Source organism: Balearica regulorum, chromosome 1 (assembly GCF_011004875.1).
Source record: "Balearica regulorum gibbericeps isolate bBalReg1 chromosome 1, bBalReg1.pri, whole genome shotgun sequence".
NCBI lineage: Eukaryota > Metazoa > Chordata > Aves > Gruiformes > Gruidae > Balearica > Balearica regulorum.
Window position 1 is genome coordinate 34,195,218 of NC_046184.1, and position 144,179 is coordinate 34,339,396.

Here is a 144,179-nt window from a genome sequence, read left to right on the forward strand (position 1 = left end):
CTCCAAATAACTCTGCCAATACTTACCGGTTTGGGGCTTTTTTACATATGTGGACCTCATGCTTTCAAAAGTATTTAGCAATGGGGAGTTCTTCAATGCTTGGGTGCATAATTTGACAGATTTTAAAAAGACCTAGGTGTTTCACTCCTGTCCCAGTTTTCAAAAGGTAAACGTATGGATGAAACCAGAGAAATCATTGTAAAATCTTTGTTTTACAACAATATATTAAGATCCTGCTAAGAAAAACTGTTCCCTAATTAGTTTTAAGATGGCATTTGATCGGCTTATGATATGATCACATCTATGAACTCCATGATACGGCCAGCTACAAAAACCGGAACAAAACGCACGATGATTAATATACTGTTTTGCCAAGGGGGAAGCGCCTTCTCCCCGTTCCGACAGCAAATTGCCCGTTAGAAGGTGACAACGCTGTAAGGGCTAAGGAAATACATCGCTGCCTGTCCTGAATCGCACCTAGAGCTCACCGATCCCGAAGTTCAGGGGTTTCAGCAGGGGCCGCGCCAGGCTGAGAGCCACAGGTCGGGCTGCGACCCGCAGCCTGCCGCAGCCTGCCAGGGCAGGGGCGGACTCGCCTTGCCGGGAAGGTGGCGGCGACCGCCCCGCCCGCCCCCCCCCGCCGCCGCCGCCACCCCCCGCCCCGCAGCCCGCTGCCGCCGCCGCTCCGCCTCCGGGGCAGGGAAGGCTCGGGGCGGGCTCGCCTCCCCGGCGGCGGGAGAGCGGGAGCGGAGGGCAGCGACTTCGGGAACATGAATGCGGAGAATCAAGATGTGCTGCTGGATCTGGAGGGGGAGGAGGAGGGAGAGGAGGAGGAAGAAGATGATGATGGGGAGATCGGTGAGTAAGGGGGCTGGCGCGGGCAGGGTCCTCCCGGGACAGCGAGGGCAGCGCCGCGGCGGGGGCTCGGCTTCGCCCCCCGGGCCGGGGCTGCAGCCTGGGGAAGTTCCCGGCGGAGCCGGTGTCGCGGGTGCGGAGGGCACCTGCTGGTGCCCCCCCCGGGGGCCGGGGGGGCTGGCAGGCAGGGCGGCACCCGGGGCACGGGCACTGCGCGCTCGTACCACAGCTCGCCTCCTTCTGCTACAACTTCTGATGATTTTCCCGTGGAAAATACATGATGTCTTTGTGTGTGCTGGCGGTGTGCGCCAGGCGGCTCCTACTTTCGTAGCATCAGCACGGCTTAGTTGGCAGAGGAGCACCCAAAACTTTACCTGGTCCTTTCCCTCCCCTGGGAGAGAACCGCGTGAGATGGCACGGAAGCAGCGCTTCGCACTGTGTGTGATGCTGGAGACCTTTGGAGGAGACCTGCCTGTGCCAGGGTGCCTTGTTCCCTTGGAAAATGCGAAGAATGCCGTTGCCTCCGCACACCCCCGTGCATGCAGCATCCCCCGGGGCTGGTCCGTGAGGCTGGCGTCAGCTTCAAAGGACAGCAGCTGGCTCTCCCGTACTGCGTGCCTTAATTTGACAGCCAAGGAAAGGAAGGGGGGGAATCACACCCACTCCCCCCCCCCCTTCACACACCACCCCACCCCCCCCCCCCCAAAAAAAAAAAAAGGAGAAAATTGGCAAAGCATAAAAAGATAGTAATTTTGCTGGAAAAAATTGCATATGAAGTCTGCCAGGAATGCAGACAGTAAAATTAACAGAGAGTTTTCAATTCAAAGACAGTGTATGTTAGTCTTGTCCCAACAGCACCAGCCCAGGACAATGACATAGTATTTACTGTGGGAATGAATTCAATTAAAGTATTTCTAGAAAACAGCCCAAAAGGGGCTGGTTGTCAGCTGGATCAGACTGAAGGGGTCTATTCATTTCACTACAGAGACACAGATTTGCTTCAATTCAAAAGCTGGTTTCAGCTGCAGTACCTCAGATACTTTAAAGTCTTTTATTTCTACTTAACTTGTTAAAATGTATTTAACAAACAAGGAATGCAAGCAAATGTCAATTTGACCAGCAAGTAGAAGATAGATTTGTATAACTTTTACCAAGTAAAAAGAGTTCCTGCTAATTAGTGTTCAAAAGGTTGTGAATATTTTTACTGACAAGTAATGAATTTTTACTTTTTTTTTTAATATTGGGACTGAGTTTCTGTATTAGTAAAAAGTTCTAGTGGCATTAACTCTCTCTGGTACTTATGTTGCCTCTAAATACTAATCCTTAATAATGGCCAATACAGTTTGCCTCATTTATTCAGTTAGCTCATTCCAAAAGCGTATAAAGTTTGAGCCTCACCCAATGTCTGTGGAAATCAGGGAATGTCTTTCCTCCAACATTATTAGCCTTTGTTTCAGATGCTGTGGGAGTATCCTTTTTTTACAGCCATAGTCCAAAGACAAGTTCAGTTTTCCATATGAAGTGAGGCAGAGGAATTGTTTGACTCCACTCCCCGAATTAAAGGGTGGATCAGCACTGCAATGTATTAATCAACAGATGCCTTTTTCTTTCCATTCTTCACCCCAGAGAACAACTAAATTGTTTCCTACTCATGAGTCTCTATCAAATTTGGGGTTAGTTCAGCTCCCAGAGCCAGCAAATCACAAGCTGCATGTTTTGCTTGCAGGATACAGCAGTTTGGGAAAACACATGCTATGTGGCAAAATTGACTAAAAATTGAGCAGCGATGATTTCCTGAGTTGTCATGCAAAGCCTGTTATGCAGCGCCCAACTCTGTCACATTTGTTATTCTGCCTTGCAAAATGCATGGATAACAGTCTCGAGGTTTTTACATTGGGTATAATTACAGGAGAGCTATTTTATTATTCTGAGAAACTTCTAAAGCATCCATCTACCTCCAGTCTTATGGTACAACTTGCATCTGTATTTTTCCCAAGAAAGCCATCCCTGCTTTAGCAAGTAAACAGGACTACTTCTGAACTCTTTCCAGTTCTATTCAAGATCGATCCCGAGTGTTTATGGCTCATCAGAAAAGCAGTATTATGGCATATCAAAGTTTGTAGTCACGGCACATAAAGGCAGCGCTCTGGCTTGTATTGGCCTATAGTTGGCTTTGGTTATCCACATTGATGACTAGCAAACCACTCACGTCAGAAGCAGACGTAGGCAGGAGTCCAGAGAAAGAGCTGGGCTCAGTGGTCTTATAACACAGGAAAGCACCACAACCACGCTGCCGGCCATACATAGTTTTGAAATGGATTGTTGCGGTCAGACTCATGCTTAAGGAAGAAAATCTTGTCCCAAGGTTAGGCTTTTTTGACAAGCTGAAAACCTTTTTTCCCCAGTGCTTAAACAAGATGGGCAACATTTTATTTTGGAGTCAGGCTGTTTTCAAGAGGATCGTTACATTAGTGACATCAATTTGTTTCTGAGATATCTTGTTACCAGCCAGAAATGATGGGAAGGACATTAACCTGTGGTTGCTACAGCATTTAAAATTCTCCAAACCCATTATTTTCTGCCTAGAAACTGTCAGACAGTTCCATAAACTGTGAAGTTTTTCTTTCCCTGGTGCCAAACCTCATACCATATCTAAATTAGTTTCCTTGTGTTTTGGGATTTACAGATTATCTGAGTGTGCTCTCCAGTAAAATTAACTTCTGCAGACAATATCCAGAGGCATCCAATCTAACTAACCCTTCCGTGTGAAATACTTCTTTCTTCATTGGGATATGTTAGCATCTTTCTCACTCTGTGTTGTCTTGGTTTTGCTCAAATATATCCCCTAGTTTTTCCTTTAGCCTTGAGTGTACAAGATTTTCCCATCTTTTCACACTGCTGCAGTAATCAGCAAGCCATGCTTTATAGATGACCAAGAAATGGATGTTCATATGTTAACCTTTTTCTTGTCACACAATGTAGATACTGTGCTGATGAGGATTCCAGTTCTTCTTTCTGAAAAGTGTTTCATGCTGTTGTTCAGCACACATTTTTTGCCAACTACAATAAAAATTTACAACGGTACTGGCTTATTCAAGCAATATTACTTGTGGAGTTGCAACCTAAAATAACCAATTTTGAGCAGCCCACTGTGCAACTGGAACGCTGTCCTAAGGGGGATGTTGTAATCTGCATGGCGAAGTACTTTCACTCACTGTTGTGTTCTCTGCTTGTTTCCTCGTGGCATACACTCAATTTTAAAATATTGCCCTCCTAGAGCTTCTATTTTTTCCTATCCAATAACTTCATTAACTTAACCTGCTTCTTACATGACCCTACAAATACTATTGATATCATATACTATAGTCCAATATGAATGTACAGTATACCAATGGTGTTCTATAAATTACTCCAATGTTTGCCTTCACGATGCCGTGAAATGGTCAGTTCTCTATAGAAGTCTTCTAAAGGCAATGGAAAGTCTCAGCAGTTGGATTTCTTGACTGATAAAAGTGGCTTTGTCCTGCAATTTATTAACTGTAATCCCCACACTGTGGGAAATTTAAAAGTGGTCTGCTTGGCAGTAGGTGTAGGGAACAGATCTGATAATTGTCATACAATCATAGAATCATAGAATGGTTTGGGTTGGAAGGGGCCTCAAAGATCACCTAGTTCCAACCCCCCTGCCATGGGCAGGGACACCCTCCACTAGACCACGCTGCCCAAAGCCCCATCCAGCCTGGCCTTGAACACTTCCAGGGAGGGGGCATCCACAACCTCTCTGGGCAACCTGTTCCAGTGCCTCACCACTCTCACAGTGAAGAATTTCTTTCTAACATCTAATCTAAATCGACCCTCCTTCAGCTTGAACCCATTACCCCTTGTCCTGTCACTACACTCCCTGATAAACAGTCCATCACCATCTTTCCTGTAGGCCCCTTCAGGTACCGGAAAGCTGCAATTACATCTCCCTGGAGCTGCCTTTTCTCCAGGCTGAACAACCCCAACTCTCTCAGCCTGTCCTCACAGGAGAGGTGCTCCAGCCCTCTGATCAGCTTCGTGGCCCTCCTCTGGACTTGCTCCAACAGCTCCTTGTCTCTCCTGTACTGGGGCCCCCAGAGCTGGATGCAGTGCTCCAGGTGGGGTCTCACAAGAGCGGAGTAGAGGGGCAGAATCACCTCCTTTGACCTGCTGGTCACACCTCTTTTGATGCAGCCCAGGACACGATTGGCTTTCTGGGCTGCAAGCGCACACTGCCGGCTCATGTTGAGCTTCTCATCAATCAATACCCCCAAGTCCTCCTCCCCAGGGCTGCTTTCAATCCATTCCTCGCAGAGCCTATTGTTGTGATTGGGATTGCGCCAACCCACGTGCCGGACCTTGCACTTGGCCTTGTTGAACTTCATGTGGTTCTTACTGGCCCACCTCTCCAGCCTGTCAAGGTCCCTCTGGATGGCATCCCTTCCCTCCAGCATGTCGACCACACCACACAGCTTGGTGTCATCAGCAAACTTGCTGAGGGTGCACTCGATCCCACTGTGCATGTCACTGACAAAGATGTTAAACAGTGCCTGTCCCAGTACTGACCCCTGAGGAACGCCACTTGTCACCGTTCTCCACTTGGACATTGAGCTGTTGACCACAACTCTTTGAGTGCTAACATCCAGCCAATTCCTTATCCACCAAGTGGTCCATCCATCGAATCCATGTCTCTCCAATTTAGAGACAAGGATGTCATGCGGAACAGTGTCAAATGCCTTGCACAAGTCCAGGCAGATGACATCAGTTGCGCTTCCCTTATCCACGGACGCTGTAACCCCATCATAGAAGGCCACCAAATTTGTCAGGCATGATTTGCCCTTAGTGAAGCCATGTTGGCTGTCACCATTTTCCATGTGCCTGAGCATAGTCTCCAGGAAGGTCTGCTCCGTAATCTTGCCAGGTGTTTTCTAACATGCAAGGCTTTATAAGCAGATTCATTAAAAAAAATGTAATTCTGTTTCTGAAAGGACGATATCTTGTTTTTCGGTCTACCTACAGTCATGAGTAAGACTGCCCCAGTCCACTCTTATCACACCTAGTTTTCCTCTCTTCTCTGTCTTGTAGTCAACCTAAAAATTGTCGGGGCACATTTCAGGCACTCACTGTCCTGAAGAAGACTCTGGGATGGGTATGTCTGATGAGCTGAGAATCAAGGATTTCTGCTCCCCGATTCTGTGCTGTGTTTGTGACACTGTTCTTGTACGTGTGGATCTTGGAGATGAGGAACAGGAGCAAGCAGGAATGTAGACAGGTCTCATTTATTCTGATTTGCTATTGAGGCAGCAAGAGACTCTTCATGGTGAACTGGGACAGGTACAGGTCAAGGAAGCGCTGTCCTGTAATACTGCTCAAAACTTGAACTACCTTTCATGCCTTCATGTCCTTCCTCTTAAATCTGTTACCCTGATGGTTTACCTACATTTCTTCTTCTCTTTGTACTTCAGTAATTTTATTGTTTGACTTTCTGCCTACTTCACTTTCACCGAATCCAAGCTACTCAGGAGTAACAGCCTTGTCACCGACTGTGGTTGCATTTAGAATCATAGAATCTTTAAGGTTGGAAAAGACCTCTAAGATCAAGTCCAGTCGTCAACGCAACACCACTATGCCTACTAAACCATGTCCCTAAGTGCCACATCTAGACATTTTTTGAACACCTCCAGGGATGGCGACTCCACTACCTCTCTGGGCAGCCTGTTCCAATGCCTGACCACTCTTTCGGTGAAGAAATCTTTCCTAATATTCAGTCTAAAACTAATACTCTATCTAAACCTCCGCTGACACAACTTGAAACCATTTTGAAAAGTGCACTGCTGGTACCACTCACTTTTTAATTCTGATTTAATTATTTTTCTACAAAACTTCTAAAATACATAGTGAGAGTATAAATATTTAACTGCAATATAATTACTGTTTTGCAGCTATTTATAATTCATAAACTCTGGAGGAGAACAGAGTATTTCAAGAATCAGGCAGGAATTTAGGAAACTGATAAACTTCACAAATTTAACAGATCTTTCTCTTTTCAAAGTTTTTCTACTGTAACAGAATTGCCGGTTGTCTATTAGAAACTTCCTGTGCTACAGAAGTATTCCTCGTGCCTGTATTTTAGATTTAGCTGTATTGAACACATGAGTGCAGTTTACAGATAAGTCTGCAATCTGTAGGATGGACTTGTTATCTGCCATTTTATTAACTGGTGCCATTTGCACAACTTTAACGGTAATAGTTTTGATTCTTTTCCTGGTTGAGTCATTAATTTTATGTCAGATATTTATCACAGGTGATTCCTTAAAGTTTTTCCTCTATGTACACAGCCCACAAGTACTTTTAAAAGGAAAAATGCTCTATACACCATTATGCTCAACATTTTAGATTTTTTAAATTACTTTTCAAATATTACCATTTGTAAAAAAGAAAACTTATTAAACTTATTCAAATTGATATATGGGAAACAACCAGGCTTGTGTTACATGGTACAGAATTCCATCAATTCGGTAGTGTTACCGTTAATGAAAGTAATGCAATCAAAAACTCACAAAAAATGTCCTAGTATCAGCTGATTTGCAAATTAGTGTAGAAAATTGCAGGTAGACAGCTTAAATTTCAGGAGACCAGAGACACAGAGGGGGGTGATGTATGCATGGCATAACAGATGGCGTGTCAGTCTGCGTGTCACACAAATGGACCTTTCAAAAGTAATTAAAGATGGGTTATGAGTAAGATCTGTTACCATATGCACGGTAAGTTCAACAAAGCTGTTATCATTTAGATCACCTCATCCTAGTATTTCTTGGTACCTGCCATTTCCTAGGAAATGATGGGTTGCATGCTGTGGAATTAAGGTCTAACTTGCCACTAGGTGTGTGGCAAACCCCAAGGGGGAACTGATACTAAAGTTGATGTTTTCTGCCATGGTAAAAAAAAAAAAAAAATACGAAACACAAGGGTGATTTTGTATGAGTGCAATTAACTGTCATAAATTAAATAGTGTTTGTAATGCCTTCCAGCTTATCCCTTATAAAGAACAATGGATTTTTTTTCTTTTATTGTTTATTTTTAGTTTGAGATAATATATTCTTGTACTTCCCTAAAAAAGTCAAATAAAAAAGCGTGAGCCTAAGTTTGGGATTAACTGGGGTAGGTCAGGAAAAAGGGTTGCTTATTTTTGTGCTTTATAAATAATACACAAATAATAAAACTAAATATCCTGTGCCTGAAATGAGAAGATCTGTGACAAAAGGGGCTGCAGGCCTTAAGGATATGAAGCCACTGCAGGTGTGTATTTAACAAGATAATGCATTTAACAGGGTGTGAATGTCAAGGAGGAGGACACTGAAGAATAGTGCCATGGGTTTAGATTGTTTATTGTTCTTATATTCAGAAAACAAAGGTGGGGACAGAGATATGCAAGTGCTGAGCTCTGTATCCTAATGAATAGAAAAAATTGGCTTACTTTTCTGCTGGACTGTGACTATTGCTCCAGTGCATGTCTCTGGCACCGTCCTTTCTAACAGTCTGAAGTATTGCTCTATAGAATAGACATGTTATTAAACTGATATTTGATTGATTTTTTAATATAAAATTTAAAAAAATAATTTCACCAAGGCACGGGACTAATATTGCTTGTAAATTTTTGAGGGTTTTTAATTCAGATCCAGGCTCACTGTGAGTGTAGGTAGAACAGTTTTCCCACTGAAGAGCATACGTGTTCATCTGCTGCGCTGGGCGCGATGAGAGCCCGCTAGGACACTGATAACATTTTATGTTAGGGTTCAGGTCTGATGAATCCGGAAGCTGAAATGAAAGCCATAGGCCATAATGTCACAAACATGCCAAGCCAGCATAAATTGGCTTGGCAACCAAAAGAAGTATTCCCCCCTACAACCACCTTACAGCGGCAGCTTACGTCTTCATGGCATTTTGGCCTTATTTTTCATTGGGGTATATCAGTGGCAGCGTGGTAGGAATGCAAGGCTGTAAAGAAGGACACTGTACTCTTTATCTTATTACTGCCAGTGTCTTCTGTGGGAAATGGAAACTGGCAGTCATGCGAATAGGCATCAAACAATAGATTTTGTTTGATAGTCAGTCTAAGAATGCAAACATCTGAGCACAGAATCCTTTGTCTTCTCCACCCCTCACACTTTACTCAGGCATCCCACATCTCTCTGAAGGCTTCGTGGCAGGAAGAGTGTCTTGATTGCTTCCTGAGGAATTATACAGGCATCTGAACTATATTTTTGCTTGCTTCCATCGAATTATCTCTAACCGTTGTTCTCAATTATTCCAAACTCAAGCACTTTTTTAACAACAGTAGACATGTAGGCATGATTCCCTGCATGGACTTTGGAAGTGAGATCCTGAAGGATCACTAGAGCTAATTAAAAAAAAAAAGTCCTCAACATCAAGATGGCTTGATTTAATCTTTGAACAGTCCCTACTCCTGTACAGAGTTCAGAATCCCTCCCCAAACTCCTTATGTACACATGGGATACCTTCCCCAAGGAAGTCAAGAGGTGTGCTCCGGCCCCATGTTTGTGTATACATTATTTATACTCTGCCTATGTGAAGATAACTCACCTATGGCAGTTGTTGGTTTATCAAGGGTGGGCTACTGAGTGGCAAAGGGTAGGGAATGGCAAAGATTTACTCTTCCATTAGCATCAGGCAGCCCAGCACATATTCTTCCATCGCTTGACACCATCAAATGGGAGTGTGATCCCTTTTTCCCATTCGTATCCTGCATCTTTGTCAGAGCAGCTGCCTCTTCACAAGCCTTCGGTTCCAAAGCTTATCAATATAGATGGGCCATCTCCTATGTAGAAATCCACCTGTTGAAGGGCATAGTATTACTGAATGCAAAATAGGCAGAGCCTACACAGTTTTGCTAATGGAAATAGCCATATTAATAAAACGTGCGTGTTTTAGTTTGTAAAAGGGTAAGAGTCAGACCAGCATAGACCCCGTTAGCAGGCAGACCCAGGAAGACCAAATGGTTTTGGAAAGAGACCACATTTAAACATCTTTAAGGAATATCAGATTCAGGTTGGAAAATTAACAAAAATGTATTAAAACACAAACTGACGTAACTTTAAGCAGTGTAGTTATGAGTCTGCTGGAGCATAAACATTCCTTAATTGATTTTATGCCTCATGTGGTAGAAATTGCAGCTTAGTTTCACAATATTGTATAAAGGCTGAATAAGATTGAGCCCTTCAATTTAGTGTTTACATTAAATTTCCAACTAAACCACTAATCATCAATATTCTTTAGACATAACTGAAAATCAAAGTTTTGTAGGAACTGCCACCAATAGCAGATTTTGCTTTACTTTTATAGTTTCCCTTCCTTTCTTTCTTTCTTTTTTTTTTTTTTTTTTTTTTTTTGTTGCTGGATTTCCCCTGACCCTATTAATCTGGTTAGTCAGGTTCTCCAGCATTTTTTAGATGTGATTTGTCAGAGGACATTAAACATTTGCATAGGAGACTGCTTACAGTACAGTCATCAGAATGAGCTGGTGCGCCAGTGCTGCTCTTGTAGGAAAGAGCCACCACCTCTGCTCTGTTCTACCACTGCCTGAGAGCAGTTTCTGCAGCAGGCTGAATGTCTGATCACTTGAGTGTCCATGGTGTGTTCCTTTCGTGTGGGCTTCCAACTTGGGTGAAACTTTTGCTAAGGCATCTGACTTTCACTGTGTCTACAGGAAGATCTTGGTTCTTGGTCCACTGCTGCAGCAGAGACCCGTGATTTCTCCTTCAACCTTTACTACTTTGGGAAGTTACAGTCAGATGAGGAATCTTCACTGGGTAGGGAAAAGAATGTGGAATGAAGAGTGGGAGCAAGAAGCAGGTGTGTTGAGATGCACTGAGTCTATGGTGGTGTCAGAGCCGATGCATTTTGGTCAGGAGAAGGGGATGAGATTAGTGACTTTTCAGTGGGTGAAGGATTGTGACTTCTTTCCTTCCTTCGTGGGAGGAATGTTTAAATGAGAAAATGTCATCTGGATTGCAGATTGCAGGGTGGAAAATATGAGAGCCGATTATACAATGTTGTCGGTGTAACAACCCTGCTAACGATGCTGGGAACTGATATTAGTAATCCGAGGGCATGCTGCTGTGAGTTGGCACAGTGGAGGAGTTGAAGAAGAGCCACGTCCTGCCTGTGGAGAAGCTGGGGTCTGTTGCAGTCAGTGGAGGGAGCCTGAGATAAGCACCAAAGACTAGAACTTAGATCAGTGGGGAGACTCCTGCAGCATAGACCAGGGTCTTGACTGAAGGGTCTGCTAAAATAAGGAGTGTCAAAGAGATGGAAAGAGTAAGGAGATAGAAGTAAAGGCAAAACATCCGTTGAGACCTGCGTACAGACTAAGAAAGAAAATAAATGGGAAAGAGGAAGAACTCTGGCAGTTTTCATAAGGGTAAACCCCATCAGTGCAACTGTTCACCTGTTTATCTGGTCAGGAACTCATAAGCAGTGGCGTTAAGATTCTTCGAAGTCGGTTCATCAGGAAAATAAGCTACAGCATGGGACTAAGGTAATACAACTGTGGGTGTTATGAACGGAAATAATTCATCTGTGGCGTTTTCATGCATTTTTTAATCTATAGTAAAAACCACAATGTGTTCATAGGTAATTTATCCAGCAGCAAAAAAGGACTGTATTTACACCATTAATTATTAGCCAAAAAAAAAAAAAAAATTCCACTGCTCTAAGTTTGTCACTGCAGTTAGAGATAATAACATTTAACAAAACAAGACTGAGATGATGATCCAGAGGGCTCTAGGATTGCCAGAGAGTTTTATTAGGTTGTGTGCAATATTAGTAACATTGTTAGTGTTCCCTTTCTATGCGTTTTTTCCTTAAGTAGTCTAATGGAGTTTTTATAGGCATTAATGAACGAGGATGAGGTCAACCAATGTGCACTTTACCCTTGTGAGCAGTCCCATTGACTAGAGTGGGAATAGCATTAGTTTTGTAAATGCTATTCATAGTAGAGAATGCAGAACTACTCCCTAATGGAGGAAATATCTTTATTAAATCTTTCATCATCTCCGTATACACTGATTTATTCAAGGAAAAATAATTAAATTCATTTAATTATTCTGCTGTCTGTAAAAGACAAGAAGGAATTTGCACAAAAGGACAGTTTAAGCTATAAACGATGGCTGTGCTTAAGACAAATAGCCCAGCAAAAACTCCTACAATATTTGGTAAGATTTACACATATAATGTATTATTAAAAAAAAAAAAAAAGAACAAATCAATATGACCTGAAGAATAAATGAGTCATTGCTGGATTTTATTTTTTTTTTTAACTTGTTCCTTGCTGACAATAAAGTAAGGAGAGAAAAAGCTTCAAGGGCAATGCAGACCGGCCAAACAGAGCTCCAAATGTTTTTTTGTAAGTTTATTGGTGTTTGCCAAAAAGAGCAAAGCTCTCTTTTAGTCCTCTTATGCACAGAAGAAGGTGGTTTTAGGTAGAAGTTGGTTATTAAGCTGCAGCAGTTAGAAGGAAAATCTGAAGAGTCCCTAAATTGCTAAAACTACAAAGTATTTCCTGATTAGGAAACAAAAGTATACAGCTTATTTCTAAACTCTGAGTCCAACACTGGGAATGCTTACAGACATGAGCCTTTGCACCTATACACACAAAGTAGTTCAAAAATGCCTGTAGGTTTTGACTTGAGACTTAATATTTTCATAGCCAAAGTAATTAAAAGTATCTTTCTGGGTCCATCCTGTAAACACACCATATAACAGCTGAGTGTAGGAAATACTTTAAAGCAAACATTCTGAGAAACTCATTACAGAAATTCAAAATATCTCCTTGGAGACATGTAAATTTAAGAGCGATGGGTATAATTTTATAAACATATTTCAAACTTAAGATTTCTAATTAGATAACTCATTGATCCATAGGCATTGAAGTCTAACCAAACAGCGATTTGCAATTACAATTTTGGTTAATCATTTCAGTTCCCACTGAAAAGGTTCCACAGCTGCCTGGAGGCTTGGCATTGGTAAGGAACACCATGGGATCAACTTGGCTGCTAAAAAAAAGCTGGTTTTGTAGCTTGAGGCAACCACCGTGCTTGAGGCTGCCCTCCCGTAAAACACACCGAGGGCAGGGCACGCTCGTTCCCCGTGTAATTGGGCAGTAATTTTGACAGTATGCTTGGGGTTGTTCTTGGCAAGCCTGTCTCATGGCAAAAGTAAAAGTGGCTTGTTTTCTTTATATTTCCTGCCTAAGGACAACTGATTCGGGTTAGTTGCTCCGGGATAGGAAAACAAAGCAACCTCACATTATTTAAAGCACTGAAGAGAACTCAGCTCCCTCAGGTTCAAGAAGGCACTCGGGGACTGGCAGCAGTCCGGGTGCATTTGTGCGGTGATGTGCTTCAGCGCTGGAGCAGGTGAAGAAACAGCTTATCATACTCGTGACCAGAGGGTTAATTCTACAGTCCCCGCTCAAGCGTTGGGTCACAGTCCTTCAGCAAATCAGCCTTCAGAGATACGCACGTTTATTAGGCCAGGCTCTGGGCACATGTGTGATGGGGGGTAGAATGCTTGCACAGAAATGATGAACGGCTTACGCTGCTTCTTGGTTTTATCCTTTGTACCTCTTAAAATATCAGCAATATTGTGGTTTAACAGAGCTGATTTAAGTCAGATCTCACTAACAGCTCATCTGAAATTTCTCAGGGAAAGAAACCCTGTATAAACAATGACATTTTATGATGTTTGGACCCAAGTAGTGTACTGCTTCTGATAGTTGTTACATTGCCCAAATTTCACATAATCCTCTCAGCCCATGGTAGGAATCCTGATTTTTACAGCATTACCTGCAGTTTGCTGCTGTAGTCCTCGCACAACAGCATAAGCTTCTGAGGTAGCAGGCTGCTGCTCACCTCTGCACACCAGTCGCGTAGGGACGTGTTACAAGCCAAACACGACACAAACACGAGAACAATCCTTTGGAGTTAAGTGGAACCGTCAGCATCCATAAAGTTATTTAAGTGTGTAAATGTTACAGTCCCAGCCCCCAGACACTGTATATTGCTGTTCAGAGTGAGATTTTTTTAGTGGTTTTATTTCAGTGGTTTATCTTGCAAAGCTATTCTTGATGGAAGCATAAATACCTGTCTAAACAACGGTACTCCATTTATCAGTTGTGGCTGGTGTATCCTCATCTTTCTTTTTTTTTTTTTTTTTTGTTTCCTCTGAGTTTATTTAAATGTTTTGGGGACAGACGTTTATCCTGCACTCTTAAGATAAAACCACATGTGTCTTTCAGAGGAATTTCTGCATCTCTCACTGCGTACAGTTCACTGAACAAACACACTGACCGTTCTCCTCAACAGGATGTTCCTCAGGAACACCTTGCACGCAAAAATAAACTCCAGAGAAACACTGTTTGCTTTCAGGATGACTCTTTCAGCTGTTTTTCATCCCCTTCACTATTTTCTTCACCATTTTATTCTGTCACCTTTAAGGTTTTGTTGATGTAGAATGCAGGTCAAAAATATGACCATAAGTAAGATTAAAAAGCTTTTCTTTTACATGATCAGGCAGCTTTCTAACTGTGCTAATGTAGGCAACTGAAGTCTACAGAAGTGAGAAAATGCATATTAAATACTAAAAAAATTCCTTGTGAGCAAACTTTACTTTCAGGGAGGTTGAAATGTTGGATTATACATGTTTCTGGGGATCAGCACTGCCCTTTTTATCTTTGAAGGTATACAAGTGGAATTTTCCTCTTTTTTTTTTTTTTTAACTGAATATGTTTGCTTCATTTCATAATACAAGGGAAAAGAAAATGCCAGTACTTTTCTAAATGTGGGATTTTCCATATCTATGGACCGTTGTCTAACATGTCCCCTTGATATGGAATACCCAGAAGTCAGGCAAAACAACTCTCAGCTAAAAGTTTTGGTCTCAGGTGTATATCCGTGCTTTTCAGAATGTGCATTGCTGTTGAAATCAGTGGAGATGTTTTGCACTGTTCATTCTAGGCACAAAAATATGGCTTGGAGTTTAGCTGGCCCACCTCAAATATTCCTCAGGTGTGTGATATTTTTGTTTTTCCTTAAAGGCTTGGTCGTGCCTCTTGCAGCAAGCTCAGAGGTGAGGCCACCAGAGATGCTCGGCCTGGGACTGCCCCTCTCAGTCCCCTCCGTGTGCATTACAGGATGGGTGGACAACTGACAATGTCACCTCCTTGCTGTCGCTTTTTGGTGTTTGCTATGCCTGAAGCCCTCTCCTCCTTCTCTGTCCCACCTCCACTGTGTGAAGGGAGAGCAGCATGTAATGTTTTCACTCTTCTAGCAGAAGATACTGGGATTGATTCATGTGCCGCAACATCTCCATCAACCTGTTACTCTGAGGACTTTCAAGAAACTAATAACCAGTTAGAAGGGCTGAGTGTTAAATCCTTCCAAAATGGAGTTTGGATTTAAACTTACAGCTCTAAATATAATGTCACTGTGAGTATTGGTTTATAAATACTGTTAGGCCTAAAAAAACCAAACAAACAAAAACAAAAAACCCACCAAAACCAACCAAACAAACAAAAACCAAACCAAAACAAAAAAAAAACCCAGTATAGAGAAAGTGGATATTGGTTTGTCTTTGGATTCTTCTGTTTCTGTATGCTTGCTTGCAGCATTTGTTTTACAGCCTGTGTCATTTTGCAGTAAGTTATAAATGAGTATGTCCATATGTCAAGTGAAATGAAGTCCATACTTAGGATAAAGTGTGAAGAGAAATTTTTGACGGATTTACTGGATCCTAATTTGTTGTCTGATTTAAGAGGTCTCCTTGATATCGTTCTATCTGTTTGCAGTTCAGTAAAATCTTTGGAACTGAGTTTATTTGCCTTCAGCCAGAAGTTGGAGCTGACACAAGAGATCGGAGGTGAAATCCTCTGGCTTGTGTTACAGGGATCAGACTGCTTGACCTCGTTGGTACGTTCTTGCATTACAGGCTATGAGCTGGATTCACACATTTCAAAACATCATTTTTGTTCCCTTTGACACACAAAAATAGAATCTTCAGTAAAGCCACTGTGGTCTCCTCTTAAAAAACAAAACAAAACTCAGCATAGCCAGTGTCAAGGGATTCTGAGTAGCCTCCTAACAGCCCATCACACTTGCTTTTTCCCTACTGTTATAATGAGATGTGTAAGCGACCTTACCTAAGCTTAAATGAAAATCAACTTTGTAGAGGCTGCTTGATTTTCTTCATCTGAAAACTGATTTTTTTACATCCTCTCACTTCCACAGTTTTGAAGAAATTTATTAGAATCTCAGTGGAAACGAGTTTGTGAAGAGGGGTATGGCTGGGTCTCTCAGCACTGCTTAGACTCTCACGAAGAGCTGTAATGTTGTACGAAATGAGCAAGCTCTACGGTTGTTCCTCTGTTATTGCCATCTGGTATGTTCATAACATTGTAAAACAGTTTAGCAGGACTCTTTATAGACACCAAAGTAAAATGTCTTTCCATACTTTCCAAAGCAAAGCCTGCATCTCCTCTTTTGCCGGCTTTTTTTAAGATTTCATGGAATTACACTGTGGTTTAGGTGAGATAGGAGGAAAACAAGAAAATGTCTGCTTGGCTTTTTCCTCCTTACTAGTCTTGCTGCTTCATTTTGTTATAGCTGAACAGTAGGTATCTAGGATTCAAAGCCAGTCATTTTTTTATCAGCATTATTACTGTGTACTCCTGACTTCTTTTTGCTTCCTCCTAAGATAAGCTATCAAAATACCTATTTTCCATATTTTATGCTACCTGCCAATCAAAAGGAGACTTGTACTTTAAAATTCACCTGCATTCTTTCCTGACAAGTTCTTAAACTGAATTTACTCACTCTGGGATGGCTAACGTAGGAAGGTGCAACCATTGTTAGAGAAATCTAGAGATGGCGCACGCACAGTGTGACACCACGCTATCATGTGCCTACTTTGGTGGGTCTGAAGCTGCCTCTGTTCCTGCTCTGAAAGACCTGTTCACAATGGTGGTGGGTGACCATGCTGAAATCTGAAGTATGACTTCACCCAGGGAATGATTCTTATATATATATTGCTTATAAGCACAAATCTTAAGGTGACATAATATCTAGATACCAAATACGTTATTAACATTGTTGCACATCAAGCACTCAAAAAGCTCTCGCTAACCCACGGGCAGAACTGTTGATACTTTTCCTCAGGTATCTGTGGCATCTGCCTCAGAGTGTGTAGTAATATGTAATATGTCTGAGAAGATTTCTAATGTGCCACCTCATGGAGTGGAGGTGAATAAAAACTTACTGCTCCTCGCTCTTCCCAGTGCCAAGAAGTATAAGAAGCAGTTGCAGGTTCAAAAGCTGTGGAGAGAAATTTTGAATTAAAAAGCCACAAGATGATCTAAACCAAGAAATATACAGGTTTTGTCTGATTCTGTGGGAGCTTCACTGCCTCCGTGCCCTCATCTTGCACTTGAGAACATTGAATGGTAGTTTTGACCCAGAGCACTATTGGTCACTCCTGGGGACAGGAGGCTGGGCTAGGTAGACCACTGAGATGATCCATAAACACATTATCGTGTTCTTATGTGGCCTCGTTCTTCTCTGGCTGCACACAGATTCTGTTTCTTAAAAACCAGTGACCTTGTGCAAAACCGGTGAACAGCCTTACAGTCAAAAGGCAAGGCAAGAGCACGGACAGAAGGCAAGCTGTAGGTCAAAGGCTCCATTATAACATAAAACTGAGGACTGGGAGCGGGGAGTCTGTCCAAGGACCAAAGCCAGGAGCTAGCGCTAAGCCCTACAGCTGAATGAGGGCTTAGTGTGTTTCCTTCTTACGTCTGACAGAAAGGACAAGCCACCCATCAGGCTCACAAGCCAGATGACAGATCACCCATCCCAACAAGAGGCCGATTGCAGCCAGAGGTGTGGTCTGATGGTGGCACTACCTTGGAAAGCTAGTAGCATCACTGACCCTGCCAAAGCTCAAGGCTTGGTCTGGTAAACGTGCAATGCCTGATCTGTGCATTGGTGTCGCCTAAAGCTGGGGGCTCTTTGCCAGTGACTGAAATGACCAGGACCTTCAGCACAGCATTCTCTCTCTCCAAAGGCATCCACTGCATTCTTCCATCCTTGTCTTATAAAAGGACTGTAATAACTGTTGAGATCTTACCTCCTTCTAATTCCAGGTTCTCAAAGTCTAGGGAAATATGTTTTTGATCACTCTGGAGTTTGTTTTGATTGCCTTAATATTTTCCAAATGTCTTTGTGTGTAAGTTTCTTGAGTTGGTATTTTCACATGACTCTATTTTTTTCCTTTAGTTATATAATGGACTTTCCAATGCCAGGCAGAGAGAGCATATTCTTATTTTCCATCGGTCTGCCCACATTACTGTTACTAGACAGCTGTGTGCACACGTGCGTCCTTCTTGTTAATGCCTCTTTTCCCAGAAAGTAATTTAGAAATCTCTGTGTCTTCAAAGCCGCAGCGGTTTGGCATGAAGCTGTCAGACCTTGCCCAGATGTAGTTGCTGGGCATCATGAATTGAATTGTCAGCAGAAACCAGAACTTTTATTCATAGTGATTGTAATAAGCTAAAACACACTGGGTTGTTTTTTGTTGGTTCGTTGTGGGATTTTTTTGCATCATGGTACTGAATTTACACTAATTACATTATTCTGGACTGACTTTTAAAAGTTAATAAATTTGATACACAAGTTGCTAAGGAAAAGTGTGTATAGTTATTATGGTTACTTTTCTTACAGTGCATTTTGAAATTACTCATCAGCAGCACAGAGTGCTCCTACACATAGACCACTAATCAAATTGTCTAATTAGGTGAAATTCTAGACTTTCAGCAAAGATTCCTCGTGCCAAATTGCAGCAATAATTGTTCCATCACTTCTGCTCAAGGGAATCTCTCAAATGCTTCAGATGATATAATTTCATTTCTAAACTGACTCTATAATTAAATAATACAGAATAGCCAGCAGTAATCCTTCTCTATATTTAAACGTAAATATTACCAGCTACCAACAGGAGCCATAGCATCCCTAAATGGCTGCAGCTAATTATATATTATGTCTAAAGAATGTTAACATTAAGGTTGCGAAGTCAAGCACTTAGAAGTTGGGCGAAGTCAGCATTAACGTTGCCCAGGGAACTTCAGTTTTCCTGCCATTTGTTTGCATGCATGTTACAGTTTTTAATTACACAATCACTTTTCTTTTTTCCTCTTAAGTCCACTGCCTCATTCAGTAAACTGGTAGTAATTGCAGATTTCTTTTTATCTTCCTCATTAAGAGCATGGCTCCAAGCCTTGTTTCACTCAAATTATCCAAGCCTTGCACAGCATACATTTTCATTCCTTTCCTCTGTGTTCCTATAGTGTTTTTACCACATCTGAGCACTATATCCAACAGGGATGCCAGTGTCAGGTTGCCTTAACTCCCTTTTTTTAGGGAGAGCTGGAGTTTCAGGAATCCAGACCCTCGTGAGAGGAATGCAGGCTGCTGAAGTGATAAGATGTGGGGAATGTGAAGCACTTCTGAACGGGTTGTGCAAAGACAAGGCACTGAACAGAGAGACCCACACCCCGCCCTCGGGCCTCCCTAGAACACATCTACTGCAGGGCCACGAGAAAATAATTCATTTTCAACCACTTTTGTACAATTAGGTCTTACACCATTTTGGGTTTATGGCTGATAAACTCTCTGCATTTCACACAAAGTTGTCTAAAAAAAAGTTCATCAATGACAAAAGCTTCAGGACTGATTTTTTCAGAAATAAAAGCATTTTCCAAACTTGCTATTCTAAGTACCGCACAATACTTCTCCAGCTAACTTAGTGATAAATGCCCAGCTCTGCTGTAACAGCGCTGAGCTTTGCGGCCGTAACAGCCTGGGCAGTTAGCTTGAAAACACTGACGTGGAAAGCTGGGCAAAACTCTGTTCAAGCAGCTTGCTCAGCATCACGTGTATTAAATGCTGAAGTTAGGGCACAGGCCACTTCTCCAAGGCTGCACACAAATTCTTTGAGAATCAGATAATCTTTCTTCCTTTCAATCTTCCTACAGGCTCTATATCCTATCCATCTTTTGCAAAAACAAGTTAAAGACACAGACAAATTTTCTTCCTCAGCCAAACCTGGACTCATCCTTATTGCATCTTGTATACAAAAAGAAGGTCAGGTCCTGCAGAAAAAAGAATAACAATTTGGGCTTTATAATGAAAAATTACTTCCTTTGCTTTAAAATCCACCAGCATCTCCCGTGCTAGATCAAGTGGCATCGCTGTGTACTTTTTACATTTTATGTAGTAAGAACCACTTCTGAAATGGGAAGACCAGGATCCAATCCCTTCCTTCTTTAAAATAAGCATCAGTGGTGACAGAGAGTCTTGAACCAGCACTATTTCAGAATTTGTGAGTTTGAGTTTGGAGTCTTATTGATCTGCTCACTTGCCTCATTTGGCTATAAATTTCTGATTTTTTTTTTTTTTTAAGAGCCCTGATAACCAGATTCTACCATGTAGAGCAGTATTAACCAAAGTGAAATGATTGAAGCTAGTGATTTAATTTACAGGTCGTACTAAGTAGCAACCTGTATAGAGTTTATAATCATGTTTTGAATTTTTATTTTAAAGGCTTTTTAAAAGAAAGAGGTTTTTGTTGTTGATTGGCAGAGCAGCTAAGGCAGTAAACCCCTTGTGTTCTGTTGAATAATGATGGTGCTGAGGGCACCACAGGGGCTACACCCAGCCTGGTCCCTGGTCACCCCCAGGGGAAATGCCCGCAGTGCTGTGGTTTTGGTTTGTACTTCTGGACATGAATGTTTTAGTTACTCCCAAATCTTGTTTTAGGTGCCTACACCCCTTCTTCAGCTCCATACACACACATGTATTTCAACAGGTATACAGGTCAATATACACTTACTCTGATTTTTAATTTGTTGTTGAATGACTTCTTATCTACTACATAATAACTATTTACTCTGAACTTGTATTTAGATGCATCTTGCTGGGAAGCAGAGTTAATTAACCGTAGAGAAAAACAGCATGCAAACATGTTTATTAGTTATCTTAAATAGGCTGTACACTTAAGAAAGTGCATTTATCAAACATTCTGCATTTAAAATAATTTATTAAGCAAGGGAATCATTAAGCGTAGTTAATTAAATTGATGGATTGATTAATGAAATTGATGGATTCATTCCGGTCACTAAGAGCCATGTGCTGCGTTTGATATAATTTGGCATAAAAACTGTCAATCTGCTTGGACGTCTTTGAATACCTCAGCAGGAATTTATCTGCAACTTTATACACCTAACACCTTCTGCAAATCTGTCCTAATGCCCTTTGGGTTTTTAGAATTAGTGGATCTCATCCTCTGCCACCTGGATTTTATTTACTGCAAGAGAAAAACAGCAGCCTGTTCTTCTTGATCCCTTTTTCAGACTAAACAGATTATTCCAAGTAAAGAAATTTTTTCTCTCAGAACCTACTAACAAAACTAAAAATCAAACTTGTCTGTAATCTGGTGCTGGATTCAGTAACCCAGCTGATCCTTTATGTCATAAATTCTTAATGCAACTGAGGTAGTTATTTTTCTTAACCCTAGAAACTAAAGAACTTGCATTTCTGACAATGTTTGCACTGGTGTTAAAAATGAAAGAAGTAAAATATATATGTTTGTGTGCCTCGGTTTGTAACAATGTGACATAGGTTGAATCAATCATGAAACAGGCTCATTTGGCAGTCAACATTACAGCAGTTTTCTACCTGATTCTATATATAATTAATACAAGCAGCCCTTAATTGAAAAATTTAAGAAGGCTCATTTGTTGCATTATTTTAATATATTTAAATTACTTAATAAATTATAAGTAGATGTATGTGGAGAAGAAAGAATGATTCAAACCTATATTCCAACCTGAGATTAATGCCTGAAAAGATTATCAGTCTGAAGCCTTCTGGCTTAATCAGTTTATTCCATTATTTTATACTCTGACAAAGCTAGCTAGCTGTTTGACATGTTTACATTCAGTGTACAACCAAAAAGCAAACCAGATATTGTTTAAAATTATAGTAGGTAGGCGTGTTAATACATTCTAAAACCAAAAATTGTTTCAATATCTATATATTGCCCATTGATAGAGGAGAGCCAAAATAATTCTTTCTGACAGCCATTTCAACTGAAGGTGGGTAAATTGTTTAGAACAAGTATTTAGAATAGTCTGATTAGCAGCTGAATTTCTGCAGTGATTTACAGTCAGCTGGTGTCTGATGTGCAGACTGGATGCAGGCGGGGTGGTTCTGGCGTGCATCGCAGCAGTGAAAACCAGGAGCCAGCATTTGCATTTCTGCGGGTTACTCTGGATTCATAGAACTGTAACTAAAAAGTCATTAGCCCACTGTTTGTTTTAAAAACTGAAGTTGGGGCTAGTCCAGGTCTCATTGAAATGCTTTAGGATTTTTGCCACAGGTTTTGGGCAAGTGTCCCACTTTGAGCTCTGGACACGTAAGCACTGCTTGACGATTTGGTTACTGAGCCCCTTAAACCTTCCAACTCAGTGCCTCTTAAATATTTAGGCACTGCTGTCAGCAGAATCATTTCCACAAAGTCTAATTTCTTGTTCTATAACTCCCTGCTAATTACTTTATTGTATTTGGTGAGCTACCCTGACTCTGGGCTGGCCGTTTCAGGACATGGGGTGTTAGACTAGCAATACTCTGTATTATATTCCCAACTGAAGGTTTTCCTGTTTAAGATTAGTCATGAAAGAGTATTTATTTTTGAAAGTCATACCACACGTTCCCAATCCTTTGTTTGCACAGCTGTAAGAGAAGATAGCTTAATGGCAAGAACAGTCTTTCAAATGAGAAAGGATCATTTTCCAAGACAGCCATTTTACTTCCTTTGTGATCCAACAGCATTGGTAGCTTCATATTGGGTATGCTTGGGCGTCTGAAATTAAAATCAATGTTGCCCTTATTATGTGGCATAGATTAGGTTTTGGGTTGACGATACCTGTAGATCTGCTCTGTGTGAGTGCACAAAGAACATAATTTATTGACAGCTTGGAAAGCCATTTGGGCATCACTAATTGTCATTGGTTTTCTCACGGCTGTAAGACTGCACGTGACCGTAAGAAAAGACCAAGACTTGCACGTGGAAGGGAGGTGTATAGATCTCTTATTAACTATAAACAATAGGTTATAAAATACAGTTTGTTATAAAAATAATTAAATTTCACTTCAAGTACCTAGGTATTCAAAAAGGGAAGAATACTGGCTTTAGTGGCTTGTGTTCTTCAGATAAGATCTACAGGTATAAAATCTAATCTACAACTAATTTAAACACATTCCAATAAAATGACTGAACTTAAAGAAATGAATGCTACTAAGTGCAAGCTCATTGTATTTTGGTGGAATGAGGTAAAACCATTGATATTTTGTGCTCATAATGGTTGCCATCATGAGTGGAGATGAGGCTGTATCCCAGAGAAGAGCAAGCCTGGAAAAGTCACTTCAACCCAGACAGACCTTTAACCATCAAAAAAATCCCAATCATAATGCCTCCACCTAGCAAGGAGCAAGGTAAAAAGATCAGACCTGCATTTTGGAAGGATAAGCTAAGACATTCTTTTCTTAACTCTTTGTGTTTATTCATTTACCCTGTGAAGTGAAAGAAATCAGGTTAACATGTCATCCTCACTAAGGAGGAATTTTTTTTTTTGTTTAAAATTGTTTAGGTTATTAAATGAAACTATTTTATATGCGATGTGATATATAAGATATATAAGACATTTTACATTTAAAACTGATTTTTTTTAACAAAGGAAGTAGCTCAAGGAAGTACATGGCCTAGATTAATTTTGTTTTAGAGCTATGGATCTCATTGTCTCTTTCTTTCTTTGATTCATAGATTTAAAAAAGAAATACATATTATTGCTTTTTCAGCTCCTAAACAGTTTCTTAGCTCTGAGAGTACTCCTATACAATGAACTGAACATGTAAAATAAACTACAGTAAAGAAATATTCTGCACCAGCAAAAGAGATCGTGGCTGTCAAAAAACAGTATATCAATCCAAAAGTTTCTTTTTCCAGAAAAATTCGACTTGCGCAATGGTTTTACTTCACTTCCTCAGATTTCTGCAAGCATTACCTATGGCTTGAGTAGTTTACATTTAACTGAAAAAAAATTTTTGTTCTATGCTTAGCCCTTAAAACAGGTTGTGATTTGTTCTGATAGGCTTTTTTTAGTCATAACTATTAGATTAATTTTTATAGATATATTTATATATAATTTATACATTAATATGTAATATCTGATATGAATTAACAGGAAGGAAAGCTGTTGTTTTGCCTAGTCTAAATAGTGTATATTCAAAGTTTTCTTTGTTCATAGCCCCAGGGCTTGTAGGCATGTTTATAACAATATCTTCACTTTCTGGGTAAGTGTTAAGATTTGGAAAAGCAAAATCTTTGCTCAGTAGGGAAACTTTGTGTTGTCAGCTCTCCGCCATTTTGATCTTGTGGGGCATTTAAACCAACATGGAATAAGTTTATCTCTTTCCTCCACTCCTTTTCTCCCCAAAGGCCGGGATAGTATCATAATTTTATTATTTTTGGACTAAGAGACAGAAGGCTGGACCTTCTTAAGGGAGCTGTTTTCTATGTAAAGTCCTTTTTAGGACAGTGGCTTTACTGCAGTCCCCAGCTGACATTCAGGAATGACTCCAGATCTTTACACTGATTCACCTGAAAATGATGGTCTCCCCTCATTATTGTTTCCTCAGTTTTGATACAGACAGTGACTGCCATTTCCTCATGTGGTACCCTGTCTTGGATGTGTCAATACTCATCCTTTTTGAGAAGATGAATCTCTGAAATATTAGTTTTATTCCAGACAGCAGTAGCTTGTTCTTTTTTATGAAATAAGATGAAAGTAATTTGACTTGATTAGATGATGGGCTTCAGAGTAGTTTCCATTCAATCCAGACTCAGTTCATGTCAAGTATTTTACCTCATGCTTCCTTGTGGCTTCTGAGACAGAACCTGTGAGGTGAGGCTCCTTGCTTGGTTGCCTCTTGGGTGCCATGCATGATGGTATCACAAAACCGATCTTCTGCTAGCACGACTGCAGCCCGCCAAGGTGAGGAGACACTACCACAGTGTAGGTCTGTTTTCCTGTGATGCAGGATCAGCTCTACTTAGAGAGCAGTATCTGGGCAAAGCTCACCATCTTTGGATCTTCTTGTTTATCCCAGCAAATGGGAACAATCTGACTCCATCCAGTACTCTGAGCCTCATGGTGGCAAATCTGATATGATCTTTTAGTTTGGTTTTCGTTAGGACAGGTAGACTTTATTAATGACTATTTTTTTCTGTTCTAATGTGGAGACAGGGCTGTCAAACATTTTGGGATTCCTGAATGTCGAATGTTGATTCAGATAAAAATTGCATGTAAATATTTCCCGATGTTTTCCAGTCAGTGAAATATTTTGTTATATTCATTTTCTTCACAATCTATTTCTGTCTAAAAGACCCACGTGTGTCTATGTTTTTACATTTTTATATGCAGCGAAGGTTGTTGTCTAAGGCACGGCTACTGGAGGGCAGTGCTGTCAGCTAAGACAGAGTGTGGGTTTGCAGCACATCATCTACTGTGTTCTCCTTCAGTAAATGCCTGCTGCCCTTTCCTCCCATGCATTGCACCTGCGTTTGCTGTGGGACAGCACTGTGCGTGCAGCCAGGTAATGCAGATAAGTTGATGGGCCCCAGCGCTGCGGTCTAGCTTTGCAACAACTCGTCTTCTGTAACCATACTATAAACTTCCCTGCTTATGGAGGAGGTGCTATGCAGCAGGCAGATCCCACCGAGGGGCTGAGCAGATACTCTTGAGCACATCAGCTTTGTACTTAGGAGAGCACAATATTCTATTAATTTATTTTCCCCCGTGTAAGAACAGAATTTGGGACTTACATTTTTTAAAACTTCTGTGACAGACAGTCAGTACTTTTACAAAATACTCAGAGGAAAGTGAGAGGTGGTAAGATATCTACAGCAAAGCAGCAATGCCTGGGGGTTCCAGACATCACTTTCTGGCTTTGCATTCGTGATTGCTCATGAGGTAGCATGCTCAGTGCCAGGGCCGAGATCTTGTCCTTTGCAATGTCTCACAAGTTTTTTGAGGGAAGTGAGTACCAGGTACTATGAGTTCGGTGTTGTAAAACCTTTTTGACAACTGAGAATAATTCTGTGCCTATTAATTTGGCTTACGTGGGTGATTTACAAGCTTAAAGAGTGATGCTGCCCTTTTTTACCTTTGATTATTTCCATTAGAGAGGTTACCTATGATAGCCAAGAATTTCTTTGGCACAAAGCTTGGCAACTTCAGGCACGTTTTGTAATGTCCTTGCTTATAGAGCCAAGCCCAGTGGTCTTTTCAAACATCAGCTTATCCAATATCTTTGTGATTTTCTTGTCATTAATGTTTTTTTGGACAGCATCTTTCTTTTCACTTCTGGATACTGCATGTTTTCCATTCTCAGGCCTCTTAATTTACAGTCACAAAAAATCTATTTTGTGCCTACTGCCTGTGCTTTGGGCAGCTTCTATTATTTCACTCCAAGGAAAGGTTTAATTCTTCTATATATTTATTCCAAAGGGAGAGCAGCTTCCATGCCTATCAGTGTGCACAGCCTCTCACCTCTGCCATAACAATAAGCAGAGAGTACTAATAGAATCATAGAATCACAGAATGGTTTGGGTTGGAAGGGACCTCAAAGATCACCTAGTTCCAACCCCCCCAACTAGGGGGATTTACTAGTAGTAATCTTCAGGAAAGCCTTTAAAATTGAATTATTCAAAGAGAAGATCACTGATCTTACAAAACTGTTCACTGTCAATATCGATTAGCTAATGAAAAGACTGGACATTTTCCATTGGCTGTCAAGGAATTTTCGGATCTTTATTCATTCCAGTCAGAAATGCTGGCTGATCTGTGAGAAAGCAAAGCCATAGAGAAAACTCCTGAAACAATTCACTGGTAGTATCAACAGCGGGATTCATCTCCCATGGCCTGGCCTAAAGTGTAGGATGTACACAGGTTATAAAGAAGCAGCATGGGATTAACATAGGCAATACCTGTGTATAGGCATATTTGAGGTAAGCTGTGAAATACTGACAGGGCAATTCAGTGTCCTGGATTGCAGAATGGTCTCTGGGCAGCTGGGAATACCACTGATACATTGGCAGCTCAGATACCACTGAGACTTTCTTGTAAAGTAGCATGCACAGGTTCAGTACTTGAATTTTTTACAACAGCATCTTTTGTAAGGACTAGATCAAAGACCAACCTGTATCACTGTGCAGGAACTCAAAATCTATGGAAACATTTCAAAGACATTTGATAAAATATTCTGACAAAAGCATACGTTGCCAGGATTGCTTGAAGGTAGCACTTGATCTTAAAATCAGAGCATGCCAACACAAATGCAGTAGATTTCTTTGCTCCTTTACGCCTTCTTTGCTTTACTTGACTAAGTGGTAGAACATAAACATCTACACTTGATATGCTCTGACCCAAACATTAACAGGAGTGATAATGCCTCTGAAGAAGGTTATCAGGAATATTATTTTACTATAAAATCTCAGCACGGTGGTCTTTTTTGGATGTAACTATGAGAACACTATGGCCAGACTTATACTCAGGGGAAACTGGGTCTGGAAGGGACCTCAAAAGGTCATGTAGGCCATCCTCCTAAGGTTCATGCCTGATTCGATTTGGCCTAGATCATTCCAGCTTATTTAATTAATCTGCACTGAAGCATCTCTGATGTTGAAGACCTCACATGACATCACCTGCTGCCCCAGGCAGTCTCTTCTACTGTTCTCACTGTTAAAAAGATTTTTCCTAATGTCCAGACCCAAACTTTTGTGCTGCAATTTTCTTTCTTGTCCTCCCTACTTCAAACTGACCTTAGTATAATGCTGGAGGGGAAGTGGGAGAAATACATTAAGCGATTTTGGGGGTAGGAATAGCACTTTGTGTGGGCGCAGCTTTTTCTGACAAAGTTTTTGCGGGTACCATTTCTGTCTCTCTGAGAAACTGGAAGGGTCTCTTCCAGCTAAAAACTGCACAAATTGGCACAGCTGTCCTTGCAAACCACTGGTAGAACAAATCTGACCTAAGTACACACTCAGGTAGTGTCAAGGCTCTGTATTTTTTGCTTCACATAAACATTAATCTCTATTTAATTTGAGAGAAGTTCTGGGCTGATGTCTCAGAAGAAGTGAGAGCGGCAGGTCCCTTTTGCAATGGTCCAGGGACTGTACTGCATGGTATTTCAAATTAAAATGTGTTAAGATGATAAATATTGATAAATATTGATTAAATAGTAAAGTGTGCATGATACTTACCATATCATGGGGACAATATGCTGGCCAGAGACACTGAGGCAGAAGCAAGTTGTAGTCATATAAATTTTTACAGAGGATGTTCCTGGCCAGCCCCAGATCCATCAGGATTTGGGAGGACTGAAGTTATCCTTCCTGCTGTGAATGCCACGTGTCCCCCTTCAGGTCTGGCTGAAGGGATTTCTAGACAGCACTGATGAGGGGGGTGTAGTTATACCTCGTGAGGACTCAGCAAAAAGGCCATTTTAACTCATGATTCTCATTACTGCAGTTCAGTGGCTGGCAGAAGTCTTCATGTCTGCGTCCACATCTGCTTGTTTCATGTAATGGCACACAGAGTTTCAGGGCAGATGTTTATATTTCAAAGCAGGATGCTCGTATTTCTCCTTCACCCTGTCCATTATATGTGGGCAGAAACATTCCCTCTTCTGTGGGCTTGCAGAAGCACTTTGTATCTGGATATCTTTCTGTCCAGATAGAGAATAAAGAATGCCCTAAGGCACGTGGGGTGATGCCAATTACACTGACATCAAGGATATGTATTTGCCCTTCTCACACTAGTCTGACCTGAACCCATTAAAATATAATGATGTGCATATATAGCAATCTTGCAGTAACTGCTGAGCTATGCTCATGTTTTCTGAGTCCTCATATTATGGTCTCAGCATGTGATGTTTGTGTGCTGCACTAGTCCACATTTTTCTGCCCTTTTTTTAAATTCTGGGAAACGTTTCTAAAGATATTAATGTTTTTGAGAGCTCATGGACTTTGATTATTCAACTGGGCCAACCTTTGGGTTATGACTCAAATGTTTCTGAAGCAATGTTGATGGAAAAATTCATGGACTTGCTTTTGTCTCCTTCCTAGAGTGTGCACTATCACCACAGTAGAGATCTGGAAACTGACAGCTCAACATCTGGAACAAAATCCCTACCAAACTCTGTGAAAGAGTATTTAAACCAGAGAATTTAGCTGCTTAGAGGCCATGAGAGAATTCTGTTGATTTGTAAAGAGCAGTTGTCTTGTGCTCTAAGTGTTTTGACATATCTTCAGCTGCTATAAATGAGCATCATCAGTGAAAGAAAACTTCTTTAAAATTCTTGAGAATTTGGCCACATATCAATGAAGTTTTTAAGCCAAAAAAAACCCCAAACCAAACCCAACCCCCCCAAGCATATCAGTTATGTTTGTCCTGGCGTTGTATCTAACAGGCATTGGCATTTAGCTATTCTAAGAGTACTATAGATTAGATTATTTTAGAGTTTGGGGATTTGCTTTTAATATGATAGTATTTTTTGATAAGTTGAGGCTATCCTTTCCAGACAACACTGGCATTTAGGTACCATTGATATCCATGACCCTCTCCTCAGTGCAGGACCGACTTGACTAAGATACCTCTCTATTTTAGGGATCTAAATATAACACATGGGGTCCATCTGCGTGAAAGCAGCCTTCTCCCTTCAGCCACTTGATGTTATCTTCAGCCTGAGGATGTTATCTGACTTCTTCTTAAGATCCAAAAATATTTGTTAAGACACTGTGTTGGTTTTGCGTGGCAAGGTTTTGGTAGCGGGGGGGCTACAGGGGTGGCTTCTGTGAGAAGCTGCTAGAAGCTTCCCCTGTGTCTGACAGAGCCAATGCCAGCCGGCTCCAAGACGGACCCGCCGCTGGCCAAGGCCAAGCCAATCAGCGCCTCTGTGATAACACATTTAAGAAAGAGAAAAAAACAGTTAGAGAGCGCTTTTGCACCCAGAGAGAGGAGTGAGAAGATGTAAGAACATCTGCAGACACCAAGGTCAGTGAAGAAGGAGGGGGAGGAGGTGCTCTAGGCGCCGGAGCAAGATTCCCCTGCAGCCCGTGGTGAAGACCATGGTGAAGCAGGCTGTCCCCCTGCAGCCCATGGAGGGAGGATGAGGGGGTGTAGCGATTCCACCTGCAGCCCGTGGAGGACCCCATGCCGGAGCAGGTGGAGACACCTGAAGGAGGCTGTGGCCCCGTGGGAAGCCCGCGCTGGAGCAAGCTCCTGGCAGGACCTGTGGATCCGTGGAGAGAGGAGCCCACGCCAGAGCAGGTTTGCTGACAGGACTTGTGACCCCGTGGGGGACCCACGCTGGAGCAGTCTGTTCCTGAAGGTCTGCACCCCGTGGAGGAGACTCACGTTGGAGAAGGCCGTGAAGGACTGTCTCCCGTGAGAGGGACCCCACGCTGGAGCGGGGGAACAATGAGTCCTCCCCCTGAGGATGAAGAAGCGGCAGAAACACCGCGTGATGAACTGACCGTAACCCCCACTCCCCGTCCCCCTGTGCCGCTGAGGGGGGCGGAGGTTGAAGCCGGGAGTGAAGTTGAGCCCGGGAAGATGGGAGGGGTGGGGGGAGGTGTTTTTAAGATTTGGTTTTATTTCTCATTCCTCTACTCTGTTTTGCTTAGTAATAAATAAGATGAATTCCCTCTCTAAGTTCGGTCTGTTTTGCTCGTGATGATAATTAGAGAATGATCTCTCCCTGTCCTTATCTCGACCCGTAAGTTTTTTTTTTCATTGTACCTTTTCTCCCCTGTCTAATGAAAGAGGGGAGTGATAGAGCGGCTCTGGTGGGCACCTGGCCCTCAGCCAGGGTCAACCCACCACAGACACTAAAACCAATACCTTGCAGCAATTGTAGACCTTCTGTAACTTCTTTCCAGCAGCTTTATTAGGGTGAATTTGTGCTTGATCTGATTGGCCAGTTTTCCCAGTGTGCTTGATAATGGTATCATGGAGTAGCATACTTCACGAGATCATCTTTATTTTATGCTGTATTTTCAGGACAGCAATTCAGTTTGCAGGCTTTTGGTTTTTAACAGGTATTAGGGAAATACACATTGAATGTGGAGGTGTGTTATCAGGTTATGTGAAAATCATTCCTGTTATAGAGTCAGTGTTACAGCATCACTGCCTGTATCATACCCATTCCAGGATTTCTGAAGAATTCCCTGGTACTGTTATTTATTATTGCCTGACAAGTACAGTCAGCATGAGGTAGGGTTATTTGTGCAGGTGGAGCCAGTTCTGGTATCCTTACTCATTGAAAGATAAACGTAACTACTGCTAGAGTGTGGATAGATTTTCTGAAACACTGAATAACACAAACTAGCAAGGGGATGCTTTGCATCACTGTAGCTTGGCCAGGATGGTCTCCTATAGCATTAACTTGTCATCCTGGTGAAATTTATGTTTTGCTCTCTTGCCACCTGCTGATTATAACTGAAGTATGAAACACATTCTCTTTCTGAAGCACTAAATAAGTGCAATAAAGTGGCTTCTCCACAAACCCTTAATAAAATTTTAGAAAAAAAACCCACCTACCACACAAAATGCTAAAATGTTTTAATTTTTTTTATGTTTATTTTTAGTCTTGGAACTGAACCAGATTATTATTCCCACTTATGGAACTGTGCCGGATCAGCAAAACCTTCATACTCCTGAATGGGTGGGTACTTCTTTGCTTTAACTATGACTACCTATAATTTTTTCTCTTATAGATATGCAACAATCAGTAGCTGTTCCAGAAGACTAGCATTCCTTTGCATTTGCAGCACATGCAGTTCATCTGTGTGACTGAATATGAGTTGCTGTATCTCTGTTTCCCTAAAGGTACCTGAAGTCATTGACTCAGATGTGAAAGTGCAGGTTGACACAGTCACTGGGCTCAATTAAAAGTGACCAATATATGTTCACTGTATGCTGATACACACACATACACCTCCTCTCTATATATAATTTTGTACATGTATAGGATTTCTGTGTGTGTATTCAAGGATAAATAGTTATGAACATACCCTACATATAAACACACATACCATATAGATTTATACACACTCAGGTATTAGTTGGCCAACACGGGAGTTCAGGATTCATTTTTACAGAAAGCTTAGAGACACCAAGGAATTCCTTACTAAAGTAGCAAGAAGGAAAAAGACCTGGAGGTGTCCATTGCCTTCAGCCAAAGTTCAAGTTCCCCAATGTTTTCTGTGGCCTAATGTTTTCTGCAGCAAACAGGCTTCTTCTAGCTCAAGATCTCCTGCCTCAGATCTCATTTATCTCTAAGGACTGGCCAGTTGACCCTAACAGGCCCTGCCGTGGCACACACTGTGCCAATGTGATGCCCAGCTGGCGTGCTGATGTGTCCAATTTTTTTTTTTCCACTAGAATGGTACAAGTGTGGTCTGCACTTGCACAATGGGATAGCTATAAATCTGGATTCAAAAAGGTGTAAAATTATATACTTATCCTATAGCTAATAGAGCAGCTCCATATAAATAAATAAAAAAGTCTGATTTGTGTTTCATTAATGACAGAGGTTAGTGTCACCGGCTTTGGGTTTGTATAGGTTGCTGTTCAGGCTACTTCTGCAGGTGGCTCAGTGTTACAGGAGAGCATAAAGACATAAAGAAACAGGTTCAACAGTGTCAAGAATTGCTCGTTGGACCAATTTTCAGCACCCAAGATCTTCATGATGGTTTTCACACAGATAAATCTTTCAAGAAACTACTGTAATGGTGGCACCAAGTAATGAGAGCTGGATCTAGTTCCCAGTTAGCCCAGTCCAAGGCACTGACATTTAAAATATCAGCTATTTACAAATAACTGAACCTGCCTGTGCATTTCATTCACCGCTGTCTACTAGATACTACTTCAGAAATGACAGCCACCTACTGCTGCTACCAGTTATCCCTCCAGTTTACACAGAGAAGGTCTGTGTTACGACTGCGGAGGTCCAGATCCTGCTGATTTCTCTGTCTATAAGGAAATACATTGTTTTCTTTATATAACTAGGAGAACATACAATACACTGAAAAATGAGCATTCAAATTCAAGGGGATGAATTAAGCCAGCCCTGTCTTATGTAGATATTATGATGGGAGCTTTCTAGATAATTTATTTTTCATCCTGGCCATCAAACCGAAAGCTATTTTGATTCATATCAAACTGAAATGGGAAACAGAATCATAAAAGAAAGAGGCAAAGGATTTCCATAGTGGTAATGTGTTTCAAAAGCAGTGTAAATGAAGGGATAGATTCGGTCTTCATTGCAGCAAGGTGCACCAGAGCCTTGGGGAGCTGCTCTAGCAGCTTAGCTGGCAAAGTATATATCATAGTTATGGGTCAGGGGATTTTGTTCTTGCCTCTGCTGTAGGAAACAAATACCCAAAGTACCAGGAAATTAGTTTCCTTTTGGGAGCTGGATACCCTCACCTCCCTTGCCCCAGTGTTTTGCAGCAGGGTGCTCTTCGTTAGAAGCTGCTTTGGTCTCTAGAAAAAGATTTAAACATTTTTTGAACCATGAAGTGGAACCAAGAGCTTCCATTTCCCAGCTGTGTGGCCTGAGTAGAATGTTAAAAAAGTCCTTCTTAGACTCTCCTTGTTGTTCAATGAAAATTTTTTTCATGGATTTATATGAAGTGAAATAGCATCAAACCAGCCCGAATGTCATATACCTTGTGGTTAGAACATTCTCTTCCAAGAGTCTTGGTAGAATTTATTTTTATTTCTACTGAAAATCAACTGTCAAAATCAATTTTTATTTTTGGTTGCTCATGTTTACCAGCAGCTGGAATTTCTGCTGTTTTAGAAGCATCTTTCCTGCACTGCTCCTTCCATGTCAGGTCCTCCTTGTCAGCCACTGGGCAGTTTCAGTGGCTTGGAGGGGCGAAAGATAAAATTGCAATCTACTGAGCCTGTCTGTGAAACGGATGAGTGCTAATTGTAGCTAGAAATGGAAACTGAATGGGAAGCCTAACCTTACACAATTGAATAGAAGGGAAGTACTGTGTCTGTTGTCTAAACAGAGATCATGCTTTGCAGCTGGAAGTATTCTGGAAACTTGATTTGATTTTGCAAGTTGTCCTGGAGTAGCCAAAACTGAGTAAGTTATTGGCTAATAGAAATGGTCCCGTTCTTCTTCTGGTGCTGTCTCTAATTATAGGATCACATGCTAAGTTTGCCGCAAGATCCCTGCCTCATTCAACACGTGAGTAGGACATTAATCTCCAAAAAGCCCAGATTCTGTGAGGATGTTGTTTGTAGTACTTCAGCAAGGTGTAAATGTGGCAGGAAATTGCAGGGAAAAAATGAAAGGTTCTTATGACAAGAGAAACTGAGTGCAGTCCTAGATAATTGGATTTTATCCCTGCTTCTCCTATAGGGTTTCTGTGCAAGACTTGCAAAGTCACATCCAGCTTTTGTTTATTTCCTGAGTGACCCTGTTCGCATCAGTTGAAAATAGTCGCATACTGCGGACCTGAAAGTGAGTGGATTGCTCTTTGAAGAGAGAGAATTGCTCAGCTCTCTGGAAAGATGTCAGGTCCTGGTGTCTCAAGCTACAACTCCAAATTTAGGAGACAGTCAACAGGTTTTGGCATTGGTCTCTAGATACCTTATGTGATCACTATTGAAATGAGGGTTATACTCTTACTTTCTCTCCTGGGGGATCTTGTAAAATTAAATTTCTCAACATTTGTAGAACATTGAGATTCAACAAGGAGAGTACCACAAGCATAGTCAGAAGGAAATCCCTATTTTAATTGTTTGGGCTATTTAGATGAGGTGTAACAAAAAAAGACATTCAATAAAGAAGATAATAAGGAGTATTCCATAATTACTACAAGGACGGTAGAAGTATGGTATGTGGTTGTGCAATTCATGTATTGTAAACAGTATGTGCAAGGAAGACAAAACTGCATGGACAGCATTAATCCAAGCCTTTTCCAGCTCTCAGATGTTTATTTTGCAGTCTTACCTGCTTTATAGGTAGATAGTTTGAATTTGAATGCAACAGTAAGATTTTTTTTGAGAGTCAACATCTGAAAGGGGAGGCTAACTTCTTCAAATTGTCTATTACTGCTGCCCCTCAAATACAATTTCTGCAGCGAGAAAGCTTAAGGGAAGCCTGAAAGAGTGAATTTCCCAGCTCCTGCATCCAGAGAAGGATGGGAGATGCTGAAAAGCAGCAGGTTTTCAGCAGAGTACTGTCTTCCACCTTTCTTTAAAAGTAGGGATGTTTGGTCTCTAATCAGGAGTGACTGGAATTCCTCCTGCAGCCAGCAGCAAGGTGACGCTCAGACAGGAAGTCAAGTGGGTGTCTGGTCCAAACTTAGCGCAGGGGACAAGGCATCCCGATGCCTGGCCGGTTACTAACCGCTTTCTGCTGACAGGAAGGTATGACTGTAATGACACCCCGCATTTTTCTACTCTGTCTTTAGTCTCAGTTTATTTCAGTTTGTTACATATCAAAAATTTCTTTGCATGTTGAGGAAGCGAGAAGAAACCCTTCTGATTAAGTGCTTGCTAATAAGCTCATTGTTGCTAAAACCAGAACTGAATCAGTCCTCTGTTGTTATTAGCAAATATGAGTCACAAGGGCAAATGTTAAAGGCACCACAGTTTTATGGCCCATGGAGACAGACCAACATTAGTATGTGATATGCAAATAAACTTATATCTTCCAGAAGTATCTTATATATTATATATATCTTATATGTTACAGAAGTAAATGCTTGTGTTGGTCTCAACGTCAGAAAGTTGTCTCTATTGGTCACTCAGAACATAAAGTAATAAAAGATCTTGTTATACAGCTATGATAGTGAGAAGAACTTTATATTTCTGTAACATTTTCTTCAGATAAGCTCAAAGCACTTTACAAATAATTATGTTTCATGATATCCTGGTAATACAATTTGTTTCCTTTTTATTTACTTGATTTGAAGTTTCCTGAGACCTGTAGAGAGAAATAACTGTGCTTGTAAACAGGCACTCTGAAATTTTCACCTACGTAAAACCCACAACTGAAGTGTAACTTGCGGGTCCCCCACAAGGCTGTCGCTGTGGTCCGGTGGGAGGATTTTTTGCAGGTCCCTGTCAGCAGAGGCGATGTTACACAGGCTCGGCTCTGCTCTCTTGTTTCCCGGTACTGATTTATTCCCTGGCGTGCTGCAGGAAGCTGTTTTGAAGCATATCTGAAAAGTACGTGAGGTTGCAGACAAGTAGTTTATCCCTCCAGTAATAATTACATTTGGTGCTATTGACAATCACACCAAAGGCTCGTGCGGACAAAATAAAGCTCTTCCTTTGTCCTTACAGTTAGATAAGTCATTCCTGCAGAATCTCTTGTTATTTTTTAAAAAAAATCAGCTTGCAATACTGTGCTTGTTCAGGGTGTAGTAAACAATAAATAACTGCAATTCCTATGCACACTTTTTTCTTCATGCTTGTCTCCGTGCTGCCCTTCCCACCATTATCTCCACTGAATGTTTAACAACATAATGCCCAGAGAAGCCTGGAAAAGAGAAGGCAGGTCTCTTTTGTAACGCCACCGTTACTTCTCCTCTGGCATGGAGCATTGCTGTTGTTGAAGGGAGCTTCCCACTAGAGTGGTCTCCTTTCATCTGCTACAGGCATCATGTGTATCCATGACTACAGGAATGGTATCAAAAGTGAGACAGGGCAGCTCCCCTTAGATTCCGGGAAGCCTGGTTATACGTGAGGGGCAGCACACGGTAGTCTCCCTCCTGGGAAGCTCTGAGTCAAGGGGCTGAGGACTGGTTCCATGATGTGGTCACTTGGAGCCAAACCAGTTACCTCAGCCTTTACAGCCCTGTGCGGAGGGGCAAGCTTGTCTTCATGTCCCACTTGTCCCTTCTCCAAGCGCCACTCTGTCCTGAGGGCTGGGAGAGCAGATGCTGTTTACCAACCACTGCTTGTGCTGGATTAGCAAAAGCGCAGGAAGCTCCTTATTCCTTTGCGGAGGTGGCCACGGGGGGGGCGGGCAGAGTTGGGGAGGATTAAGAGAAGGTGTGTAAGCAGGGGGGTGTGCACGGCAGAGGGCTGCTCAGGGTTGGCCAGGGACCTTCAGTGTGATTGCATCAGTGCAGCACTTCCCAGCTCCGGCAGGATCCCACCAGCTGTGCATACATCACCTGGTAGTCAGGACCAGGCGGTGGGTCTGTAGAACAAGGCATTTGGTGCTGAGGAGGTGGTGGCTGCATTATACACATTTCTGGGCTTTTTGTTACCGTCAACTACTTCCCGTCTCATTCCTTGGAGTGAAGAGCCACTGATGCTCACCTGATCTGACCCTGCTCTGAACTGAAACGCAGAGGTACACCCACATGAATGTGGCCATGCTGCCTCTAGGCTAGCCCATGTAGGTGTACCCTGAGTGTCTCAAAAAGCTTTATCCACGACCTGGCCCTCCCCTCCTTCAGATTCCTTCTGTTAATAAGGCAGCTAATAGTTCCCCGTCTCCAGTGGTAGGCAAGCAGTTGATCGTACAGCACCTGGAGAGTTCAGAAGTGCTTCAGAGTGTGTGCTAAATATAATTAGTATTTTACAGCTAAATGAATTACATTTTTTTTATTTATTAATGATGTTAATCAATATTAACCTGCTGTCCACTAGGGTATTATTATAACATTAGAGTGCACAACCGATTGCCTCTGTCAGTACTTAAAATGTGATTATGGTGAGGCTAAGAAAATTAGAAAGTGCAGTAAGTAGACCCCACGTTTGTTTCTTCCAAAACCAAGAGGTATCAATGGGCCTGTTCATTATTTTGGGTTATAATTTGCTACTGATACTTAAGAAAAATTATGTATTGGAATTTCAGCCCCATTAACTTATGTGTCTATGCACAAAAGCTTGTGTGCATTTGTATGATAATAACATTTGTAATATTGTCAAATAATATTACATATTAAAAAAAACCCCAAACCAAATATTGTCTCAAAGGAAATATTAACTCCAAAGTACAGCACATCTTTTTGGTTTCCAGTCTTGTTTTTCCCCTGGTAATTATGTTGAATAATATATGATTTTTCATTACAAACTAACCAGTAGGGATTACAAGATACACCACATATCCCAGTTAATGTGATTGTCGGAACCTTAACTATTGCATTCCCATTTGCATTTTACTTCTTACTTTTAACTGAGCAACATTTAATGTTACATTACAATGCATTTGTGTGGGCCTTAATCTTGATCTCTTAAGTGTTCAGGCTTAATGACTCAATTCTTTATTATTTGATTGATATATAAAGTGTCGACTTTAGGTCGACAAATTGACAAATTGGCAAAAGGTCAATTGAACAATGTCCTCATGATTAAAAGCAATAGAGATTACGTTTAAGAAGTTAGCTTCATAAGTATGAACTTCTGTGTATATCTGGATTGCTGTAATCCAATATTGATTAATCTTTCAGCTATATTCCGTTATATATATATATGCATAATTTGAGATTAATTGAGATATATATTTATATATATGTATATAAGTAAAGATTTATGTATATGGTAACATGTATATACTCATGTGAATGAAATCATGTATGTAAGTAAGTTAATGAATGAGAATACTGATTAACAGGCAGTCTTTGCATCTGGTTATTGACAGTCCAGTTACGCCAGTTATCGCTAAGTTACATACTAGTTTTATAAGCTTAAAGAAGACTACATTTAATGCAAAATTATTTAAATGGTAAAATTATGCAATCACAAATTACAATCAAAACTTGTTAGATCAAAACTTCACCTGATGTTTGCTGTCTGCCATTTCTTTCTTTTGTGGGTAGGTCATATAGGAAAAAGAGCTAAAAGCTGTAGTGAAAAAAACTCAAGGCTATTACTACTTTTATGCCTTCAAGCACTTGAATTTCACAACTAAACTCTATCTCTTTAAACAGAAGTTATTATAATGCTGTTTCTCAGATTCAAAAGACAAAGAAACCCAATTAAAAAACTTTCTGGTTTATGCAGTGGCAACACTTCCTCTCCTTATTCATGATCACGCGGTTCGGGCTCTGTGTTTCCAGCGTTGCAACACGAAGCAATGTTAGCCCTGGCCAGAGCGTGCTGGGGTCCCGGGGGAGAGCAGGGCTGCGGGGCTGCGCTCTGCGCCTGGCTGGGCTCCGCTCCCCGCGCCCTCGCTTCTGCTGCTGCCCCAGCACCTCCCGAGCTGTCTCCCAACAGGGGCTGTTGGCTGTTGTCCATCTGCTCCTCCCAATGGGAATCTAGTCAACATGAAATCATCATGATTATGTTTTAAATGAGACTCGAAATGGTCACAGCAGGGCTGCATTTTACACCCATGGCTAGTCCTCAGCAGGAGGAAAACTTGTCAGGGTCAAGTCTGATGGCCTGATGGGGCTATGCCAAGTCTAGCTCTCAAGAATTTAGAAATTCGCATCTGTGACCTGCTTTGGGTGATAGAGATACGCAATGTCCTTGTGGTCTGGTGATGCCATCTGAAAGTTTAAAGCATTTTTTTTCCTAAAACTTTATTCACAGTGTGCAGTTGTGTGTCGATTTGGTCACTGCCTAGGTAGTTTCTGAATCTGAGGCCAGGATGTGAAACTAATGTAGAATATATATGTATATTGGCCATATGTCACCATATATATATATATATATATATAGCAGCTGCTTGCTGTCAGGCTTGTCACAAATCTCTAGGCACAGGTAGGATTCAAAGAGAACTGTTCTAAACAAGAATCTGCTCAGACAGCAACTAAGTTAACAGGACCTCTTTGCAGCAGATCCTAACCTTTGCACATACAACAGAAAAAAAATAGTGAGTTTAAATTCCCCTGAGTTTATTTAAAATATGGAAATTTTGTCATAATTATGGGGAGACACATCTTGGTCGACTGTTTTGACTCAGCCAATAAACGGTAGCAAAACAGTCTACAGGGAGCGATTTAGAATAAAACTGGTGGGAAATTTTGTTTTGGAAACACTGACACATGTGGTTCCTAAAACACTGTATGATCCCTGGAACCGGGGTGCTCCTGACTGAAGACTGGCATTCTTCTCCGTTTTATCACAGTTGAAGAACAACCATTTCAGTCTGCTCTTCAGGGGTCTCTTGACACCATATCCACATTTCCATGTGCCTTTCTGTGGACCAGACATCCCAGAGCTCCCAAAATTGGACCTGGCATGCCTCATGAACTTTGGTCTGCACTGACAGGGAAATTTCAGGGATAGGACATCTGGGAATCTTTTCTGTGTCCCCAAAGGCACAGCATGTTCAAGAGATTATTCTGGGTCATTTTGCCTGGCCTGATCCTGCCCTGGGCCACCTTGCATGCCCACCCATGTGGAAGCCAAGCCTCCTCAGCAGTTCTGTATGGGAGTCTTGCCAGCTTTGGAGATCTTATAATCTCTAATGCAATGCTGAGTCCCATTTCAGACATTTGATATCTAGCAACTTCAGTGGCACTGCCCTCATTAACACCATGGATGGATTTGGCCGAGTACCTGAGACTTCAGTGCTCATTACATGACGATTCTGGTAACATTACATTTACTGATACATATTTCCTGAAAGGAGGGGTTGTTACGTGTGATAGTGCCCTCAGAGTACTCTAAGAAATTACAGAATCATTACTTGAGGATTCAGGTTCCCCCGTCATCAGTGTGTCTGTATCATTTCACACATGAAATAACACATTAAGATGTTGTTAGTGGATATGACAATCTATCCTACTTTCCTCTGGGGACCAGGATATGACTAGATAATGGCTTATGGTTATATTTATAGATAGAATAATAGAATCATAGAATAGTTTGGGTTGGAAGGGACCTCAGAGATCATCTAGTTCCAACTCCCCTGCCATGGGCAGGGATACCCTCCACTAGACCACGTTGCCCAAAGCTTCATCCAGCCTGGCCTTAAACACTTCCAGGGATGGGGCATCCACAACCTCTCTGGGCAACCTGTTCCAGTGCCTCACCACTCTCACAGTAAAGAATTTCTTTCTAACATCTAATCTAAATTGACCCTCCTTCAGCTTGAACCCATTACCTCTTGTCCTATCACTACATGCCCTTGTAAACAGTCCCTCTCCAGATTTCTTGTAGGCCCCTTCAGGTACTGGAAGGCTGCTATAAGGTCTCCCCAGAGCCTTCTCTTCTCCAGGCTGAACAAGCCCAACTCTCTCAGCCTGTCCTCACAGGAGAGGTGCTCCAGCCCTCTGATGAACTTCATGGCCCTCCTCCGGACTCACTCCAACAGCTCCATGTCCTTCTTGTACTGAGGACCCCAGAGCTGGACGCAGTAGTCCAGGCAGGGCCTCATGAGAGCAGAGTAGAGGGGCAGGATCCCCTCCCTCAACCTGCTGGTCACACTGCTTTTGATGCAGCCCAGGACACGGTTGGCTTTCTGGGCTGCAAGCGCACGTTGCCGGCTCATGTTGAGCTTCTTGTCAACCAACACCCTCAAGTCCTTCTCCTCAGGGCTGCTCTCAATCCATTCTCCGCCCAGCCTTTATTTGTATTTGTGCTTGGGATTGCCCCGACCCATGTGCAGGACCTTGCACTTGACTTCGTTGAACTTCATGAGGTTTGCATGGGCAATTAATCCTTTTGATTTTTGGCATATATTGTAACATGATGGATGTGTGGCATGCAACCTTTTTTGCTTGCTGAAATGTTGTGAATAAAAAGAGAAATAAATCTTTTAAGATTTGGCTGGATGGGGTGCTGGGCCATCTTGTCTAGATGGTGCTTTTGTCTAGATCGAGCTTTTGCCAAGAAAGGTTGGACGAGATGATCCTTGATGTCCCTTCCAACCTGATATTCTGTGATTCTATGATCCACATAGGTAGTGTCCATTTTGAGAGTTCATCTGCAGCCTGGTCATGTCTTTGTTCTCTGGGCAATAGTGGGTTTGGGTATTAGGGTGCATGAAACTACTGGACTTTCTGGTTTGGGTTGTTTTTAATTGCAGAGACGCTTAAACTTCTGGCAGGTAAGGGGACAGATGGGAATGGACTAATTCTGAGAATCCCATCAGGCAACAACATATCTTGTAGACAATCTAACATTGTATCCATGACTGCATGCAAATTACTTGACAGATGCGTTATTCGGGAATGGTGCTGCATCCCGATGCTTCTCCCATTGCCAAAAGCTAATATGCTATTTTTAAAAAACAAAATTAGGTCAAAGTTCTACTGTTCTTATGTCTGACAGAGACTTCCCAAGTGTTTTTTTCTCCGTTCTACTCCACGCTACTTTTGTTGTCACTTTGGTCTTCATAATATATGAGTCTGATGTGTTGAATTTCTCTGTTCACTGAAATACTGTGTAACAGGAAGCAAGTAAGGAATCGACGAGTAACTTTCTTCATATTAACCTATCCTACCTGTGTTCCAGGCTGATTTTGATGATAAGCCTGACTCCTTGTTCTTCAGCGATGGGCAGAGAAGAATTGACTTTGTTTTGGTGTATGAAGATGAAAGCAAAAAAATGACTCATAAGAGGAGTGATCGTAAAAAGCAAAAGGTAGGTTATTTTCAGTATAAACGTGAATAATTGGTTGGGTGTTAAAAGCAGTGGGCAGAAAGGACAGTGCCCTCCCCCAGAATGGCAACTGCATTGCCCTGTCCTAGGAGTACTCTTGGGAGCTGGGACGCTGAAGCCCATCAAACTGAGCAGGGAATGAGGGTGAGCTCAAGCCAGTAGACTGCTGTGTAAATGGGCAGACCACTGCACGTTGTGTCTGTCATTGTGTGCTAGGTGACCTCAGAGCATCCTCCTGGGAAGGAACCCTTCAGAAGATGTGACCAGAAGAATGCTGGTATCAGGTTCCCAGTTAGAATTAGACACCAAGATCTTCAGATGTGGGCAATTTTCTGTACCTACAGTGGTTGAATTAGGCCCCTAGTGGACTTTTGTATTAAAATCAGGGTATTCAGAGGAACCCATAGAAGGAGGCAGCTGACCAGGTGCTCCAGATCACAGTTATGAACATAGTTGCTGACATTCTGCCCAATAAAGTACCTAGATCATTTATGGGAAATAACTGTACATCACGTTGTCATCAGAATTTCTCACTGCACCACTCCTTCCCTTGACACTTCAACAGATTGGCCCTCCCTAGGGACCTTGCAAAAAATTTCTGACTCAAGCCAGTGACTGCTTGATGCTCCTTAGCAACTATGAACAATAATCATAGATTATTTTTAACTATTATTTTTTAATTAATTCAGTAGTTCTATCAGTGGACTACATTCATTATGGCACCCAGGGCCACAAAAATAAGCTCAGCCATGCCACTGAGCTATTTTAATTGTGAACCGCCTGAGAAATATCCATCCATGGGACTGTAGTCCCCTTGGCATCTGTGCGCTCCCATCCACCCACTTCCTTCTCTGATTTAGCAATTCTCCATGTTCCAGCAGCAGCCTCTGGTACAGACAGGCAAGGACAAAGATATCACTGAAAGCAGCTCATATACAAATAATGATTTGCAGTTAGGAAAGAGAAGTGTAGGAGTAAAAAGGCCTGTAGCTAAGTTGGTTGATATTCATTACACAGTGTTGTCGTTGGCATTCACGGGGCAGCCATAAGGAATGTCGTTAGTAGGGTTTCAGGGAGTGCTGCAGTGGGTGGATGTTGCATTACACATGATCACAGGATCAGCAATAAAAATTAATTGAAAGAGGTAATTAGAAACAAAAAGCTGCCCCTTTGGAAACAATTGTTTTTATCAATTAGCATTTTACATTTATGTTTGTAATATTTGGCCATTGCCCAAATGTACTTAAAAATATAATGAGTCTCTTTTCCAAACAGTGATGGAAATTAAATGTGAGCAATGGAGTAGTATTTTTAGTGCAATATTAATGTTAGGGCATTAGCTAGATGAAACCAGGAGATTATGGGTAATGCACTAGGTGCTTGCAAAAAAAGTTTACTTTCAAAGGTCTCAGTCCTACAAAGATCTGCAACCACACTGAATCTGTGGTGTGCTTAGGAAGAGGAAGCAGTCTACCTGCACGCAACGGATGTGAGAACGAGAGTATATTAGACTAACAATCAGCTAAGGTAGAGACTGAGTGGCCGGGGAGCAGCTCTGTGGAAGAGGCCCTCATGGTCTTGGTGGACAGCAAGCTGAACAAGAGCCAGCTGTGTGGCTGCAGGGACAGAAGTATGGCCAGGAGATTAAGACGTGTGATTGAGGTGACATGGATGTGTCAGAAGGAAGCCGAAAGCAGCAGTGACAGCAGTTTTCAGAGCCAGGATTTCCATAGACAGGGAGAATCTGAAGCCGTAGGGGTACTGTGGAAGGTGTAGGCAAGAATTTTTGATACTGGGAACACATATGGTGCTGAAAGGCCAGTAGAAAGCATAGACAAGGATGAAGAAGTGGCAGTTACAGAGGACTTCTAAGGGCAAGAACAAAAGTTACAAATGTGATGGTACTGAGCTGGAGAGCTAATGAGAAAATCCAAAGCTGACCATGAAACAGACAAAACGTTACACATAGGGTAAAGTACCAGAGGGCACTGAGCAGTGGAGGAAGGAGAAGAGGGAGTGAAGAGAGGATTTTGTTCAGTGAGTCTGAAATGAGTCACCTGGTCATAACCAAACTCCTGTGATACAACTCAGAAGTACTGGCTCCCTCCTAATGCCTCACATACAGGTGTCATCAGTTCAGAAATGCATTTCCTTTATGTGTTGTTGGAGGAACAGGCTTTTAAAATGTGAACAGACGTAAGCTTTCTAACTTTTTAGGATGGGATAGGTGCAGGTCAGCTGCAAGCACACAAACACTTTAGTCACCTCAAAGACAGAGAGGTCCTTCATCTCACTTGAGATCACTTGCTATGCAGGTGGAGGAAGCTGTATACACTGCAAATATTCATTCCCTAAGCAAGTGCTGCACAGGCATTAGCAGCACTGATAACATTATTCTTCCTGTGCCTCCTCCTGAGTGCCGTGCAGGGCACTGCCTTGGGACTTACCTCAGTCTCATACTAGGAGTGAAAGGAGAGAAACTGAGAAATTAAAAAAAAAAAATAAAAAAATAAATTAATAGAATATTTGAAAAGAAGAAGCAAAACACATATACTTTATGTGTGAGATGGAAAGGAAAATTGCATTTATGGTACAGTTTTTCATCCCTGGGATTCCAGGGAGTCAATTAACATTGTCACCTACCACAGTTCCCAGAGAGGTGTGGAAATGACGCTGCCCAAGATAAGATACATAATGTTTCATCAGTGTTGGCATAAAACCTAGTTGAAAGCTGGTCTTTTTTGACACCATTTTTTATTTGGTTATAGTTTTTTTCTGGGGCAAATTACTTCTGCCCTTGTGATGATATATAAGATACCAAAATGAGGAGTATTGCAATTTACCGTCAGCTTTAAATACTGCATACGTCACTGTCTGTCTCTGATCAATGATTAACTGAAGATGCCAAATTTTATAAGCAGTATCTTGTGTAATTCAAGGTGCTTTAAGCCTGAATAGGTTCCTTGCTCATACTACTCTTTCATTGAGTGTCCTGACAGTTTTATAGAGATATTATCCAGAGGTTTATTGTTCACAGAATTTGGAAACTCCAGCTTATTAAAGAGTAGCAGATTCAGTGAAGTCTGTTCTCGTGGAGTGAAATCCTCACCTCACTGAGATCAGCAGGGAGGTCTCCACTGGCCATGTGCAATGTTGCAGGTCTGTGAAATGTAGGGACCAGGAGTGCAGTCACTGGAACAAATTTGAAAATGAGAGCTCAACCTAGGTATCCAATTTACTGGATTCAGAGAAATAGGGCATAGATCCATCTATTCTTCTGCAGCAGGAGAAGAATCGGGTCCGGGGACCATCATTATATTTAATTTGAATGGCTTTCTGCCCTGTTGAAAAAGAATTGCATGAGTGTAACTGAGAAAATGGCCCAGCATTAATTTATATTAATTAGCAGTATTCTTGAGAAAACATCTCAGAGGACATAAGGAAATAACTAAAAACATGAGGGTGATTTGGATAGAAGGAACAAAAATATGGCATTCTGAAGTTCTTGGAGATGCACAGTGGTGCTGTGCTTCCCTCATTTTCATGTGTTTCTGAAATCTGGTTTAAAGGAGGTGGAGTCAAACTAGTGAAATTACATCCTCATGGAAGTTTCTAACAGAATTTACAGATCCAAAAGTTAGCAGATATGTTTCATGTATGTAACTCAATTCAAACTCCAAACCTTTGTAAGTTGGTATACAATTAATTTTGCAAGCACTAGCTAAAATCAAACTGTCAGGAGCAGGTTCCAGAAACTACATCTTGGAAGCAATTGAAATTCCTGCCCAATGCACGTCTTTTAAACCTACAATTTATATATCCTATTTGTCAGGATAGGTTACCATCAGAATAGAAATTAAATATCACCAGCCTTTCCAGGAATGCCAGTTTTATCTGTTGGGGTCCTCAAGAAACTCATTGTTTCAAATTAAATGAAAACTATAATTCACAGAGAATATTACACACGTCTTTTTAAGAATGGTCTTACAGAGAACTTCAGCAGGGCTAGAGAAGTTTGTTTTCATAAGCAAACAACAGTTCCTGCCTCTAGGCTTGTTTAGTTTAGATAAACACACACACACACAAAAAAAAAAGCTTGGATAACTTTTCAAAAGCTACTTGTACTTTGCCCAGTGTTTACCATGTGTCATACCTGCAGTGAGAGAACAATACTTGGGTTTACAGAAAGAAGGGTACCTCGGTGCCACTGTATGCGGTGATTTGAGGCAGCAGAGGACAGCGGGCTTTACATGCCTGTGGTGTGCTCAGCCAACCTACCCAGGAACAAGGATAACAAGGATGAAAGGGACCTTTGACAGTGGGAGGAGGGTGACCACACCTGCCCTGGTCTCTGCTGGAGAGATTGGTTTTGAGACAGGAACTCAGTGAAATAAAATCTCTGTTCCTGAGGCAACCCCAAACTCAAATTTTACTTCTTTGCCTAATCAATGGCAGGAAGGATGGCAGAGGGATGGGAAGACAAATGGAAAGAGGGAGTTACTCTGAAGTTACTGCATACATTCATAGGACCAGGAATGGATCTTTCCAAATAGGGCGACTAGAAGCCAGTGTTGAGAGCAGGGGTAGACTGCAGTATTGCCAGTTCTGTGTGGTCACGAATCAAGTTTCAGAAAATCACGAGGCTAGCTTAAAATCAGAGGGAATCTCAGAAAATACGTATTTGGAGGTCTTTGGGTTTACCCTTTTTTGTGTCAGCCTTTATAGCATATTCTGCTTCACATTTTTATGATTATCTTGAAACATAAAGGAAAGAAGCTTACAGAAGCAGAACTTCTTAATCAATTAATTTCTTGATGTTGACAGCTGGGACTTTCAGAAAAGCTTCCAAATACCATCAAAGAAACTGTAAGAGTTGGCAGCTAATATTGATACAGTGATCCTCTCTACTCCCTTTAGCTGATTTCCATGGGGAAGGCTTTGGTCCCCATGCTCTTTCTCTTACTGACTGATTTATCTGTTGCCTGTCAGGTAAGGCAGAGGTGGCTATTCAAGCACTCCTTCCTTATTGGGATTTTTCCCCTGAAGCCACACGGATATTGTTGTGCAGAACTTTTCTCTTTGCGCAAGAGAAACTAAACAAAGATATGAGTTGGCGTTCTTCTGTTGCTGTAATCAAAGCAAGTGCTCCCTACCATTTACAAAACACAGAGAAAAAAACTGCTAGTGGTCTGCCAATTTCCACACCCTCAATGTTGTTAGTCTCCTCAGCATGGCAAGACAATCACCAAACATTGAAAACATTTTGGTGAAAAAGCAGCTCCCAAGAGCTAACCCTTCTACATGCCTATAATACTTGACAGTTACTTACACTATGCTTTCAGTTTCTTAAGATTGTATATGATTATGCATCACATCATAGTGTCTTAGTCTATTGGCTAGCTGTTCAATCATCAAAATCTATGTCAGATTTAGATCAGCAGCATTGCCATGATTACATTGTTATTACAACTTAGCCATGCACATAGCAGACCAAAATGCCAGATACTAAAATAAGCTTTGGACAATCTCTACCTTCCAGCCTAATAAACTATGATATCTTTATGCTGTATTCCCCAGTCAACACAAAACCACTATAGACTCCTCTGGGTAAAAGTCTAGTTCCTCCATAGATCATCATACACATAATTCAATCATTTATATAAAATAGCAAAGCCCCTAATTAGCAAAGCCTCCCAGGGGCTTTGTTTCTCACTACTTGCATTAATGCATTATTAGAAACCTTAATATTGTCAACATTCCTCTAAGATTTTGCAGGCAAAATTAATTTGGGGAACTCCTTGCCATAATAAATTATTAAAGTAATCTGAATGGTAAGATTTTAAAAAAAAAAAAATCTATTAGACTTCTACAAATGAGAATTGTCCTGCATCCATCTTTGTGCTATGTAGGAAGAAATGAAACAAGTATTTAGTTTCTGCCTTTTCTATTTGCTGAAACAAATCAGAACTCAGGTTGACATATTTTCACGATTCAGTGTTATTCACCTTACAAAGAACCACATGAATATGGAAGAAACAAATGGATGAAATGGCAGAAGAGTTAATAGTGGAGTCATAAACAACTCCTGTGTTGTGTCCTACATATATTAGTGATCTGGTAAGGGGATTGAGTTATGATATAAAAAAAATTGCAGACGAAATCATGTAGTTTACTCAGAAGCCAAGAGAACTGTGAACCTTTAGCTTTGAAGGAGAATGGAGAGCACTATTATCTATGAAAAGTTGAAAAACGCAAGGAAATATGTTACTGCAAGGAAACAGTGTGTTCACATTTGGGATTCTAAGTACAAGGATGAGACTTAGATGTCACAGGAAACAGCTATATTAAGTGTCCTCTTCAGGGTTCAGCTACCATCGAAATTCTAGATAATAGAAAGTATTAGACATATACAATATATTATTAATGTGCATCTTATATAGATATACAGTGTTGTATACACAATGAAAAAATTTAAAGAACGTGTCACCAATAAACAAGTAGATTAATGGGATGTGGAGAGACACCTCCATGAAGAGTGCTGTCAAAGTTTGGGATTGTGGTTTTATTCTTTGAAAAGAGAGGAATAAGGGGAAATGTGATAAGTATTGACAAAAGAAGAAAACAGATTGAAAGATTTGGCTCTTCTTGTTGCTATCCTGAGAAGGTGATATTCACTGGAATAAAAAGGCAGAAAACCCAAAACAGATAGAAGAAATAATACCTTTTAACAAAATATGAAATTAGTCCATCGTGACCGTTGCCAGATGCAAGTGTTGCAGCTGAGAACTAACAAAGTATAAATGGGGCAGGCTCTTTATATTATTCAGTTTTATAATTATTAATTCCAAGACTTACTAGAGTTTTGGAAAAATAGTTTTTTCTGCTTTGGGGACTTAAAACAGCCTTTAAACATTAAAGAACTGGGTGAAGCTCATGTGGAGATACAACTGACCTGTTCCTGTGGAACTCCTGAAAATTTTTGCCCTTTTTGCTGAAGCATCTGGTTTTTGCCCCCTAGAGTGAGTGGATCTTGGGTCTAGTCCTGAAGACCGGTTTCCATGTACCTATCAAAGTTCCTAAGACTTTACCTAAACGGTCATTCATTGACTCTGGATCTTCACTGTAGCAACAGGCCTGGATCTTAAGACCAGATCTTAATGCAGTTAGTCTGGCTATAGAGAACCAGGTGACAGAAACCATTGGGCCATTCTTCTTTTAAGTTCCTATAGTGGTAGGTGCAGAATCCTTTAAGCACAAGGCATATAAACAACCAAAAAATTGGCCAGAGGCATGAAAGCAATCTGGGAGTAAGAAATTAGTATCACCAGGTCACTCTGAGAACCTCACTGCATGCCTAGCCTAGCCTGGCTCAGGAATAAAGCCATCAGTCCCCAGTGCTTAAGGTCATCTCCTTCTGGCAAACTGCTCACAGAAGCTCCCCCCGCCCAGCCCCAGCTGCCTACAGGTGTCCCCCCCCTTACCCATGCTGATATTTTGACATGCAGTCTGTAGGCCAGGAGAGCTGCCTACCCTTGACTTACATAAACAAATAACTCATTGGGGAACAGTCCAGTTGATGCAGATAGCTTTTAAATTGGATTACTTCACATGAAGTTCCAAAATTTCTTATAAATCTCTTACAGAGTTGTATGTTTTGTATTTTAAGGGGAGAGGGGCTGCTTGTCTCTGTGTGGTTTTTTGGGGGGAGGTTGTGTGTGGAGAAACAAATTCAAGATTTCAAAGACATTTCAGATTTTTTGTAGCTCACTGCCTGCCAAATGCTGGTAACTGTAAGTGAAACTAAAATGATCCATGAATTTAATCTTTACTGAGGAAAACTTGTCATGTCCTTCTGGGGACATTGAATGCTCCTAGAATAGCACCACTGATTCTACAAATGCTACAGCTCTTGGCTTCTTCCTCTGGGAATGCTTACCCATGGACTAAAATGTAGAGCACTACTACAGTTTGAACTACTGTGTGAACTCATATGATTACTGTGAAAGAAGAATAAAGTTACAGGTTGCTGGAAGGAAAGTGGGATGGAAAGCTCTTGAGATGAAGACTTTCTAAAGGGCAGATTAATGGGGGGAGGAAGGCTGCAGTCAGTAGTTCAATTAGTGACTAAATGTGAAGGAGATGACAAGTTGCAGGTGTAGTTGCTCTTAAAAGTCAAAATTTGGGGCACAATTTTACCTCTGTAATATACCAGAAACTAAGAAGGTGAATTCTCCACGATTGCATTTGGGGGGCAATATTGCATATCAGACAAAAAGACTGATCAGGATTAGTAGGAAAGGCTGTACCTATCACCACAGTAGCTGTCAAGTGGGCTACAGAGAGAACGATCCAACGATTCTTCGTTTTGGGAGGCAATTCCATTTTTCTATGCATACGTATTTGTGAAATTTGGAACAGATGTTTTACAGTGTTCAATACTTTTTAACAGAGGAAGAGACAAGTATATGAATCAAACCTGATAAACAATGGCTTGCAACTTGAAGCAACAAGATCGGTGAGTGCTCTTCTCTGTGTGAACGGCTGTGTCTGAGAGCAAAGCTGCCCCTATGGGAACAAGGAAACTGGATATATGAATTTACTGTAACATTTCTCTCCTCTTGGGAGAAAAAGGCTCACTTCTTTTGCATCAGTAGTGTCTCTGTGATCTGATGCTAAATATTTTAATCAATGTCCGTTCCTTCCTCTGCAAAATAAAAGATGGGAAGCTAGGAGATTACATTGGTCATGTTTGCTCAGCACTTGGAAGATAAAAATTACTGGCTGTGCTCCGAGGAGAGGTTATCCCCCTACTCTGGCTGTGTAGGACATGTGGAAGCCAGTGGGTGTCTGGGGCAGAACACCCCTGCCAGAAGAGCAGCACAGGGCTCCTGCACGTGACCCTGCTCCTCACAAGGCTTGGCACCATGCAAGTAGTTGTAACTAACATGCTTTGTATATTTTGGGCTGTGATGTTGCCTGCAGGCAGCTCAAGAGCACAGTGATAATGCACACCAGCTGCTGGAGCTGCTGTATCTTGCAGGGAGGGTTGGAGTCCCTCAGAGACCCTTTCCTCCCTGCCCTGTAGGGCTGCAGCCCTCCGTCCGGGTCTCCTTATCCAGGACAATCACTTCCAGTCTAAATTTGTTGTTTGGTAGTCTATAGTGAGCTCCAGAAAAGGTCGCTTTGCCCCTTCCTCCCAAATTAGAATCCATGGCATCATGGTGTTTATTTGATTTCTGCAGTGAGGGCTCCAGCTGCGTGTCCAAGGATGCAGTCTGGCTCTTCACATTCATAAGAAAGTAAATTGCTTGCTAGAAGCCTGACATGGCCCTCTTGCTATACTTCCATGTTGCAGTTTTCAATAGTTCTGCCCCGATCATGACTGAAAGTATTTTGAAACTGGAAGCTTCCCCAGGGTGGATCAGATATCTGACCGATGTTCCTAAGCCAACGAGCTACATAATGTAATTTCACGTGGCTGAGACTAGTGCAGGGCGTCAATAGAAGGTCTACAGGCGATGTGTAGGCAGGAGACAAGAGTGGCTGTCGCAGTTCCCGCTGCATACTGGTGCTGGTTTGGGTGTGCAACTGGGAGCAAATGTGCCCCGTGCTGCTTCTCTCATCAGTCTCAGCTGATTTCCCTTTCCCTCTCCCCATTATCCCTATGAAGCTGGGAATTCATGTTGCCCAGGAGCACCCATGGGCGCCCACCCTGAGTCCATCAAGTCACGTCACCCTGGGGTTGTACTTGAGCTGCTGGGGAGTCACTGACAGCTCCAAAGCCAAGCTGCTCTGCCAGGCTACAAGTACAAACACTCCTAATGAACCTGTATGGGGGAAGCCTTTTTCAACTTAAATTGCTTTGTAAAATACTTTGCAGATATGTAAACATTAAACATTAAGGGAACATTTAGCTGGGGTTTTTTTATATACCTTTATATGCCTTTATATGCCCACATGTTTCCACCTCATGTCAGTGCTTTTAGAGAAGCTCATGATATATTTGCTAAGAGGGACAATGAATGCAACTTTGAGTAGGTCATCTATGAGCTGGAAAGAGAAAGAAAATTCTGGGTAGTTTAAGAAGTGTTATGAAAAGTCCTATGCTTTCATTTTCTTACACACATATTTTTAATATTCTTTCATTTCAGGTTTTAGATGAAAAACTTATTTTTGTGAAAGTGCATGCACCTTGGGAAGTGCTGTGCACGTACGCCGAGGTTATGCACATCAAATTGCCTCTGCAGCCCAATGACCTGAAAACCCGAGACTCAGCTTTCAACTGGTTTAGTCGACTCTTCAGAGTGGATGAAAATATCATCAAACCTGAGCAAGAGTTTTTCACTGCCCCTTTTCAAAAGGAACTTTTGTCCAACTTTTATATTCAAGACAAAGACACATTTTTCAATCCTGCAACTAGAAGCCGAATCGTAAGTCCATGGAGTATTTCTAGCATTTAATCTTAAAAAAGAAAATATTCCTTTAATCAAAGCAGTGCAATTACCTTTATGAAAGTATTCTGAAAAATTAGAAATATTTGGGATGCAATAGTCCTGTGTCATTTATGAAACAGCCTGGACAATCCAGAAGGAAAACATTCCTTACATTTGTCCCATATCTGTTTCACCTGAATTTAAAGAAAGGATTGGAATGGTTCATATACCCTGTGCAATTAATTTTGTCTGCACTGCTTAACCTTTCCTAACTCGATTATATGCTGAGACAGGTGTAGCTGTGTACAATTACTTTCAGGTTGCAAGAGACAGACACAACAATATTTTATAAATTCCAGGTTCATTTTATCCTGTCCCGTGTGGAATATGCAACCAAAAACAATGTGAAAAAGTTTGGCATTAACAAATTACTGGACACTGGAATCTACAAAGCAGCATTTCCCCTTCATGACGTAAGTCCAGTGCTTGTAACGAAAATATATTTTGAAATAGAGGTCTGAACTATATCTGTGTGTTTTATATCAAAAGATAAAAGCACTATTGATTGCCTTACTCATTGACTGGTTATTATATCCACATAGTAGAACTGGACATAGTTTGGCTAAAGAGATTTTCATCCAAAGCACTGTTGGTTAAAAATGTAGCTCCATAACTGAAAAACAATATATTTCATTTTGGAGGTGTTAAACTTGCATTCTCTGGGAGATGTACTTCAGTAAATTGCCTGCCTGAATGATAGTTCCCATGACACACTGTATCATCAGTTCTAAATCAATTTTAACATTGTCCCCTTTTTTAGTATTCATTTTTTTCAGTATTAAAATTCCTATCAAATATCAGCATTGTTAATAAAGATGTAGACTACAAATCTCAGCTTAGGATGCATGACAGTCTCAGACAGTGAGAAACATTCCCACGGTTCCCAAACATTGCCACACATGTGCAGGGAAATTCAGGTTTCTACAGGAAGAAGGTGTTGGCCAGCCAGGCCAACACCTCACAGACGATGTCAGAGTCGCACAGAGAGAAGCTTAACTGGGTTGAATTTCACCTTGCACTAATAAGAAATCCAGCTTTTGTAGCTACACCGCTGAAGCTTTTTAAATTCTATCATTTAAAGAAGAAAGTTACACTGCAAATTGTTTTGCATATAAAGGCTAGCAATAACACAGAAGAAGAAAACGAAGGGGAAAATGAATCAGATTTCAGAGTATTTGGCCAAGGAAAAACTCCATATAAGGCTGCAAATGGGATACAGTAAGCAAAGACTGAGGGCTGATTTTCTGCATTATATCTATTATATACCCACACCCCCCACACCTCCTCCCTGTCAGAGCCACCATTCTGTGCCCATGGTGTGTTTTGTTGAGAAGACACTGAGAACATGGGAGATCAGGAATGGTAACTGCTTCAGCTGTTTGGACTTGGCTTAAAATATTCAGGAGGCCTCCAAGGATTTCAAGGAAATCTTTAAGGCAGAATCAAGACAAATCATGTTTCTTGTAAGTAACCCTAAGCTTTACAAGGTAGAATTAATATCATTCATGAGTATTCATTTTTTAAGGTTTCCTTTTAAAGATTTAAAACCTGTCTTGCAGGCTACTTCTATCATGGGGAAATTTGGACTCAGTATGACTAGTAATTAATGACTGTCTTTTTGTACAATTAAAATTATGTATCACAGCTACTCTGAAAATCAAAAGTAGCCTAGATTTCTGCAAATTTCGCTTGTCTTGTTGCATCACAGATATAGAATAGAAAAATCCCTCAAATAAAATAGGCTTTATTGAAATAGGTTTTTAAATAACCTAGTGAAAACCACAAGGATTATCTCCATGTGAACTCTCTTTTAAATTTAAAACAGAGACTAGAAGACCTGGATTTATCCCTCAGTCTTTCCAGCCTTCATTCCAGTACAATACTATTTTGAAGCAAAGCATGTTAGCATGGTAAAGCTACTTAAAATCCATTTTAATTCAGTCCTGTTCTCTAATTAGAATGGATCCTTTTCTATTTTCTATTCCTAAGTGCCAAGACGCTGACATGTGCTTAGATTTCAGTTCATGATGAGTCTCTGTTATTTGCAGCTCACATATGTAAAACGTTTGTTTTAGCATTCGGTGCCTTTCTGACAACCTTCTATCCTGGATCCTGGTGCACTCCCAGAGCTGCCTTCCTGCTCCTCTTCCTGGCTTCAGTGAGACTGGGCTGAAAGGCTATTCCAGGCTCTGGCTTCATGGCACGGGGTCTGTGGAGAGGAGAGCTGATCTGTGCTGGTTAGATTAATGGTATCTTCTTCTCAAGATTAATGCTATCTTCTTCTCATGCTCTTTCTGTTTTGCAGTCTAGTTTTAGGCACCCGTCAAACGATCCCAACTGCCCAAGTGAACGATATCTTCTCTACAGAGAATGGGCTCATCCTAAAAACATTTTTAAACTGCAGCCCCTGGATTTCATCAGGTTGGTGTGACTGGGGCTGGACTAATGCAGAGGGAAAAAGGAATTTCAGACATAACAGGTCTGGTTTTGGGGATGTCAAAGAAACACAGCTCAGTTCTGAGGGCAGATACATACACCCGTATCAGCTCATGCATGGCATGACGCATTGAGCTTGGTTTCATGATAAGCTAATTCATGAAAAGGCAACGACTTTAAATTTTTCTGAGAGATATGGTCTTTCTCTCTTTTTCCTTTTTTTCCCCCTTCCTATCCTCTTATAAAAGCATAAAAGTGGTGATAGAAATACCAAGCTGCAATACTTCTGCAATCCCAAAGTTTAAATCAGAGGAATATGACAATACAAGTTGGCACAAAATGTATGAAATTAAGAGCCATTTGAAACAGAAATGTGAATTTACTTGCATTTCAGAAAAAAAAAAAAAAAAAAACAAAAACCAACAAAACAAAAACCTTTCCCCTCCACAGGAAATACTATGGAGAGAAAATTGGAATCTACTTTGCTTGGCTGGGCTTTTACACTAATATGCTGATCGTGGCTGCTGTTGTAGGAGTTGGCTGTTTTCTGTATGGATGCCTGACAAGGGACAACTGCACATGGAGGTACCTGATCAAGCCTGTTTTAATATCATGTGCAGTTTTGATCAATCCCCTACAGAGAGGGACTGTACAGGGTTTGCAAGACACCGCATAATATGATAATAATGAACGGGCCTGAGAACTACGGTTGTAGATTTGAAGGTGAAGGCATAAAATATGAGATAAGAAGAATAATGAAAGTCCATGGACTACAGTGATAGACATCTGAGAGTCTGTTATTTCATCATTTTATTTATATTTTGCACTAGGTTCACCACATCTAGTATAGAAACACGAAGAAAAGAGTGACAATCGGAAGTCAATGCAAATTGCCATAACACATAATTTTCACTGTGGTACTCCTTAAAGGAGATATCCAAAGACCTTGATAAAACCCCCCACATGTATTTCCTCTGTTTTGAGAGAAGAACAGAGGAAAAGCAACAGCACAGGGGGCTTCAGCTGCCTGGGATACTTTGGGAGGAGAGGCATTACTAGGACACAGATTACCTCATCAGAACAAGACAAAATTCAACTGTGGCACAACAATCTGGGAAAAACACCTGGGTCACTGTGCCAAGTCGTCTACAGGCCATCACACTATATACCCCCTTCTGGAAGGGTGTTTGTCTTTATAAAAGATGCTGAAGGGCTGTTCCAGAGCTCCACTCCTCTAGCCAATTTATACCCATTTAACCTTATGCCAGTATTATCATTTAGTTAAATAGTTCATCTTCCTCCCTGGTGTTTACCGCACTGATGTATTTATAGAAAGCAATTGCATCACCTTTCAGCCTCAAACATACATACTAGGTTAGTACGTACTAGTTAGATGGCAACTTTTTTGCCATCTCTTAGGAGACAGATCTGCCGTTCCTTGAATCACCCTAGCAGCCTCCCTCTGCATGTTTTCCAGCCTGATCCTCTTTAGAAGACCACAGGGAGTAGGTAGCCATTTCGGTTCTGCAGTTATTCCTTGCTCTGGTAGCCAGTGTTCCGCTTCCTTCTCCCCTCGGACTCGCTATGATAACGCGTGCAAGCATGCAAGTGTGGGTTTCCTACTGAAGAGTGTGAGATCTTTGAAGAGTTGTTTTATTATTAATGTGAGCAGTTTTGAGAATTACCACCACGTACAAGGGATGGAAATTGTTTTCCTCCTATGTCATTCTGAGATGAGGACTAAGAATGGAAGTGGGGGATGTGTTGCTGGGGTATGGGGGGGAAATCTTGAAAGCAGGTCACTGGTAAATTATTTCTCTATTCCCTGAGATTATTGCATTATACTCATGTGTGAAAAAGGACTAAAGAATTTAGTGTTGGTGTGTGACTGACTAGTTTTGTTTTTAGCCAAGAAGTATGTGACCCCAACATAGGAGGTAATATCATAATGTGCCCTCAGTGTGATAAAGTATGTACCTACTGGAACCTCACCATCACTTGTGAATCGTCCAAGGTAACTACATTCACAGCTTATAGACTCACCATTGAACTGTAGTTGCACTTTCTCTAGTACTACATGTAAAATGATGTTGTTCCTCCACTAATGTCCTGCAGAATTGCTAGAACTCTACAAATAGTTATTCCTTTTGATACAGCGACTGAACTTCGAAAAGTAAAACCAACAACATTAATTGCTTCAATTTGATCTAAGATGAAAAAAATGGTGGGTGGGTTTTTTTTTATTTCACATAGCTGCCAAATATTTGACACAGGACTAAGGTTTTTTTAATTGAAAATAAACACTTTGGTTTCACTTGGGGGTAATTCTTCCTTTTTGGGGGAAAAAAAAAAAGATTCGGTTACTAAAGTCTTGATTCAGTAGCTCTGAATCAGTTTTGCAAAGGAAATGGTTAAAGCAGGTTTTGACATTTCTAAACTCTGCCTCTCCTCCCCAAAGAAATTATCTGGATCCGTGCTTTGAATTTGACTCGTGTTGTCATGGAGGAGATGGGTACAAGGGGAGGCTGATGTTGGCCATGACAGAAGCTGTGACACAGCCATGCCCTGTTAGCTGTGACACAGCCAGGCTCTTGCTCTCAGTTCCTGTCTCCAGGAACCTCGCTTTCTTTCTCCATTACCTTGTCTCACTAGGCTAGTGTTAGCCTTTTGTCTTGCCTTTCCATAGATTCAGTCGCTGCCAAACCAGCAAATTTTCAGCTATTCATGAAAAATATTTTGCCCAGCTTTAACGTGTTGCTTCAGCACACTTAAAGGGTAAAAGAAATAAGAATACAGGGAAAAGGCTATGCTCAAAAGAAAAGGCAAATTGTGACCACAGAGGTATCTCATCAGAATGCGTGTTTACTAACTAGCTTGATTTGTTGTCATCCTGCTCATGAGAACCAGATGTGTCCGTTGCCTTTTGTGGGTGTATTAAAAATACTTAACTCTATACCGAGTTTCCAGACCAGAAGCACTGTTTTTCCTCTTCCTATGCAAGAGATGGAAGGAACTTTGATAGCACACCAGTTTACTATCCTCTTGCTGCATATTTTGCTGGCTTATATTTTTAATTCTGGGCTTTGTATTTAATTTCCTTAATTTACTGGAGGGTGATGTACATTGACAGAAATTGAGGAAACACTATCAATAAAGATTGTTTATTAAACTACATAAAAGCTAAAAGTCAACATGTTCAGCAAGCAGCTTCTGTTCTGGATCTGGGCAGAAGAAAAAAAAGGTTGATTTTAAGCCTTTTTTTTTCTCTTCCATTTTTCTAGAAACTCTGTATATTTGATAGCTTTGGAACACTGGTGTTTGCAGTATTTATGGGAATATGGGGTAAGTCGATTCCAACAACTGGTTTGTCATCTAATTTTGGCCAAGCCTCTAGCTTCAGCCAAGAAAACATGGATAAATTAGCAACGACTTCATTTTCTAGCACTCAGGAATTCATTAGTAGGTAGTTCTGTAGGAGATACGTACATTCTCGGGAACTCTTTTTTAGCATCATAAGAAAACAAAAAATTGTGGGGCTTAAAGTTGGTCTTCGGTGTCTGTTTTGTTTCATTTGACTTGGAGAAAAGTCTGAGGGAAGTGATTAGAGCTGCCTCATGTTCACCCAACAGGAGCCAGTCACATGCTTAAGTGTATCTGGCAGAGGAGCTGTTTTTTTTTCCAAAGAGCTTCGGAGTTGCCTGTGCCTATTAACAGCTGTGTGACTGCACAAGGCAATTGAAAAATAGTCATTTATTCTATTTCCCAGGATTTTTTTCCTCCTGACTTTGTTCAAGAAACTGATTGTAAAAAGTGTAGTAGTTACAAGCCCTAGGTTTATCTTTTAGCAGAGAAAATGTATCTGAAACCAGGATGTTTCCCATGGGTGAAACCACTCGGTGCTGTATTCAAGGGATTAGGCAAGGTTTATTTTCCCAGAAATGTTTTCATTTGTTCACATTAGCAACTTTGTTAACCAGCTTTTATTGCACTGTCTCATCCAGAAATTACCAGAATAAATTCAATGTTAGGTCTGTATACAGGATACTAGAGAGAAAATAACACATGTAACACATTGAATTCATATGTAGGCTGACAAAAATGCATAATTTGCTTTCTTTGTAAAACACATCATGTTTTTATTTTCCTGTGATGACCTAAAGTGCTTCAAAATAGCTACTGCTTTAAAGAAATGTAAGATGAAACATAACATTTCAAAAAGATTTCTTTCAAAATATACACTAAAATCAAAATACCAGCAGGAAATTCTCTAAATAAGAGAAAATTTGAAGTTTGATACTAATGTAATCTTCTCCTGTCATTTGAATAGTTAATTTATTTGCAATTTGTTTTTTAATTAAAAATGTGCTTCCTGTTTTGAAGAATGGTTCCAAGAGTAATAATTACAAAATTAGGCTGCATGGTTATAGTGATGGCTGCAAAGTCTATTAGTATTCTTGTCGTAAGTCCACTATATAAAGAGGTGGATTGTATTACAGAAATTCAGTCAAACTTGTACTGAATCCAAATGACCCATGGTCCTCGTGCAATTCCAGCTGTAATTTCCATCTTGCTCTAATACTTTTGTAGACCTCCTGGTCCAAAATAATTAAAATAATGTTAGATTTTTAGATATATTGTTGCATTGTTATCATCAATAGACTTTTAATAATTGCTTTTTTTTTTAGTGTATTCCCTTCAAAGATCTTAAAGCACTATAAAACACCAGGGAATTTGGCCTCAGGAATTAGCCCTCTATATATTAATGCTCTGGACCAACACTTCTGCCACTTGTCCCATGACAGTATGACTAGATTGGCAAAGGTCATGAACGAGAGGCAGCTTCCACTTCACCTGCTGCCATCACTGGATCCCCTCCCTGAACAAGATCAGTTAAACAAACAAATATTCTCCAATGGAGGCATCTTGTTTGAGTTCTTGGTGACACAGCTTCAGAGGCAGAATACCTGGTCCATACCGACTGGCAGTGTCAAGGGACATGCGAAAGGGAACGCCACAAATTACCAATGTGAGGTGGAATTAGCACTTGGATCTCCTGACTCAGGAACGTAATCTGTTTCCACTGTTAAAAAAAAATGCTGGTTCAAAATAAAAGGAAAATGTCGATTCCAGCAGCAGCTCCTTCCCTACTCTGACAGACGCAACTTGGCTGCTGGCTCATTTTAGGCAGTAGAACTTTTCTTTGTATTGGGGCTAAGACAGCTGTCCCCATGTTATGTGCTCTTCTTTCGCTGTTAGCAAGGAGGTCCTGTGCTTCTGGACTCCCCAGCAGCAGCTGGATTTGCAGCTGGAGCAAATCAGTGTAGCCTGTATCTGCCTGTGATTTGGGCTGGGCAGCAGTTAGAGGTTTATGGAAGACTAATCTTGCTCTGCAGGAGAAGGCAGATATGATCCTCTGGCCCACTGCTTGGAATGGCCTTTGTGCTTCTAAGCATGAACCAGTGGAGAAATCCTTGTGAAAGAGGCCCCTGAACAATCAGGGGAGGAGGGTTTCCTGGGTTTTTGCCTGCATGCAGATGCCAAGGTCATCTCAGAGCCCAGCCCATGGAGTTTTCTGGGTTTAAAACGCTTCAGGTTGGGGTTTATTGACCACAAGTGATTTTGGAGATAACCTTTAATGTTTGGACTTGTAACTGCATGCCATTGACGTTTCATCATTGAGGATGAGGGGCCAATCTTAAGTAAAAAAACAACACTTTTAGGGTTAATTACTCCCAGACAATTGGAGCAATGCGTGCAGTGACTCACTCCTCCTGGAGGCAGTGCTGCAGAGCCACAACGCTTGTTTAATCTGAGGATGTACTGTCTTCAGTAATAAAGCATCCAGGTGTACTGGGGACCGTGGTACTGGCACCCATCGTCCTGAGCTCCTCCTGGCCTTCTCAGGTGGGTCTGTCATTGCCTCTGCTGCCTGATCTACCTGCATCATGTCTCAGGCCAAGGAAACGAGTTTTGCTGGATTCATGTCTAGCCAGTACCACTTAGGCATCTGTGTACCTGGCCACCCGGTGCTTCCAGTCGTAGGGGCACAGTCCAAGAAAACCGATGACCCAGCCCAGAGAGTTTCTAAGCTCCATGCCATGCAAAAAGAGCTGCAGCCCCTTCAGATTTGTGCTAGCAGAAGAGGAAAGATAGCTGTGTTTTAGCCACTTTACCTGAACCGTCATTGGTTCTCGTAGTTTGCAAACTGATCATTTGTCCACACAAAAACTGCAGGCTGAATGAACGTGAGCTTTTCCTTGTGGCAATTTTTGGCATATTCAGTTCTTCTTTTCTACAAGTCCTGCACTCTCCAGCATTTCGTCTTCACCTATTCAACCAACTTGCTTTCTTACACATTCCATGATAAATGTTTTCAAAAGCAAACTATCATATGAAATCCAAAGTGCTCATATTCTAGCCTTAGGCAGAAAGCAAATAAATTTCTCTTTATTCTTTAGCATGTGCTTACAACATCATTTACCCCAGGTTTCTCTTATTGAAGTACCTACATATCCAAAGCAATAATTGCATAAAGAAGTAGATCCAGCTATTTTCACGATCACATTAGCCAGTAAGGGTTTTGTTCCGTGTGTGTGGAAATCTCACACGTTATAGCTCAGGGGTCAAACAGCGTCCAACACTCACATGGCATTGCTCACAATGTTTTTCCTCTGAATAGTTACTTTGTTTTTGGAGTTTTGGAAGCGCAGGCAGGCTGAACTGGAGTATGAATGGGACACAGTTGAGTACTTAGAGCAAGAAGAACAAGTTCGGCCGGAATACGAAGCTCGGTGCACTCATGTAGTAATGAATGAAATCACACAGGTAAGGAATATTTTGGTAACTGGTGATGGCTACAGCAATAGACATGCTTGGACACTATGCAAATGGTGAATCTAGACTGGAGCTGTATAAATCAGCAGTGCTCCAAGGAGAGTTGATAAGTTGGCCTGGAAATAGTAAACTTACAAAGTACAGATGCGTTGGAGGGAATTTATACCTAACTGTAAGCACCTTAAAGTAGTGCCTGTTTGAGGAGCTTGGACTGCTGAGGTTCCTGTGTCACAAACAAACAGAAGTAGGCATCATCCCCAGCTTAGGAGACTAAGTCTACTTTATTAAATCCTCCAAGAAATGATTCAGTGTTGCTGCCAGAGGCCAAGATCACAGCGCATTTGCTATCTTTGCCTAAGAATGCATTAGGAAAAAAGGGTGAAATAGAGGGAAAGATGTTACATTATATATCATGCCAAGACTGTTTTTTTAACCAAAGATGTTTCTGTTTGAAACATGTATAAATAGGTATTGTTGCTAAGTGCATGTGGATGCAATTACGATTAATAACAGCAAACGCACAAGGGCAAGGATAATCCTCATTTCAATGAAGCAGGATTCATATTTATGAGGATCTCAGTTTAGATCTCTATTTATTATACATTTTGAGTAGCTTTAGCTTCTGTAGCTCACTCCAGCTCAGCTTCATTTTTTATTATTCTCTGTCAATATATTACTCTGGCATTTATCTGATCATTTGCATTGCTTTCACATTCCATCTGCATTATACTAATGTTTATTAGAGGGCACTTGGAAAGTTTCAAAATTAACTGCCATGGTTGAAACTATCCTATATAGATCTTATTTTATATCTTATATAACAAAAAACCTGGTTCTGTTTAAAAGCTTATAAACCTATGCCACCTTTAATGTATAAAGTCACAGCTAGAAAGTTCCTTTCAGACAGTTCAAAGAGTGAAGAATATGATAAAACATAATGAGGTAGGCATTTTCCTTGGGAAAGCCATCCCATTGTAACTTGAGAAATATGGAGATCAGGGACCAAAATTTTAGTGCCTGCTAATTTTAGCCAATGAGGTTTGAAAGATAATGACCTTGGACTCCATGATCAGCCAAGAAGGATGAGTCCATTGAAAAGGACTCTGCACTCTGTCATAGCTGAAGTCAGTAAAAGCTGAGGACATTCAGCCTCTATGGAAGTAATTTTTATCTTAGAATGGGCAGGGAAAAAAAAAAAAAAAAGAAAAATGTAATCAGGCAAGACTTTTGAAATCATGAATAAATGTGGGTTTCCAGTATAACAAAGCAAGAACGGAAACAAAACGGGGGGCTTCTTTTCTTTTTTTCTGCCCTCAATATCATAAAGGGTTAATTGGAGCACACAAAAAATATAAAGAAAAGATAGGGTGCATTTTTGATCTGTTTCTAAATCTTTTACAGCAAGAAGAACATGTGCCATACACTGCCTGTGGGAAGTGCATACGGATGACTTTCTGTACAAGTGCGGTCTTCTTCTGGGTAAATTCTCCTCTTATTCTTTATGAATTCACTTATCTAGTAAGTGTTGAAAACAAGATCCCCCTGAACTGAACAAAAGGTAACAATGGAACAGGTTCAGCTGGATTTCCATCTGATGCATAAACCAAGCCGATAAGGTATGGACCCACATGAGGAAGGCAGCTCTAGTCCCGAATACTCATAAGTGTACAGTCAGTAGAAAACATGTATCAAAATATCCTGCAGCTATAGCTTGTGAGTTATGCTTGCGAATGTGGTCCATTGGGGTTTTCCTCATTATTTTAAGACAAATGTCTTTGCTTTTGGTGAGATGGAGTAGGGGAAAGACTGGTTAATATGCTCTCCTCCCTGCCAGTTCCTGTCCAACTTGTTCCAGCCGTTTGCTTCAATATCGTGTCTCACAGTCCTGGGCCTCTTTCAGGGTTTTTGTTTCACTTAACAGAGCAAAGCTGGGTGCTCTCTAATCTTCCAGAGCTGCTGCCTTAATTACAACTAAAACTGGAAAGCAGTCCAACCACCCGTGAAACAATATATAACATGGTGAGCATGCCCAGAAAGGTCGCCTTGAAAAGCTCAGTGTTTTAGCATGCTGCGTGTCCTGCTCGGCTGTGGCACAAACAGCAGCTGGAAAAGACTTCATCCTAGGTGATAGGAGACAGACGGGAGATAAGAGTCGTGCCTGGCAGCCCGGGAGACCCTCAGAGTTAACGTCTGAAACGCAAAGGAAAGGATACCAGGTTGCTGTTAGGCAGGACTTCAGGTTAAAAGGTCTGGATTTGTCATTTGTGTTACTGCACTCATTTCTTATATGCAGGGTGGGGGGCAGTTAGCAGGTTCATGGCAGTTTGCAGAGGCAGTGAAAAAAAGATTCGCAGCTCTCAGGACCTAAATCTGAATAATAGCTAGAGAACTAGCAAGAAATAAAAGCAAGAACAGAACAAAAAGAGAGGAGATGGCAAGCAAGATGGGATGCATGGATCATTACTACAACTCCTGCAGATTACGGGAGTAATACAATATTTGTCTCTTCCTTTGAGAGGTCTGTAGTCTGTAATACTATCATGTAAAAGAGATGGTACGGCCCCCTCCACAATCACTGCAGACTTGCTCGTACATTTGCCATCCTGCCAACGGCCCAATGTCAAAAGAGGGAGATTTCTCCCATCGCATGCCTCAAGCTGTAAGATTTGATTATGCATCTCATTATCTTCACTCACATCAGTACAAACCTTGTTATTAGTCATAAATCAGACTACCTCTTCTCTTTCCTGCATGAAGAAAAGGCTTCTTTTACGGATTCTAAATTTATTGCTTTCTATCTTATTTGAGCATCCTCTTGCACTCATCTTACTCGATGGAATGACAAGCACACAATGGGTTTCCTTTTGCCTATTGTAAAAAGTATTTCAAACTCACCTTTTCCCCAAAGCCAATGGTTCAATATTAACATCTTTCTTGCGTTTCCTTGGCAGATTCTTTTGATTATTGCTTCAGTTATCGGAATCATTGTCTACAGGCTCTCGGTTTTCCTGGTGTTTTCTGCAACATTGCCACAGCACATTAGTGGAACGGAGGCGATCCGCAAGTACCTGACTCCGCAGACGGCCACTTCAGTAACTGCTTCGCTCATCAGCTTTATCGTCATTATGGTGCTCAATGTCATCTACGAAAAAGTGGCAATCCTGATTACTGACTTTGGTATGCCACTGCTGTACCTCAGATAGAAACTTGGGGTAAAATAACAAGAAAAAAATAGCATTTATATGTATAATAAGAATTCAAATAAATGAACACCTGTACCACATATTTCAGAGTTTTCCCACCAAATCACACGATACCACCTAGAAATTTTCAAATACTGATTTTCTCAATATCAAAAGAAAGAATATGATATTCAGCTCTTTGCCTGAAACCCCCTTGTATAGCCAGCGTGAAAGATCAATTGTTTACAGTTTTGTGTTTGTGAAACAGACAAAGCAAAGAAAATTACTATAATAACCAAGCTTCATGAAAACAGATCAGTAACGCATAACACATTCAATTACATTAGCTTTTGTTTATGGGGAAAATAGCTATTTTCTTGTAAATAAATGAAATAAGGTCACTGTTCCAAAGCTAGATACCATTCCCATGTTATTAAATAGATAAACAGTCACAAATATTATTATTCTTTATATCCAGGCCATCAACATTAAAGTAGCTATTTTAGTTTAGATGTGTGAAGTAGTGCGGTGTTTTAATATAGTTTCATTTAATACTGTTTCATCAGTTCAAAGTGTTGCATTTGCATCTTTCCTGAGTGTGCTGGATTTGAGTACTTTTTTTTCCTTGAGTTATCAGAATTTTTGCTTGTTCTTTTTCTTTATTGTCAGGGAACAAGTTTTTTCCTTTTTACAACCCATATAGTTTTAGAATTAGTATAATAGTTACACTATACATGGGCATTATGTACAATCTAGTTTATAATGCTCTCAGTCATATTAAGGAATACAAGGCATACACATACTATTCCAGCTGAGCCTCTAAAGCAGCTTGTAGGTTACTTGTAGGTTGGCTTGGTTTTTTAATTATTTTTTTTTAATTGCAGAGCTTCCAAGGACACAGACCGATTATGAAAACAGTCTGACCACAAAGATGTTCTTGTTCCAGTTCGTCAACTACTATTCTTCATGCTTCTACATAGCCTTCTTTAAGGGTAAATTTGTAGGTCACCCTGGAAATCCAGTTTATTGGCTAGGAAAGTATCGCAATGAAGAGGTAAGAATGTATGATAGTGTTTGTTTTTAAACAGCAGGAGCCATTAGACCAGTTATTCTGCTGCAGTTAAGAGTGTATATCATAGCTGTACATATTTAACATGAGAGTTCAAAAAGTGACTGCCTCCCAAACCCTCCTTAGTAACCCCTAGCATAAAAGAATGACACAAGACCAGCTGGGCTTAGAAATGTATGACATATACCTAGACAAGCTTATTTTCCCATGGTCCGCCAATCTGAATTGGCACAAAGGAAGAGGATAATATTCATAGAAGCATTGCTGTTCTGCTGGGTGACCCTCACCTGGTGACAGCACAGTGCAGAGCTGCATGACTTCACTTGGTATTTCACTCGTTACTGTCCTGTCAACCTATCACATATGACCATATGCAGCCCGGAACTGGCTTCTGCATACCTTACTGGAAAGGTTTGCCTAAATAGTCTTCTTGTGTTGCTTTAGGAAATGTTATCATAATAAGCCAGGAATGCATTATTTTAAATGCTTCATTCATACCTGAAAAGTTATCCAACTTCAAACATTTTTCATGTCTCTCTCAATCTTCAGTGTGATCCAGGTGGATGCCTCCTCGAACTCACAACTCAGCTTGCCATCATAGTAGGAGGTAAAGCAATCTGGAACAACATTCAAGAAGTGTTTCTTCCGTAAGTTCAAACTACTAAGTAATCTGCTCTTTCCCATTTGAAAGATGCTGCTTTTGCTTGATGTGTTCAGGCATTTGGTCACTACATTTGATAGGTGCGTATTCTATTCCAAAAGAATAAGACTAGTCTTTTGGGGCCTTTTTAGACAGTTTGGATATTTTCGGTCTGGTAGCTCTGAGCTCCTGTCTCTGTCGTTCTGACTGATTTTAGTTCTAATCAGAAATGCTTCCTTCCTCTGCAAATCAGACTCAGTGTGTTTCAGGTTGGACATTTAAAACAGAGGCAATAGAAGCTCTGAAAATATTAGACTGAAGACTGTTGCTTAATATTGAGTAGAATGATTTGTTGTTATACATTGGGCCTTTAAAAGTCATACATAAGTTACTAATTTAACTCACTTATCTTTACTGTCATATATGACATTCATAGTGCCTATACATTCTCTTTCAGTGGAGCAGATCTCTGGAAGGTCATGTTTTAATGTAAACTATAAGCTCAGTGCTAACCACGAATGCCCTCCATTTAATTTGGATTAAGATACTATCCAGGGGTCTGTTCCTTCTCCCGGGACTTGTTCTTTATTTTATGCTGCTCGGTGGTTGTTATATTGCTTGGAGTAGGGAACTCCCAGTTTGCTCATGCCCTCCTGAATGCCATGAGCACCAGCCCACAGCGTTGTACTCCCTCTGACTGTGGCTCTGTCAAGCGCATGAATTGTGCTCCTTTGCTGCACAGTGACCCCACTTCAAAGCGTGTTGTAAATACTGTATAGGGTTGAGGCTAGGGTGCTCTGCTGAGATATGGTTGCTCCAGACCCCAATGCTACGTATATGCTGCTGGTTGCAGGATTGACCTGTAGACCCATCCTTCTTTTCAACATCTTCTTTTACCTGGGGAAGAGTCCCTAGACTGAGCATGCCTGCAGATGTCAGTTCCAGCCATAGACAACTGACTCCTCCTTCTGTGTACAGGAAATAGTCATCTGACCAGAATTTTGAATTCACTTCCCAGGGTGACAAGTAACATTTAGGTGTTGAAGCACTGAGTATCACTGCTGGATCTGGTTCTTAACTGCCCTCTCATTCTGCATCTCTGCAAGTACAAAGAGAACCATTTTCTGTTTTTCTTTGTTGATAAGACATTCGCCTCCACTCTTTTTTTTTTTTTAATATGGTTCTTTGAATACTGCAAATGGCTACAGCCAATTCATCAGTTTTCTTAAATTCTCATGCCAGCCTTTCAGCTGAGAAGATCAGCCTCACCTCTATCCCTAGGAAGGTGAAGAAGCAGCTAATCCTGGAAACCATTTCCAGGCACACGAAGAAAGTCATCAGGAGTACTCAGCATTAATTCACTGTGGTTGACCAACTTTCTATGATGAAATGACTGGCTCAGTAGATGAGGGGAGAGCAATGGATATTGTCTACCTGGACTTCAGTAAGGCTGTTGACACTGTATTCGATAAAAGCCTCATAAAGAAGCTGTTGAAGTGTGGGCTGAATGAACAGTGAGGTGGACTGTAAACTTGCTGAATGGCCAGGCCCAGGGGGTGGTGATCAGAGGCATGAAGCCTCGTTGGAGGCTAGTCAGTAGTGGTGTATCCCAGGAGTCAGTACTGGGCCCCATCCTGTTTAATATCTTCATTAATGATCTGGATGATGGGGACAGAGTATACACTCATCAAATTTGCTGATGACACCAAACTAATAAGTCAGAGGGTTGTACTACCACCCAGAGGAACCTTGACAGGCTGGAGAAATGGGCTGATATAAGAACCTCGTGGAATATAACCATGGGAAGTGCAAAGTCCTGCACCTGGGGAAGAACAACCCCAGTACATGCTGGGGGCCACCCAGCTAGAAAGCAGCTTGGCAGAAAAGGGACTGGGGATCCTGTTGGACACCAAGTTCAACATGAGCCAGCAATGCGCCCTTGCAGCAAAGAAGGCTGATGGTATCCTGGGCTGCATTAGGAGGAGTGTTGGCAGCAGGTCAAGGGATGAGATCCTTCCCTCTCGTCAGCACTGGGGAGTCCACACCTGGAGTGCTGTATCCAGTTGTGGGCCCCTCAGTACAAGAGAGATGTGGACATACTGGAGAGAGTCCACCAAAGAGCCACAAGGATGATGAAGGGACTGGAGCACCTCACATATGAGGAGAGGCTGAGAGAGCTAGGTCTGTTCAGCCTGGAGCAAAGGCGGCTCAGGGGGATCTCATCAGTGTGTACAAATATGTGAAAGGAGGCAATAAAGAAGAGGGAGCCAGACTAATCTCAGTGACTAATGACCAGTGACAGGACGAAAGGCAACGGGCACAAACTGAACCATGGTAGGTTCCCTCTGAACATCAGAAAACACCTGTGTACTGTGAGGGTGATGAAGCACTGGCACAGGTTGCCCAGGGAGGCTGTGGAGTCTCCGTCCTTGGAGATATTCAGGAGCTGTCTGGACATGGTCCTGGGCAACCGGCTGTAGGTAGCCCTGCCTGTGCAGGGAGTGGTTAGACAAAATGACCTCCAGAGGTGCGTTCCAACCTCAACCATTCTACAATTCTGTGAATTTTGTGATCAGAAGAAATTAATCTGTTTAACCACAGGCCTATATTTAACTTGATTTTTTTTTGTTAGCTTGAATTTTGTGTAGTCATTCATCTGTACAACATAAGTATAAATCACTATGATTCTGATATATTGCCCTTTTACACTCTTATTTATGGTTGTAAATAACTGCTTTCAGGACAAGACAACAGAAGATTATACTCATGTTTGAAGGAAGTTTTCAGTAATTCAAGAACAACTAAATCCACTGTTCAAAGCTATAACAGCACAAATGTCAATTTTTTCCATTTACCAAACTTTCTAGGTTATTTTACCAATGTTAGTGGTCTTTTTCTCCCTGGCTGATAGTTGGGTTAAGAATCTAATCGGAAGATACTGTGCAGCTGCTAGATCAGAAAAAGTTGTTCCACGCTGGGAACAGGACTACCACCTGCAGCCCATTGGAAAACTTGGACTGTTTTATGAGTATCTTGAAATGGGTAAGTGGCAGTTTAGTTCGGATTCACTATCGCTGCTGGATACAAACATGCTGTAAAGAAAATCTTCATACAAGCAGTGCTTAATAAGTTTATAGACAGAGGAGACATGAATGTTTTCCAAGACAGGTTTTGATGAGCCATTATAGATAGTTTTCCAAGCTTTTGTTAAGCAGCTACGCCTCAATCCAATTTATAACTAGGAACCAGCACGCGATTGTACAAGGAGAACTGCTGCTTCTTTGCCCCATCCTCTCAGAAATGCATCCAGAAGTCAGACCGCTGCCATGTTCTGGTGCTGTATAGCAGAGCCCTGTGTCAGACTGCTCTGACGGGGATCTGCAGTCACCAGTCATGGTCTCTTGGGAGCTGGCAGATCTCCGGTTTGTTGCCACCATCCATTCCGTCACAGCATTGCCAGCATCCTTGTGGCAGCACCCAGGCAGCAATAACATGATTGTTAGTTCGGGCTTTCCAGCACAGCACTGAGACAGATAGTCATTAGATTTCCAAGTCTTCATGACCAAGACATAAGAAAGAAATGGATGTTTAAATAACCTGAAGAGTTCCTCTTGGTGTGTGGTGACTTGTAACATTTTCCTGTCCCTCCACCTAGCAGGTTTTTTCAGTACTAATGTGCTCTTGTCTCCTCATACATGAGATCTGCCAGGAACTCAGCTACTCTTTCCTATCTCTCTCTCCCATGGTTGGACTATATAAAGTATATGTACTCATATATGCTTATCTCCAGTAAGTGAAAGCCTCATCAATGTATGTAACCTCTCCCTTTGACAGTTATACAGTTTGGCTTTGTCACTCTGTTTGTGGCGTCGTTCCCTCTGGCTCCTCTTCTGGCTCTTATTAACAACATGTTGGAAATCCGGCTGGATGCGTGGAAGCTGACGACCCAGTTCAGGCGCATGGTTCCACAGAAGGCACAAGACATCGGCGCCTGGCAGCCCATCATGCAAGGCATAGCCATTCTGGCGGTGGTCACCAACGTAAGTACCGGGCCAACAACTGTACAAGGTAAAATGCCTTCGCCGCAGGTGTTACATCCAAGCGTGGGAACGCCACATGTGGCAATGGAGCACTTAAATGATCCTAAAGTAATTACGAGCATCAGTCCCTTAAGACGTCAGCCCCCCTCAGTTACTTTCTAGAAGTTTTGGAAACAGAATATGGCTACTGTCTAAAATATTATATCTAAAGAAAAAAAAATTTATTTAGAGTTGCTAGAGTCTTCAGAAAAATGTTATGTATGAGGACTTACCTTTCCTAAAATCATAGTGCATAATACAGAGATCTTTTCAGACAGTCTGCAGCTAAATACATACTTTTGTAAAAAATTAGGTGGCAGCTTCGTTAGGTTATAATTGATTGTTGTTTCTAATTGTTACAATTGTTATGGTCATTCCTTTGTATCTGAATTTACCTTTAGGAAACCTTGTGCTTAAAACAGAAATTCAGCTTCCTTCTTCTGTACTTAAAAATACAATGTGTGATCAAAATTGCAGCACTTTTACCTTTTGAGAGCAGAATGAATTTTCTGAGAACTTGCAAATTAATCTGGTTTTCAGTTGGATTTAAAATCAATTCTAAAGTTTTATTTAAAATATTTAGAAAAACTTTTTTTCTGTTTCATATACTCTTACCAATGAAAATTAGACCTTTCAAATTTCCCATATTGTTAATTCACAAAGATCTTATACATGGGCTGCGTTGTGGGGAGAAAAATAATCCCTTGGGCTTTACCACTGTGAATTATTTGATTGCTTATTCTTACACAGTAGCTAATATGTATTGTCCTTTCAAAAAATTCCCACTGCTGACCTTTCTCAAAAAAGCAGTGTTCACTGGTTTCCTCTGCAGGGACAGTAACACCACAGGCTGTCCACAGTTAATAGGCCTTTTTCAGCAAGGTCACATTTTCTACCATGGGTGAGATCAGGGATTCCTTCTGACGCACTTAAAAGTAGTCACTTCCTCCAGGACCTAGTCCTTGCAGTAACAGCACTTTATTGTGCTCAGTAGGAGTTTCTGGAAAAAGCACTTGAGTCTGAAGACAAGAGCTCATCTTAGCCGAAGCTTTCATGGGAGGCTCTGGCTGTTTGGAGAATGGTGGACTTTGCGTAAGAGGAGGGAGACGAAGCTGAGCACTCTACTATAGAAACTAACCTGATAGTTAGGGGACTTATTTCAAATGAAAGAGCAATACAAACTTAAGTAAGGGCATGAACTTATTTTCCTGTATCTCAGGCACCTTCTACAGTCATTATTGGGTACTTGGCTGGTCTGGGGTTTCAACCTCAGGGCTTCTGTTTTTCAGAAATAATGAGAGAGGTACATGCACCTTCTCTTCCCACACCCAGGTGAGTGTCCTTGCATATTGCATTCTCTTTTTTTCCCTCTCTTTTAAAAAGTCTTCGTTTTCCCTCTGGAAGGATGAGGCTATTTTTGAAAAATGGGAAGATGGCCTTCCATGACCTGACTGCCTATTGAGTTGTCATCTTCTCAGTAGTTTGTTTTCGTAATTTTGGGGGTTGGGAGTGGTACCACATAGAAATAGGAGTCCAGGGTGGATTTCAGTGATAAGAAAAATTTTGTATGTCATCTTCAGCTACCAGATGTATTTTCAGGTATTTGAAGGTCTCCCAAAATGGCCGTTAATCTTTTTCAGAACTTTATTTCGCACTATAGCAATTGAACATGTATGGTAAACATAGCTAGGATGTAGAGAGGAGACTCAGGAGGACATAAAAGCAGAGAATTAAGCACAGAGAAATGTCAGAAGAAAAAAGGCAACTTGAAGATGGAAAATTTGCAAGAGAATCTGGGAGAAAAACAACAAGCTAGAACATATGCTCCAGCTGTTTCACACTGCTCTGCTGAGGCAAACCAAACATAAATCCAGCTGTTCCATAGGCATGTGAAACATCCAAGGCCTACTAGTATATCTGGTGTTAAAATTTAAAACAAAAATGATGCAACTTTGGTAACACACGTTCAGACTGTTAGAAATGTCAGAGATACTTTGAGGCTCTTCTGTTTTAGTGCCTGTGTAAAAAAATTGCTAGTGATAACTCTCCCAGAAAATTATGGAGATAGTGCAAATTCCTGGATGAAGCATAGCTACAGTAAAGTAGAGGTAACATTATTGCTGCATCAATATCTTTTTTTTTAACTATGCTGCTACAAAACTTATAAAATAAAAGGCAAAGAAGTTTCTGATGCCTTGGAAGAAAAACAAATATATTATGCTCTTGGATATGCTGTCTTTCCTAGTCAATCCAGCTGGGTCTGGTAATACCACTATGAAGTAAAAACTTGGATATACATCTTAAGATTACTTTAAAATATTGTTACGAGTACCTTAGTCATAGTCCTTATGATATTCAAGGCAGAGTTAAAGTGGCTTTGGTGTCCTTATGGTGACTCAGACATGTAGGCTTTTGTTAGAAATGTGTTCATGCCCTGCTCTAGATTCTGCAGAAAAATGACCAAGCAATATTTTTAGGTGTCTCTCACTACCCATCCACAACCCACCTGAGGCTTTGCAACCTTTTTTCACTGCAAATTCCTCCTTATGTGCTATACTCCTCAAGGCATCACCAAAAACATGGAGTCCTCAATGTGCAAAAATATACTGGCATCGGTGAGTCTATTAGCATGCGAGGGGCACAGCACCAGAGACTGTCAAACACCCCGCTGCGGGTGTTGTAAGGACCTCAGAGAGATCAATATTTGTTGCTAATGAAGTGTGGACTATAAAGCTGTACACTAGATCAAATGTTAGAAGCTGTTTTCCTTTAAGTATGGTGTTTTTTCTTGTTTGGCATCCAGGATCTATTATAGGCCATCAGTCTTTCCTTTACCATCCTTTCCTTGATTTTTCCTTAGTACACAGAAACTGTTTCTTCTCTTCTGTGCGACTTCTTACAGCTGATTAGACTCGGGTAGTGTATCATCTTCTCCTTCTTGCATTACCTTTGGAACACCTGTTAGTAGCTTGCAAGCAACTTTTGCACAAAGCTATCAGTTTTGCAACTTGCTACTCAGGCACTGGACTTGCTCTTGCATGATACCAAAGCATCTGTTGTTGATATGAAGATTGATTTTAATTAGTTATGGTATAAATGGAAAACTGTGTGCAGTAAAGTTTGGGAAGTAGAGAATGTGCTGTTTGTTTGTAGTTCTCCAGTGCAATACTCTGAAATGCAGCCCATAATTCAGGAGGAAAAAAGTTTTTCCTTTGAGAGGATGCCGTAGGATTAGCTTTCGTATTTCTGTCCTTGCAGCTCTCTGGAGCACATCTGGAGATCATTCCGGGAGAGGGAGGAGAGTGGGACGTGGTTCAGATTTAGAATGATGAGAGACCTGGGGCCTTGCAAAAAAATTCAGTAAGAGCAAGTATTAAGTTGTGTACATACCATATTCCAGCATCTTTCTAAATGATACACAGAAGCAGCATCAAACTCATTTGGTCCAAAGAGAGAAGGGATTTTTTTGACTTAATGTTCAGTTGCTATTAGTTCATTTATGGTCTGACTGGATGAGCTAACGAACGGAAGGAAATTATATTTATCTAAAACTTTCTGTGCTTACACTTCAGTTAAAAACAGAGTAATTTAGGTGTGAGGTCTTCTCCCTGCAACTGCAAGACACAGTAATATATATTTTTTGTCAGCCAAAACCACCTACTCTGCGTGTAAATATAAACAACACATAATTTTCACTTCATTGTACAGTGGCATGTAATGCTTAAAAACAGTTTTTAAGCGTGCATGCCAACTACATTTGATTTAAGCCAGAGTACAGTATGCACACACAAACACTTTACTGCTGAAAATTTTAAACAAGTTTATGTTAGTCTTAGGATGCCTCCCTTTTCTTCCTCATCAACCAAATTAACTTTCTCTCGACTGAACTCAAACGTAACTGTATTTTGGAGAACCAAATACGCATTTTGGACCACAGTCTCAGTCTTAAGTCTTTTTTCTGCAACTTTTGTCTTAACTAGAGTTTAGTTTCTCAGTTACTTCAAAGTAAGCCAGCTCAAAAGGTAAGGCATGAGGACAGTGTTCAACATTTGGCAGTGGTGCTACTTGAGGTGAGGTGGGTCTTGCACTCTTTTCAGCTCCTTGCCCTTTCCCTTCCCTGTCTTTTCCCCTTGTTGCTGTCTCTTGTGATGTGCTGGTACCAGCACTTTGACAAAACCACGATGAACGAGATCAAGGAGTGGGTCCAGATGGGATTCCCCACCAGATCAGTGCCATGATCTGATCTGCTGCACAGCTGCATGAGTGACTCCTAGGTGCAGAGGCAGGAGGGACGGTGGTTGCTTTAGCTAGCACTGCCACCAAAGTGTTGTTTGAGGAACTGTACAAGAGGCGTCGGCATTTTTTTTCACCCTTTCTCCTTTCTCCCCTTCCCTTTATTTTACAACTGTTACAAATACCTCCTCAGGTTGGGGATCTCTTGCTGGGAATGCTGCATGAAGGTGGACAGGTTTTGCCCCATCCCATGAAAATAAGGAAACACAGACTGCATTAATTACAGTCTGACATGAAGGGGAATAAAATACAGATATTAACCAGCTCCTATGCTCCTCTGATGCCCATTACTGCTTAACTTTGCGCCTTCCTCTGTCCCACACCTTTACCACAGCTTTTTTCTGCCCCTTTTACGTATGTCTACCTACACCCGCTCCTCCTCATCTCATTAGATCCCTACTTCACACCTTTCACCTCCATGTCTCTGCCCTGGTTCTTTCCATCCGTGTTGTCAGGTGTTCTCCCCCCCTGCCACGGGACAAAAGATTTCCCTTTCAGCCCTGGAGCGCAGCTCCCACTCCTTCCTGGGTGCCGGGCACCAGAGACGCCTGTGCCGGGCAGCCACTTGCTAGGCACTCAGCTGCAGATCTTGCCAGTGGAAAGTCTTCCTCACAGGGAAACCTTTTGAATTTGCACTAGCAGAGGAGGAGATTGGATTAAACATAGTTAACCTGTCCTCCAGAACAGGATGTTTTGGGAAGTTCATGAGTTTAGAAAAGCCTTCCCACAACAAACCCACGGATCCAATTTCCTACCCAGTTTGTGACTAGCAGACTGAGTAGGACAGGGACTCTCTTGGGAGCAAGATAAAAACAAATCGTCACGTCATATGTAAAACAGCACTATGCAGCTGCTACTAAAAAAAAATACCTTGGCATCAAAAGCAGTTTCCACATGTACTGACACTGAAACTTATGAGGCAACAACTGCCAAGATGAATTTGGTCTGGCTAGCACCTCAGAAGGAGCGGGATGTTTCTAGGGTCAGAGATGGATCAGCTATATATATAATTTATTTAATTCTTTTATTCAAACTTCAGGGTTCCTGGTGAAATTTAATTTTCTGTTATTGAAGGACTCTTCCCTTGTTCCCATGAGTTTTATCAGGCAGGATTTCTTTTAGGCATCTCATCAGTACATCTGATTGATAGCAAGCACATTTGCTGAAGGTTACCTTAGAGTACTTTAAGGTGAGTTTGGCTGCTGACCTCCACTACAGGCTCATGAGGAAAAAAGTGTATTCTAGTATAACTTTTTTAAGGCATCCAGCAGAGCTAGTGTAATTTAAAAACCATACAGAGTGCACATTCCAGAAAGAGATTGTTTCATGCCCGTGACTACGTGCTCATTTACAGAGGGAACCACTGACTGGAAAAGCACATATTTTCTATTTTTAGCTTATACTGTAAGTTGTGAGATACTAAGTATATGCCAAAGCTATACATATTAAGGCTTATTTCTTAAATGCTACTCTGCTTTTTTGTCTTCTTTTTCTAAAATGCAGGCTATGATAATTGCTTTTACATCTGACATGATTCCTCGTCTGGTTTATTACTGGTCCTTTTCGGTCCCTCCTTATGGGAGTCACAGCAGTCACACTATGAAAGGGTATATAAACAGCACGCTTTCTGTCTTCAACGTGTCAGACTTCAAGAATGCAAGCAAGCCATTTTCCCCTTGGTTTGGGAACCAAACGACATGCAGGCAAGTGTCAAATGACCATTCTTTTCCAATGAGAAGAATAAATGTGGGGGGGTTTAATACCTAAATCATCTCATTCAATTAACAATATCCAGTAAGAAATGTTAAAACACAGTAAAAGCCAGCATATTTTGAATGGCAGAACTGAGTGGAAGTATTCATCCATAAGTTTGTGCTACTCAGAAAATTCTTACTTTATTTTGTTTTTCTCATAATTGATAGTCTTCCAAAAAAAACCCAAACAAACAAACAGAAAACCCCCACACTGTAATTTTTTATAAGTAATTCTTAATACAGTGGCAAAAAAAAAAAAAAAAAAAAGGACATTTCAGCCAAATATAGCTTATTCTGCAGATAAGAAGTTTACCCATTACTGTAGTTCCGTGCAGCTAACTGTTCCTGGATGCGTTAAGCAGGCACATGTCTTGCTCCATCCTCTGGCCACAGCGCCTTACTGCAGAGAGGCCAGGGACTAGTTCCTGACTTTCCTACCTTGCTTTCAGATACCGGGATCTCCGCTACCCTCCTGGCCACCAGCACCAATATGAACATAACATATACTACTGGCATGTCATTGCAGCCAAGCTGGCTTTCATCATCGTCATGGAGGTAAGCGTGTGGGGTTTTGAGCATTACTTATTTAAACTTCGCTTCCCTCCATGCAGAAAATCCTTCAAAGATGTTCTGTCTAGGCACAGCCATCAGAGCTGGCGATGTGTGCTAACATGGGCAAGAGCTTGGGAGGTGTAAATGAAGTGTAGCACCATTAGAAAAAGAAGCCTCTGAAGTCATGACATCAGCGAAGGATTGCCCCACATGTTTGCAGTTTCTTTTCTCAAGAACTGTAAAATTATTTTTAGCATCAGAAATAGAAGGGACAGTTACACCAAAAATATTTTTACCTATACTTAGAGGAAGTTTGTGCACAGCCTCATGAATGCATATACATAATACATGTGCAGTAGCAGAGTGAAGTGTATAAAGACAGTCACTGCAAGAGGTGAGTCTCTAGATGAGCATTGAAAAGCAATTGCTCGTTCCTCTGCAGCTACAATCTGGGTTTATGAAAGACGGGAGTTGGTCTAGGATGAAGGGAGAGGAATATTCAGTATTATTTCATTATAAAATGTACTTAGGGCCTGATCCAGGGACCACTGAAGTCATCAGAAACATACAGCTGGTTAGATCAGAGTTCCCATAGCAGAGAAAAGTCCATTGCCCCAGAGTCATTTGAACAAACCTAAAAAAATTTTAAAAGAAACTGTAACCAATATTTCCATGGGGGGGAGGAAGCACTGGGTACCAGGGTTCCCCCAGAGCAGGTGGAGAAGTCCTTGTTAAAATCAGGATTAGAAAATCAGAAATTCTTGTTTATCAGACAATTATTCTATTCATTAGTCATGTCTGCTTTTTAAAATACTGTTCCACTGTGACAGATACTGGTACAGAACCAGCTCAGAGTCTTAAGAGATAATGTGACATTTCATTTATAATAATAATAATGTCCTGTTCAGCCTGACTGACTTTTTTTTTTTCCATTTTCACCTTCCCCAGCATGTCATATACTTCGTGAAGTTTATTATTTCATACATAATTCCGGATGTATCACAAAAGACCAAGAGCAAGGTCAAACGAGAGCAATACCTAACACAGAAACTCTTGCATGAGAATGATCTCAAAGTTGTGAAAAAAACCATGGGGAAAATTGCCAACAACATTATCAAAGGAGTAGACAGCACTTTCCGACCTAAAGCTGAATAAGTACTTTTTTATATGGAATAACAGTATTTAGCCAACTAATACCTGTCCAGATACTACCAATAGCTAATCAAACACTTTGGATTAATTTCCTTTACTAAACATTGTTTCTTGCAACTGTTACCTGCTCAGTTACCTGGACAAATGCAACCACTGCAACTCAGATAAGAGTTATCAATTTTTTTAACAGCTTTAGTAGGACTTATTTTTTTAACACGTGAAGATAAAAATTATTTATCACCTTAAGACAATGCAGATTAATTCTCAAATGCATAAAGTGCTTTCCACTTTATTTATGCATCGGTTATTAGATCTCTTGTTTGACTTGAATAAAACCTTAAGAACAAGAATGATTTGTTGTACGAATGCCATCACGTCTTCTGAGGGAGTTTTGATTACTTGCTAATGCAAACCTCAACTATAAAATGATAGAGGAAAAGCCAAAACATGAAGGAGAGAAAAGGAAAATACAGCTCAAAATCATGTTGTTAAGCCATTGGAATTGACATACTAAGCGCTGTTGTGTGCTACACTGAATTAGCTATGCATACTGAGACCTAAATGGATAACAAGATATTTCAATTAATCATGGACTTGGATCACAAGAAGCAGCAGGACTGTAAGCCCATCCTGTTCATCAATCTCTGTGTAAACAGGAGAATTGCCTGTGAAATCAATGCATACAAACTGACTTTACAGCACTCTGAGTGAGTAGAAAACTCAGGCATTTTGTCAATGTACTTTCATTAGTTCACGCACCTATTCTGCTCTGAATGACCATAGATAGCCTTGAAGGTCTCCTACCTGTAACAGTAATGAGTGTTAAAAGTCTTTTCACATACTAAATCAATATTTGTGGAGGGCTGTCTTTTACATTTCTCCCACACCAGAGGCACGTGCCTGATAGATTTCGATGTAGGAAGAATGTGCAGCTGGACCTGTTGTGACACAACATTGCGTGATAAAGTGATTTCTGACAAGACCATGAATCTATTGAAACTGGAGATTGGAATAAACCATTTAATATGCCTTAACCATGTTAGGAAGCTTTAAATAACCAGGAGGGATGTTAGAGGTGTGGATGCATGTGCTAGAGCCATCAATCATCTTCAAATTGGGCTGCAGATCTGCTTGGCTATTTTGTCTCCAGTTGCAAACTGGGAGTTAAGGAATTACAGATTAAGCATGTATGTAGAGCTCCGCTTTGTGTCTGCAGCCATGGTAGTCCATATTATTAACTTGCTTTCTCTTTTAACAGCTTTAGTGTTTCTACAAATTCTGAAAACCAAAATGTTGATAAAAATGTAAAAGTATGTCTGTAGTCTGTAAACCAGGTGATTACTGTTGGGTTTGTGATTTTGTATTCTTCTTAAATGTAATAGATATGCAGAATTTTTAGGCAGATTTTTCATATGGCTTTTTACATATTAAGAAGTTCATTTGCAGAAACTAAGTAACATTTATAAGATGTATTTTATGCCATTAATAATCAGAAGGAATCAAGTGTCTGAATTTTGTAGCAAAACTTCCAAATATTGACTGCCGTGTACCTTAAGGCTATCCTTTGAAACGGCAACATTTATACCAGATGAGGTAGCACATAAGGGGAATCCTTTCAGCAGTCATGATACACAAGCTTTCACTCAGCCAAACCTTGCATGATTGCATGGAAGAACATGCAAGGAAAGCTTCGTTCAAAAATCAGGGAAAGATGAAACAGAGAAACTCATAGGTTCCAGAGAATCATTTCTGACACTGAAGTACTGAAGCTTACTTATTATAATGCCCAGAAAACTTTGTGTAGACACCACCTGAAGACAAAAAAAGATGCAGAAAAACAAGATAGACTATAGCATCCAGAGATAGACAGTCATCCAGAGAAGCGATGGAACCAGTGCTTCTTTGCACAGGGAATTCTACCCTTTGCCATTTGTTTTGGTTTAGTCAGAAGCATGACAAGTCTTTAATTTACCAGGAAGCAAATAGAAATTGGGCAGATGGACAAACACTCGGAAGTTTCTAAACAGGACAGAATTTCTTACCAAAATATATAGCCTCAATACTGGTTTGAACTTTTCCCTGGATCACTGGATGATGGTCAGGGCTGCAAGGGACCTTTGAAGGTCATCTGGTCCAACCCCCCCCCTGCTCAAGCAGGGCCACCTAGAGCAGGCAGCCCAGGACCGTGTCCAGACAGCTTTTGAATATCTCCAAGGATGGAGACTCCACAACCTCCCTGGGCAACCTGTGCCAGTGGTCAGTCACCCTCACAGTGAAAAAAATGTTTCTTGATGTTCAGAGGGAACCTCCTGTGTTTCAGTTTGTGCCCATTGCCTCTGGCCCTATCACTGCATAGTATACCAAACTTCTGTTTAAAACAAGTTTTTGTCCAAAAACCTGTTTTGCTTCAATTTTAGTGAAGTACTCAGGACTTCCCTCTGCAAAATGAGTTTGATTATAAAGGCCAGTCAGCTCCTTGCAGACTTGGAAGTTTGATTTTAGCTTTGAACTGGCTCTTCCCCATCTGCAGTTGTGTTCAGCCGAGATGCCATTTTCATGCCCCATCAGTGATGACAGTGCCAATGTGCCTTAAACACTCTTTCAGGTGCGGTGTTGGAAGGGCTGGGGCGGGCAAGGAGGCATCCTGTGACAAAGGCAAAAAAAATGCTTCACGAAATGGACCATTTCAGATAATTATTTGGTCTTAAGGAAGCATTTACTGCTCTCTTTGAGAGGTAAAGAGACTAGGAAACAAAGGAATTAAGTGCCTTGCCTGGGGTCACACAGTGAGCAGTGGCAGAGCTTAATGCTGGTTTTCTGGAGTGCCTGGTCCTCTGCTCCTTGTCTGGTTCCTGTGGCCTCTCTGCGTTGCCCCTTTTTACATCAGTTGGCGGCGTTTCCTAAAGGGGGAGTTTGCCCTCAGCGTCATCGAGAGTTTATATTCCTGCCTTTAAAATAATGATTAAAAAACCATGCTACATCAGCAAAGCGTGCGTATCTTGGGCGCCTCCCATAATAAAATCCTAATCAGCTTTGGGTGTGTTTCTACATTAACATTTTTGTTCAGATCAAGAGTGTGCTTTTGAAACTAGTTTTCCACTTGTCCCCACTTTCTGGGCGGTGCTTCCCGTCACAGACTGGTCTCAAGGCACATGGACTGGATTCCTCTTGATTTAAACTGAACCAGAAGGAAGGTTTTAGATATGCACTTAATGGTCTCTGACAGGCACTTAGTCCAGAGAGCTAAAACCAGAGCTAGGCTGAAGAGAGCAGCGAGAACTGCGTGGGCATCAGCTAGTCAACATCAACTTTTTGCTCTAGTGATTTGCTTCCGAAGTGCCACGCTCCTTGCTAATGTAGCTGTAACGTTGCATTTCAGAAGACATTATATCAGGAATTCAGTTTGGTTTGCCGCATGCACAGTGTTATTCACAGCACAGTTCTGAATGAGAGAGAAAGAAGAGGAAAACCATCAGAGTGCCTAATAATTGCATGTTAATAGTCAGATCTCTTAAGCTGTGCAATTTCTGTAGCCTCTACCTCCAACTGCTGAAATCTGCTCTGCTTGTACGCGGGGAGCTCTGCGCAGGCATCAGAACAAGATGCTGGTGGGGGGGGCAGCTGCCAACAAATGAGTATTTGTAACTTTTTTTTTTTTTTAAGGCTAGGTCACTTTAATAATATTTAAAGATTTGCTTGAAGGGAAACTTAACATTTGTTTTAAACTATGAATCAATTTTACTCTTTTTTACATTTTATATGTAAGCCAGACTCTTCCTTTGTACAGATTTGTTGAAGTCAGTGTGATTTTGGACCAGTGACCATCTCATTGCCTTAACAAGCACCATGAATTACAGATCGTCGCCACTGTTTTAGACTCTGTGTATATTGATAAAATTCAGAATGTAAAAGTGTATTTTTTTGTATTTTTTTCTAAGAATGTTTGCTATTAGTTTCTGAATATTAAGTTTTCTTTATATTTATTGTCATTACATAAAGTCTATTTTTAAATAACAATAAATCTGATGTTGATTAGCATTGTTTGTTTTTCCATGAACAATACTGCTGCTGCCAAATGCCACATTTAAATTCTTAGAATGTCATCCCTGTCTAATTTCCATATTCCTCCTCTTTTTCAATCTTTTCCCATTAAACTGTTACAGTACCGAAATTTATCTCCTGTTTTTTCTGCATCCTCTAGATGGAAGTCATTCCTTTCAACACCAAGTCGACGACAAGGACCATTATGTTCTCATACAAATAAACAGTTTAGGTCTTTATACCCTTTCCCTCCTGTCGTGATAAACCCTGTGTTATGTTTCAGAGTCATCACTTATTTCTTCGTCTGTGATGCTCCCACCTCCGGGCAGTCCACTCTGTCTGTCCCTGCCACCCAGGCACCAGTTCTCTTCTCCTTCTGCTCTGACTGTTCCTCTCTACTTTGAGGAAATCCTTTTCTAAGACTTAGAGAACAGGAAGGTTATAGAGTCATTTTGAACAAAGGCTTTCTTTGCATTGAGGTCTGCTGGTTTGTTTTTTTTTTTCCCCTGAGGGATTCCCAAGATCTGCTTTAAGTGCAGCTTTGTGGTAGTTGTGGAAGCAGAGCTACCACCACTTCCAACCTGTTTTCTGCTAGGGGCTATGTGTCTTGCAGATGCCAGTGCCCAGGCTATTCTGCCACTCTTGCATCAATTTGGCTTTGTCAGAGGGAGAACAAAAGGAACCTCACGATGAAGCATAAATAAGGGTTCTTTTCCTACAAGCAGAAGGATATAACATCATCACAGGCTAAATCTATATGAGGATAGTGTGCTTTTAAATTGACTGATACATTTAAAACCCTTCTAAGAACAGGCTTTAGTATTTTTCTACTTAACACACAAATAGCCGAAGTAGCATATTACTTCTGGTGTAGCCTGCTTAGTTTTAATTCTTCCTGTCACAGTGCAGATGAATCGCACTGGTTTTGGATACCCAGTATGTGCCAGATGAACACAAGCTGTGCTCTGCCCCACCTGGTACACCCCACCTTGTCGCTGCACATCACCAGAGAGGTCAGCAAAGGTATGAGCAATTCACACCAAGTCTAGATGTTTCTCTGGTATGCCCACCTGTCATTTCCAATCTACTAAATAAGGCTGAGTTTGCTATATGGGAGAGCAGAGCTGGTGGCTACAGGCTTTATTTTTATTTGCATTTATATGGATTTCAGCCATGGGTCAGCAACAGGTACACAAAAACGCTGAAAAGATATGTATGTAGTTAGTCATAAGTAACCTCCACATGGCTTGGGACAATATTTTACTTATAAAAAAATAATCTATCTTAATAGCCTGATAATAGTAACAAATTCTTTCCAGGAAAGCTGAAGAAAGTGGTTTTTATTTACAAGCTGGAAATGCATCAAAACAAGAGCCTTTTAAAGTTGTTTTCTTCAATTTTTATTGCGTTCTCTGATACAACTATCCTGTAAAAGCAATTCTAATCACTGGGATTAAAGTTAGAGTTTATCAGTCAGCAAAGATGTAAGGAAATAAAATCACTTCTCTTGCTTTTAGAATGGATTAATCAATTCTCTTGTTATTCCAGGCAGTGCTAGCACAGGGCATGGAAGTGCACCCGTGAATACGTATCCTCTACCTTCTTTCAAACCCCCATGCACACACTGATGGGTGTTTTGCCAACTGTAAGGAACGTCACTCACGGCCTGCCTCACAATGCAAGATGCTCTTTTCCAGTAAAGAAAAAAAGCCTTCCATCCAATTGTATCAAGATACATTATTCTCTGTAAATATCTAGGCTATGGTAATATCCTAAATGCTGAAAAGAAGGAAAAAGAAGAAAAAGCACGTGACACAGAACACAGAGAAAATCCCACTGCATTCCATGGTGCACTGAGGACACCAAAAAGCCACCTCTAACATAGCAAGAGAGAGTTTATAGGAGAATTCTTAAACTGTGCAACACAAGAGAAATTACAGCCAACTCTGACAGCATTAACGCAATATCAGGTCTTGTATTTTTTTAGATATTCATGTAGCATGCACGTATGTAAGCCTCTCACATAATTGCTCTGCTTCTGTGTGGACGTCACAGGAGTGGCTAAATAAGCTGTGCTGGGAGCCACAGCCACCTGCAGCTATCGCCTTACCTCCCCATTCTCTGGGATCCCATCTGGCTCCCAGCAACTGGTCTCCTGTTACAGCCGTATTGTGCTCATTCACGCAGTCACTTTCTAAACCGGTCTGGCTGCTCAGAGCAAGCAGAGTTTACATGAAGGCCTCCGTGGCAAGGGCACTGCAGGACCTTCGCTTGCTGGAGCCCACAAGTCAGTGGAAATAGTGACTGTACCCCCCCAGCCCGGCATCCAGCCCTGAACGTCCATCCCCTCCACCAAGGGTCGATGGCACTTGGGGTTTGTCACATTCTTGGGCCTGAGAGCTGAGAGCAGCCTGGCTGCCAAGAGGTGAGACAGGGGTTAAGGTTACTTGTCCCATGAAAATATTTCGGTGGCCGTGCCAGCGTACGCGGGCAGGGGGGTCTACCCCCTCGCAGCCACCCCGGGGCTGCCTCATACCAACCCCCCTGTTTGTGCAGCTGTGCACGGGCGGCTGTGGCGGCGGGGGCGGCCGGGCTGGCACGGGAGGCCTGGCAAAGTGTCACACGGGGTGGCAAGTGGGGGACGGGACAGTGCGAGAGGCAGCCGGGCAGCCCCCGCCAGGGACCAGTGCAGCCTGGGCTCATCTCTGCAGCACAAGAAATCTAACAAAATGCAACCAAATGTGCTCCTCAACTTATTACTATTTTAATAAGCTAAAAAAAAAAGGGACTTCCCTGCCTGCCTGAGCTGGTTATCCAGTTGACTGGGCTGGGCTGTGCCTTTAAGAGTCCCCCGCACAACTGCAAATAGGCAGGGCTGGTTTTGGCACCTGGTCTGCGTCCTCTGAATATCCCTATTCAGGGGTAGATATCTTGCCCTGAGCTCATGCTTCACCTGAAGCAAAGTCAATTTTTCAAGTTCAGACATGCCCTCTGGGTGCTCATGTCTTTTAACTACATAGAAGATTACACAGGCAGCTAAAAATCAGCAGAATCAGGCCCTTAACCATTGTCTTAAATGCAAAGAATATGGCATTGTTATTTCTGAGATTGCCAAAATGTCACCTGGTCTCTGAAAAGCCCAGGACGAGCAGGGAATTTTGTGACGGCAGCCTGCAGAGGCCTGCTGTGCAGTTGGGGGCAGAGGTGACACCAGACAGGACTATTTGCAGGAGGTTTTGGCCAGAGGCAGAGGTCGAGGGGCAAGGGCGAGAGCAGCTCCATCCCCAGCCGCGCAGCCCAAGGGTTCCCGTGCTGAGGGCTGTGCCAAAACAAGAGCTGAAAAATTCTTGCCGTATCTGCTGTTAATTAGTAACTACTTAGATCTGGGAAAGGCAAAAACTGATCTGTCTCTCATAGAGTACTGCACTTCCAGATTAGCGGTAGATTGTACAACTATTAACAGCTCACAGCAGTTTTCTTTTAAAGACACACTAAAGTTTCTTTTTTTTTCCTCTTAAAAAGGTATATACAATATGCACATTGCATATGATACCACTGTTTTCATACATGACTACAAATAAAAGAAAAAGGCTGCGTTTGTGCTCTTCATAACTTAAAGCTTTAACTGGGAGGCATAAATACAAAAAATAAGCCAAACTGATTTTCTTTCCTTGTCAGCCTGCTCCCATATTTTTTCCCCAGTGATGTATAAGGGGAAAAAAATGTCACCATCCCCCAAGAGGAGCCATTAACAAATCCTTTCTTATCTTGCAGCTAAAGTAATGACATCTTATTGACAGCGAGGCAGAACAAACAATGTCTTATTGAAAGCTCCGGTGCTGGAGGATTTGGGCTGTCCTCAGGACTTGAGACCAAGTAATGAAAACAGGTTTTGCTACTAAATCAAAGGCAACGACTGTTCTACTTCTCCAATGGCCTTTAGCAGTCCCAGGCACACAGAAGGTGTGCACAGCTCACCGAGGTATCACCTGCACTACAAACTCAATCACATACAAGGACGTTACTACGAGAAGGATGCCCAAAGTAGCAAGCAGTTAAAGTATGATCTATGGTACATATGGGAACGGTGCTGGAACTTTTTCTCACTGCTGTACTTGATGGAAATACTGGTCCATCCATTTCTTACAACCCAGTTTAGCCTTATCAGAGTCTAAGGTAAGTTATTTGCTAATTTCCCTACCTCATCAAATTAATTGGACAGGCTGCAGACATTTTTGGTGAGCAAATATGAGTTGGTGATTCAGGTTTTGTTTTTCACGTCTGTGTATGATCTCATTAAAATTATTAATGTACCTTTGTTCTTTAGGTAGATTCTCCTTTGTGTAGGCCTCTCTCAGTATCCTGTGGGTAAGAAGAGACTTTTGCAAACCAGGTATCAGAGTTAGGTCCATTGTATACCCAGGGCTTTGTACAGATGAAAAATCAGTCAGACAGAAAATGTAACTGTGCCTCTCAAATTCATCCAAGCAAAGGGGAAACAGAAATGCAGAAAACAGATATGTTGTAGAACCGCAGCCTACAGTTTCAACTAATCTAGCTACCTCTGCCATTGTTCAACCACCTCCTGTGTCCCCAAGCGAGCTTTCCTGCACATTTCTCTGCTATCATTTGTGTTCATTTGATATCCCGGAGAACCAGCTCAAAATGCAAAACTGGGATAGACCTAACTAAAATCATATAAATACTGAATATTTTTCTGCCAGTCTAACACACTGAACCAGCTCATTTTGGGGCCAGATGGACCCAATTGCTGGTTCACAGAAAGAGTGGGGTATCATGTCACAGCACAGCAGGGCAGGACAGCAGGACCCACTTGGATTGCTTTAAACATGGATCCATGTCCTGGCTGGGAAGGTGGAAAAGGCAACTGGGTGGATCTAACAGATCCTGCTACCAAAAGGGTCCTCGCTCCCCCTGTCCATCAATCTTCACTGCGCGCTTCTGCACAGCATTCTTCACACCCTTCGTGAAGACGACTCAACTTACCAACCCTGCAGAAATTTTACTCCCATTTTTACCTATTCAGTTTTATTCTGGATCAGCGAATCAAACTGGCTTTTTGCACCAGAACCAGTGCAAGGAGCGAGGGAGCACACAGCCAGAAGCTGGGGGATCCGATCTGCCCTTTCAGGGACAAGGATGTATTAGATCAGCAGAGCCATCCTCAGCCTCGCATGGGATGAACTGCAGCTCTCACAGCTTCATTGCTTCACAGAAAAGTAACTCGGTTTGCAAATGCTTTTTTTTCTCCTTGTCTTTATTTGTGTGTTTACGAAGCTAACGCATCACATTTGTACAGCACATGTATAATAGACTAAGACAGAATGTGAACATACATTAAGAAAGTGCTTGATTTATCAGTATTAAATTTAAAAGATATTAGATTAAATACAACTTTTATTGTTGAGTAAACAAAAATTAATATTAAACCCTGTCTGTGCTAGAGCAGGAGTGAGCAATATGTGATCTCTTAACTTGTGGGTACACATCTTCAAAATGCAAAGCCAAGGCCAGAAGGAAAGTTAAAGTGTGCCGAATTCAAACCCCTTGAGGAAGCTGAACAGCCACCAATGTTCGGCCAGGAGGATGCTGGAGGACCTGTGAAGGCTTGTTCTCAGAAGTGGCTTCACAAAGAGATGCTAACACCACCAGCAAACAGCTGGCTCAGGAAGACCACTTCCATTTTCCAGGTATCTTCTTCAGTTAAAGCTGAATTCTCAGGAAAAAGAAAACAAACAAACAAAAAAACAAACAAAAAAACCCCCTTATGAAGTATTTAAGTAGACTTTTTTATTAGAGAAAGGAATTCTTAGAATAACCAGTCAGGACACTCCCAGAGGTTCTCCTCCTGTGTTTGCTACTGTAGTTCCTACATGAGTGTTAGTGGCTCTGTACAACACCCTCCTTGGGGATCGTTCCTGTTTTAATGGGCAGGAGATAAGCTGTGGATTCAGATAGTCAAGCCCAAAGAGACAATCTTCAGCAGGGTGGACAATAGGCTCTTCAACTTCCCTCTTCTTCACTAAGGAATAAGATAAAAGCATGCCTCAACCCTGACTCTGAGGTGGATTGCTTTTCCCTCCTCCAGATTCAGGATTGCCTGATTTGTGCATGCCTAATAAACATACTCTGATTTGTCTTGCTATTATGAAAAATTAGGACTACCGGATTCACCAACATCCAAATCCCAGGATGAGTCAGATACGAGAAAAAATTCCCAAATCTTTGCTTTCTCCTGTTGCTTCTGGTTTTCACTTGGTCTTGCAAAAAAAATGGGGATTGACTATACTTGTACTATGTAGCTTATGGTCAAAATGGCATCCAGGCAGTTCTTCTCTGCCCCATGCTGGTGGGCTCTCTCAGGCTGACATCCTAAAGCAGCAGCATGCTCATAAGAATCTTGCACCACCACATTTAAGTCCAACATCTGGCCCCAGTCAGCCTCGGACATAAGCCTAAACACTTACCACTCTTCATCTCATTTTCCTTTTATTGCTTTATCTTTCCACTGTGACAGGAGTTTTATCTTTTTAAATATAAACATCCTCTGTCTTTAAATACCAACAGCCTCATCTGGCCTATCTATAATTAAGCTGTCGTTAGAGTAGCTAACTTTCATTTCACAAATGAGTATCATAGCTCAACAAGTACAAAAATCCCACAAATTAATGTGTCGCTCTTTGCATTGATTTTATTTATTCCTGTTGTCTGGCCTTAAATGGGATTACGACTTGAAAGGTCAGGGTATCCTGAAGATGAAATTTTTGCTTGTTCAGTACTGGAAGGGTTAGAAAATTGTACCCACGTAGTCTGAAAAAGTAAATTATTACTTTACTTCAAGAATCTCTGTTCATAGATTCCTTAAGTCCACATTACCTAATGATTTATCCTCAGTCATACAGCTAATATGTGAATGGAAACATGACATTTGGTCACCGTTTGTAAAACTGTTACAGATAAGTCTAATCAAATCAAATCTTTTCAACAATTCTAACTGCAGGAATCTAAGGTACATCACAGCTATTGATGCAGACAAACAGCTTTCCAAAGAGGAAATCTCATGTTCAGTACAGCCAAGTATGATGAATTTCCCTCCTTTTTCTCTAGCAAAATCACTGGAGTTGTTTGCACTCTACATTTCCAAAGCATCTTCCCAATCGATGGTGCATTCTCATGAAGCACAGAGTTCTCCAAAAGTCTCTGGACTTTTACTTTGCAGAAAGATGAGAAAAGCCATCTGTCGTTTATTTTCTTTTTTGGATATGACTGATACAAAGGAACCTGGGCTGTACTGCCTTCCAGGTCAAGAAGGTACATCTCCATTCAGTCATGGTGAAACGGGACATTGGTGTGGATTTTTATTTTCCTGAAATAAAAACTGCAGACAAGATAATCACAATTATTAATGAGCTTCAGATATATTAAACAAACAAACAAAATATCAGATACATTAATTTCTAAAATGATCGTAAGTAAAGAAACACGATAAAGGGCACCAGTGATCTGGTGAACTGTCCCATGCCTTGCCCTTCTCTAGAAGATCCCGTCTCTAAGATGACACACAAATATATAGTCCAAGATATTTTTTTTCCTTTGTATTGTAAAAAACCCCATATTATTGAATGTCTTTAGTCGCTGAGAAGACAAACTGTACTTCTAGGCTGATGCTCATCTGGGTGCATGTGCAAGTCCAGGGATCCTCGGACTCGCTGGGGTCGGGACATTCCTCCAGCCTGGCTGATGGCACCAACACTTAAAAGCACAATAAGGAAAATGGGCAGTGAGGGCAGAGGGAGAGGCAAGCCACAAGGCCAAGTTTCACCTAAATCAGCATGATAATCACATTTCTTCGCAGAACATTGTCCTTAACAGAGGTTGTTCTTAGCCTGATCCTTAATAAAGGGGATAATAGCTCATGAGAACAACAGTCACAGGAGATATTTCTAGTCAGCTTTTGTTCTTGTACTTGGCCAGTTTATGTGCAGCCTAAGGGTATAAATAGAGAGACTATAGAGGGGATTAACAGACTTTCTTTCCAGCAGGGCTCATGTGCCAAAGCGATGACTCTATTAGCATTGTTTCCCCTGAAAGGTTTTTTTCACTCAGAAACCAGCACAAAGGCACCAAACTCTTTCCTGAGGCCCCATTTTCTTCTCTGAAGAGGAGCAAGGCTTCAATTGCGGATCCAAATACTTTGGAGCTTATACTTCCATCTGGGACAACCCAACCAGATTTTTCCACTTCCCATTTGAGACCATCATCAGGGAGAAGGTTTCTGTGGGGATTTTACACCCCTACAAGCTCCACATCAGCAGAGTCACTTTTTAACTGCAGTATTTTAACACTGAAAATTATTTGGTGAACAGGATGTTAGTGATGACTGCGGCTTTTCACTCACCTGTGCTAAGGAGACAGCATATAAAACATCTCCTGTGTCCTGTCACCCCAACAGAATGTGACAGAGGATGGGGAAAACAGGGATTTAAAGGCTATGCCTCACTTCCCCAAGTTTTAGGGCTCTGGAGCATAGACATCTATATCTGAGCAAGCCACCCTAGGATCCCTTTGTAATTAATAAAGAAATCTTGGCACTTTTCAGGTGTGATCCTTCTAATCCATTTTGATTGACATTGGGATGTAGTGAATCACCTGGAGGTAAATGGGAACTGGCTCAGTTGTCTACAGGTGACCAGGCAAGGTTGTATTTCTGCTTCTGTTCTCTATCACACATGGACAATTTGATTTACTAAGTCCCCAGCTTTTCAGTTTTCTTTTCTCTTTTTTTTTTTTTTTTAATACAATCTCATCTTTGCAAAGCTTTTTAAAAAAAGAAGTATTCCCTTTTTAGGGATAGATCTTACACAAACACAAACGTTATGGAGAACACAGAGAGGCACAGCAGAAAGTGCAGTGACTTCCTGTGGAGTGAACAGCTGGAAAAAGACAACATGACCACATCCATCACTGGAGGAGTAGCAGGACCTTGGTCTGCACTAGGCACTTCATAGGATCCACCAAAATATCTGCACATGTGATTAACTATGATCACAAGTTTAAACACCTCTTCAGACCAGCCTTAGGTCCCCAGCATGCCGAAGGATGGAGGAGGCCTTGCAGTCTATGGCTAACAGCGTTCCCACAGATGCATCATTAAGCAATTTGAAAAACTGCTCATTTCGATTTTGACCATCCATGTGGTGGGCAAGGTCTCTCCGGTGTGCCATAATCAGCTGTATGATCCCATCCGATATGTGCAATGTTCAATTTAAGCAACTAGAAACAACAGTCTGCATGACAGGGTAATCATTCATCCCGGGTGCCTTGTGCAATGCCAGGATGAAGGCTGAGAGCCATCTGAACAGCCAAGTGTGAATTACTGCACCATAACTCAAAGTCAGTGGTATCTTTTATTAATCATTTATAGAGCTGCGTATTATTAATATATGCAGAAGCAGCTGTCTCTCTCTCTGGTGGAATTTGCTTTTGTGAGTGATTTGGGGGAGACCAAGCAGATGAAGAAGCAGAGCCTTCCTGAACAACGAGGAGGAGACCTGTAGAAGTAGGTCATGAAACCTCTCAGTAGGCAGATAGGTCCTTCCCTCATTAGGCTATTTTTAAGTACACAGGACCAGATCCTTAGCTGGTATAAAGGAGTTTGGTCCCATTGACTCAGTTGCAGCCAGATATATTTACACTGCATGAAAATCTGGCCCATATAAAGAAGTAACCCCCCAACACACCCCGATTACAAGCCCAAAAAAGATACATTTGGTGTGCAGCAACACCAAGCAGGACATGCAACACATTGCAATAACAGTAAAACTTGAATGTTCCTCAAGACATGGTGCCAAAGTGCTTTTATTGCTTCATGATGAATACATTACAGAGATGAAGCTGTCTCTATGTATTTATAAAACAGATATTGCCTTCTTATTCACTGATCCGTGTCCTTTGCTTACCAACACATTAGAGCTGCCCTCTAGGACTTCTTCCACTTGAGTACTGAATCTCTGAACCACTCTGGAAGATTAAAAAGCACTCTTGGTTTTACAGAAATCGTCTACTCCTATTTAAACACATAATTAATTTCATGGCAGGCATTTCCCAGCATTTTTTTCTTTTCAATCTATTTACGGGCCTGCTGTCTGCAGCACTTTCCACTACAGCAAGACCAGCTTGTTTAATCTGCTAACATTTGTACATCAATTGCTCCATGAAAAGACAACTGTCAGGAATGAATTATCAATCTCTTAGCTACTTTTAAAACTGAGTGAAAAAGAAAAGAAACCTTTTTTTTTCAAATTTATTTTTAATAGAGCTGAATGGGAAATACTTTCCCTCCCCAGAGAGTTTCTAAGAGTCCAAACTGTTCTATATTCCATAACCCACGGCAAACCCATGACCTTGGGAAGTTTTCCACAAACAGATTTAAAAGCCTGGAAAAGGCTGGAATAAAGCATTTCACCTGGGATTTAGGGAAAGCAGATTGGGGTCCTTATATCAATGTGCAATTATCTAAAATGACAGCATAAAATTATTTCATTAGAAGAAATTCAGAAAGTCCTTCCCAGCTAACTCTTATCCCAGCTACCATCCAGTATTTGGGCGCACTCCTGCCAAGTTTGAAGCCAGGGAGGTGTGATTTGAATCAAGGCCTTCAGCATCCCAGGATGGGCCCCGGATAGTCACCCGCTGCGGGAGGAAGAGAAGAAATGTTCCTCTTTGATCGATCTTCTTTTCCCTCCTCCTTTTTCCTCCCATCTTGGACTAAAACACCATGCTTTAGCTAGGAACCTTTCTGCAAGGATTTGTATGCATTAGTAGAAAAACAAAAATAAATTATTTCGCATTAACCGATTCAATTTAGATTAATCAGCTTAGTGATAACAAAAAACAGTGAAAGATATTCACTCCATAGAAAGTGTGTTGATGAGCAAATATATATATGTATATGATCATATTGATCTATAGATCTCACAGTGTGAAAATTAACATAATTCTACAAAGCACTAAGACTGAAGTATTGCTGCAAAAATACATCTAAGTCCATAACATAGAGTAGGTAACACCAGAAGCCTAACTTTTCATAGCTTTGTTATGCAATTTGACTGAAATAAAAAAATCCAGAATTTATGTGACCCTTTCCCACTAGTGACATTAACATATGCTTTGTGACCATTTATAGCCAGAAAGCTGATATTGGCTAGGACTAAAAATTTTAGTTGTCAAACAGAGTTGATTTTAAGATTGTTTTCATTTTTCTTTTCAGCTGATTTTCAGTGTATCTCTCAAGTGTGTTTGGCTTTTATCCTTGCTGGGACGCTTGATGAAAACCTGATCAGTGCTTTATATGTTTTTTATAACTTGCAGAAGAGTAGAAAAAGTTCCATCACTTTTGTGTCAATCAGTAAAAAAAATACATAGATACTAGGTTTTTAAGAGACACAGTCGTAAATGTAAGTGTTAGAGGAATTTTTAGGTAAGACATCTGAATGCTTTTGGAACTGGATCTTAGGTATGTACCAAATGTGACTGAACAAATTTTCAGGATTGTAAATTAGAAAAAAGCACAATACACAACGAATCTTGCAATTTTTAAAAAACACTTGGATATTTACTTCAGTTACAAAGGTATGCAATATTTTCTGATATATAGTTTACATTTGTTACTGATGTTTTAGCTTAGAAATAAAATGAGATGTATGATACTGCATGAAATAAAGTACTGATTCGCATTGCTTTTTAAAGCCTGGATTTATTTTAAGACTACTTTCTTTATTGTAAAACCAGACTACTTTTAGTAATACTAGCAGAAGTATTCTCACTGCTTTGGGAAGCCCCAGGGCGAAGTGTGGTCCCACCACAGGGAACAGCAGTATGGGTGCATGCAGAAGGAGTGAGCTGCCAGCTCCCACTTCAACTTGCATTTTTAAATGAGGAAAAGCAGAAGGGGAGTGCTCCAGCAGCCGGATTTTCTCTCCATGAGATATGGCCATCCAAAGTCAAGCTTTCATTTTAATACTTTTTTTCTTTTTTTCTTTTTTTTCTTTCTTTTTCTTTCTCTTTTTTTTTTTTTCAAACTTAAGGTCCCACCCTGCAAAGTCTTTATCACCAGCTTATGTCCAGTATGGGCTCATATGAGGGATCAGCACCACAAGACCCAGCGCTGGAAGTCACCCTACAGCCACTGCCCCTCCCCACCCCCACCCTGAGCAAGAAACCCACCAGGACCCCCATTCCCGCTGGCAGATGGTGGGATGTCATCCAGCACCACCGCTGACATCCAGCCCTTGGGTTTCCCTCCCTCTGCTCACTGTATCTACAACACCCCTGGGCTGTTTCTGAAGGCTTGTTCCAGTCCCGAGGGCCATCTGTGGGCCGGTTTTCTAACCACACACTGCACTGCTAACAGTACCAGCTCTCTGGGAAGTTGTCCTGGATACAACTGACTGGGAACTTTTCAACAGCATCTATTTTTCTTCAGGAAAAAATACCAGTTCATCAAAAGGGAAACCTTAAGCAGAAATCTGTCAGTTGGAGCAGAGTGGAAGAAATTGGAAAAAGAAAAAAAAACCAACCAACTCTTTTTCCTCTTGAGAAGGTGGGATTTCTGCTGAAGCCCCAAGAGACAGACAGCCCCAGCCCTGCACACAACACCCTCATCTGCAACAGCCGTCAGCTCCACAGCGTGCAACTTCATCTGCAGGAGGCAGCCTGAGGTTGAGTCCTCAAACCAGAATCCAAATTAAGGTTGTGGGGTTTTTTTCCTGCAGCTGGAAAAGTAGTCAACACTGCTGCTTGATTAGTCCTCTGCTGTGTTAATGAGCTAAGCCATTCCCAAAGGAGCTGGAGAGAAGGAGAGTGGGTCAGAGGACCGGGGCGCTCCCGGGACCGAAACCTCTCGGGTGCAAAGGCAGCCCCGTGCTGCCAGCCCGGCTCTGGCTCTCCTGCAACGCCTGGCCTGAAGCCTTTGCTGAGCCGTGCAATGTCCCCACCACCTCACCCAGCCTGTGCTAGGGTTTAATATGCTGGCAAAACCAAAAATAGGAATAAAGAGTGGATAACCCCACTTTATTTCCAGATCTGGTGCACGGGTGGCTGAGAGCACGTGCACTTGCCGCAGGCTGTCCTGGGGTGGAGGCAGCTTCTCCTCTGCCCTTGGGTCTGACCCAGCTTACCAGGAGGAATTTTTGGGGTTGAGTTGTGGAAAAGTCCCCTACAACATCCAAGTTACCACTTGCACATGTGTCTTTCGTCTGTGCAGTAATGAATACGAAGATTTTAAAGGGACTTACTCTAAGCTGTGTGACTCAGAGACGGGCGCCACCGTCTTTTCCAAACTCAAACCCAGGAGCTGATGAGAGACTTGGTTGCTCTTTCACACCTTTGTGATCTATTTCTTCAGAAACATCTCTCTAGGACTAGTAAATGGCAATTTAATGGGCTGTTTCCTCCAATATCCACCTTTTACTGGCTAAATGCAATGCAATTTACCTGTCTGATGGATTAGGAGAGCAATGCCTCCTTGTGTAAGGTAAAGCCATAAGTCACATACCACTCTGCTTTGCATCTATAGGTGCAGTATGGAGTTGCACTGCTCTTTCAAAAGACAGGGTAAGCAGGAGCAAGGCAGCAACTGAATTACTGAATTATTTTTTCTATACTCATTTACCTATCGTGCTTCTGATTATAGGTGCTTCCTTTTTAGTGAATTTAGTGCCCCCCAGCTCTCAATCCTTCCTCGACTTTAGCTCAAGTGAAAGGCAGCTTTAATAAAGTTCAGAATTGCCTATACGTCAGAGGCAAACCTGCCATCAACCATCATCAACACGTTCCCAAAACATGACAGTGGGTCTTCCCCAGGGGTATGGGAGGAAACCTCCCCCCCAACGCCGGAGACCACGCCGCTGCTGTTAATAGTGAGGAGGCACGGCCGTCTGCGATCACGCTTCAGCAATCCAGCCCCATCGTCCAACAAGCTACAAGTCTCAGAGCTGCCCGTACGGGCATTCACAAAGGCAATAATGAAGTTATTTAAGCAGCTTATTTCTGCCCTCTGGGATAGAGGCCGTTACGATGTGATCTAATATAGGGTCTATTTCTACAATGCAGTGTATGTTGAAAATGGGCTGCAAAATAATGCTGTTAGTGAAGGTACTAAAGATAAACAGTTATTAGCAACAGTCTTTCAGCTGACTACTAAACTGTATGGAGTGGAATAAAGATGAGGGCATTTCACAACTGAGGCAGCACATGTTACATTATAAATTTCAATATGCTGCCATGCTACATGAGTTACGTTCAATTATTTTTCCTATATTCGAACTTATCAGCTGTTCCCTCTTTCTTTAAACAGGACATTCTCCCATGCAAAATCATTAAAAGCCTATTAACATGAAAAGGCAACCACTTTGAATGTTCATAAAATACAAATACAGATTGTTACACTTGTCTTCCTTCTTTTGTTTTGGCCAGACACATTTCTAGAGATTGGCTGGTATGGCAGGAGTGGTAAATAGCCATCCCTCCTCACTTGTAGCAATGCAGGACCGTTTTCTAATGCCATTATAAAAATAATTTGCCAGATATCTTTATAAATTAACCTTTGCATCCATATTCTAAAGAGTGGTTTAGGAATCTTTCAAGTTGGGAAAATCTCACAAGATACAAAGATGATTACACCATGTTTTCTATCATTTTCCTACTGAAGACCCCTTGAGAAAATTTTGCTCAGTCTAAAAGCAAGTGAGTTTTATTCTAGAAAAGAATACATATGCAAGACATCAGGTCAATAGATGTGAGCCAGAGGTTAGGATGGAAAAGGAATTCTTAATTATAGCTTTAAAAAAAAAAAGCTTTAAAAAAAATAAAATATACAAACTAAATTTCGGAAGTTGACCTGAAAAATTATTGCAATTGTTGCATGATGCTATTACTTTTACACTTGACTTTGCAAATGGTCTTTCATTTCTTCACATACATTAAAATTGAAAAAAAAAACTGGCAACCTGACATTTGGGGCCTAAATAAGCATTCCTAGACTCAGTCATCAGCAAGCTCATCCTATGTGCTTTAGGTTACACAAACCTACTTTTTTTGTCTGGGTGTTAGGAAGGCAATTCCTTTACAGAATCTTCTATTCTACTATTATTTTTGTCCACACACCTACTCAATTTTCACATAAGAATCTCAAATCCACCCAACCCCCATAAACTGAGATCTGTAGGACTGCTTAGATTCCTTAGATAAACTCACCTAAAAGTCAGGTGAGCATGTACAAAGGCCTGGAGAACACAAAGAGGGGCAGCCACAAAGGGCTATTAGATAAAGCATCCCAGCATCTACTTTACAGTTGCTGTCTCTTCCCAAATCCCCTCTAAGGAGTGTACAAACCTTTTCAAGTGACATTAATTGGGTCAGAAAAATTAGAAAAGAAATAGAAATATAGCAAAATAATATAATAAAGGGAATTTAAAAAATAATGAAACGAAACGAGTCTGCAGAGTGTGTCCCATCCAGCTCCAGCTGCTTCTCTTTGAACTTGGGGGGTGCCCCAGTTTTTGCAGGGAGCTCACCTGCAGCCTCAGCCTTCCTGGAGTCAGGCTGATGTAGCTGGGGGAATCGCTGCAGCCAAGCCTTTTGATATTAAAAGTAAAAACTCTCTGCAGGAGGAAAAAAAGGAGTCCCTTACACATCTACAATCTGTTCTTTTTTGGGAGGAGGTTGTTGATATCTTGTTTGAAGTGATAAGCACCGTAAAGCTCTGTGTCTAGGGCTCAACACTACATACTTAAGATAAAAATAATTTTTAAAAGCTAGTCAGAGAAGGCTGTGTAACATCAGCTAGGAAGTGCACAATCTAGTTCTGGTAGGTTTTTTCTTCACATGAACGCTTACAAATTTGAGTTTGCTTTGAAAACTAAATGATACTTCAAAACACAAGAGATTTAAGAATAAAATTCCCATTAGCTGCTGTTAACAAGAATGATCAGTGTAAATCCTTTCATATTAAGACAAGAATAAACTCCTGGAATTCAAAGACTCTCTAAAGAAGAAAGAGAAGTTACAAAGAAAAGCCCCAGAGACTCAGACGTCCCAGCACAAACCACAACAGGCTGGGAGTGGGGATCTGCTGCTGACCTCCAGGGCTCAGTCCCTGTGAGCGGGTCACCTGCCTTGGTCCTTCTCGTTTCCCAAATGACCGTGTGTCTCCCTGCAGGCAGCCGGAGTGCCCAGCCCAGGCACGAGAGAGGCATTTTTACCTTTTCTGGGGCTTGCTGGGTTACACACGCAGATGCGCAGTGAGCGAACCACCGAGCAAAAGGCAAAAAGATGTGGCTCTCCCCATCCCCGCTGCTGCTGAAGCCGTGCAGCAAAAATATGAAAAATTCATAGAATGAAGTACACTGACATGAAATTGAATTTACTGAGAAAGTACAGCGCTATCATTGACTGCTTAGGGAACTCGTTTGAATGAGTCCTCAGAGATTGTTGCGATGGTTGTTTCCTATGAAATACAGAGGCACGAGGTGGCATGTTTTTAGACTTAGTCCCGTGATATCTCCCCATCACTCCGAGTTACCAAACACCAACTGAACGGTGGTAACTGATCATGTGTTTCTGCGGCCAGTCTACTGCAAATGTGTGAGAAACCACGTTCGCTCTGACCCACTTTCATCACTCTGCGAGATACCGCTTTCGACGCTGACTACAGGGTACGTACACGCGCTAGGTTGACTCTCGCAGCTCAGATGATGCAGGATAACAGCTCGACTCAGGCAGGTAACTCCCCGATGGGGCTGAAGCCTCAGACACCTCAGCCTTGCCTTTCCCTGGGAAGCACCTTCGCTGCCTCTTCTTGCGCATCCCCTCTCCTGTCCAGGGAACTGCACATCCCGCAGGAGCAGCCAGGCATCTTCCCACGTGCTGGCACAGGCTCTCAGTATGCGAGAGGCAATTAAGGGAAATGAACTTTTCCTTTAGTAGTGAAAGCAGCGTAGGGGAGGTCTACTGTATCCCAGCTGTGCGTTATAACCCTGTAGCATGAAAGGGGGTGCTCCTAGCTGTAAAAGAGCGAGCGAGTCCAAACTTTGTTCTTGGAAAGCAAGCAGCGCCAACAGAGCAAGAGATTCTTAATCAGTCCATCAGGTATCAAATTGCTCTGCCAAATAAAAGCAGCTTACTGTATAGTATTGAAACATTGGCACAGAAGCAGTAGCCTAGACCTCTGCCAGCCCAGGCAAGTGGCCCAGCCAGCGGGTACAGTCAGCCTGCTCTGGGCTGTACGTGCTCCTTTGGGATCAATGCATATTTTAAATCAAGGGACTAGACTAGTTGCAGCTGGGAAAGCTGCATCACGCAATGCCTTATCACCTACCTGCTTACTTGTAGAAGACAGATATATAAAATATATTTTAAACTATCTATCTCAAGCAGAAAAAAGCCAAACAACCCCAAACCCTAAGCTGGGTGTCTTGCAACTAAAAGCAGCACCCAGTCATCACTCCCTTGAGCTGCAATCAGCCAGTTCAGTCGCCATCCCAACAGAGCACTATTCCTGGTTTTTGTCATGTTAGGTTTTTCCCTGCATGGCAAGTCACATCAGCTCAACAGACCCCAAGGCAAACACGAGCGGTAAGCACAAGGTGGAGGTGGGAATGGCAGGCTGTGGAGTACTCCTCCGTTTAGTGAAAGCAACAAGCTGCTAGAAAAGTTCAAGACATGTCATGTAATTTTAGCCTATTTCCATTTATGGCTTTCAAACTTTGATGACTTTGGTGTTGTGTTAGTCTCTAACTGATCCAAGAAGGTACTAGATGGTCTTCTCAGCCATAGGAAGGGATTGAGCAGAGATGTAACTACTAAAGGATGAAGTTCAAAAGAGCACAGGAGGACAACTTTTACAGACATTGATCCCTCTCTGAAATTATTTGCAAAAGCTTCTCTTCTGAACAGCACATAGCTGGTTCTGGAGTCAAGGTAGGATCTATTTCCTGACTGGAGAAGAAATTACTAGTTACGGATTCAGGGTGGCCACATGGCCCTGGTGCTGGCAGATCTGGACCCAGGAGCACAGGAGCTGCAGCCATGGTCCACCCCACCCTGTCCATCCCACCCGGACAGCTGACAGCCGGTTGGCATTAGACATGATGAGATTCCCTGCGTTAAGCAGGAGTGGCATAATGAATGTGCCACATTAGGACTCCTCCTAAACCCCAACTGCTGTAAGCTGTTGAAAGCATGCTAGCATACCTGTTAGCAGTAACCAGGGGCAGATTTACAGCAAGAGGCTGGGAGGACAGTAGCCCTCTCATTACCACCACCCGCCGGGACACCCAGCCTGGCTCACAGATGGATGAACCAGCATGCAGCCTCCCCCAGCATGCACAGCTGCACCCAGCTTTACCAGCAACGCTTATAATGTAGGAAAGTCTTTTTACAAAGCACAATCTCTTCAAATGTTATTCATTGTCTGGCTCCGTGGATGTTTGTGTATTATGTGGAAAAGTATCTCCCCTTCCTCTGCTTTGGAATATTCTCTGACTTTCTGTGACTACCCCTATTTTCATGGGTAAGAAACAGGCACACCAGCTGCCCGTGCCCTACCTTCCCTATACTAATGGTTTTCAGCCTTTATACCCCAAAAGGCAAAAGAGACACAGGGCAGAGAGCCCAAGTGTGCAGCCAGCCAGCGGGGAGAGGCAGGTAGCAGCAGCTTAATTTGATTACGTTGACACGGACCTCTAAAGGTCTTTCAGCGAATCACAAGGGGTGTGTGGATGAGTCCTTCTAGACTATTTATTATTTTGTCTCCTTTTTTATGTGTCCTTTTTATTTCTCTCATCTCTAAGGGAAAAAACTCCAACCTTATCAATCTCCCTTGATATGAGAGTTTTTCTCTGCTCCAATCATGTTTGTCACCCTTCTTTGAACCCTTTTTAATTCTCTTGTTATTACTTTGAACAAAGATGGATGGAACAGCAGAAGCAGTTCTCCAGCCGCAGAAGTCTCTTGCGAACTACAGAAAAACAGGTCAAGGCTAGACTGAACTCTGGAGCAGCTCTAGTGAGGTCAGTGGAGTTACCTCAGGAATGAGCGTACTCCTCTTCAGTTAAGCTTCTTGCCAAATTCATTTTCCTTAGTATTGCTTAGTCTGTGAAAAGCAACTGTTGCTGACAACAGGTTATCCATAGTGCATGCAGCTGAAGTCACGTCAAACATATTTTAGCTGGAAATGTGGATACACACAAGCCGTGCTGAGCATTTTAGCACAAGCGTGTTAAACCTGTCTGTACAGCATTGCAACACCTGACCAGAGAAATGATCTAACTCCTGTTCAGATCTCTGCCAAAAGGAAGGGACAAGAAACCAAATTAATTAGGGGCCTGCCTTTTGTTCCCATGGCTTGTGTCATCTAGTGCTGTCTAACAGGGTTTAGGTCTTCTCATTCTCCATACAGAGACATTTCCTTGTTTTTATTTTTACTAAATCCTTCATTTTGATGCATCAATCAGTACCATAAATTAATAATACACCGCTCAGGATATGCTGCTTTTCACTTCCATTTTTTCAAATTGCCTTATTTTGGCATTATGCTCAAGAATAAATAGAAGACCTTGATTTTCTATAACATTTATTATTTTGTGCATCTTCCACTCCATATTGGCTCTATTCATACATTTACTTTTTTATCTACTTTCTGAATCGAGCAGCTGTGGTCCCTCCATCTCTCTTTATACAGAAATATTTTCAGGGTTTTGGATGATGCCTGTTGGTGTGGCAAGACTCTGCTTTGTCCAACTACTCTGTAACATAAAGGAAACCTCATGCAATAAAACCATCCCATTAGGTATAATAGTGAGTTACCTTTGTATATGTTCTTGGCTTTTAGTAACTTTCAATAAGGCATACAAATTTGGACCAGTATCTTGAGTGGTGCCATCCTTCCTACCACCCTATAGCCCTTGCAATGCTTGATCTAATCCCATGCCAGCTGACAGTAGCTCTTCCAGCCCTTCTCAGCTCCTGGGGCCCTTTTCTTCCATCGGTTTAATAGAACTGTAGAAAAAAAGTAAGATGGAGGCACGATCAGATGAAGTGAACTGAGCTGAGACACTTCACAGGGCAGTGCTGGAATAACTCCTCACTGGTCTATCTAACAGTAACACCTTCATGCCCCAGGCCTGCAAGATCTTCCCTCAGGCAGATGTTTTCGACTTGGCAGTGACTACAATTACTTCCTATATTAAGGATGCATGGTGCAATACGGTGATTTGTATTCTGATGATGTCTGTAGAGTCAGTATTAAAAGAGAAGTAACCAGCAAAAGCCAAAACAGATGTCTAGTGATATGTGTGTTAGTGCTGAGAAACCTCAGAAAGGTTTCCACAATCTTAAGTTTCTTCATCAAGAACCAAACCAAAAGGCTGACAGTAGCCCAGTTTCATGAAAGTGATCCAGGTTTTATGAACCCCTGCAGACAGCCAATTCTCCAGCTGTAGCCACAGCCACCACGCAAGCGCCGGCCCCCTCTCCTACCTGCACCAGAGCACCCACGTCCTTCACCACCGTGGGGCTGGGCTGAGCTAGGCTTGAGAGCTCACCTCCATCTCTACCGAGGCAGAGAGCAAAGGGCTGCGCGGACACAACCTCTGCTGAATAACAGCGTGTCACAGATCTCTGTAAGATTTGCAGTCATAGCCAGCCAAAGGGATATTCATGAATTCTCACTTTAAATTCTATTCCATTTCAAAAATGCTGTCCCCTTGAGATTTTTTTTTCAGTACTTGCAAACCTTCCAGGTTTTTTAACATATAAATAGGAACATTTAGTAAGAAAACAGGGACATGATTCTAACTCTATCGAAATACATCTGATAGAAAGAGCTTTTAGGAAAAAAAGAATTGAAAAGATTCACTGCTTTTAAAGAATGGTTAAAACTCATCTTTCATTACAGCAAGACCTAGGAGGAATGCCTTTGATCCCTCAATATTATCGGAGCAAAGGCAGTTAATACCTACTTCTAGAGTAGCAGCATTAGCTTTTGTACAGAATTCTTTAAATGAATTCTAGGGCCATTAAAGTCAATTGTAAAACACCACTGCATTTACCTAACCAGAATTTCCCCAGTAGATCAGTCCACAAAAGGCTTTAGATGTTGCAATACAGAATGTTGCAATTCTGAACTTCTGGCACTTTTGGCTGGCTTCATCCCACTAACTTTGGGAACCTTAGCCAGGAAGAAAAATCTTGCTAGGGTCCTCTGAAGTCAATGGAGAACTCCAGGCAATAATTTAGGCTAACTGTTACATGGGATGAATCCAAGATCTTGGCACCCACAGAAACAACCAGCCCAGGTTACGTACCTAGGCTCAGTGCTGAATATATGAAGACATCCACATGCCTCTGAATGGGATCTAGGTGTCCTGGTTTCAGCAGGGATAGAGTTAATTTTCTTCCAAGCAGCTGGTATAGTGCTGTATTTTGGATTTAGGATGAGAATAATGTTAATAACATACTGATGTTTTAGTTATTGCCAAGCAGCCGAGGACTTTTCAGCTTCTCATACTGGCCTGCCAACAAGAAGGTGGGGGATGCCAAGAAGCTGGGAGGGGATACAGCCAGGACAGATGACCCAAACTGGCCAAAGGGATATTCCATACCATATGATGTCATGTTCCATATGTGGAACTGGGGGTGAGCCAGGAGGCAGGGCAGCTGAATTGGTAGACCCTCTGGTGTTGACTAACCAAGTGGCCCAACCCTCTAGTGTTGACTAACCAAGTAGCCCAACTCTTGGGTATGTGGGCAACTACACGACATACTTCTACAACCAGCTTCTCTAGCCAGGCAGCAATATCTTGCCACAATGGAGCAACCCAGATGGGTTTGCCTCTGTGCTGCCAGTTGTTCCGCTTCCACTGCTGTAACCACCCCCACAGGTCATTGGCCACCACCCATGATTCAGTACGGAGATAGAGCCCTGGCCTTTTATCTTGTTCACCAACACCTAAAGCCAGTTGGATGGCTTTCACCTCTGCAAATTGACTTGATTCACCTTGTCCTTTGGTAGCTTCTGCAACTCATCATGTAGGACTCCATACAGCAGCCTTCCACCTCCAATGTTGTCCCACAACGCAACAAGACCCATCAGTGAACAGGGCATATGGCTTCTCATTTTCTGGTAGTTTATACTACCGTGGGGCTTCTTCAGCATGGGTCACCTCCTCTTGTGGTGATATTCTGAAATCTTTGCCTTCTGGCCAGTCCATGATCACTTCCAGAATTCCTGGGCAATGGGGGTTTCCTATTCGGGCCCGCTGTGTGATCAGGGAGACCCCCTTACTCCATGCAGCATCAGTGGCATGATGTGTAGAGGGGACTTTCCCTTTGAACGTCCAGCCCAGCACCAGCAGCTCGGGGTCTTGTGGAGCATCAGCTTCAGGTGATGAGAAATTCTGCTGTTCATCACTTGGTTTTGTTTTTTATTATTATTATCCTTATGATCATTATGATTATTTTTGTTTTCTGTCCTATTAAACTGTCTGTATCTCAACCTACGTTTTACCTTTTTCTTTTTTTTTTCATTTTTTATTCTCTCCCCCGAGCCATTGGGTGGGAGGGAGGTGAGAGAACAGCTGTATGGTTGGTTTAGCTGCCGGCTGGGTTAAACCACAACATAGGAAAGCCACCAGAAGGAATGGGAAACCCTCTCACCTAGCTGTCACTAGGGAGCTGGGTGGTGAAAGCCTCTTCTCCCTCAGGCCCAGGAAGCTGCTTGATGCAACCTTCTCACTTTCTAGGAGCAGTGAGGACACTCGTCCACGCTCTTCTCTGCCCAAGGCAATTTTAACCTAGATATTGTTGTGGCCATCAGCATATAACTGGATGGCACTCTCCCAATTTCTCCTGGTAAATTGTTCCAGTTTTTATGAAAGAATTACATGTCTGTTGGGCTGGCAAGCCAGAAAATTACTCTCTAATCTAGGCACTTGGAGTAGGAGGGAAAAAGACTGCATTCTGGTTTCTGCTCTCATGATTATTCAGTTATTTGATATGAAACATTAATTGGAGAAGAAATCAAAACCTTGATCTGGTTGAAGAGATGATGATGTTTAGCAGGTATCTAAGAATACCTAGTTACTCTCAGCAGTGAGACAGTGTTGGTCATGTTCCCAAACTATCATTCAGAAATGTAGGTACCTAGAGAGTTAAGATCCTTCCAGGGTCATCTAGCAGCAGAGACAAGATTTTAAGTATTTAAATTATGGTCCAACATCCCCATATGCATGTAGGATGTGCTAGAGAGACTACTGCTTCCAGTTTTCTCTACAACATGAATCTTATGGGGAAGTCCAATGACTGCCAAGAAGGAGGACACCCTGGACTCATTTAGTCTTGTTCCCTCTCCCACATGTAGATGGAGGCATACGCATAGTCCACTGTCATTAATAAAGCAAAATTATATAAATAGCCATGTCATTTTTTAATGACACAAGAAATGAGTTGACCTGCTATCTGCATACCAGTCACCATGGAATATTGGCATAGCATGTTTGCCAAATAAGATAAATAAGTAGGGTTTTACATAGTGGTCTGACAAATAAAGCAATGAGCAGATCTGGTTTAAAAACATAAATACACTACTAGGAGACAAATATGTGCTACCTATGAGATTACTAAGGTAGTATGTTACACTGGAAAAAGGCTAGACAAAATAATAAGACAAACACCACTGATGAGAATAGCAAATCATGTATTTTAAGCAAGGAAGCAGCCCAAGGAAAAAGAAACATCAACATGAAACAATGAAGAAAAATTGGGCAGGATTTGAAAAAAACAAAACAAAACACAGAAAATAATAGAAAAAATGTAGAAAAGAAGAAGAGCCGCCATCAAGGTCATCAGCTGACAAAAGAAGTCTCTGAAAAGCATTTGCATGCATTTGCGCACTGGAAAAGAACAGTCTTCTATTCATTTACATGCACTGTTTTGTAGGGTTTTTCGTGATTGCAGAGCACTACAAAATGCTTTTGCACAATATATTTGTTCTTTTATAAAGCTCTCATAGAAACTACACACACACTCAATATGTATATAAACATATTTTATAATAAGATAACTCATTCCTGAACTTCACAGGGAAAATGAAAATGATCTGACTTTTAATAATGAAAAGGAGAATCAGAATCAGGTTAATGAGAACATTTGTCTGATTAACCTTCTCTACAGCCAATGACTTGTAATGGTCCATCAGTCATCCATGCCTAAGTAGTGTTGCCAAATGAATTCAATCCGTGCCCAAACATGCATTTATAGAAGCAATCATAGGCTGCTAAAGAAAACCTGGAATCGCAGCTTAGTCAAAGACCATCAGGAAAACCATACTTAGAGCATTCAAACACCTAAAGATGCGCTCTGTGTGTCCAAGAGGTTAGAGTTTACAGTCTCACCGGTATTATGTACCCAGGTGAGAATTGAATCATATGAGGGAAAAGGGTCACAAGCAATAAAAAATCCCCAGAGATTTTGACTTGTTAATGAAAATGGTTCTGCATAGTAGTGACTGAAAGATAATAGTGTTTAGCAATTGGCAAATGACATTCCTGTATGTAAAATTAGTTGTTGGTCTTAATCCAGTTACAGCAGTGAGAAGGGGTCTGTAATATTAACTCCTATTGTGCTCTGATGGAACACAGGCTGGAGTTTGAGAAGCCAAAATAAGGAGGTAAGGTGGACTTCATTCCCTCTGTTAATCTTGTGGTTGAATTGTCCCCATAGAACAGTATGGGGAAATGCCCTTTTCCACTGCCTTTCCAGTATCTGTTACAGAGATAAATACAAGTGTTCTTTTTCTGAAGACAGCAAGTAAATACCAGAAATGCTATTAACTCTTCTTTAAAAAATAAATAATAACAAAAAAAACCCCATAATGTGCAGGTGGAACCCAGGTGTTGGTCTGTAGTCCTTCATGTACTCACAGGAGTCATTTTGGGAAAAGATGTGTGAAACTATTTAGGATTTTTGTTGCCATGCTTGAGGCCATAAATCAGGCACTAGCTGCCAGAAGTTAAGAACTGTTCCTGTGGGTGGGTTGCTACATAATAAGTTCATAGGATTTGTTGAACCTTTCCTTCTTTGAAACATATGGTATTGGCCACTGTGCAAGAAATGGTAATGGACTCATCAGACTAGTGGTCTGTTAAAATACGGTAATTCTTCTGTTCCTCTGGTATTTAATAGAGCAAGGACAACAATTCATCACCAGTAATTTATTGGATAACTGTTGAATTTTTCTGTATGAACTGTCACAGAAAAAGATTCAAACTTTCAAATATGACTGTTATTCTAAATTAGTTGTGATTCCCTCTATAATAACCTCCCAGAGATCAGCGTGTTCATTAAGATCAGAAATTTGAGAGTGTGGACTAAATTAGTAGGCTCTATGTTGTTTCAGGCTTCAGACAGGCTCATATCTGCAAATAAATATCAAAGTACAAATTGAAAACACTGAATATTACAAATGAATACATGATGAAAAACTAACTTTTGAAACAAAGAACATAAATGATGCCTTTGTGCACACTTGTGATGCAAACTTGGAAAAGATCAAGTGCTTATAAAATCAAACTGTACTACGTTGAATTTCAAGTACCAGAAATTCAGCCCCAAGAGCTTTTTTTTTGCCAAATTCTGTCTTTTCCACCACCCTACTCAAAGAACAGACCCTGCCTCTCACCCTGCATCTCTGTGCTCTCTAAGGGCAGATTTTGGCCTTTGGTGTCAGGGATACAGCCACCTCACCCACAGCCCCACAGGTCCACCAGCCGTACGGAGGGAAGCATGTGGCCAGCAGCAACTTGGTTCTTCAACACCACTTTCTTAATTATGTTTTGCTAATTATGTTATTGACCTTCCTCTGAGGAAGTTCTTCTCTTGTGAGAACAGTATTAACTCAATTAATTTAAAAATGGAAGGTGTTTCTTCTTTTTTTTTTTTAATGGAGTAGAGAGCATTCTAAAAATGGTGTGGAAAGGAAGGGTACCAGAACAGAAATACCGCTGCTGCCTACATTTGACCATCTCAGACTAATGGAAATTATTCTCTTCTCATTACTGAAAGTATAGATTGTAAGCAGAAATGGGCAAACTGTCTCTTCACCACAATAATTGGGAAATAATATGTGCCTAATGTAGGTCATTGCTTCACTTAATCTAATCCACTACGAGCAGAATATTGTTCTTCTTTTGCAACACAAAAAGAAAGAAAAAATATTTGATTGATATAAATAACATGTAGGACAAATCACTAGGAGGTGGGTAAAGAATACATTCTGGTAAGCAAAAAGCAAAATCATAAGGAGGCAGGTCAGAAAAACATTTTGAGAGACAACTGGGTGAAGGAATCAAAAAGTAGTCAAACCTTTCTCAAACGTGCTGTGAGCCGGGAGCCTACCAGGTAATCAATAAGGCCCACAGGGCTTCCAGAAAGAGAAAAGCTGAGTAACCACGAAAGAGGATCTCAGGGAGATTCCCATCGCATGGGCTTTCCTGGTGAGAACAAATAGGAGCAGTTCAAATGTAGTAGAGGAAGATTTAGGACAGATCAATAAAATAGGGAGAAATGAATCAGCAAGACCGTAATGTATTTCCCCAGGATTGTAAAAGAAGTGATAACTGCAGTGCACAACCCACCACTTAAAAGGTGCTAAGGGAATATAAAGGCAGATATGATCCCAGTTTTGGAAAAGAAAATTAGAAAAGGTCCAGAGATCTACAGACCTGTAATTCTGACTTGGGAACAATGGCCTGGGAAACTTATGATAAAGCTAAAGAGAACTAAAAGACACTAGGCAAACATGGTATAAGTGGGAAAAAAATCTACGACTACTATGGGGAGAAAATCTTACCTCATAAATCTACTGAGCTCCTTGGAAAGAGGCTCCTTGAGAGCACAGATTGTGGCGGTGCTGTCGATGCAGCATATTTGTGTTTCCAAAAAGGTTTTGACAAGGTCCCTCCCAAAAGGTTTTTAAATAAATAAAGCTCTTGTAGTCAAAAAGAAAGGGTAGGAACAAAAGGTCTTTTTAAAAAAGGGAGATTTCCAGAGGAGTCCCACCGGCACCTATGAAGTTGTGTGCTCCATTTACCCATAAATCATGTGAGAAAAGTGAATAGCAGCATGGCAGAGTTAGTTGATGATACAAAATAGTTTTGGGCAATATAAACAAAAGCTGACTGCAGTGTGACAGAGGCAGCTTGCAACACGACACACGTGGGATTCATCTTACGGCCATCTACAGCACAGCTGTTAGAGAAACCAAGAGTCACATGAACTCCTTTTGTACTCAGTAGAGAGAAACAGACACTTTTAAGGCTAGATTCCCCTGGTCTGTTTGGGATATATACATTAGAATTGGAGGAATCACAACCTAGAGATGCCTCTTTCTCTCCTCTGCCTATAACAGGAGCACAGTGGCTGGTTCAGATGCTGTTCATCTACATTTAGTCTAATGGACACACTCTGAGTATGCAGGCAGTAAAATAACAGACAAAATTCAATGTCAATAAATGTAAAGTAATGAATATGGAGGGAAACAACCTTAACTAGACATATATAACTTAATGGATTTTAAATTGGCTATTACCATTCAGAAAAGAGAACTAGGAGTCACTGCTGGTAGGTCTGTGGGAAGCTCTCACTTCACTGCTAACAGCGGTCAGAAACACACACGACTTTGTCAAGTGTCAGCGATCTGAGGACTCCAAGTGCACAGTAATATAAGTACAATTTAGGACAGGTCAGATGGGAGCTTTATTAACCATGATCACGGGGAGAAAACATTTGGACAGCATTGCCCCCTCTGCTCCCCTGTACGCTGCCAATGGATTGCAGAGACCCAGCACATAGACTGTGTCAGTATACAGGAAAGGAATAAAAAACAAACCAGAAATTAAGTGATGGCATTGTGTAGATGGTGTGAATTTACCCTGTCTTACTGGTGACAGTTCAGGTCCCATCATTTGAAAAATCATTGTAGAAATGCACAGGTGTAGGAGAAAGACAAAGGGGATGGTCCAAAGGTTGGAACACCTTCTGAATGGGGAAAAATTAAATCAGCAGGACTCACTATATGAGAAAGAGACATTTAAGGTCAATAAAATCATGAGTGGAGTGGAGAAGATGCTTGCTTATTCACTCTTTGTCGTAATTCTACCAACATAAATGGAAGGAAGAAAATTAAGACCCAGAACAGGCTTGTCATCACAGGTATGTTGACAACAGCATCAGCCTGAACCTGAAGAGGTGAAAGCCATGAAACTGTACTGCACTGCAGCCAGGTCCCACGAGGTGGTGTGTGGGTGGGAAGGTGTTCAAGGGCAACCTTAAGGGGAAACTATAGATAAGAGAACAAAAAAAAGCTAAAAGAAGGGTTATCACGCACCATGCAACACGGAGAGGGAAGGGACTGCTGAGAGACGCTGTGCAGAGTGAAGGACTCAGAGAGCTGAGAGAAACATAAAGCTTGAAGAAACCCCGTGCGTAATGGAAGATAAGCCAAATAAACATGTGGTTTCTTAAACCTTTCTTAATCCTCTAACAGCATAGTGGCTAAGTAGAAAGACAGCATACTCACTGGGCTGTTGACTGTGAATCCCAGGGAAGCATGTTCCCTTGCTGTAGGTAGATTATCCGGAGCTGCCTTTAGCACAAGGCCAATGAGTAATCACCTGGAGCATCATTTAGGGGACAAAGTTTAAAAGGGTCCTAATAACGTACAATGAAACAGAAAACTGTGTCAGAGGGTAGGAAACACAGAAACACCTGTAGATCTAACAGATTGATCAGAACTCTGAGCCTTCCACAGCAAGTGACCTCAGAAAAACCCTGCAAAACTGAATTCTGTTTGATATATAGCATACATTATATAAATATATAATATTTTTAACAGTCTGAATATAGGCATTTGGGAAAAAGTCTAAGCTGCTGATTGAAGATCGATTCTAAAGAACTGCCAAAACTGCAAATCCAATAACATGCAAAAAAAATTGTGAATTAGCAGTTTCCGTGTTGGAGACCTTCCAAGCACAGATAAGACTATGAAAAATGACAGAAGAAAAATGAAAAAGAAATAGAAATCTTCTTCCATGTCCTTCACAATGGGTATACAACAGCTCCATGCAGGAAAGAAAGCAGATGTATTTCCAGCTGTTGCCACCGCTTAGAAATGCTTCAGATGATATTCTGTCCTGCTTGAAAGAAAATAAAAGAGCCGACTCAATATCGACAGACTTGTAGTAATGCGGGGTTAAACAGAGTGGTTAAACCACAACCTTTGTGGTGTTTGGAGAAATGCAGAGGTAATCCTTCTTGCTGGAAAGAGGCAAGCTCAGTTTTCCTTATGAAATCTTGCAATAATACTTGTTCTGGGGGCAGGAGCAGCAGTAGAGGTGAGGCAGGGGGACAGCAGTGGCACTGGCCGCTGTGGCTCCGCTTCCCCCCAGATCCCACCGCGCCACAGCTGACATTGACACGTTCAGCACATAGGCAGGATTTTGCCCGGCCCCTCCATGGGGACACAGAGCACAAAGTCTCTGCTCTTTTTTCTTTTTTTTTTTTTTTTTTTTTTGGCCTATCCCTTGTTCAAAAACTCATGCTGGATGATCTAAACCTTTGTGGTTAACAGCTTATTTAATAAAATATTGATTTTTTTTTTCTCATGCGTTAGGAAATAGGATCTTCAAGCACTTTGATGAAGTACTGTAGTTTCCTCAAACTCTTTTCAAGGTCTACCTGAAAGTCTAAATCCTAAACTGAATGTTTCCTATTAAATTATATCCACATTTCCTACAAGTCCTATAAAAATAAAGTATGCCCACCAAGATCGCCGATGAAGGAGAACACCACAACTTTTCCAATTTCTCCAGAGGTGGAGGTCCATCTACAGCTACACATGGAAAAATGGCTGAGTATGTTTTTGAGAGGAAAATACCCTCATAAAAAAAAAAAAAGAAGAGTGAAGCAATAAGAACTGTAATAGTTACTTGCTAACTAAACCTAAACAAAGTGGAAACTAAATGTTATGTATATCCAGAAGAGGAAAAAAAAGTAGCATGTGTAATTTGGATAGTATAAAGTAAACGCAACTAAATAATACATGAAAGAAATATTTAATTAATTCTAATTAATGATTTATAAATTTGTATTAGAGATTAAGATGTATTATGAACTAAGGCATATAAATTTGATTTCTCAACTTTTTTTTAAAAACAGAATCCATCAATATTTTTGAATCATAAATGAAAATGAGAGCATCTGTAGTGTTCTGAAACAGAATTTAACCAAATTTAACCTGATGTAATACAAATATGGAAGAAAGACATCTATAGAAAAAATTTGTCAAAATACAGATGGTATTCCTATTAGTACTCACTATAATGTAGTTAAAATAGAATCACATTAAAGAGTAACTACATTTTGTTGGTGATACATAGGAATTGTAACTCTGTACTGATAAGTTCTGAAATAAAGTATAATCTGAAATACTGCCTGTGGAAAGCACATTTTAAGTATTTGTCAAGTTCTTTCACTGGTAAGTTCGTAATTTAATGCTTTACATAAAAATTTATCTTAAATGTCGTCCCCCCCCCCCCCCGCCCATGAGTTCCCTGGAGTAAATAGGGTGAAAAAAATTTCTCTGAAAACTTCTGGAACTTTTCTGTACCGTCTTAACTCTTTTTACAGAGTATCAAAGAGACGGAACATATGCTGAAGCCTTTCTGAACCAGGATTTTCAGTTTGCCCAGTGAAAAACATCTGGCTGCATAGTGGTTTTAACCAGCTTTAACATTTCCATCACTCAAGTAGAAATAAATGGGCTCTTGGTTAGAAGAGCTTGTGATTTTCAGCCATCTTTAAACTTTGTTTAAATTTGAGTGCACGAGTTCGGTGCACATAACTGAAATCATTTATAAGTGTAGTCTACACACTAATGCCAACTTAAATCAGCTGAGGATCTAGTCAGAAATATTGTCCAGAGCACTCACAGAAACCTTACGCAGGTTGCCTGTCAGTATACTCTGTAAGAGATTATGCTGGAGAAAGTCATAGGTAAATGCTGTTATCTCCTGTATGTTATCCGTACTGGCAAAACTAATGCTTTATGTTTTTCTCTTTTTAACTTTACCCAATTAAGGCTTGCAGCCATTAGCAGAGAAGTCTGGATAGATAAGAGGAAAAGGTCTAGCGCATTATGGCACTAAAGAAAACTAAAACAATGTGCTAAATGGTTAAACCAAAAGAAAGTGAAAAGTCTTGAGATTATTGACACTACTGCCAAAGGAAATGACCATCAACTTTGGTAAGTACCTTCAGGTTGCAACTTTTACTGTGATGTGAAAATAGTTAGAAAAGGAACTATCCGGCTGCATGGTGTGCTACAGAAACGGAGCTGCTAGAAAACAAAAGGCTTTACTTGTGGAAGAGAAAATATGAGTGTTGATTTACTTTACTACACTACTTAGAAAAAAGGTTAAAAAATGTATGACTCTTCTTCAAACTGAAAATTCAGAGGAACTGAGGAAGTTTCCCACCACTTCTGTCCATACACAAACTACCAACGTGTGTCTGGCAGCCAAGACTTCTGCTCAAACTCAAAATTGAGAAAAAAGTTAGATAGACATAAAATATTATAGACTTGAGGAAACTTCTCTAGATCTTCCAAAGCCTAGACCAAAACCAAACATCACCAAGGAAAGAATCAATAGCCTTGCCTTGTTTTTCTTTCCTCTTTCAATCTCAGTCAGCATTATTGGCCACTGTAAGGAAAAGACATTGTCCTGTCTCAGCTATATTTAGAATAATATCTTTGGTTGGTGGGTTTTGTGTTTACAGGAGAGAGGATGGCTCTGAACTGAGTGACCAGAAGAGTAACCCCCAAATAAGCAATAAGCAATCCAGGAAGTTCCTGGAATGTGTTGATGAGAACTCTCTCCTCCAAGTGACAGAGGAGCCCATGAGGCGAGGTGCCATGCTGGACCTTACTCTCACCAATAAGGAGGGCCTGGTAGGGGATGTCAAGCTCAAGGGCAGCCTTGGCTGCAATGACCATGAAATGGTGTAATTCAGGATCCTCAGGGCAGTGAGGAAGGCGTGCAGCAAGCTCACTACCCTGGACTTCAGGGGAGCAGACTTTGGTCTCTTCAGGGATCTGCTTTAGAATACCATGGGACAAAGCCCTGGAAGGAAGAGGGGCCCAAGACAGCTGGTTCATATTCAAGGGTCACCTCCTCCAAGCTCAGCAGCAATGCATCCCAACAAAGAGGAAGTCAAGCAAAAACACCAAGAGGCCCCCATGGATGAACAAGGAGCTCCTGGACAAACTCAAACACAAGAGGAAGCCTACAGAGGGTGGAAGCAAGGGCAGGTAGCCTGGGAAGAATACAGAGAAACTGTCCGAGCAGCCAGGGAGCAGGTTAGGACAGCCAAAACCCTGACAGAAATTAGTCTGGCCAGGGATGTTAGGGACAACAAGAAAAGCTTCTATAGGTATATCAGTGACAAAAGGAGGACGAGGGAAAATGTGGGCCCTCTCTGGAAGGAAACGGGAGCCCTGGTTACCTGGGATATGGAGGAGGCTGAGGTACTCAATGACTTCTTTGCCTCAGTCTTCACTGGCAAGTGCTTGAGCCACACTGCCCAGGTCACAGAAGGCAGGGACTGGGAGAATGCAGAACCGCCCACTGTAGGAGAAGATCAGATTCAAGAATACCTAAGGAACCTGAAGGTGCACATGTCCATGGAACCTGATGAGATGCATCCGCAGGTCTTGAAGGAACTGGCGGAGGAAGTGGCCAGGCCACTCTCCATCATATTTGAGAAGTCCTGGCAGTCCGGCGAAGTTCCCGCCGACTGGAAGAGGGGGAACATAACCTCCATTTTTAAGAAGGGTAAAAAGGAAGAGCCAGGGAACTACAAGCCAGTCAGTCTCACCTCTGTGCCTGGCAAGATTATGGAGCAGACCCTCCTGGAGACTATGCTCAGGCATATGGAAAATAAGGAGGGGATTGGCAACAGCCAACATGGCTTCACTAAGGGCAAATCATGCCTGACAAATTTGGTGGCCTTCTATGATGGGGTTACAGCATTGGTGGATAAGGGAAGGGCAACTGACGTCATCTACCTGGACTTGTGCAAGGCATTTGACACTGTTCCGCATGACATCCTTGTCTCTAAACTGGAGAGACATGGATTTGAGTGATGGATCACTCAGTGGATAAGGAATTGGTCGCACTCAAAGAGTTGTGGTCAACGGCTCAATGTCCAAGTGGAGAACGGTGATGAGTGGTGTTCCTCAGGGGTCGGTACTGGGACCGGCACTGTTCAACATCTCCGTCGGCAACATGCACAGTGGGATCGAGTGCACCCTCAGCAAGTTTGCTGATGGCAAGTTTGCTGTGTGGTGTGGTCGACACGCTGGAGGGACAGAAGGGATGCCTTCCAGAGGGACCTTGACAGGCTGGAGAGGTGGGCCAGTAAGAACCACATGAAGTTCAACAAGGCCAAGTGCAAGGTCCTGCATGTGGGTCGGCACAATCCCAAGTATGACCATAGGCTGGGTGAGGAATGGATTGAAAGCAGCCCCGAGGAGAAGGACTTGGGGGTATTGATTGATGAGAAGCTCAACATGAGCCGGCAGTGTGCGCTTGCAGCCCAGAAAGCCAACCATGTCCTGGGCTGCATCAAAAGAGGTGTGACCAGCAGGTCGAGGGAGGTGATCCTGCCCCTCTACTCCGCTCTGGTGAGACCCCACCTGGAGTACTGCGTCCAGCTCTGGGGGCACCAGTACAGGAGAGACATGGAGCTGTTGGAGCGAGTCCAGAGGAGGGCCACAAAGCTGATCAGAGGGCTGGAGCACCTCTCCTATGCAGACAGGCTGAGAGAGTTGGGGTTGTTCAGCCTGGAGAAAAGAAGGCTTTGGGGAGATCTAATTGCAGCTTACCAGTACCTGAAGGGGACCTACAGGAAAGATGGTGAGGGACTGTTTATCAGGGAGTGTAGTGACAGGAGAAGGGGTAATGGGTTTAAGCTGAAGGAGGGTCGATTTACAGATTAGATGTTAGAAAGAAATTCTTCACAATGAGGGTGGTGAGGCACTGGAACAGGTTGCCCAGAGAGGTTGTGGATGCCCCATCCCTGGAAGTGTTTAAGACCAGGTTGGATGAGGCTTTGGGCAACGTGGTCTAGTGGAGGGTGTCCCTGCCCATGGCAGGGGGGGTTGGAACTGGATGATCTTTGAGGTCCCTTCCAACACAAACCATTCTATGATTCTATGATTCGATGAAATAAAGTCCTCCCCTGAGAATTAAAATTATTAGTGGAGCTGGCTAGCTAATAAAAGGGTAAAAATGCAGATTGACCAGCTCCGTAAGGGAAAAAATGTAAAGGAGTTGCTCTGCCATATACAGAATTGTAAAGCCTCACACATCAGGCAGTTGTGGGGGGAGTTTGGTCTGTGACATGCAACTTCATCATCTGCTGCATGCTGAAGCTCTATCTCCATGACAAGAAATAATTTTCTGGCACTGATTTGTAAGACTATGGCTCCTAAGGTCACTAAAGTCAAGGTAAAAATGCCCAAAATCCCACTGACTGCACCAAGGGTAATATTTTAAGATGGCCTTATGCTCTGCAAGGAGCCCTGGCTCAGAGGAAAAGTGTCCTGATGCTGGCATGGCAGATGTGCTGCTCCCTGCCCAACATCACACACGGAGGCAAAGGATGGTGGCACAAAGGGCACACGCCCAGCTCCTGAGGGCACAAGGCAGCCAGGACGGTGACCAGGACACCAGTCTGGTAGGATGCCCACAGCCTAAACACCCCAGCGTCCCTGTCTTGCCTCTCCCCAGCAGTCTCCAATTCCTCCTCCAAAGCCTTCCACCTGAATTCCTGCGTGGCAGAGATGCCCTCCATGGGGCAGTCACCTTGACACGGGTTGCAGGGAGCCCTCTGCACACATATAACTTAAGAGACCTTGGTGAAGGCCATTCCTGACATCTTTCTCCCACTCCCATTTCCAAATGCAGCATCGGAGTCCCTCCCGTCTTTCCAGCTGATGAAATATAGCTGTTGTAAAATGCTAGCTAACCACATTTCCAAATGGAGATAATCAAATAAAAATGAAACTATACCTACTAGAGAAACACAGTTTCTGAAACACAGTTTCCAAAACACAGACTTTGGCTAGAGACTGTGTTTTGCTTAAGAGTGTGCCAGGAGATCTGTGGACTGTTTTGTAAACAGTTCTCAAACTGGTGTTTGTGGGAGAGACACATGGGAAGGGGATAAAAGACAGATGGACATATGAAATGTATCCCAAGGAAATTTCATCAGGAAAGAAAATGCTCGAGAGATGCTTTGATGGGGATCTATGAGAACTATGGAAAGAAGGTGAACGGGGAATTGTTCATTGTTTCCCACTATGTCCTGTTACACAGGAGTTAGGGGACAGCCTCAACTGTATGTTTAAGACAAACAAAAGGAAGCACTTTTCTGACATAACACACAAATTAATCGCGCAATTTATTGTTACCAAAGTTATAAATGAGCTCTAAAGGAAATTAGATAAGTTTGTAAAGGATGGGATTACCAGGACTACTTAGCAGCATGGTTTAGGTGCAATCTGCAGCCCTGACAGTTCAAACCCAATGACTGCTGAAGATGAGACGGTGTCCTGGGGTACCAGATGGCGTTTCACACAAGAGCATCCTTCATTTGTATTCTTTCTAATACTTAAACCCTAGGCATCCTATATCGATCACTATTAGATCCAGCATTATGTGACAGAGATGTAATTTGACCTAATTGGTTGCTCTCACATTCCAGAAGACAACCCATGGATCTTTTGGGGTTCTTTCTGGCCTTTCAATAGCAGAAAAATCTCATGCAGTAAACCAGAGTTTAAAATGGTCCCTTCTTTTACTCTATTCCTTCCACTCTGTGCCTTTGACATAAAATAAAAGTTTTATTTTTTCTTTCTTTCCATAATACATAAGTTTGTGATCAAACTCAGAGATGGCTTGAAATACAGGAGATGGTTTATTGAATGCCAACTTGTAAATCGTGCTCATATTTTTATAATTTCAATCCCTATTTTTAATGTTTTGCTTTGGAACAAGCGAGAACTTCTTGATAGAGGTACTGGGTGGACCAAGGAGAGTGATCATAGAATTGTTTAGGTTGGAAAAGACCTTTAAAATCATGAAGTCCACCCGTTAACCTTGCACTGGCAAGTCCACCACTAAACCATGTCCCTAAGCACCACATCTATGCATATTTTAAATACCTTCAGGGATGGTGACTCAGGGACAGTGACTCAACCACTTCCCTTGGCAGTCTGTTCCAGTGGTTGACAATCCTTTCAGTGAAGAAATTTTTCCTAACATCCAATCTGCTCCCCAGCATCTGCCATTCACTGACAAGGAAGAGCTGACTGGGGACATCATAGTCAGTGGTATCTGTGGTTGTAGTGACCACTCAGTAGTGAGGTCCAAGATCCTGTGGGGAAAGAGGAAGGAGTGCAGCACAGCACAGACCCTGGACTCCAGGTGAGCAGACTGCTGCTTGTTCAGGTCAACAGGGAATTTGTAGGTGGGATCCCATAGGTGAGCTCTGAAAGATGCTCAGAAGAGCCGGCAAGCTTTTAAGGACAGCATCCTCCAAGCACAGGTGTGGCCCACCTTAATATTCAAGAAGACAGGTGGGTGTAACAGGAGCTGGCTCATGGCAGAGCTCCAATGCAGAAAAGCAGCATACAGGAGGTGGAAGAAGGACGGGCTAAAAAGAAGTTTAGAAATATTGCCCAGGCAATGATATCAGGAAACCCAAAGCTCAGCTGGAATTGAGACTTGCAAGGGATGTCAAGGGCAACAACAAGAGCTTCAGGCATGACATTAATGATAAAGGCTGAACAAGGAAAACGAGGGCCCATTGCTGCCTGAGTGAGTGAATCGTGACAGCAGACACAGATAAGGGTGAGGTTCTCAGTGTCTTCATGCTCTAGTCTTCAGTTACAAGGTCTCCCAGGGTTCAAAGGGAAGACCTGCCAGCAGTAGATAAGAGTCAAGTCAGGGATTACTTTTAAGAACTTTATCCATACAAGTCCATGGGACCAGATGGGCTACATCCAAGGTTGCTGGGAGAACTGGCTGATGCCCTTTCAAGGTTCCTCTCTATCATCTTTGGAAGGTCATGGAGATCATTGTGGGGTCCCCAACAACTGGGGAAAGGCAAATGTTTCATCCATCTTCAAAAAAGCACAAAGGTCAACCCAGGGAACTGCAGGCTGGTCAGCCTCACTTTGTTCCCTTAGAAAATCATTCAGTGAGTCCTCTCAGAGTACACTTCTGGGCATGTGAAGGAGAAGAAGGTGACTGGAAACACTCCTGGGCTGCATTAGCCACTAGACTGAGGGAAGAGATTATCCCCCATTTCTCAGCATTTGTTAGACCACATCTAGACACTGAGCCAAGAACAACATGGACAAACTGGAGTGAGTTCAGCAGAGGCCTCCAGTCTGGAGCACTTGCCCTGTGAGGAGAGGCTGAAAGAACCAACTTGGTCAGCCTGGAAGAGAGGAAGCTTCGGGGGGACTCAACAGCAGTCCCCCCAATAGTCTAGTACCTATGGGGAGGTTAGCAAGGAGATGGAGCCGGGCTCTTCGCAGTGGTGCATGGCACGAGAACAAGAGACAATGGGCATAAATAGAAATATGAGACATTCAGATTGGTTGAAAGGAAACACTTTTCCCCCATCAGGCAATGGAAGAGGCTGCCCAGAGAGGCTATGCAGTCTGCATCCCTGGAGGATTTCAGGACCTGACTGGATAAATCCCTGAGCAACCTGGTCCGGGCTCAGAGCTGCTTTGAGCAGGAGGTTGGACTAGTGACCTCCTGAGGTCCTTTTCAGTCTGAATTATCCTATGAGCCTCCGATACTATGATAGTGGTAACAATACTTCCTTTCACTCCCTACTATAGATTTAATTTTTTTTTCTATCCTGGTGATTTTAGATTAATTGCTTTAGTTTTTCAAAGAAATACATTTTGATGTGTGCTTTTGTGTGAATGATAATTACTTTTACTGTCCTAACTTTTGAGCTATTAAACTTGAAATCCTGTTACGTAGCACTGCCAGTATTGAGTTTAATTGCTACTTCCAGTTACAGCAGTGTTCCCTCTTACTGGAGTCTACTGCTAAGGCAGGAGATGCTGTCCTCTGCTCTCGTAAGACATGGCAGGCAGAGATCCAGCAGGTCAGGCTGATGGACCAGCACTGAGTGCAGCTCTGGCGCTATGAACCTTCTGCTTCTCAGCTACCCCATGCCCCCTTCCTGTGGGGAGACAGTTACAACAAATAGTCAGGCACTATGAACCACAAAGACACTCTCCCGGAGGCTTTTGGGACAGCAGGAGTTCTTGCTAGTACAAAAAGGGTGTGTGTGCTGATTTTTAAGCTGTGGTGAGGGACCTGAGCCCTGTGCAGGGGAAGGGTGCTTCTCTGGATTAGACCTGTCCCTGCTCAGGCTGGAGAGCTACATACCATCTTTAAAAGGCAAACCTCACCCTGGAAAGAAATGCATACATGAACTTACTGGAAACATGTAAACCTTAGATTATTCACAGACTGGGAGTAAATTACTTCTCCTGTCATATCACTCAGGCAACTCCATACTTTTGAATTATATGGAAACAAGAGCAATTAGCTTTTAGGCTACTGTACCTTCCATATACTTCAGCTGCCCATTTCCCATTCTTCTCTATAAGGCAGCTAAAAGTAGATATTTTGCTCAGATAGCTTTTAAGAACTGGAATTCACAGAATAAAAACCTATATTTTGTCTTTACATTTTCCCCACATCTCAGAAGGCTGTGTAGCACACATTTCATACTGTACCAGTTTTGTTTCTTTCCTTTCATACTCTTAGAGCTGTATGCTGTATGGGATTAGTTTCTAAAACATATAATTATTTAGCAAGCAGATAACGAGCTATTGCTTCACAGATGCAGGTTTTTAGCATTGTTCTTTGCATTCTTGAGATTTGTGACTAGGGACACTTTCAATGATGTTTTCCTCTTCCACCAAGCAACCTGTTAAAGGCTGACATCAGATACATGCAAGTTTCCATCTTCTTGCATAAGAAGTTGCAAGAATCCACAAATTTCCTGGTAATTCAGTGTACCAAACCCTAATGTTTTAAAATCTTAATATTGGTTTTGGGTTTTTTTGGGGGGGGGGTTTGTTTGGTTGTTTTTTTTTTTTGCTTTTGTTTTGGTTTTGTTTTGGTTTTTGTATATAATAAATACAACCTCAGGAGCACAAACTAGCTGTAAAAAGCTGAGACGTTTTCTCCCTGTGGGCACCCTGAGCTGGGACCTCGGGGTGGTGCCAGGCACTGCTGAGCTGCCTGGCAGCCTGCGAGCCCCAGGCTCAGTGCTACGGGGAAACGCAGCCTACAGCTTCCAGAGATTAGGTAGTGATTCTGCCCATTGACCTTCCACGTGAACCTCTTGTCTTGGCCAGTCAAAAGCTCAAGGATCCCTGTCCCACTCTTTCATTCACAGCACAAACAGGCATTTTGACCCTGGACAGCTTGGAGATGTGGTCTGTAGAGCTGTGACCCTGTGCTCCTCTCCATCGCAGCCCTACAACCCGACAGTTCCACACTTCTCCACGGTGCCAGGTAGTGTTTGACAGAAATACCCGCTTTTGTGCAGGGGGTCTTTTGTGCAGGATTAGGAATTGAAGCCAGGCAGTACAGAAATCTTAAGAAAAAACTATCTTCAAAGTGAAGGATGGTGGAAAAATCATTAACAAATATCAACAAATACATTTAACTGCAAACTTTGCTTGCATGAGATTCTTCTTGGGCCAGGAGGAGGATGGGAAGGAAGATTATTGCAAGATGTTTTAATAAATTAATGTTGTCTTGAAATTAAAAGATCACTGCTCTGGAATTTGATCTCATTGTCTTGGAATCCATGGGGGTCTTGTACATAAGGAAAAGCTACTGTACATTTTTCCATAGTAAATCTGAATTTATTTAGCATGTAAAGAATATTTCAACTCTGCTCAGTTAGAAATGTCTATCATTTTAGAAGAAAGACGCTGAGAATGATTATAGGTATCTATATTTTAGAGTACCTTCTTCACACCATACGCATCTTTGTGCAAAAGCCTGCACAAAGCCTACAGGGGACTTGTGGACAGCCTGAACTGGTTTATGACATGAGATCCAGGCTTGGAAGAGGATCGTTTTGCAAACACATATTTACCTGCTGTGCTCTCTTCGTCTTTCCCTTACCTGTCTCCTGAGGTCCCATGTTACAGCCAAATGGTGTTTTCCAGTTTATTTGTCTGCTGTGGCTTTCTGCTTGTCAGATGGTTAGCTGTGACTTCTCGTACCTACTGCACCTTGTGCAATTCCCAGGTGGTCTCTCATGCAAGTACTAGGCAAGATCCACACTGCTTACCTCTTATGGAGAAGCCTACAAAATATAGCATTGTTTGTGCTAGAAAGCACAACATAGTTGTAACTATATTATTTGGTTTGGACTTCCTTTGCAATAATGGCAAGAGAAAGTAATTTTCTTAGGGAAAAATTCTAGTTCTACTGAAGCCATTAAGCACAATTAGTACCAGGGAGTTTCGGGGAAATTCTGTGGCACAGGGTAGATCTTTTGTGTCCTGCCAAGTCGAGACCAGAGTTATGATCTGGGCTATGTGAGATTTCTGAATGCACAAAACTCATTAATTTTGTATTTTCTCCATTGTTTTTAATGCAACAGAATGGGGCTATGGTATCTTGTAGGCCAATACAATTACATTTGGTATTTAATAAATCTCAGACCTCCTTAGCTTTTTTAAATGATAGAGGAGGGGTTTTGATGGCTCATTTTGTGCTCCTGGTATTAAAGTGCTTGTAGCCTCTCATTTCAAAGAGTTTTTCATAGTAATATGAAAACAGCTCTAGATGTGTTTTAGGCATCAGCCAAGATGTACCCAAGGGGTGCAATTATCACTTACTAAATTAAAGCAAAAAGAGAAGGTGGTGTACTGAAAATATCCTGAGATAAACAAGGATTCTAGAAAAAGCATTGCTTTAAGTTTACTTTTATTTTTCCAGAGATACTCACTAAACAATGTGAGATATTTTTGTGCACAGGCTTATTCTTTTTATTTTTGGAGGCATGACTAGCGAATGCGAGATGTCTCAGACCAAGAGGGATTTAAAATGTCAGATAATTCAAGATATCTGCCTTTAACTAACAACTTCCAATAAAACAAGATTGCACAGGGCTTGAATGGCAGTCATTGCCATGAGGCTCCTGCAACCTGCAGCTGTAGCCCTCAATGATCCCCAGGTACGTGGATTCTTGAGCCCCAGTGGCATTGATTAAACCATCAGGATCTGAAAATAAATAATACAGACAAGATGATGGAGGAAAACCAGCTGAGGCATTAGTGCTTGCTGACAGTACTTTTGTACATCAGAAACCGCTGTAAATTTTCTGATCACTGTACATCCATAGCTTCTTCAATTAAGTCATTCTGTAAATAATTACACAGTCCCTTGCTGAGAAGGATCCAGGACATGAGGGAGCCCACGCACTTCTGGTTGTTATCTTCTCTAATGTATCCTCACTGCAGATATTCACAAGACTTTCCATCTACCTTACATCTGGAAGAACAGATTTACGTATGAAAGACAAAGGCTTTAAATCAGTCAATGTAAGCCATGAATAACTTCATTAGAATCAATGTATTCAGCCAGTGCAGTTTAGATAAGGCTCAGCCAAAAGGGCTCTTAACTGTAATCCAGTCTCAGTACAGCCTTGCATGGTGAATCATAGGCTTATTGGTTTTAGACTGGGCACAGTTTTTAAATCCATGAATTGATGACAGGTTAATGGATATCCCTTTTCCTTGATACTTTCCCTCACCTAAAGATTTGAAGAAAAAGTTTAGGAGGGGTGGCTGATTGTACACTGTTCTTTCATAAAGGTGATATGGGCTATAGGGTGCTTTATGTGGGTAGGCGCACTGGGACCTCAGTTTGGATCCACTCTGCTCCCCACAGCTTGGAAGTGCCGTGAAAGTACAGAAAACACACACAGAGAGAACAACATTAAAAGGTATCTAGTGAGTTAGGTTGGACAGAAGAAACTCAATTTCTACAGTCTGCCAAAGAGAAGGCTCAGGGGAGACAAGATCACAGAATATAAATACCTTCAAAGGAAGAGGATTATTCGCATTATCAGAATATGACAAAACAAAAAGTAGTGTCTTCAAACCAGGGAACACAAAGTGCGGTGGAGTAATTAAGCCCTGAATGGAGCATGGTGCCAATGAAGAAAGGGCCAAGAGGGTGGAACAAGGTCAGAAGAGAAGACTTAAACTGATAGAGGAAGAGAGGATTACAAACATAATTAATTCAGGTTTTGGGAAGCTGTGGGATTAGGAGTAGGCAAAAGCAATATCCTTCCTCTCTCTGTAGAAGAGCTCTGGAGCCTGTTGCACACTGCCCACCAAGGCAAGATGTCCCTGTCTTCAGTGGTCTTCTCTGTGCAGGTAGTACTTGGCCAGGAAGAACGAACCTACCAAAGCCTGGCCATCGCAAGCCCTCACGCTGCATTCAACTTCCATGTGAGTCTGCACCCACTGAGCTGCCCCAAGGGTGGAGAAAATTTCTTGGTTTGATACAGCATCATGTTCACCCCAGGCAGGCATCAAAGCAGGAACCCTTCATTCTTTAACTTGCTCCCTCCGCTGTGGTTATTAGCAAAAAGCCCCAAACCACCTCATCTGAAACATCACCACGTGGAATATGTAATTCAAGTTCACTGATCTGCAAAGCCGAGATGTACAGGAAACTGATAGTGGAGCTGTTTTGAAACTTTGGCTGGTACACAGAGAGTGGTGTGCCTAGAGTAATAGTGGGAGAGGGCTGGGATGCCAGCCTGCCAGAAGAGCGCCTCGAGAAAAGGAGGGGGTGACCTGACCCACGCAGCCACCAGTGGCAGGAACCCAAGGGTGAAGCAGGAGTGCCCTCACAATGCCAGATGGGGAACTTTCAGACCAGTAAAGCAGCAGGAGTTGGGAGGAAGCCCTGGCCTGTGGACTCATGGTATACTCATCCACTACATGGACAACTTGCTTTCTCTCCAATTAATCTACAAATATATCTTGTTGCCCAAGGTCAGAAAAAAGGGAAGTAATAAAAGGCCACCTCCTGCCCTGGGTCCTCCTGAGGCCAGGAAGGTGACACTGACAGCCGGCAAGACACTTGGGGTGCTTCAAATCCCAGGGCTCAGGTTTTGCAACAGATTTCTCCTCAATCTACTCACAACATGGGTTACCCTTCCAGGAAGCTGTGATCAAGCTCTTCCCTTTAACTTCCCAATTTTTTGTGAGAGCTAAAGGGTTTTTTATTAAAATGTGCCATATAATAGTATTTAATTAGCTAATGTTTGGAATGTCTTACAACATTTTAAGATTTATTCTATTTTCCTTCAACGGAGAAGTCCAAGTATGCAAAAATAAAGGGCCACTAGAAAGGAAGAAGGAAGCATGTTTTGAAACAAATAATAAAGACAGATAAATCACTGTATTTGCAGACAAAGAAGGATGTCTAAATTAGTTGACAATACAGAGTCAGAAGTGGTTATATGCCCTACAACTGCCATATATCCTTCCCACCACTTCCCAGCAATGTCAAAGGTGAAGATGAGTTCATTATCAACATAATTTTCAACTTAAAATAATTGCTTACGCTTATTGGAAAAGGGCTGTGGTCAAACAACAAAACACCTTGTGAATATCAGAAGTAGAACATGGGTTCACACAAGAGACTATACCTTTCAGATACATGTTAAAAAATGGTTTTTTAGTTTCAGGAATTTTTTTAGTTAAGTTTTGGTTCTAAAACATACATAAGTTTAAAATTTTGCCAAGAATTAAAATATGCACTTGTGTTTTGGCTAAATAAAGAAAATTTCAGAAGATGGCAAATTACCATACTCAAGAACTATTTCTAGAAAAGCAGTGTCTGATTAGTCCATATTTTAATCAAGTAAACAGAGGACAACCAATTCTATAAATAATATTGGGGTTTATGTCAGTAAAAATTAGCAGAATGCAATCTTTACAGTCTCAGTTGTTTTCAGATTAATTGGAATACATAATGAAAGTAATTATACTCTGATATTTTGGTACATGTCTCAGTGTATCTTGGAAGGAGTCCAGTGAGTTGTCTGTCTATATCTGATTTATAGAATAGTGATTTGTCATTCTAAATTGCTCCTTATGAGCAATAAGCATGGAGTATTTGTATAAATAGTAAATGTCTCTTGATTTTTACCTTTCTGTGCCTCCCCAAAAGATGTCACTAAAAATAAAGTACTGGAAAAAAAATCCAATGTGAATTACTGACAAGAAAGTATCTTTTGAAGCTAAAAAGTGAAAATTGGCCTGATATTCAACATGCCTGTATATACTATAGCCTGTGTGTATACAAATCATGTTACATGAATGGAAACATTTTTGTGTTAAACATTTTGGGGATAAACAGCTTCTGCTATGTCAGGGAAGCAAGTCATCTTTTTTTCCAAAATGTAGCGGAGCTGATAGAGGAGAAGTGTTAGAAAGGCTGATTTTAAGGCAGTGAAATCAGGGCATGACCTGGTGAAGAGAATAATTCTTTACAGCCATTTGGGTTTTCATGCAGGATATAGGGTCTCTTCTACCCCATCCCTTGAAAAAAAATGCATAATAATAGATAAAATTGAGATTCAGAGGCTACAGCCCTTGGATACATACTTCAGGAAGGAAAAGACTCTTGAAGTCGACAGGAATATTTCCAGTGGTTTCAGCAAGCATCAGGCAAGGACTTGGAGGAGGCACTGAGAACTCGCTGGGAGCAGCACTGTTACAGCAAAATCAAATGTAACCAAGACTATTGCTGCTAAGGATGACCATTGTACAGTCCTATCCCTGTGTTAGTTAATGTTTATCCAAACAATGTACTAATGAAGATGCGATTGTCAGGAAGTAGAAGCGTAACTGATAAATGGTTAGTTTGACCAACAAGCCTTGAAGAACCATTTGGACTTGCCAAAAGTACTGGGAAACTAGGGGAAAGGTAATTCTGGCAAGGGCAATTGCGACCACTGACCCACGGACCACCCCAATTATACCACCTACTCAAAAGATAAAGGCGGAGAAAAGAACTGAGCATACCTCCTAGTTTGCATGCTAGATGAAGAAATCTAAACCAATCGTTTAATAGAATAACAATGCATATGTATTAGAAAGATGAATATGTTAATGTTGTATGTATAAATAACCACTGATTTGGTGCTTTGGTGTGCTGTCTTGGGACAGACACCCATATCTGTGCAAATATGCAATAAAATACCTCTGCTCTGTGTGTATATTGATGTATTGCACATCAGGTAAATGAACCTCCAGTTCTGGGACAACAGCACCAGGATGCTGGTAGGTGGGAGGAGGTGAGAAACAGGGATTTGGTGGGAGACCTCCCTGCATTAACCACCAGCAGGTCCGTGCCGCTTTCCATCCCTGTAAGCATTCACACATCTCTTCTTCTTCCCTCGGAGGAAGTTTTCCCTGCAACACTGATACAGAACATTCACAAGGGGCTGAAAAGGGGTCGGCAGCAACAAGCAGAGCTACAGACCGGGCAGTTTAAAGCTAGCACGGTCAGTCCTGCTGCAGTAACTGCCCCACCATGGCGACCCATGCTGTGATACTAACCCCCGCAGGTCCCACCTTTGTCCTGATGAGGCTTTCCAACGCCACCGCTGTCGGCATTGATCCCTCCCCGAAGATCACGCCCTAGCTGCTCACGTGCTGCACGCTGTGCCGGTCCCTGAAGAGCGGTCGCCCCTCTCTAGGTGAGAGGACTGTCTTTCACAGTGTCTGCAGGTCAGATAAGCACCCAGCATCACTGCAAATGACCAGCGGGACTTTAACAGTATTTCCATTACAAGCAGATCCCGGCTTTACCCTCTGTACCCCTTCCCTAACCTCACTAAGATAAACCTAGGTGCTGTGTTAAAAGGTCTAGGCCTTCACTTCATCGAGTCAAGCCATCCCCCTGACTCACGGCAAGCCTCATTTCACCCATTTCACGAAGTGTGGCATCCACCAGTCGCCTTTCTGCTAACCAGTCAGTTGAGAAGAAGATGAGTGTCACTGGCCGGGCAGAGAACAGACCAACCCCCAAGTCCTTCCGCATGGCAGCCTGCGCCCCCCGTGCCCAGGGGCTTGCAGCTGGCAGCGTGGTGGCTCGCTGGGTGCACAGCTGGGCTCGCACCCTGCTTGGGCTGCGTTCTGCATCGCCCCGCCGGCTCTGCCTATGGGCACGGGCACGGTAGACCACTCAGTTATTCCCTGAGTAAAGTTGAATTTTCATTGATTGGCATGATCATTTGCAACTTTCGCTATAGTTATGCTAAATTTGGTATTTTTAAAATACCTGTTCATATTTTTTTCGTCTGTCACACATACTTTTATTCAGATGACTAGTTCTACATATAAATTTGTCAGAAAATAGTGATGGGCACATATTCTAGTGATAATTTTTGTCTTGAGTTTTTTACGAGTAGTATTCAGACAAAAGTTAGAACTAAAATTTTAAGAATGCACAAAAAGAGCTTGTTAAATTGTTTCCGCAGTTAAATAAATGACCTTTTATCTGCTGTTTACACAGGGAAAAAAGTTTGTAAACTATGCTTTGTATTTAAAACTAGTTTATTATACAAAAGAAATATTAATTGTAGTTAGTGAACTGATAGATTGCTTCTGGTCATCATGGGCCTGATTTCCAAAGGTATTTTGTACCTAATAAAGCAGTTCATTACCTTCCAGGATTTCAGAAATACTGCAGTAAGGCCAGCTGCTTCGTCTCAGTCGAAATCAGTGACAGTAAGATGCTGAGGCGCTTCTGAAGAGCAGCCATACATGCAAGAATATCTTTGTAAATACATCCAGATATTCTTTAATTTTCAGATTCAGCTGATGGTTTTCTTGTCCATTTGGAGTTTTGTTTGTAAACTAGAAGATAGAAACTTTTTTCTGCTTTTTTAACTCAGTCTCTCAGTTTTAGATGAAGTAACACAAATGAAGAAAATATTATGTTTGCATCTTACAACTAAAAATTCCACTTAATTCTGAATAAAGTAATTCAGAAAAGCTTCTTCCATATAGCAGAAACTGAAAAAGCTCCAAAGTAAAAAAAAGAATAGAAAATTAAAAACCCTCTCTTGATCCATTATGGAGACTTATACAATGTGATACATAATATTGGACAAAATTATTTAACTCTGGTTGGCCATAATGATTCAGAACATATCTTTTCTATCAGAAAAAAAAGCACTTTTGAACTCATTAACATCTGAGAATAATCAGAGTAAATTTAGGCCTTAGAACAGGTTGTCATTGCCATGAACGTAAATAGTATTTTTAAAGACAAGTTGTCCTGAGTTTGAGCTGGGATAGAATTAATTTTCACAAGAAGCTGGGAGGGGACACAGCCAAGATAGCTGACCCAAACTAGCCAAAGGGATATTCCATACCATGATGTCATGCTCAGTTTATAAGGGGGGAGCTGGCCGGGGAGGAGGAGTCGCTGCTTGGGACAAGCTGGGCATTGGGTCATGGGTGGTGAGCAAATTGCATTCTGTATCACTCACTTTCTATTTTCTTTTATTAGTAGTGTTGCTATTCTCCTCTTCCTTTGCTGTCCTAGTAAACTGTTCTTATCCCAACCCACGAGTTCTACCTTTTTCTTCTGATTCTCCTCCCCATCACACCGAGGGGGGGAGGAGTGAGTGAGCGGCCGTGTGGTGCCCAGCTCCAGCTGGGGCTGAACCACAATACAAGTGTATTCATTTTAAATTGAGGCTTCCAATTTAGAGAAAAAAGGATGCTTTTTTTATGTTGGTAAGCATGAACATAAACTCTGATGTTTATGGATTGTACCTTGAGATTAGAAATCTTTCAGTCATGTGTGATAATATCTACAAATCTGAAATATGCCCAATTCCACACTGTCTGAGTAGATGATGTTATGCAGTTACAGGTGCATGTATAGTAACAACTGCACTAGTCCAGCAGCAGCAGCAATTATGACCTTAAGCAACACAGGACATGACAACAGAAGCAGTGGGGTAGACCACTATAAGACGACGACCACCATTCAGTGGCTAAAATGAGTGAGTCTGAGGGAATGTGCGTTCCCTGTTGAGCCCAGCCCAACAAATGCCACAGCCAGCCAGTGACTTGCTGGCACCTCAGGTAGAAACAGCGGATGGTGGCGCTGGGTCTCCTCCAGGCCCTCGGGTTTTCGGAAGGCAGCAGGACAAGCAGAATGGGTGGGCACTCTGCCACCATCCAAAAGCTGGGGCAGATCTTCAGCCCCTTTGTGAAATTATATTCGTTTCCCACAGTCTTTCAGTGTGTGTTTCTATTGTCCCAATCTTGCTTTAATGCCTTGTCTAAGATTTTATCACTTTTAATAAACAAATACTCATTATAAAGACCATTCTGCCCATCCAAGTTCTAAATCAGAGTAGCAGCTACCATTTATAAGACTTCAATGTTCAGCTATGCAAGCTACCTAACATCATTTAGATAATGTGTTGGGGCTGAACGTAAGCGATAATAAACTAATGTGAATTCATTAAGACTCAGAGAAACAATATTACATTATAAATTCCAGGTAATATGTTTCTGTTCAGAGTGGATGTGGTCTTGCTAAGAAAAATAGGGATCTTAAAAAGTTGTTCTTTTGGGCTAAAAAAACAATTCTTGAAGATAAAGACTACTGAAATATAGTGCAAAGACCTCTAAAAGGCTTAAAACTGAAGAGAAAAAGGGGAAAAAAAGGAGATTTCTCTTTTAATATGCAAGTGTTTTCTTGTTATCCTCTCATAACAATATTTCTTGTTATCCTCTCATAAGAACCTTGTTACCATCTGATTTTGGGGTTGCAGGTTGGTGTCAGAGATCTGGGGTATCCAAGTGTGTAATAACACAGGTACAATTTGGGACAGGTCAGGTGGGAGCTTTATTAATCATGATCACAGGGAGAAAACATTTGGACAGCATCGCCCCCTCTGCTCCCCCACACTTTGCCAAGTCATTGCAGAGACTCAGCCTATAAACTGTGTCAGAAAAAAGAAAAAAAAAAAAAAAAAAGGGTGATGAAAACCAACCATTTTGATGCTAACAAAGCCAGGTATCCATCTCCAGCAGGGACAGACTCCTTCAGTATCTTACTAGCTGCCACAGCTCTAAGAAGGACTCACACAGTAAATAAGGTGAGGATGTGGAGGGATGGCTCTTGGTGGAGCCCGCTAGCTCCTAGTCAAAAGCACTGCTCTTTTAGTTAGGATAAACTTAGCCAGATCTCTCAAGTCTTAAATATTAATAATTTTACCACCACATTGGTAAAAAAATGCCTAGGGGTGTTGGCTCTTATAGTTTTGTCATGTCCAATCAATTCCGTATTATCAACCATAACAATACGGCTTTTTTATTTCCCCTTGACACATGTAGTTGGGGAATGAATGTGCTCATAGTGAAAACCTGTTTTCTGCAATGTGCTGGCATAATCTTCCCAGTCACAAGAAGTTCACTGGGTCATGCCTAGCAAGTGAAATGAAAAAGATCTCCTTGCTGCTGCTCTCCCTCACCCCTCCCAAAAACACACACCAACTATTCTGATGATACCTCAGTATATAATAATGTCTTCCATGCTGTATTTTCTGACTTTAATGGCCAGGTTTCCTAGCAGCAGGTTGTAATTGGAATCTGACTGTGAAATAAACAGGTACAAAATGTCTGACAATTCCCAAAGATGTAAAAATAAGCACATTTTAACCCTATGTTTTTAAAGGGGTTCCTGCACAAATCCTACAATGTATTGTCTTTACTTGAAGCTGAAGAAACATTTCAAAAACAAGGCCCTTTGGCTTTTTTTTTTTTTTTAACACATGCTACCAGAATTATAAGCTTATAAAATAAGTTATGGCATTGTTACACTTGGGATTTCTTTGAGCAAAGTCAAAGAAACAGCATTTGTACCATAATCACAAACTCGCTAACTTATTTGCCCTAAGAAGTACATACTGATTTTTCCATTTGTGGACAGGACTCATGTTAATATGATGTTACAGTCTGCATCTTTCTCACATCAAATTCACATAACTAAAACCAAAACAAAACTGCTACTGTAAATACCTGTGGTGGGTTGACCCTGGCTGAGGGCCAGGTGCCCACCAGAGCCGCTCTATCACTCCCCTCTTTCATTAGACAGGGGAGAAAAGGTACAACGAAAAAAAAAAACTTACGGGTCGAGATAAGTACAGGGAGAGATCACTCACTAATTATCATCATGAGCAAAACAGACCGAACTTAGAGAGGGAATTCATCTCATTTATTAGTAAGCAAAACAGAGTAGAGGAATGAGAAATAAAACCAGATCTTAAAAACACCTCCCCCCACCCCTCCCATCTTCCCGGGCTCAACTTCACTCCCAGCTTCAACCTCCGCCCCCCTCAGCGGCACAGGGGGACGGGGAATGGGGGTTATGGTCAGTTCCTCACGCGGTGTTTCTGCCGCTTCTTCATCCTCAGGGGGAGGACTCCTCTCATCGTTCCCCCGCTCCAGCGTGGGGTCCCTCTCACGGGAGACAGTCCTTCACGACCTTCTCCAACGTGAGTCTCCTCCACGGGGTGCAGACCTTCAGGAGCAAACTGCTCCAGTGTGGGTCCCCCACGGGGTCACAAGTCCTGCCAGCAAACCTGCTCTGGCGTGGGCTCCTCTGTCCATGGGGCCACAGGTCCTGCCAGGAGCTTGCTCCAGCATGGGCTTCCCGTGGGTCACAGCCTCCTTCAGGTGTCTCCACCTGCTCCAGCGTGGGGTCCTCCACGGGCTGCAGGTGGAATCTCTACACCCCCTCATCCTTCCTCCATGGGCTGCAGGGGGACAGCCTGCTTCACCATGGTCTTCACCACGGGCTGCAGGGGGATCTCTGCTCCGGTGCCTGGAGCACCTCCTGCCCCTCCTTCTGCACTGACCTTGGTGTCTGCAGATGTTCTTACATCTTCTCCCTCCTCTCTCTGGCTGCAAAAGCTCTCTCTAATTGTTTTTTCCCTTCTTAAATATGTTATCACAGAGGTGCTGATTGGCTTGGCCTTGGCCAGTGGCGGGTCCATCTTGGAGCCGGCTGGCATTGGCTCTATCAGACACAGGGGAAGCTTCTAGCAGCTTCTCACAGAAGCCACCCCTGTAGCCCTCCCCCGCTACCAAAACCTTGCCACGCAAACCCAACACAATACCTTATACTGATTCTACAACTGGAAGTTATCAGCTATGCAAATAACAGATAACACTATTCCTACTCATTCTAGAGAGATTAATAAACTGAAATGGCTAAGGCTCTTTGTAGTTAATGCTGCCAAACTCTTCCCATTAGAAACCCTTCATTTCAGTTCAAAACTCTTCCAGAATTTAACTGTTGGGGCTGAAATTTTCCATGTCTGTTTTCCAAGAGTGTCAGCATAAATTGTCCAGTTGTTTCCAATAATAAAGTCAGCAGAAAATATATTATTTGCCAATCATACTATTTACCAGTGATTACTACAACAGTTTTGTCAATAATTTCTGGCAGTATGATGACTTGAGGCAAGGAAGTGAAATTTGGCATTGAATAGTCTTTGTGTGATGGGTAAGCCTTTTGTTGTGCATCTATGTGTGTGGAGGGGTATAATGCTCAAATGTAGCCAAGTTATAAATAATTGAGAAAATATCTGGTTGCATATGCTTAGTAGCAGTTGATAAATAGCATTTCCAAGGATTCTGACCATGCTAAGCCTATTTTCTTTCTGACCGCAGGATAAAGGAGGACAAGACAAGACTTTGTCTACAATTGTTCTTCCCAGATGCACCGGCCCAGGAGCCAGACATGAAACCAAGGTGGAGGTTACACAGTGTGGCTGCGTGGATCCCTGCAATCAGAAAGGGAAAGGCATCGGTCTCCTTTCAAGCCCTTTTACCTAGCTAACCTCACAAAACCATTCCCCCAAAGCCATCCCTCTGCACCCGCCTGGAGCAGGAAGCTGCATTTGTCCTGCGGGAGCGTGGGGCTCTCACACCCACATCTGGCATCAGGGAGGGCTGTACTGTGAACAAATAAAGTCTGAGTAACAGTTGTTCTTACTCAATGTCCAAAATTTGTAGTTAAAGTTATTATTTATATTCTTCCTCTTCAGCTTATTATCTGAAAAATGGGACTAGTAATACTCTTCATTGCAGCAGAGGAGTATGGCAATAAGTTCATTACTGCTTGCGAAACAGCTGGGTACACTAATGATGAACATGAAAGAAATAGTCATAAGGAAACAAATAATTCTGCATTACAGCAGGTTTGCACAATGTGAAATGAATAAGGCATTGGATGCTCAGTGGACACAAGGATAAAATCTAATACTGACTACATTAACAGGCCATCTATATGAAGCATGTTTCCATGCCAGGTGTCTGACTTAAAGAGTTTCAGCAGAAGAGGTCCATCAGCAAGGACAAAAAAAATAGTATGTGTTCCCTTAATTAAAGACTGATCACAATGCACAAACTCAAAGGAAGCTAGTTAAAATTGCACAGATTAAAGCCAGGAAAAAACCCCAGAATTATGTTTTACTGCTTGACTTTCGAAGCTTTGTGTCCTTTTAACATTTTTTTACTATATAATGTTAACACATGCAAGTAATAACAAAATGCTAAACTGAAAATTATAAACTTATGGCTTTAAGTGCAGATATGTTTTCCTAGGAGCATCATTTAGACCATATGATTTTACAATATGTAAACATAATACAAGCAACACCAAGACCTGATTTAGCACCTGACAATATCTTCTTGAAACCTAGAAAAGACAAGAACAAAATCAACCTCAAAACTCCTACAGAAATCAGAGCTTTAATCTAAAGAAATGTAAACAAAACTCGGGATGACAGCAGCAACATGTCTTCCATTTTTTCCTGACATCTTTCTGAGGTTGATGTGATTTAGCACTGAAACACAATCCAATGACGAACAGTAAAAATCCATCTTTGATGCAATTTTACAAAGCAGTCCTCTTTAACAGCAAGTTTTCTTTGAACAGAGCGACAGCTGGAAAAAAAGGTCAGGCTCAACCTTTACCTGAGGAAGTCACTTTGGTTTAGAGTCTCTCGCCTGGTAAATAAGAGGGCCAAGGTTCCAGGTTGGAGATCATCCATACCATTTAATTTTTCCAATGATGTCCCCCAGCCCTGCCTCCACCCGACACGGCCATCCCAGGAGACTCTGCACCTCCGGGTGTCCCCAGCTGCCCCGCGCCATGGCTTGAGGAACCCGAGGCGTACCTTCAGCTTCACACCACGGTTAACGGTATCGTTTCCACCTCACAAATGCAAACCAGCGCTGCGCTAAGGTCATGGGGATGCCACAGGGCATCTGGAGGAGATGCAGGGCCAAGGACTGTGTAGGGCAGACGTGGGCAGCCTGTGCCTTGTGGCAAAGCGCTGAGAAGCCTCTCTGGTCTCGCTTTGCTTAGCAGTGCAGGGGTAGCCCAAGGGACCTGTCCTGTCTGAGGGACCAGACTGCTCCTCTGAGGGCTTCCTAGCTCCTCTCCTCCAGTTCAAGCCTCTCACTGGGCAAGCTGGCCCTTGGTGTCTCCATTCCTCAGCTCAAACCATCATCAGTTCATTATGGATACAAGTCTCAAAGGTTTTCATTCTTCTTACCACCACAGCCTTCCACAAAAAGGAGGTTTCTGGCAGCTTCCCCTCTGCCGTGTGTCCTTTGTGATCAGGAGATTCCTGGGCACTAGGCATCCCTGCGTGCCTAGCCTTGAAGGGCCTCAACTCGGAACAGGGATTTGGAGCCGATGATTAATAAATTCATCCTGTGACTTACAATAAGAAGATTTCAAACACTCCTGCTAGATTTTTTGAAAAATTTCCTTATCATACATTAGCATAAAATTATAACTATGTTCTGTGCTATGCGAATGATATTTATGCACTGCACTGGGCACTGGACAGTGACTTATGCATGTCATATACCCTTCTGCCACATGCGTTTTAAGCTGCATGTGCAAGATAACCTGGTTATCTCAAAAGCTGTGGTATTGTTTGGGCTTGCCAGTAAAGTTAAGAGCCATTTATAATCATGAGAAAAATTAACCTACAGTGCATTTCTGACATTAATATAGTACTAACCATCGCACTATATTTTTTCATCGCTTCGATTTTTTTTCCAGAATATCTGAAGAACTTTTTGTATATTAAATTTGCTATCATGATTGATTTTAATGCATCAGTCATATATTTCTCTTCCTCTTCCAAATTACACTTGCCAAAGAAACAGAAATGTACTGAACAAGGAAAAAAACTATGTACTCAAAGTGAAAAGAAATGTACTCTCAATTTTGAAAGTGCAATGAATTAATATTTTAAATTTACTAATAAAATAATATATTTCTGATTATTTTCAGGTTAAACGCATGCACTGACTTTCCAGTGAGACGGTTATATTTATTAAGTATAGCAGGTCACTGAGTAGATGGCATTACTGCATTGCCTGAGGTCCTAAGAATGTGCAATCAGCCTTGATTACTGGTGGCCCAGTCCTGCAAGGTACTAAACAATTTCATCTTTCATTTCAGTAGTAGCTAAGAATGTTTTGCATCCCTTAGGAATAAATGCACGAAAAAGCCTGCTCTAAATTAGCTGAGAATCAGGTTGATGTGAAATTTTGTTTTTTACATTTTGTTTTCATGAGAAAAGTTTTTTTTTCCAACAGAATAGGACAGCTACACCAACTGAACAATTGACCCACTCATGTCAGAATTTCCTTCAGTTTCTGAGAGATGTCCCGTACAGAGAGAGACTGACTTGCTGTATGTACACTGCCGAATTTTATTTTGTTTCTGAAGTTTTTGTTCTGAGTGCTTACACTTTGTAAGTCATTCTAGGAAGGAAAAATCCATTACACTACACATTAATATTGCAAAGGCATTCCCATTTTCTCTTTCTTTTTCCCATTTTCACTTCTTCACTCGGGCTGAAAAGTGTTTTTCTTTTAGGAGTTTGCTCACGTACTTGGTCAGCAGGAGTTACTTGAGGTTCAGACCCTGTGTGAGTGCCTCTGCCTCCTCCACCCTGCACCAGACACACAGTTTCAACAACTGACTTTGCTGGAATAGTGATGATCAACACCAGCTCCCTCTCAGCTTTTGGGTCTACCCAGCGGCCAGCGTTGGATCGACCAATACGAGTGAGTTGCACTTGCAGAAAAAGTTGTCACTGTTGCTGGAGGAAAGGTTTTTACATCAGAGCAGGTAGGCCAAATACTTTTGTCGAAAAGTTCACTAGGTTCAACAGAGCTAGACTTTATTAGAGCAAAAAATGACAAATGTCACAGGAGAGAAAAATGACCTTTCATTTCTCGGTTCCACAAACGAGACTTCTGAAATTCTTTGAGCATTTGCATTGTTTGAAGCACATTTGCCAAATGAAAACTGATTTTTGTGCTTTGCGGATATTTTAAAAATCTAAACCTCCATAAATTTCAGCGTTTTGAACAGCTAGCATTTCAGCAGTCACGTTCTGAGCCACTATAAGCAGGCTTTAGTACAGGTCTTACAGGTGTTTGGTACAATGCCTTCGTGTTACATCTAAACTAATTTTTTTAAGAGAGACATTGGCATTTTCTACTTTTAAAAATGTATTTGAAAAAAACCCCACAAACAAAACCCAACCTAAATTTTTTAATCCCAATGTCTTCTTTAAAGCTTGTTTGGTACAAACATTCAAACCATATATTTACTTCCTTCTATTTCTTTCTTAAAACTTCAACAAATCCAGAATATCTGTTCACCCAAGAAACAAAAATTACAAGGTCACTGATGCTCTGTTTGCTTGTTGTTGGTTGTTGTTTTTTTTCAACTCAGTTATCAGAGAGTGTTATTGAATATGAGAGGGCAAATTAAATGTCAAGTTTGACTGGCACAAAGTAGACGTGCTGTCTATTTTACTGCCCTGATACTTCACACAAGGTGAAGAATATATCCTAGCTGGGGAGTGGGGGAAAGAGGATTACTCCTGCAGCACCCATTCATACAGTCTGCCATGAATAAAAGGTGGGATGAGCTGCAGCATTTCACAAGCAGAGTAGGAAAAACTGCATTGTAATCTAATCACTGTAATCACTGTAATTACCCAGCTCTGTAGCAGCACCGGGGAAGTGGTCAATAAGTTCCTCTAGCTGCTGAAGAGCACAGGGTGCTCACAGACAGAGGGAAGGACAGAACAAGTTGTGCCATCCGCTTTGCTTTCCCATTCCGGGCTGTACCTGCGCGACGCCGCTGCTGGGAACTCGCAGCTCAGAGACCAAATGTTCCCTAACGCAAGGCCCGCGGCTCCCATGGACGCAGGCTGCTCTGCTCCCGTAGCCAAGACACGAATGAGAATTAGTTTGTTATGGATCCCGAGGTAATTGCCAACGCTCAGCTGCCATCCCCTGAATTTCTGTTGCAATATAATGTGCAATTTCCCTTTACAGTGACATCCTGGTTCAGATAATTTCAGAAGCATTTTGTTTGCTGGAGTACTTATGTGTAGTATACACCTTTACTCAATCAGAAGACAGCTAATTTCTTTGCTGTGCTAATTATGTCAGAGCAAAACACAACATGTTTACGCTTGTTCTTGTCAGCCAGTTTGAGAAAGTGGTTCTCTTGGAGTGACTCTATCACCTAGTTTCTGATGTTTTCCTGTGGACTACCTCATGATCAGTTCCTAAATTTCTCTGGACTCGCGCATGTGGTTACTCGCAGGCAGTGCAAGTATAGCCCACGCAGGGACGGGGTATTGTTCACAACAGCCTGTACATACCTACCCAAACTGCAGAGTCAGCTATAATTGTATCAGTGGCTGATATCTATTCATACTCCACATGCCTGTGGTTACATGTGTTGACTTGCAGCCTGAGTCACATAATGATGGGTTACATCTGCAATACAGTATCACATAAGCATGGCACAACAGGAGTGGTAAGGATATATAAATATATAAATAGAAATATATATATATATATGAACACATCCAAATGAATTTTATGGATGCAACTATATGATATAGTTGCCCACCATAGCTGAGCAGTGGGCTTCTTGCTCCAGGAGGTTCTCTCATTTGTGTAGTATTAAGACTGAAAATGAAGTTGTCCTTGGAACAACGGAATTGCCTTTTTCAATTGCGAGTGGTCAATTCAAAATTTGGGTCAGCAATCAGCATAGACACATAAAAAAGGCAGAAACTGAGTAAAGATAAAAGCCTCTACTGGCATCAGGGCAGTCTGACCACATTCTCCCAGCCCTGGCTTTTGGTCCTGCTTTGGCATTCTCCCACACCACCTCGTAATGTCAGAGTTGACATTAATAAACTCATCTTTATCACTTAACAGGACAGAATTAACAGGAGAGAAATACAACCCCATTGCTATCTGCAGGGCTGAATGTTCTCCTGCAAGAAGAGACCAAGTTTCTTGAGCTGGCCAAGACACCGACAGTGGGTTTGTCTCCTCACCGAGCCCTCGTGAGCAGAGCCACTCCAGCGTGGCCCTGCGTGGAGATGCAGCACTGCTCAGCAGAGGAGTATTACTATGAAAACAGCAACATCTATTGTAGCTTAGGTGGGTCTGCAGGGGCCACGACAACTTCAGAGCACGGGGAGCGAAGGGGAAACGGTGCAGCGCTCTCTGCCCTTCACAGGTCTGGTGGGGGAGGGAGGGGGGTTGGTTTTGCTTTTTACGAGAGAGGTGAAGGTAGGAAGATCAGATAGGTAGGAAAAGCAGATAACCCAGGAATTTCAAGAGTTGAATTGCCTTCAAAACTAGTTCTCCCACTGAGATGAAAGGAGCAGCTCGCATGTGGCCCAGCTGTAGCCTCAGCGGTGCAGCTGCACACTCCGGTTTCCCCTCCACCAGGAACTTTATCTTCTACACCTTCTCAAGCTAAGTATAACTTTAAATGAACACAGCTGCACGTGTAAGTAGTGTCTACATGACGTGTACAGCTCTATTTCTTCCACAAGCCACATTTCTACCAGACATTTTGCGCTTCTGCTTCTATCAAAAGCTTCTCTCAAACATTTTGCATGCAGGGAGCAAAAAGTAACCTTGAGAGAAAGTGGCAGATGCGCACAAGATTTGAAGCACCCAAAGGCTTTCTAAACAGCGTACGAATCCGAGGGGATACATCTCCTCTCCGGAAGATGTGGGGTTCTGTCCCTGCCTTTCACAGGCCATAAGCCAGGAGCTGATCTCAGCAAAATAGTTTGGGATATTGATAAGTAGATGCTGTAACCAAGGTATCACGTTCCCATTTTGGGGCAAAAATGCAGCAAACCAAGAAAACTACTAGTAAAAGCTATCAAAATGCATATGCTTACAAGGAATATTTCTGTGTATGCTCTTGTTCTATTATCTACATACAGCCACCTTTTATGCTGTCTGCTGACAGCATTTGATGCGTTTTTCCTCCTGTGCTTATTTTTAGTTGCCATAGGAACTTTCTTATTTCCTGTCAGCTGATGTCATTATTTAATACTATTAATTGTATAAAAGGGTGTTGATTCTGGTACTCTAGATGCTGAAAAAGAGCTGTAGGAAGGCAGAACACACATTTCAGTTTACTTGTTTTTTTATTCATTTATTTCTATCAATATTTAATTAAAAAAGCCAGATACTGTAATAACAGCTGTTACCACATCAGTAGAATCCAGAGGTCCTCTCCAGTCTTTTCTTCTTGTTTGGTCTAAGTTTCCCTCCCACTATGATAAATATACTCATCTGAAATAGTATCTTTTGTCTGTTTAGTTTGTAGTTTTATTCTTCCTCACTCCCCACACATCCTTTTCTCTCTTTTTTCCTTTTCTTTTCTTTTCTTTTCTTTTCTTTTCTTTTCTTTTCTTTTCTTTTCTTTGCTTTTCTTTTCTTTTGTTTGGTTGTCTTGTCTTGTCGTTTCTTGTGTTTTCTTTTCTTTTCTTTTCTTTTCTTTTCTTTTCTCTTTTCTTTTCTTTTTTCTCTTTTTTCTTTTTCTTTTTCTTTTTCTTTTTCTTTTTCTTTTCTTTTCCCAAAAGAAAAATTAAAATCTGCTGTTAAAATGAATGGGAGTGAAAAGAAAAATTTCCAGCATATAAAGAAATACAGTCAGGAAAAATATTGGGATCTGGCAGGGGGTGGGGTGTTCTTTTTGCAAATCCCAATTCTTCTTCTCGTGCATATATTAAATTATTTTGCAAAAGATTATTTTTCTATTAAATTTGTTGTGTGACCAGAAAGCCATAAAGAATGATCAGAATTGACTGAGAACTACAATAGTTTAATCTGGCGCTTCCTTTATCCACATCAACTTTAAAATTTCCACAGTTTTTCCCATGAACTGATCATGGAGGAAAGTCCAGATCAACATATAAATTTCCATTTGAGTTATTATTATATGGAATGCTGATGCAAGCTTATTCCTGTCCTTCTCTGGAAAAACATAGTAACACACACAATTCAAATCTTTCTATAAAACCATATTTCTTTTTCCATTTCACATCACTGCTTTTGATAAGATGGAGGAAAACAGGTAGCTTGGAATAAAGAAATCGGCAAATAAACTAACATTTATAACTTTAGAAAATAATTCCACCGGTGTGACTTAAATTATGCAAACTTCATCTAAGGCTTTATTCAAAGCATCCTAAAGACAACTTGAATGTCCTCACTGACTTCAGGGGCTGATGGATTAGTCCCACTGAACGGGATAACGGGAGTATTAATGAGCTTGCCGGGGTGCTGGGAGGATAATATTCTGCTTGGGAATATTTCCAAAGCATATGGTATGTGCTCTTGCTGAGACAAGCACTGTCAAGTGTTTTAGTTGCTATAACTCGACAGGCATCTGAAGTAAATGATTTTCAACCCGATCCTAGAAGCTCCTCCACAGAGGGTCCCTTCTGCAGAAGTCCTTCCCAGCCACCCCAGCCCAGCCTCACCATCAGCAGAACCATCATCAGCCCAGCTTGGTTCAACAGAGGGGATTCATCCCGGGACAAGCCGTCCTGCAAATGGTGACACTGATTTTGTCAAGGCCCCGCTGAATTATGGTAGAATATTTTTATCAACAGCACAAGCTTTTATTATTTTAGCCAAAGCAAAATGTATTAAACATGTGTCTTTTCATCTGAACAGGAAGAACTGAAGTTTTTAAAAACTGGGTATTTATTCTTTTAATCAGTTTGTTCTTTTAGAAATGATTTTTAAATGCAATTTCTTTGGAAAGAAAGTTTACATGCACGTCGAAGTAATTTTTCTTTATTAAAGATAGTCATAGAGAAGATAATTATGCTGATTACTTCACTGTAGGACTGTTTGGGAGAATCAAAGACTTTGAATATTATTTTATGTATTTAGAAATTGAAATTTAAAACTGACCACAGAAAAAAATTCTTAACTAGAATTTGTTCAAAATGCCTTTTCAAAAAAATGAGTATCCTAGTTGAACCAGTAGTCAAATAGTTACAACTTTTATGAAATAAGTTATTGTCCCCAACAACTGGTAATTTTTTCTTTCTTTTCAGGAATATACTACTAGTCTGATCTATATTGAAATACACGAGTGCTGATTTAAAAGTGCAGCCAAGCCAAGTTGAAAAATACCTCCCAGCTCGATGTTACTAATATGCAGCGGCATCACGTTATAATATCACATTAAATTTGAAGGAAATGTTCAAGGTAACAAAGCATAGTAGGTAGCCAGCTTCCCCGGGAAACCCACGGCAGGAGCTGAGGGAAGCAGC

General features: G+C 41.6%; 1 protein-coding gene and 1 long non-coding RNA gene across 2 annotated transcripts; one reads left to right on the plus strand and one right to left on the minus strand.

The window, feature by feature from the left end:
- Positions 1-696: 696 nt before the first annotated feature.
- Positions 697-83,316, plus strand: ANO6 (anoctamin 6). The gene is made up of 20 exons (XM_075745195.1): positions 697-858; positions 31,714-31,790; positions 42,515-42,643; positions 51,111-51,176; positions 52,813-53,091; positions 53,454-53,567; positions 55,460-55,575; positions 56,041-56,175; positions 57,499-57,604; positions 58,872-58,932; positions 62,270-62,415; positions 63,826-63,903; positions 65,376-65,601; positions 66,491-66,660; positions 67,225-67,322; positions 70,227-70,357; positions 71,150-71,355; positions 77,191-77,390; positions 77,891-77,996; positions 78,942-83,316. The coding sequence occupies exons 1-20, from the start codon at positions 771-773 to the stop codon at positions 79,146-79,148; spliced, it is 2,739 nt and encodes a 912-aa protein (XP_075601310.1). The 5' UTR covers positions 697-770; the 3' UTR covers positions 79,149-83,316.
- A 6,920-nt stretch (positions 83,317-90,236) lies between these two features.
- LOC142600473 (uncharacterized) lies at positions 90,237-94,007 on the minus strand. The gene is made up of 3 exons (XR_012833970.1): positions 93,897-94,007; positions 93,167-93,227; positions 90,237-90,959 (listed from the first exon to the last, which is right to left on the minus strand). It is a non-coding gene; the product is annotated as an uncharacterized LOC142600473 (long non-coding RNA).
- Between the last annotated feature and the right edge of the window lie 50,172 nt (positions 94,008-144,179).

Excerpts from the sequence above, each read along its gene's own strand:
- ANO6 (XM_075745195.1), top strand. The coding sequence starts at position 771 with ATGAATGCGGAGAATCAAGATGTGCTGCTGGATCTGGAGGGGGAGGAG. Across the intron at positions 42,644-51,110 it reads GTGATCGTAAAAAGCAAAAG|AGGAAGAGACAAGTATATGA; the intron begins GTAGGTTATTTT and ends ACTTTTTAACAG. Across the intron at positions 63,904-65,375 it reads CAAGTGCGGTCTTCTTCTGG|ATTCTTTTGATTATTGCTTC; the intron begins GTAAATTCTCCT and ends TTTCCTTGGCAG.